The sequence below is a fragment of the Bos taurus genome, chromosome 9, assembly GCF_002263795.3.
Source record: "Bos taurus isolate L1 Dominette 01449 registration number 42190680 breed Hereford chromosome 9, ARS-UCD2.0, whole genome shotgun sequence".
In the NCBI taxonomy this organism is placed as follows: Eukaryota; Metazoa; Chordata; class Mammalia; order Artiodactyla; family Bovidae; genus Bos; species Bos taurus.
In genome coordinates this window covers 20,445,487-20,589,665 of record NC_037336.1, presented here as the reverse complement: position 1 = coordinate 20,589,665, position 144,179 = coordinate 20,445,487, and the positions used below count along the sequence as shown (strand labels likewise).

At 38.0% G+C, this 144,179-nt stretch overlaps 1 long non-coding RNA gene across 1 annotated transcript; it reads right to left on the bottom strand.

Moving 5' to 3' along the window:
• Nucleotides 1–64,019: 64,019 nt before the first annotated feature.
• Nucleotides 64,020–126,963, bottom strand: LOC132346204 (uncharacterized). The gene is made up of 5 exons (XR_009495971.1): nucleotides 126,005–126,963; nucleotides 124,515–124,570; nucleotides 104,132–104,274; nucleotides 91,425–91,502; nucleotides 64,020–64,253 (listed from the first exon to the last, which is right to left on the bottom strand). It is a non-coding gene; the product is annotated as an uncharacterized lncRNA (long non-coding RNA).
• Nucleotides 126,964–144,179: the final 17,216 nt, after the last annotated feature.

Genomic DNA, 144,179 nt, shown 5'->3' with positions numbered 1-144,179 from the left:
TTGGTAAGGACACAAAGAAGAATCTGAAGTCTTACTCTTGGCAAAAGCAAGTTTATTGAAGAAAGAACAGAAATAATACCTCAAGTGAGAGGGGAGCCAGGCCAAGAAAGCTGCTGGCGAGGAAATGATGAAGTAGTGGGTCTTCAAGACAAGGCTTTTAGATAGTCATTTAGGTGGGTGTGGACTGACAGTTTTGATTGACAGTTGTAAGTTACATAACAACAGACTTTATTGCCCATGTCTTTCCCATAATTCAGTTATAATCAAATGTATGTATAGAATATTTATGAACACTTATTGGGCTCCTGGCTGCCTAAGGTCACTTGAGGACACAGCTGTGCATCAGACTGCACTGCACCAGGCCCCAGGTGCTGGAGTTGGAAACATCTCTGTGGTTATTTTGTAGCATATCTGTGAGCTCTAGTGGACCACCTTGGGACCTTTATTGGGTGAGGTTTAGAGATCAGCTTGAATCTTTTTCAGCTAGGCCACCTCTTCTTGCTCATGCCTAACTTCCTATCTAATATTTCTAATCTGAAAAAAAATCTGCAAAAAGCATGATTGACTGGATTATGTTTTGACCAAAAATTTATAAAAGTAGAAGTTTAAAATTACTCTGGAAGAGTTATCTGCATATACATGATAAATGAAGTTAATCTAAATTTTAAAAATAGGTTTTTTTTTAATAAATAAGAAAAAGGCCAATATACCAAGGGAAGAATGACAAAGATCAGAAATTATAATTAACTAAAATTCAATCTCATTGTCAAAGATGGAAACAATTCAACATAGAATAAAATATTCTTTTTCATCTATCAGGAAATCAAATATAAAAAAAATAAGTGATTAGCATTGCCAAGGAGGCAGAGATATTGACACATTATAAACACATGCAGGCATACTTAGTAATACTATCATGATTTCTAGAAAACCCATTCGGAAATGTACACTTTGAACCCATTACTCTGTTTGCCTTTAAGAGGTGAAGCTTGAGACAGAAGATTTAATCAAAGCAAACTTTAGACTTGAAATCAAGGTGTTAATTTTGTTCTTGCTTTTTGCTTTATTCAATGTTGAGAAAATAAATATTCTCTTGTGTTCATCTGATTAAAACTGACACAATAAAGCTATGCAAAAATTTTTGTCCATTTTGATGGCATATGCAACTCAGAACTTGATAATAAAATGTACGTGTTAGTCACAGCAAGCTATAACATAGAAAGACCCATTCACCATGAATAGGAATGGTTGACAAACCTTTGGGAGCTAGCCAGGTAACTGAACAGTGTCCAGGGATGTCCCAGCTTCAGCTTCATTTTGGATATACTCAGTTCTAGGCTGAGATGGCAGAAAGCCAAGAAAAATTAAAGATCATCTTGAGGAAGGTGAAAGAGGAGAGTGAAAAAGCTGGCTTAAAACTCAACATTCAAAAAACTAAGATCATGGCATCCAGTCTCATCACTTCATGGCAAATGGATGGAGAAACAATGGAAACAGTGACAGGCTTTATTTTCTTGGGCTCCAAAATCACTGTGGATGGTGACTGCAGCCATAAAATTAAAAAACACTTGCTTATTGGAAGAAAAGCAATGACAAACCTAGACAGTGTATTAAAAAGTAGCTACATGACTTTGCCTTCAAAGATCTGTATAGTCAAAGCTGTATGGATGTGAGAGCTGGACAATAAAAAAGATTGAACTCTATAAAACTGATTCCTTCAAACTGTGTTGGTGGAGAAGACTCTTGAGAGCCCCTTGAACAACAAGGAGATCAAACAGATCAATCTTAAAGGAAATCAACTCTGATTATTCATTGGAAGGGCTGGTGCTGAAGTTGAAACTCCAGTACTTTGGCCACCTGATACAAAGAGCCAACTCACTGGAAAAGACTCTGATACTGGGAAAGATTGAAGGCAGGAGGAAAAGGGGATGACAGAGAATGAGATGGTTGGATGGTATCATCGACTCAACAGAAATGAGTCTGAGCAAACTCCGGGAGATTGTGAAGGACAGGGTGGCTTGGCAGGGTACAGTCCATGGGGTTGCAAATAGTCAGAAACGACTGAGAGGCTGAACAACAAGGTTGAGATGGCATTCATTCAGATGAAGCATACAATAGTGGGAGTCCAGGTGTCAATCAAAACTTCGGAGTTAGTCAGGAAGGCTACCATCTCTTCATAGCCATTGCGTGCTAAGTCGCTTCAGTTGTATCCAACTCTTTGTGACTCCATTGATTGTAGCCCATCAGGCTCCTCTGTTCATAGGATTCTCCAGGAAAAAATAGTGGAGTGGGCTGCCATGCTTTCCTCCAGGGGAATCTTCCCAACCCAGGGATTGAACCCACATCTCTGGCATCTACTGCATTGGCAGATGGAGTTCTTTACCACTAGCACCACTTGGGAAGCCCATTGCAGAGACTCAAGTCAGGGAGGAAAAGGAGCCATATCAATGCAGAGATGCAAAGATTCTGAAAATAATGGCAGGAAAACTGTATGAAGTATGGGCTAGTAGGCTAATCTAGAGTTGAAGGCTGAAGCTTAGTCCTGAAATCTAGGACCCAGGCATTCAAAGAAATGAAAAGTTGAGATCCATAGACATCTTGGGCAGCTTAGAACTGTCCCCAGGTGATTTGAATACCAGTGTCATCAGAACAAGGTGATCTGAGGAGCAAATTCAGCAGTGTGGCTTTAGTACTGGGCCAAACCATCACATATCTAACTGGGTCATTTATTTTTGCCTCTAGTAAGACAGTGATCAGGACTTGAGTGTACAGATCAAGAATCCCATAGACAAATCCAAGAGGGACTGGAGATATAAGCAGAGACCAGAGAATCATATCTGGTCATGTCTGTATTGTTTTTAATTAAGGAAACAGTACATGTATACCACTTTAGAAAAGAAAAAATAAAAAGCAGATTTTCATCCTTCTGCTGCTCTGCCCTACTTCTGATGGGTGGTAAGCTCTTTCATTCATTTTTGGATTTAAATCATGTTATGGGCTTCACAGGTGGCACAGTGGTAAGGAATCTGCCTGCCAATGCATGAGGCACAAGAGATTTGGTTTGATCCCTGATTTGTGAAGATCCCCTGGAGGAGGAAATGGCAACCTGCTGTAGTATTCTTGCCTGGAAAGTTCCATGGACAGAAGAGCCTGACCAGCTACCAATCTATGGGGTTGCAAAGAGTTGGACATGACTGAGCACATACACTTCAATTAACTTCAGTGGTTACTATACCTAATTCTAAATCATTCAGCTTTGTCTTGATTTGTTGGCATATAAACCCTGGGACACATAAACATTTTTTGCTATGAAAAATGAGGAATTTAACTCATGATAAGCCTATTCAACTGTATGAGCTCTGTTATGTTTGAATTCTTCTCCTGATTACTTTTTATAAGTATGTTTAATAATCTTGAATTACTACCTCTTTTTTTAAAAAATCAATTTTGAGCATATGTAATGAGGTAGCGCTAGTGGTAAAGAGCCTGCTTGCCCATGCAGGAGACCTAAGTGACTCGATTCATTCCCCGAGTCAGGAAGATACCCTGGAGGAGATCACAGCAACCCACTCCCATATTCCTGCCTGGAGCATCCCGACGACAGAAGAGCCTGGCGGGTTACAGTCCATAGGGGCACAAAGAGTTGGACACGACTGAAGCAGCTTACCACAATGAGTCTCTATAATTTAACATGTATTAGACAGTATTAGTAACTACATGCATTGGAGTTCATGAATTGGAGAAGGAAATGGCAACCCACTCCAGTGTTCTTTCCTGGAGAATCCTAGGGACAGGGGAGCCTGATGGGCTGCCGTCTATGGGGTTGCACAGAGTCGGACACGACTGAAGTGACTTAGCAGCAGTAGCAGCAGTAACTCCATAACAAACAAACCTCAATTCAAAAAGTCTAACTTCTCACCCACATCACAGCTTCTTGTACATTTTCTTATTGAAAGTTCCAGACTGACGGAGTAGTTGGCACTTGCTAGTTGACCTGACAGAAGAAAGAGAGCTTTGGGAGAGTCTCCAATCAGTAATTAAAAGCTCTAGCCCAGATCATTCTTGTCACTTTTGCTCAAAACTCACAGTGCCCAAATTATCAAAATTAGAATTCATCTTTTTAACTTCTTCTGAGATCTCATAAATACACATACTTACATTTGTTGGGAATTTTCATTTGATTTTTACAATAGAAACAAAATGAGATCAAGATGAGAGGATAAAGAGAGAAAGCACTGAAATAAGAGCCAGCATACTCAATGTCAAGATGTTTCCTGTGTCTACCATGATGTAGCTATTTAGAAAGACATTTGACTTCTTTGGGCTGCATTTCCTACAATTATCTGATCACAAAGATCCCTTTTTAAGTCCATCATAAGAAATTTGTTTACACTTTCTAGACCCTAAATAAACTCATGGCATCTGTCTTACATAGGTGATGGCACGAAGTTCCCTACCTCAGCTTTGCAATACATTCTCTTCTTTGCTTTGTCATAGGGCTTCTCAGGTCTCACACATTCTGGCTTGAAGCACTGTACTTGGCAAAATGTAGTGAAAGGGGATTGTAAGACTGCACCCAAACTAATGATCACTTTAGCTTGATCACTGAAAGCTAAAGGACGCTAAACTCAACAACTACCTCCTTTGACTAGAGAATGAGATACCTTCCTGGGTGGTGAAATTGCCTTAGTACAGTTCTTGGCACATGGTAAGTACTAGTTTAAATATTAGTTTCCTTATTTCTGGGTCATATGTGTCTTTGGCTGGAGTCTAATTATATGCCTGCTGTTAGCCAGGGTGAAACAGAGGTACCCAAAGTTTCAAACTGAAATTGACTTAAGCCAAGGCAAGAACAGAGAAGTTCCCTGGCTCTGATCCTGATCCTATGACTCTGTTTTTCACTGAGAGGTAAGTAGGGCTTGGTTTGAGATGGACAGGAGAATATGGGGGTGCCTTTCTCTCTAGTTTCAGTTCCCTAAACAGAAAAAATAAACTGTTCCCTTTAAGCCTCAGCATCAGCTCTATTTCACAACCATTCTTGTTTCCAGTGTGGAAGCCTAATTTGGCTGCTATTGATAAGAATATAATTGCTGTGTAAAGGGGTGGGGGAAATGTATAACATTTTGAACAATGTACCAATAACCAATGCACAGGTATGTGTATTTCACACACACACACACACACACACACACACACGTTTTCAGTGTCTTTGTCTGCTCTGCCTGCCCCTCCTCTCCCAATTTGGTTTTTCTAATCCAGAAGAAAAAGTCAACATTATAAGAAAAGTACAACACCCTAAATGACCTTTAAGATATATTTACACTATTGATGGCTCAGACAGTATGGTAAAAAATCTGCCTGCAATGCAAGAGACCTGTGTGATTTATTTACACAAATGCACAAAATCATTTTCTCCCAAAAACTACTTTAAAATCCCTTCACATAAATATAAAAGTATTTAGTTCCTTTTTAAAAATATATTTGCATTTTTAAACTAGAATTTTTATATCTCTGTCTCATATAGAAAGATGTGGGAAATTTCTGAAGATTCAATCCCATCATGAGCACAATCCTGCAGCTCTAGAGGCTGTTCATAAATATAGATAAATACTAGTCTCATTCACAAGCAATACTACTGGAATTGTGAAAGGTAACATGGTCTTTTGGGCATTTCCTGTTTGATACAAACTAAAAGTGAGATAAAATATCACACTGTTAACACTGACCATGGTTCTATATAAAACATGATGTTTCCTTCTCTCTGATCAAATGGAATACATTAAGGGAACCGAGCTGAATTATTTTTCCATTTGAAAGTGTTAAGTGCATGGAAAATCCATTCAATGAAAGGAGGTTATTAAACACTGGTTTTCCTTGATGGCTCAGTGGTAAAAAATTCACCTGCAACCCAGGAGGCTGCCTGCCAATGCAGGAGACGTAGGTTCCATCCATAGGTTAGGAAGATCCCCGGGTTAGGAAGATACCCTGGAGGAGGAAATGGCAACCCTCTCCTGTATTCTTACCTGGGATATCTCATGGACAGAGGAGCCTGGCAGGCTACCATGGGGTCACAATGAGTTGGACAAGACTAATAGCTAAATACACACATATCTATAATGTTAGGCCTAATGGCTACAAATCTAAACAAATGTTGTCTTTGGTAAAGGTCCCGTTTCCTGTATATTAACAGCTCTCCTGTAACACAAACAAGATGGAACTGGCTTGGGCCTAACCTAGCTCAACCCTATAGGTGCCAGTCAAGTAAGAAAGGTAATGCTCAGGTGGCACAAGACTGTAGATATAGAATCTGACCTCTGCAGCTTCTTTTTTGTACTGTATTCTAATCTCTGGAATTCTTTTTGGATGAACTATAGTTGTTCCTATTTTGAAATATTCTTAGATTTTTTTTTTTTTTTGTCTTCTCAAAAATGTCGTCTAGCTTGGTTCCTGTTGCTATGTGCTGCGTTTAGTCACTCAGGTGTGTCCAACTGTTTGCAACCCCAATGGGCTGTAGCCCACCAGGGTCCTCTGTCCATGGGGATTCTCCAGACAAGAATATTGGAGTGGGCTGCCATGCCCTCCTCAGGGGACCTTCCCAACCCAGGGATTGAGCCCAGGACTCCCTTATTGCAAATGGGTGTTTTACCATCTGAGCTACCAAGGAAGCTCAAAAATACTGCAATGGGTAGCCTATCACTTCTCCAGGGACTCTTCCCAACCCAGAAATCAAACCAGGGTCTCCTGCATTGCAGGCAGATTCTTTACCAGCTGAGCTACCAGGGAAACCTACCTCTGTAATATGGCAAATCTCTCATATTAACTCTTATGTGCATAGACTCTACACCGAGGCAGTGCTAACTAGTGCTTAGAAGAAACACTCTAGAGTCTGGCTGCAGGTTCAAATCTTGCCTTTAACACCTACTGGCTAGGTCATCATAAAAAAGTTAATTAACTCATCTGTGTCTTGGTTTCCTTATTTGTGAAACAAGAATAAGAGTATACTGTCTCAAAAATTTGTAGTAGATAACATTTGTAAAGTGTTTGAAGATTGTCTGTCATATAGTAAACACTTAATACATATTAACTACTTTTTAATTTGCAGGTATGGGAGTGGCAGAAAGAAAATGAGGGTGGAATTGATTTTCCCTCTTTGTTTTCTGCTTTGTTTTCCAAGTATCCTCTACTCCCTGTGCACAGATAGTGCCTTTAGAAAACAGTCCAGTGCAAAGGACTTACAGATTCTTAGATTATTATGTTCTGAATAACTCAGATCTAATATACAATGATTTATTCCCAAATTCTCTGTCTTACAAATGCACTTCAGAGACCCAGCCACTCTGCACGTATTTACACAAAAGAGATGCATGTCTTTTCAAACGTGAGATCTTTGCTGTCCCTGATAAGATATAAAGGGCTTAATAAATTCTTTCCATGGGGGATATTGCATCCTGTGGTTGGCCATTCAGAAATGTTACATTTTACCTCTACATTTTTATCATCACTAAGATTTCCCCCAGTTCCCTATGCATCATTTTAAATAACATTTGGCAATAAAACTTTGGCAAAGGAACTTGCTCAAATCTTTTGTTTTCTCTTTTTCCAAAACTGAAATAATATCCAGTTATTTTTCCATATGCTCACAGGCTCCATTATTTCTTATTTTTTACTATAGAGAAATGGACCAAAATTAATAAGATTAAAGTGAATGAAATCAAAAAAGGAATGAGGAAGATAAACTTAGATTTCTTGATTAAATCCCAGAAGACACTAGCAGGTCATGGAATTTCTCTTGAATTCTCTTGTTTTAAACTGAAACAAAGTATTCAACAACTGTATTACAATAAAAAAATTTGAAAATTCAAAATTTCTTTCACAGAATAAAAAGGAAACAAAAAAAAGGCCTGAATAATTTAATCTCCCTATAAGATGACACCATTGTTAAAAGTGATATTTTTTTCCTTTGAATATTTTAGCCAGACCATCTGAACATGTTGAGATTCTCTACTTTTAGTTGCATTACTAGCTAAGCTCCCTCCCCACATCTCTTGGGCATAGACCTATAGGTTTCTTGGCTTACAGATTCTCTAGCTGTTAATTTTTTTTAATTAAAAAATAAATTGCTCCAATCAGGCAATAAATGAAAGAAATGTACCACTTCAGAGAAATGGAACAGGAAAATACTAGATAACCATTTAAATCAAATAATTCCCAAGAGGATCCCCTTCTGAAATACTGGAGAAATCTAAAATTAGCTGGTATTTATCCTTGATGATAATTTCTAATATTTTTGACCACACTGTGCTGCCAGGGGATCCCAGTTTCCCGACCAAGGATGGAAACCATGGCCCCTGTGGTGGAATGCAGAGTCAACCAGTGGTCGATCAAGGAAGTCCTTTTAATGATAAGTTTTGACATTTCAGATTAGATGATGCTAGCTTTATAATTTTCCAAGGCATCATCAGGCTCAGACATAAACACAGGAGGGAAATTTCATTTTCAGCCAAGCTTTTCTTGGTATCTTTGAACTCAACATTTTTTTTTTCTGGAGTTTTTCTTAAAAAAAAAAAAAAAAAATTGTGTGAAGTGTGTGTGTGCTCAGTCGTGTCCAACTCTGCAACCACATGGACTGTAGCCCACCAGGTTCTTCTGTCCATGGGATTTTCCAGGCAAGAATACTAGAACAGTTTGCCATTTCCTACTTCAGGGGATCTTCCCAACCCAGGGATTTAACCTGCGTCTCCTGTCTCCTGCATGGGCGAGTGGCTTCTTTTCACTGAGTCCCCTGGGAAGTCAGTACTACATATGTAATAGATAACCAACAAGGCCCTACTTAGAGCGTAGGGAACCATACTCAACATCTTGTAATAGCCTGTAATGGAAATCATTTTAAAAGGATATACATATTTATGAAAAGTGAAAGTGTTAGTCTCTCAGTGGGGACCCCATGACTGTGGCCTGCCAGGCTCCTCTGTCCATTGAATTTTCCAGGCAAGAATTCTGTAGTGGACAGCCATTCCCTTCTCCCAGGGATATTCTCCATGCAGGGATTGAACCTGGAGCTTCTGCATTGCAAGCAGATTCTTTACTATCCGAGCAACCAGGGAAGCCCCATATGTGTGTGTGTGTGTGTGTGTATATACATATATATATATATATATATGCAAAAAGATAAAAATAAATCAAAAATTATTCCAAAGCAATAAGTTGTGCTATGGGTGACCTGGGTTTGTTAAACACTGTCTCCTGTAGATGAGTCCATACCTCATTCCCTGAACTTTGTCCTCTGTCACCTGCTTCACAACTTGATCCTTCCCGTCTGGTTCCTCTAGTCTCTTCCCACCCTCCTACCCTCTAAAGCCTATTTATCTTCCATGACAGGTTTAAAGTCTTCTGTTTCCATTGTAAGGGTGGCACCTGCATTGATTACTCCCTTTCCAAATTTGCATTATCTTATATTTTATGTTTTCCCTCTACACCCATTTGTTTGATCTATGTGGACAAATTCATCTCAACAACCCAGTCGTTAATGGGTAGAGGTCAAGAAAAAGCTCACTCTTTTCCTTTCTCTCTTCTTCAGAGCACAGGGTGGGGAGATGGGTGGTGTTTTTTGTATTTAAAAAACTCCCTTATCTGCTGCCAGATCATTGACTTTAAGGTTTGTTTTCTTTGTTTTTTGGAAGTCATACAGGAAGATGAAAAAGCCCCGTCATCATAAAGTACACACTGAAGTACACACTTCTGGGTATGCAAAGAAGGATAAGGTGATGTGATCATGTGAGACTTTCTGTGTTTGGATTCTTTGCTCCTGAAGAAGGAACAGCTCTTAGTGCGGTGGAGCTCTTCTTTGAGAAAGTCAAGGTGGCCTCAGCTTGAACATCCTGACAGTTTTTGTGGATGAAGTGTGGATGGGGAGAGGTCTTCTCTCTCTCCCCCTCCTCAGGTCCTTTCTCTCCCTCTCTTCACTATTCACTACTAATAGTTTAAATATAACACCTACTTATTCATTTTCATTTTCTAAGTTGGTATAATAAAAAAATAAACAAATCACCTATTTCTCAATTCAAACCAGAAAAGTTATACTGGGCATGTCTACATAGGATTGGAGAACTTGACTCACTGATTCAAGTAATATATTTGCTCTTGAAACTTTCATCTTACATTACTCTTTCTCTTCTGTCTCTTCTGTGTGCTTTTGTATTTCCTTTTTATCTGGATTTTTACATATGGGTTATGTTAATTTTGCTTTCATTTTCTACAGAGTTTTGGAACATATGTTTGACCACATTTTAGATTTAAAACTTAACAATCAGTTGAGTTTTAAAGATCATAAAGATTTTAAGATCATATCAGAGGCATGATCTGGTATTTTAGTGTCCTCTCTACTTAAGACTAAAATTTAATCCACCTTGAATGTGAAAGTGTTAGTTGCTCAGTCATGTCTGACTCTTTGTGACCCCATGGCCTGGCTTCTCTGTCCATGGAATTCTCCAGGCAAGAATACTGAAATGGGTTGCCATGCCCTGCTCCAGGGAATCTTCTGGACCCAGGGATCGAATCTGTGTCTCCCGCACTGCAGGCAGATTCTTTACTGACTGAGCCATCAGGGAAGTCCCTAATCCACCTTTCCTCCTCACAATTTTCCCCATCTATTCACTCACCTTCTTCTTGGTCTTTTTTTAATATATAGAGAGTGTGATTTAATCCTAGACCACTGAATTCTTGGTTTGACATAACATGCCATTGTAATTTTTGACATGTGTGCACTTTTGTAAGTGATTGGGAATCAGTGATCAAAACTAGGTAAAGGCTGCATTTCATCACGTTGGATTTTTTTAAGTTTTATTTTAGCTTCTCAACACCCTTGTGTAGTAGCACAGATATTTTATAGAAAAGTAACTAACCTGCCTCTAACAGACATCAAGAGGAATATGTGCAGCCATGAAATAGCTAAAATTAAGAATCCCAGCTCTTGACACTCTGAGATCTCTATTTTTTAAAGTGTCAGATTTCTTTTTTAAATTTATTTTTTAATTGTAAAGCATTTAATTGCTTTGCCACATTGTGTTAGTTTCTGCTGTACAACAATGTGAATCAGCTATATATTTGTATGAAAGTGTTAGTCGCTCAGATGTGCCAGACTCTTTGTGATCCCCATGACCTGTAGCCTGTCAGGCTCCTTTGTCCATGGAATTCTCCAGGCAAGAATCCTGGAGTGGGTAACCATTCCTTCTCCAGGGGATCTTCCTGACCCAGGGATCAAACCCAGGTCTCCCGCATAGCAGGCAGATTCTTTACTATTTGATCCACCAGGGAAGCTCTCTCTCTATATATATACACACACACATACATATATACATATGTCCCCTCCCTCTTAAGCCTCCTTCCCACTCCAGCCATCCTACCCTTCTAGATCATCACAGAGCACCAAGCTGAGCTTCCTTTTCTATAGAGCAGTTTCTTGCTAGCTATCTATTTTACACACGCTAATGTATATATGTCAGTGCTACTCTCTCAGTTTGTCCCATTTCTCCTTCTCCTCCTGTGTCCAAGTCCATTTTCCACATCTGTGACTCTATTGCTGCCATGCAAATAGGTTCATTGGTGGCATTTTTCTGGATTCCATATATATGCATTAATACGGGATATTTGTTTTTCTCTTTCTGACTTACTTCACTCAGTCTTACAGACTCTAGGTTCATCCCCATCACTACAAATGACCCAATTTCATTCCTTTTTATGACTGAATAAAATTTCATTGTATATGTGCCACATCCTCTTTATCCATTCATCTGTCAATGGACATTTAGGTTGCCTCCTTGAGTTGGCTATAGTAAATAGTGCTGCAATGAACGTTGAGGTTCATGAATCTTTTTCAATTAGGTTTTCTCAGGGTATTTGCAGTGTTGTTGAATTGTTGGATCATAGGATATTTTTGTTTTTAAAGAAACCTCCATAAAAAAATGTCAGATATCTGATTTCTCCAATCAGAAATACCATCATCAGAATATTTTTCTTCCTTATAATCATCACAGATAAACTTAATGACTGGATGGGCATCTCTAGTGACTCAGGTGGGAAAGAATTTGCCTGTAATGCAAGAGACACGTGTTTGATCCCTGGGTTGGGAAGATCCCCTGGAGAAGGGAATGGTTACCCACTCCAGTGATTAGATACGGGTTACTAACTTCCATAGTCTCCAGTAACTTCTGGGCTTCCTCATCAAATGCCTATGCACAGCTCTAGAACTCATAATTTACATTTGAGAGACCACAAGACTTAAATTTTCTTTTTCTTTTTCAGCAGTAAGACTTTTTCTTCAAGTACATTTTTATTTTAGGAAAACAAAATGTGTGCTGTATTTTCTGGCTTATTAGAAAAACCTCTTATGAACTATTCCACTTTATAAATGCACTATACCTAAATGCCATTTTAAAAACATTTTCAACCTTTTTTTATTGAGGTAAAATTTACATAAAATAATAGCATCCATTTAAACAGATGAGTTTTGACAAAGGTCAAAACAGTCTCAAAAAAAAACAGTCTCACCATCACAATCAGGATATTACTCCAAAAGGTAGTCAAGCACACCCTTCCTTTGATTCCTGCTCTTCCTTCTGTGCCACTATAGATTACTTTTACCTGTTCCGGAATTTCATAGGAATAGAATAACATAGTAGTATGCAGTCTTTAATCCCTGGCATGTTTTTGAGATTCATCTGGTTCTATATACACCATAGATTTGACTGAGTAACATTCCCCTTCATGGACATAGCACATTTGTATAACAATTCACCTATTGATAAACACTAAGTTGTTTCCATTTGGGGGTGATAATAAAGTCATTGAACATTTGTATGCAAGACTTTGTATCTATATACATTTAATTTGCATTATTGGGTTCTATGGTAACTCCATGTTTAACTTTAAAAGAAACTTGCTGAATGTATTCCAAAAGGATCAAGGCATTGTACATTCCCACTGGCAATAAATATATACAAGCTTTACTTGTTCCACTTGCTCAACAAGTTATCTTGCATTTAGTGATTTTTTTTTTATTATGTTAACCATTCTGGTGGGTATGTAATTGTATCTCATTATGTTTTGATTTTCATTTTCTGATGATTAATTATTTTGTGTAACTTTCATATATTTTTTGGCCATTCACACATCTTCCTCTGTGAAGCATATATTCAATTTTTTTGCCCATTTTTATTGGACTGGTTGAGTTCTAATTAATTTAAGAGTTCTTTAGGTCTCTAGACACAAATTCTTTGTCAAATACATGGCTTGTACACATTTTTCACCATCTCTAGTTTGCTTTTTTACTTTTTGGAGTCATTTAAAGAGCTTTAATGTTTACTTTTCATGAAATCTGAGTTATCAAATTTCCTCTACAGCTAGTACTTTTTTTATTTTAAAACATTATCTACTTCAAGATTGTGAAGTTTTCTTCTACATTTTTTATTACTTTTATCATTACATAAAATACATAATTTTCTGCCAGTGTTTCTTTTATTGTATTTTTAGATTTTTTTTTTTGCAGTTCTTTCCAATTGGTAAAGATAGTATTCAGCAAATACTTTTAATGTAGCACGCATTTATAAATTTCAGACTATACATTTGTCATTTACATCCAATTGTCACACAAACATTTTACATGTGCTTCAAGCAGTAGAGGCTATGGTCAGCAGTAGACCACAGTAGTAGAAGTAGAGGCTTCAAGTCAGCAGTGATACACATCATAAGTAATTATACTCTGTGACAATTATTTGCTAGATAATTTATAGCTAGAAGTATGACTGACAGCAATTCTAATTAACCCAAGGCTGAAGTCTAAGGCCAAGTGAGGTGTGTTTGTATTTCAAAGGCATAAGAGGTAACTTCAAGCTTTCTCTTAGGCAAATTTTTGTTCTCTCAGAGTCAGAATTCTGAAAACAGTATTTTATGAAGTCATATTTTCTTAACTGCATGTGCATAAAGAATCTATTCTGGAGTTTCAAATGAGTTCCATCATTTTTTTTTTTTTATGAAGACTATCATTGCCATAGAATGTTTAAAAAAAATTTTTTTTTTTAAGTCATAGGTTCATAGCTAAAATTTTTCTAATGAATTGAACCTGAATTTTCAATTTTACAGAAGACTACAAAGATACTGGCCACACAAATGGAACACAACATTCACACACCATAAAGAACTGCAACAAATCCTCTGATATGTTGACTGATAGGGAGTCCTGTAAAAACACTTGCCCAACAGAGATGGTCCTCAACAGCAGACAAACTTCATAACCAATTGGCAGAATGCCCAAATAGCACTTTGTGCTCAAAACAGAACTTTCCCCGGGTGCACACTGGGGGGCATACTCAGTTGTGGAGTTCTTCAGCTCATCCAGATGCATGTTTCTGTTCCACCAAGAAAAAGTGTAAGTTGGCAGCGAGGGTAGAGCAGGGGAGAAACAGGGAGGATCGCTGAAACAAATAATTTTGGTAGCTGCTAGAAACATCTCCCCAAATTCCCCTCTCAGAGCCAGCTACCCAGGAGCAGTGGGCTCCTTGCAACCATCTCAGCAAGTTGTCATGGCTGGAGGCACTGCTCGGGAAAGCCCCAGGGAGCCAGATGTCATGAAAGTGCAGCAACCACACACTGGGAGCCAAAAAACTGTTGTTAAAAGTGAGGTCAGTTGCTTGCTGCTCAAAAGCCATAAAAGAGGCAGGATAGGCAGAAAGGCAAGCAACCAGAGCGGGTGGGGTGGGGGGAGGAGAGGACACAGATTTCTGTCCAGAGGTCAACTCCTTCTGGTGACAATCAGTGAGCAAGGGCTTTTGTAGCTGAAGAGAGGGGGCTCCATGCAGGAACAGCACACTCAGCTTTGACAGTTATCTTGAAATTAGTCATGCAGTGGTCTGATCAGTGTCATCTTGATTAAGTACAGCACTAGTCTTTAGATACAAGACAAGGTCAGTTTGTTCCCATATCTTTGAGGCCTGTTTTCAAAATTTTGGCAGCTTATGTCATGGCTATAGTTTGGTCATCATGTAGTCAACTTTTTCTACCTGGTGGGGTTTCAGTATCACAGCACACAGAATATGGCTCAGAATATTATCTATAGCCCTTGAAGAATTAAGTTCCTTGACTTTGCTGAATGACTAAATTACTATTATTTTGTCGTGTCTGTCTGTTTCCCTTTGCTTCTGCATTTTCTCACTTCTCTGATTGAACTAATTCTTTGACTAAAGCTTTTCTACAGACAAAAAAGCAGAAAGAGGACATGGGAGAAAAGACCATAGAGTCTGACTCTGTTTCACTACTGGCTATGAGGTCTTATGTAGTTATGTCTTTCTTGTTCAAATACAATAAAACCGCATTCTTTTATTCTATTTAGACTTAATTGATCAATATAAAGTTTGTTCTACCCTGGTTCCAAATAGGAAAAGGAGTACCTCAAGGCTGTAAATATACACAGTACAGGGTGTAAATATACACCCTGCTTATTTAACTTCTATGCAGAGTACATCATGAGAAACTCTGGGCTGGAAGAAGCACAAGCTGGAATCAAGTTTGCCGGGAGAAATATCAATAACCTCAGATATGCAGATGACACCACCCTTATGGCAGAAAGTGAAGAGGAACTAAAAAGCCTCTTGATGAAAGTGAAAGAGGAGAGTGAAAAAAGTTGGCTTAAAACTCAACATTTAGAAAACAAAGATCACAGTATCTGGTCCCATCACTTCATGGGAAATAGATGGGGAAACAGTGGAAACAGTGTCAGACTTTGCCTTTTTGGGCTCCAAAATCACTGCAGATGGTGATTGCAGCCATGAAATTAAAAGACATTTACTCCTTGGAAGAAAAGATATGACCAATCTAGATAGCATATTGAAAAGCAGAGACATTACTTTGCCAACAAAGGTCCATCTAGTCAAGGCTATGATTTTTCCAGTGGTCATGTATGGATGTGAGAGTTGGACTGTAAAGAAAGCTGACAGCCGAAGAATTGATGCTTTTGAACTGATGTGTTGGAGAAAACTCTTTAGAGTCCCTTGGATTGCAAGGAGATCCAACCAGTCCACTCTAAAGGAGATCAGTCCTGGGTGTTCATTGGAAGGACTGATGTTGAAGCTGAAACTCCAATACTTTGGCCATCTGATGTGAAGAGTTGACTCATTGGAAAAGACTCTGATACTGAGAGGGATTGGGGGCAGGAGGAGAAGGGGACGACAGAGGATGAGATGGCTGGATGGCATCACCAACTCAATGGACATGAGTTTGGGTGAACTCCAGGAGTTGGTGATGGACAGGGAGGCCAGGCATGCTGCAATTCATGGGGTTGCAAAGAGTCAGACACGACTGAGTGACTGAACTGAACTGAACCCATGTGAAATTTTCGCATACCTCATAAGTATGCACATGTAGGTTTTCCCCTCCCTCAGTGGTTGAGAGGGAAATGGAGGTCCATAGCTTTTAGTCAATTTCCCATTTTCCTTGTAGTCCTACCTTGCTGAGATAACACTGTTTCCTGACCCAAGTGCCTGGATACTGGTACTCTAAATCAATCCAGTCTGTGGAGGCTATCATTTTCATTAAACATTTCTTCAGGAATTTCTCTAGCTTTTAAGCCCCACCAATATTGTTTACTTGTTGACTTGCAAAGTATGAATTTGCAGTCTCCCTCCCTCCACATGGACTGCTTAGTACCCAATTGTTTTCTGGAAATCTCTATCTGTGATGAATTGCATGAGGAAGATGAGGTAATGTGAGGAACCAAATTCTAGCTGTCTGGAAACAAGAAAAAATCAAGGTAGAAGGACAGCTGCTCACACTTTAAGCCTCTGAGAATGAACAATGACTGAAAGGTGTATATCTTTTCCCAAAGTTTCCCAGGCATTTTATGTTGCATGAAGCAAAGCTCTAGTAAGATTTTCTCAATCCAACTCTAACTGTATAGGTGTTTGTGTAGGAGGCTCAACAATGCATGCTCTGGAAATGTCATTAACTATTGTTGTTTGGTGATAATGGAATATCTGTTTCATGCAGTTTGGATTCTTCATAAGTATTTCAGTGAGAGTTTAAAAGAACCATCATTGGGGTTACTCATCACACACCATTTTAAATCAGAATTTCCTTAAGCTATTTCTTCTCAGTCTTAAAATTCAAAGGTGCTTTTTCTTTTCTTTTTTCTTTGTATATTTTTATTTAAATGTATTAATATTTTAATATTTATTTTTATCTTATATTTATCTCACATTTCTTAATTCTTTCAGTTTGAATCCCATATCTAGTTTTCACACTTTATTTAGACAATTTTTATTTTAATTTTATCAAAATCTCATTTTTTGGATTCTACTTCTAGCTTAGAATAATTCTTTCTCTTTTATCTACAATTAAATATCACTTTTCAAGCAAAATATTACTCTTCAGTTTTGAAGGTCACTACAAGTTCTAATTTCAATTTTTTTCAATGTAAATGGAATCCATATTTTCTTTACTCATTTTTTTTTTCTTTTGTAGATGAGAGAAGCATCTGGAAACACAACTAAAATGTGTTCAATGGTATCCAAATAATTTATGTAGATAGTTCAAAGACATCTAGCTTTGTTCCCCACATCTTCTTAAGTCACTAAGGGTACACATGGTGACTTCCTTCCAAAGAGTGTAGTATGAACAGGGGGAAATAATCATTTTAAACTAAAGAAATTTGACAAAATACCTTGGCCAGGTGACCAAGGTTAATCTCAAAAGTGATAACTCATGTGATATATGATGGAAATAGCACTTTACTTCTTCCTCCCAATTTTCCATACTCCCAGTCCTATCGTGGAAAAACATCAGACAAATTCCATTAGAAAGACATTCTACAAAATAGTATGTAACCAATACTTCTCGAAATTGTCAGTATCATCAAACACAGAAACTGTGAAACTGTCACAGACAAGAGGAGTAGAAAGAGACATGATACTAAATGTAATGTCTCCTGGATGGGATCCTGGAACAGAAAAAGAAAATTAAGTGAAACTAGGGAAATCTGAATTTTAGTTAATAATAACATGTTGATTTTGGTTCATCAATTATAACAAATGAACTACACTAATATTAATTATAGAAGAAACTGGATGTGGAGTATATGAGAACTCATGTTTGCAACTTTTCTGTAAGTCTAAAACAGTGCAAATTAAAAAGCATTTAAATAAAAGTGTATAATATCTATTAAGTGAATAGATAGGAGTCTCATGATATCAAAAATATATCTGTACACAAAGTAGTCTCCAAAAAAATAACTGTCAGTTGTTTCAATTCAATGAAACAAATATTTAGACTGTGAAATGAAAATATCTCCTGCCATATCGCCTGCCATAAAATATCTCCTGCCATAAACAAGAAATGTAACAGCCATCAGCGATTTCTGGCCTCCAAATGTAAATGAGGGCTCCCAAAACTGTGATCCAACAGATGCTGCCCATTCCCCCAAGGTGATTGCTGAGGAGTTGGGGGAAATTAAGAAGCAGACATCTGCCACTCCTTATGGTGAACTAAGAGACAAGATTTGACCCCAGAGATGCATATGAAAGGAATGAATTCAGTGAACCCAGAGGCTTGCATCTTTCCCTACATAGAATGCTAAATTCCTTAAATTGATACTTGATCTTTCTTAGAACTAACTGAGGTGTTGTCTCCTGGGCTGCTGTCCTCATTTTGCCCCCAATAAAACTTAACTCCCAACACTCAAATTGTGCATATGTTTTAGTTGACAACTGGTGCATCAAAGAACCTGTCTGAGAGTACATGACACACACAGAACTCTGCTGTCTATGGGGGTGACATAACTAATGATAAACTGTAGGCTAGTTCTCTAGGCATTCGAAATTCCACCAGACAATCTGATTATATTTACACTTGTTACAGGCACATTACTAACCTTTCTTGGTCACAGACGTTTCCAGAAACAAACAGAAAACTAAACAAAAAATTGTAAAATATTTATCATATATCAAGCAGGTGAAAGAGCTAATGCTATCTACCCAGTCCCAGTTAGCACCCTCATTAAAACTGTGAAGTCTGATTCCTAGTCAGGGTTACTTTTTCCTGACCTATTCAAGTGTTAGTCACCCAGTTATGTCTGATTCTTTGCGACACCATGGACTCTAGCCTGCCAAACTCCTCTATCTATAGATTTCTTTAGGCAAGAAAACTGAAGTAGGTAGCCATTCCCTTCTCCAGCGGATCTTCCCAATCCAGGGATTGAACCTGGGTCTCCTGCATTGCAGGCAGATTCTTTACCATCTGAGCCACCAGGAAAGATATGACTAATGACAATTATTCTATAAGGTTGCATACAGCATTATTCATGATTTCTGTAATCTACTTCTCTCATCCCTTTGCTTATATTAACCTCTCTCTATGTTTATATGTTTGCTTATATTTAACTTTATAATAAATGCTAGACATTATTCTTTAAGACATTTAAAAAGTTGCAAAAGTTTTATGAATATTGTCCTTTCTTTTCTGCCTGAATGTTTACGACAATTACATTTTATAATTTTCAGTTTGACCATTTTCCCTAAGCATTTACTGATGGTGGTTAATGGTTGCCCAAGTTAGAGGCAAAAAGTTTAATCTGCTCTCTGTAGTTAAAAAATTAAATAAAATTGAAATACGTATAATATCATATATGGAGTGAGTCGCCAGTCCAGGTTCGATGCACGATACTGGATGCTTGGGGCTGGTGCACTGGGACGACCCAGAGGGATGGTATGGGGAGGGAGGAGGAAGGAGGGTTCAGGATGGGGAACACATGTATACCTGTGGAGGATTCATTTCGATATTTGGCAAAACCAATACAATATTGTAAAGTTTAAAAATAAAATTAAAAAAAAAAAGAAATTGATTTTGTGACAATTTTTTAAGGTAGCATTTAATATTTGACTAATATTTAATATATTGATATTAAATTAATCCATTCAATAATTTGATATTAAATTAACACATAAAACTGGGAACCATTCTCTTAATAAATAGCTTTTTTTCTATTGTTTTTATAACCCTACATTTATTGCCAAAATTAATTTAGTTTATTGGACTTTAACTTAGAATGAAACATAATGCATATTTAACACTTTTGCATAGTCTATATAACTTATGATCCTTTCAGTTCAGTTCAGTTCAGTTCAGTCACTCAGTCGTGTCCGACTCTTTGCAGTCCCATGAATTGCAGCACACCAAGCCTCCCTGTCCATCACCAACTTCTGGAGTTCACTGAGACTCACGTCCATCGAGTCAGTGATGCCATCCAGATCTCATCCTCTGTCGTCCCCTTCTCCTCCTGCCCCCAATCCCTCCCAGCATCAGAGTCTTTTCCAATGAGTCAACTCTTTGCATGAGGTGGCCAAAGTACTGGAGCTTCAGCTTTAGCATCATTCCCTCCAAAGAAATCCCAGGGCTGATCTCCTTCAGAATGGACTGGTTGGATCTCCTTGCAGTCCAAGGAGCTTTGGAACACCTTAAAAATAGTAGGTGCAGAAACTCAGCCTGGAGGAGAAATACTAATTAGCAAAGAGCTGTAGAAAAGTTCATGATATATCAAGAAAATATTTTGAATTCCAATGCAGATGGTTACACTTACATAAAAAATATTTTTTCTAGCAAAGGACTGGTTTTGTATATGCCCAATTTTATTAATATGTGCTTATGTTAATTCTTATATGTAAAACCAGTCCATTGCTAGAAAAAATATTTTTTATTTAAGTGTAACCATAAAAATTGGAAATTGGGATTTCCAAAGAGTGGAAATCAAAGTATTTTCTTGATTTATCATAAACTTTTCTCACAGTTGTTTGCAAACTAGTTTTTCTCCTCCAGGATGACACGAAAAGTACACTTTCTGGCAATGGACTGGTTTTGCATATAAGAATTAATATAAGCCTGTGAAAGTGTTAGTCACTCAGTCGTGTCCAACTCTTAGCGACACCATGGACTGCAGCCTACTTGGCCCCTCTGTTCATGGAATTCTTCAGGCAAGAATACTGGAGTGAGTAGCCATTCCCTTCTCCGGGGAGTCATCCTGACCCAGGAATCGAACCAAGGTCTCCTCCAATGAAGACAGATTTTTCACTATTGTAGCCACACATTCCGGGAAAGAAACTCACTCAGAAGGACAATACAGATAGTGGAGTGCAGTTTATAACATCGACAGGGCCCAAGGCAGAGTCTCCTTTTAGCCAAGGACCCCAACCAGTTTTTGTGAAAACCGTATATACCCTAAGTGTACATGTCCAAACCCACTTCCCCAAATTCCCTGAAATTAGTGTGAACAAAGGAAAAGAAAGATACAGTGAAAGTTAACCTGTGATTCATATCCCTTAAGCCTAGGTAGTTAACAGTGGACAATTATGAATAGGCCTGTGGTCATACCACAATGACCATAATAGATTTTATGATTCTATTCGATTACACAAATAATTAGGGTGTTCTTTTAGGTGATGGAGAGTCTAGGTGTGAGCCCTGGGGCTCTTCCATCCGGGGGTTCTGGTTTTCCCATTGGTATGTCGTTTCCATAGATATTGGGTATATAGCTCAAAGTCCACAGTCCAGCCCAAGATGGAGTCCTGCTTTCAAGATGGAGCCTGTTCTGTCTGTTTCCTCCTTCACTATCTGAGCCACCAGGGAAGCATATATTAATAAAAATGGGCACCGCATATGATACTGAGTAAGTCTAAATTATCTATGAGACCAGTTTAACAGAAACAGGAGTTGTCATTCCTTGTTTTCCGTGGGAGTTGGACCTCATGACTATCAGCAGGGTACAATTAACATCAGGATTCTAGCTACTTGGGAACATAAGAAACACTTAAATCTGAAACATTTTCTGGTGCTGAGTTCCTTCAGTTGTAAACTTCATAGGTAGCTGACTCTATAGGATGAACTGAGATGCCTTAATGATGACCATCCAAGGTCACTGAAGAAGCTTAAGTTAAGACTGACATCAAGAAACAAAGGGAGAAAAATCAAATCAACAAAATTAGAAACGAAAATGGAGAGATCACAACAGACAACACAGAAATACAAAGGATCATAAGAGACTACTATCAACAATTATATGCCAATAAAATGGACAACTTGGAAGAAATGGACAAATTCTTAGAAAAGTACAACTTTCCAAAACTGGACCAGGAAGAAATAGAAAATCTTAACAGACCCATCACAAGCATGGAAATTGAAACTGTAATCAGAAATCTTCCAGCAAACAAAAGCCCCAGTCCAGACGGCTTCACAGCTGAATTCTACCAAAAATTTAGAGAAGAGCTAACACCTATCCTGCTCAAACTCTTCCAGAAAATTGCAGAGGAAGGTCAACTTCCAAACTCATTCTATGAGGCCACCATCACCCTAATACCAAAACCTGACAAAGATCCCACAAAAAAAGAAAACTACAGGCCAATATCACTGATGAACATAGATGCAAAAATCCTTAACAAAATTCTAGCAATCAGAATCCAACAACACATTAAAAAGATCATACACCATGATCAAGTGGGCTTTATCCCAGGGATGCAAGGATTCTTCAATATCTGCAAATCAATCAATGTAATACACCACATTAACAAATTGAAAAATAAAAACCATATGATTATCTCAATAGATGCAGAGAAAGCCTTTGACAAAATTCAACATCCATTTATGATAAAAACTCTCCAGAAAGCAGGAATAGAAGGAACATACCTCAACATAATAAAAGCTATATATGACAAACCCACAGCAAACATTATCCTCAATGGTGAAAAATTGAAAGCATTGCCTCTAAAGTCAGGAACAAGACAAGGGTGCCCACTTTCACCATTACTATTCAACATAGTTTTGGAAGTTTTGGCCACAGCAATCAGAGCAGAAAAAGAAATAAAAGGAATCCAAATTGGAAAAGAAGAAGTAAAACTCTCACTATTTGCAGATGACATGATCCTCTACATAGAAAACCCTAAAGATTCCACCAGAAAATTACTAGAACTAATCAATGACTATAGTAAAGTTGTAGGATATAAAATCAACACACAGAAATCCCTTGCATTCCTATACACTAATAATGAGAAAACAGAAAGAGAAATTAAGGAAACAATTCCATTCACCATTGCAACGGAAAGAATAAAATACTTAGGAATATATCTACCTAAAGAAACTAAAGACCTATATACAGAAAACTATAAAACACTGGTGAAAGAAATCAAAGAGGACACTAATAGATGGAGAAATATACCATGTTCATGGATTGGAAGAATCAATATAGTGAAAATGAGTATACTACCCAAAGCAATTTATAGATTCAACACAATCCCTATCAAGCTACCAACAGTATTCTTCACAGAGCTAGAACAAATAATTTCACAATTTGTATGGAAATACAAAAAACCTCGAATAGCCAAAGCGATCTTGAGAAAGAAGAATGGAACTGGAGGAATCAACCTACCTGACTTCAGGCTCTACTACAAAGCCACAGTTATCAAGACAGTATGGTACTGGCACAAAGACAGAAATATTGATCAATGGAATAAAATAGAAAGCCCAGAGATAAATCCACGCACATATGGACACCTTATCTTTGACAAAGGAGGCAAGAATATACAATGGATTAAAGACAATCTCTTTAACAAGTGGTGCTGGGAAATCTGGTCAACCACTTGTAAAAGAATGAAACTGGACCACTTTCTAACACCATACACAAAAATAAACTCAAAATGGATTAAAGATCTAAACGTAAGACCAGAAACTATAAAACTCCTAGAGGAGAACATAGGCAAAACACTCTCCGACATACATCACAGCAGGATCCTCTATGACCCACCTCCCAGAATATTGGAAATAAAAGCAAAAATAAACAAATGGGACCTAATTAACCTTAAAAGCTTCTGCACATCAAAGGAAACTATTAGCAAGGTGAAAAGACAGCCTTCAGAGTGGGAGAAAATAATAGCAAATGAAGCAACCGACAAACAACTAATCTCAAAAATATACAAGCAACTCCTACAGCTCAACTCCAGAAAAATAAACGACCCAATCAAAAAATGGGCCAAAGAACTAAATAGACATTTCTCCAAAGAAGACATACAGATGGCTAACACACACATGAAAAGATGCTCAACATCACTCATTATCAGAGAAATGCAAATCAAAACCACTATGAGGTACCATTTCACACCAGTCAGAATGGCTGCGATCCAAAAGTCTACAAATAATAAATGCTGGAGAGGGTGTGGAGAAAAGGGAACCCTCTTACACTGTTGGTGGGAATGCAAACTAGTACAGCCACTATGGAGAACAGTGTGGAGATTCCTTAAAAAACTGGAAATAGAACTGCCTTATGATCCAGCAACCCCACTGCTGGGCATACACACTGAGGAAACCAGAAGGGAAAGAGACATGTGTACCCCAATGTTCATCGCAGCACTGTTTATAATAGCCAAGACATGGAAGCAACCTAGATGTCCATCAGCAGATGAATGGATAAGAAAGCAGTGGTACATATACACAATGGAGTATTACTCAGCCATTAAAAAGAATACATTTGAATCAGTTCTAATGAGGTGGATGAAACTGGAGCCTATTATACAGAGTGAAGTAAGCCAGAAGGAAAAACATAAATACAGTATACTAACGCATATATATGGAATTTAGAAAGATGGTAACAATAACCCGGTGTACGAGACAGCAAAAGAGACACTGATGTATAGAACAGTCTTATGGACTCTGTGGGAGAGGGAGAGGGTGGGAAGATTTGGGAGAATGGCAATGAAACATGTAAAATATCGTGTGGGAAACGAGTTGCCAGTCCAGGTTCGATGCACGATGCTGGATGCTTGGGGCTGGTGCACTGGGATGTCCCAGGGGGATGGTATGGGGAGGGAGGAGGGAGGAGGGTTCGGGATGGGGAACACATGTATACCTGTGGCGGATTCATTTTGATATTTGGCAAAACTAATACAATTATGTAAAGTTTAAAAATAAAATAAAATTAGGAAAAAAAAAAGACTGACAAAGTGACTACAGGTAAAACTGGAACTCAGCTTCTTTAGAAGTTCACAAACCTACATGTGTATTGAGATTTATGCAACATCTTTCAAATATTTAATTAAGTAAAGAAATATTACATTAAAACTGGGAAAACAGGCCAATAGGCCCATTTTTTTCCCACCCTAATCAGGTGCAGATGTTGATAGTGTTATGGATACAAGTTCCTCTTGGAGATAACAGGAAGAAGTACAGTTGTCCCATGATATCCACAAGCATTGGTTTTAGGACACGTGCTGATGCCAAAATCCTTGGATGCACAAGTCCCTTATTTAAAAAGGTGTAGGATAGTGACCCTCCATAGTGGAAGGTTCTGCATCCCTGGACTGGTTGAATTCACCAGCCCCTGGGGGCTAACCATCTTTATGCTTCTAAGCCACATTCTTTTTACTTATTTGCATTGATTTTTGTTTTCTTCTTTTGGAAAGACACTGTACAAAAGCTGGACTTTCTTGTATCTCAGATGGTAAAGAATCTGCCTGCAATGTGGGAGACCCAGTTTAAATCCCTGGGTCAGGAAGATCTCCTCAAGAAGGGATGGCTACCCTCTCCAGTATTCTTGCCTGGAGAATTCCATGGACAGAGGAGCCTGGTGGGCTACAGTTCACTGGGTCATGAAGAGTCAGACAGGACTGAAGAACTAACACTTTCACTTTCACACAAAAGCAGGTCTTCCCAGGTGGCACTAGTGGTAAATAACCCACCTGCCAATGCAGGGGACATAAGAGACACAGGTTGGATCCCTGGGCCAAGAGGATCCCCTGGAGGGCATGGCAACCTACTCCAGTATTCTTGCCTAGAGAATCCCATGGACAGAGAAGCCTGTCAGGCTACAGTCAATAGGCTCACAAACAGTCAGACAGGACTGAAGTGACTTAGCACACACACACACACAGAAGCATTTCCAAGAGGTCTTTAACCCTTTATATGATTCCAGAATGCTCTTGTCATACACTTGTATTTAAATGTTACAGTTTTCTATTTTACTAGCAAGAAAGCTGATATATATTCAATTCTTGTTCTTCTGCAAGTCATCTGCTCTTTCCCTCAAGAAGCTTTTAGGCATTTTTTTTTTTTCTTTGTCTTCATTGTGCTTGAATCTCAAGATGTGTTTGTTTCTCTTACCTAACTTAATTGGTGTGAAATATTTTCAGTAAACATAACCCCAATAAGTTATCCCTCCAGGTTTGCTACTTTGCAGTGTGATTTTAATGCTCCTCCTTTCCAGAGGAAGAGCTTATTTTTCCATCCTTAAATCTAGGCTTGACCTTATGATTTATTTCATTAATATAATATTAGCAGACTTGACTCAAGCTAAGCCTAGAGCAGCACATGAGCATTTGGTCTTGCCCTGTTCAGGCTGCTTTGGGAATCCAGAGACTGGAGTTCAGGATGTGAAGGAAGCTGAGATAGCCCACTGGGAAGACCATGTGAAAGGCAACCCAGGGGTCTTGGTTTACTGCCTGACATCTGCCAAAAATGTCAGTGAGGGCTTCCTGGGCTGAGTCTCAGCCAATCTGATGGCCAAGTGTAGGTCCACCAGGGAGCCCAGGAGAGTTCTGCAGTAAATGTTTTGAGGGTCTTGACTATTTCTTGCAACCATCATTCAAGTCCTACAGGAAATGACACATTTTTTACTTTTCCAGAAATTCCCATTAGACTCGTATATGCATATCTCTATGTGAACTAGTTCTTTGTAACATTTATCACCATCTATATCTTTAAAATATTTTCCTTTATTTTACTGTTAGATGCTCCTGTAGAATATAAAGTCCATTTTTCTTGCTAATGGCTACCTACATCCTCTGAGCCAAAACAAGTCTCTGATAGAATAGATTCTCAACAACTGTGTTGAATTAATATTAAATTTCAATAAATATAATAAGTAAATGAGATACATCTGCATCTGGACTCTTTATTATTACTTTGAGTTGATTTTTTTATGTCTTTTTTTAAAAACAAGTTCCAGGTCAGCACTGAGTATACATTGGCATTTACAATTGTTCAGTTGTTGTTTTTTTAATTTCTATTGCCATTATGTGAGATAAATATTATTTTCTCCTTTTGTAGATGAGGAAAATGCAGCTCATAGTTTTAGGCATGCCCTAATGTCGCACAATTAAAAATTCATGCACTATTTTGATAGGAGATCTGTCTGACTCCAGAGCTTTCTCTTAACAGATCATTTTACTTTTATGAAAGCTTGAATTTAGTGTATGACTAAAAACCACTGTTTTATATCTCAATTTCCCTCTATTTCCTGGCATAGGAAAAATCAGGAAAAAGTTTTAGGAGAGTACCAATTGTAAAAATAGTGAAATAAGTCAGATGGAGAAAGAACAAATACTGTATGATATCACTTATATGTGGAATCTAAAAACTGGTAAACTGCTTAATATGACAAAAAGGGAGCAGAATCACAAGGATAGAGAAGAAAATATTGGTTACCAATGGGGAGAGGGGAGGAGAAGGGGCAATATAGGAGTGAGGGAGCAAGAGTACAAACCACTACATGTAAGACAGGCTATAAGGATATATTGTGCAGTATGGGGAATATAGTTTTTGGTAATAACTGTAAATGGAAAGTAACTTTTAAAATTGCATACATTTTTAAATGGCATTGTGAGACAAAGAAAAATTACAGAAATATTTGCTGTCATAAGATTCAAGAAATCAAGATAACATTTATTCAATGTACTTAATTATTTGCTGCTTGTTTATGTAAAATATCTGTGCTTTTTATAAATGTGCATAGAATAAAACAGTGCTTTCACCCTGGAATAAAATAGACTGTGGTGTCTTTGGCAGTTAATAAGGGTAGCACAATATTGAGAATTGTATTCTGTTACTGTGTTCAGTATTCACACATACACAAAAAAGCTAAAAATAAAAGAGCATTTAACTAAACTTATACTAATTCTTGATGCTTTTTAGCACATAAGATTCTGACATCTTATCTTTTACTTTTTCTCTTTGAAGCCCAGATAGTCATTTACTCACCTCACCCAGTCAACCCCATTTAATGAAAGTTATAAACACTGAAACCATGACAAAAAAGTGTCCCTCATTTTATTAGTGTACTGTGATGTGGATTTCTGCTTTATAAATTTTCCCCCAACTTTTTTCCTTCATGATGAAATAATATTGTAATTCCAATAAAAATATATGTGTCATTATTATCACAACTCTTAGGGCTTTGCCAATGTAGAGGTAAACAGGTTTCTCCTGAACATTTTCTAAATGTGTCCAGCTGTGTTTCTCAGAATAAGACCAGACAATGGCTAGACGGATGGACACATCAAAGTAGCGTCTTATACACAAAGAAGACTCCCTCCCTCAGCAGCCCCTAACAGAGAGCCTGTGAGAATGAGATCATACAGGCAAATTCTGTTTGTCTTGCTTTTTTCTTTGTTTTCTTAACCGGGAAAGTGTTTGTCCATGAAATGGTTTGGCAAGGTCTACTATTCCAGACGCTTTCTTAAACTAATAGTCCCAGTTTCAAGCCTCAGAAGAAAAGCAATTTTATTTGAATGTACAGTATTCTCTATTGTGAATTATCAAATTACTTTTTTTAAGATTTCTAATGTTTTTTTTTAATCCATATTGCTGTTAAGGCCCAACTATGATACTCTCAGGCTTCTCTGGTAGCTCAAATGGTGAAGAATCTGTCTGTAATGCGGGAGACCCCAATTTGATTCCTGGGTTGGGAAGATCCCCTGGAAAAGGGATAGGCTACCCACTCCAGTGTTCTTGGGCTTCCCTGGTGGCTCAGATGGTAAAAAATTCACCTGCAATGCAGGAAACCTGGGTTTGATCCCTGGGATGGGAAGATTCCCTGGAGGAGGGCATGGCAACCCACTCCAGTATTCTTGCCTGGAGAATCCCATGGACAGAAGAGTCTGGCAGGCTACAACCCATGGGTTTGCAAAGAGTTGGACATGACTGAGCAAATAAGCACAGCACAGCACAGCACATGATACTATCAAGGAAAAGGGAATGGCAATCCACTCCAGTATTCTTGCCTGGAGAATTCCATGACCTGAGGAGCCTGGTGGGCTACAGCCCAGGGGATCACAAAGAGTCGGACACAACTGAGAGACTAACACAGCACACATACACACACACACGATACTATCAGTGAAGAACCTATGGAGTTGGTTATTTATGGTCAAAAATAAATGATTATTTGGGATATAATGGATCCCTCAGTTCTCTGAAAGGCTCTTACACAGCCTGATTTCATTAGGGAACACCCTGGAAAGGAGACTCAACAGTGGATTTGTTTTCCTAAGCACATTACCTGTTAGGATCTGTCAAACATGCTTGTTCTCCATACAAGCCCATTTGGAATGTTCACTTCCAAAATAACTAGACTGAAATTAGGAAAAAATGTTCCCATCCCATTTCATCCTTTTTTCCTGATCCGACTCTCCCCGCAAAGTGACTAGGCGCTATGCCTAAGAAAATAGTTACACACTCACAAGCTGTGAAGGGTAAAGAAAATTACCACTCAAAATGTAACTCACTTGCCAACCACAATTCACTACTTGAACAACCAGCTACTGATTCATCTAATTTTATTCTCACATTCAGGAGAACATTTTTCAAAAGTCTGAAGTTTCTTGAGCAGATCCTTCTTAAACTTGTACTTGCCATTGGCAGATGAACCACAGCTGTTAGCCTACAGGGCTTTGTACATACTGGTCTTTTTTTCTGAAATATTCCCTTTAATTCACATGGCTGATTTCTATTGGGCCTTAAACTTTCATCTTAGGTGCCTCTTCCTCAGACAACTTTCTCACTAACTCTTGACTCGAGTCATTCCTGGCAGGTGCCACCTAGTTGTTCTCAGGTGGTTGTTACACTAATATTTAATGTTATACTTGCATTTTAGTCGTTAATTCATCAGTCTCCCATTGTGAGCTCCTTGAGGATAAATGCTAGGTTTTGCCCATGAGATCAACCCTTAATACAGTGTTAACCCTTAGCACATTTTAAGGTCAATACATTTTTGCTGCATGAGTAACTTAACACAAGAATTATTAACACACTAGTCAATTAAGGCAGAAATTATTTATTCCAGATGACATATTCATTTTTGGCAGACTTTCCAATGTTCATTCTCTACCATCTACCTGACAGCAATTTTCCATGTGGTAACAGAGAATTAAACTCTCCTACATTTTCAGTCATCATAACTTCTTCAAGGAAAGGCTTAAAACAATGTGGGGTCTACCCAGAGCCAAAGAAATTGCTTCAGGGAAGAGCATGTGACCTAATCCGATCTACAGAGAGTTTGCAGCATTTTAAGAGAAGGGAAGATCCCCCCTTTTTTTAAACAGAACTTATTGAAAGAGATCATTATTGTTCTGATGCATATGATCAAAGAAAGTAAATGCAATCTCAGGAGTTACTGGTGACCATTGTGTGATAAAAACAGGGTAACATACCCAAATGGAATGCAAAAGGAGGAAGCAGTCAGAAAATGGCAAGATAAACAAGGTCCTGCTCACCTTACTTGAGCCTTGGAGAAAGATGTCCCTTGTTAGATTCCCCTGGGTGATTCCTTCAGGAAAGTTGAAACTACTTTTTAATTGTTTGAATCATTTTCTGTTCTTGCAACTTAAATAGCTCTTTTTACTTAAGTAGCTTGATTTTTTTCCATCCAAGTCTTACTTTAACTCAATCTCTCATTTGAAAAAACATCTCATCACCTGTTACGGTTCTCCCATAATAGTTTAATAGTAGCAGAGTAGAACCAATATGGGTTTTTAATTCAGATAAACAGACATTTTGTTTAAGCTTCACCTTTTATTATCTGTGGACACTGGACAAGTCATTTTACCATTCTGGGACCCCCTTTCCTCAACTGTACCTATCTTAGAATTTGATGGAGAATTTAATCAGATAAACATTTAGCATTTCTAACTTCATGACTGATTTTAAAGGTCATAAAATAATCTAAATCTTTTGTTTTTTTTCCCTTGTTAGTTATCCTCACTAACTTGAATGGCTTCATGTGAATTCTGACATCTTGTTCTGCCATCTCAAACTTATCAAGCATCAGCACCTTCCTCATTATACATCTACTGGTTACCATATTGGAAAACCCTGAACTCATCACTCTTCAGAACAGCCCATCCTTTTCTGTCTTCCTTGCTCTTATGCCAGCATCTTTGCCTCTCCTGCCACTCATGTCTTCATGCCACAATTTTGCCTTCTTTATAAATGCCAATTCATCAACTTTCCCGAGTCTGCATCCACATTTATTGTTCTTGATCACATGTCTTTGTTTAGTTCCACTTACACTTTTTGAATACCTACTATATGCCAACTTTAGAGAGACATATAGCTGAGTAAGACTTGAGTTCCTGCTCTCAGGATCCTTACCATTTAGAAATACAGATAGGTTCTAAATTAGTTACATTTAATGGACAGTCAAAAATGGAAGAGAGAGATGGGAGGATATAGGTGCATCCTGAAAAAGAAAGGAGTATGGAAGCAGACAATCAAAATAGGAGGTGATTGTAATGAAGGCTTCCCAGGTGGCACAGAGGTAAAGAAGCCACCTGTCAATGCAGGAGACTTGGAGACTCAAGTTTGATCCCTGGGTAGGGAAGATCCTCTGGAGAAGGAAATGGACAGAGGATTGGAAATGGACAGACAAAACTCCAGTATTCTTGCTTGGAGAATTCCATGGACAGAGGATCCTGGTGGGCTACAATCCATGGGGTGATAAACAGTCATACACAACTGAGTGACTAAACACACACACACACACACACACACACAGGTGAGAGGTGACAGTGTTTGATTCCAGGTGTTGCCAGTGGAGGAAGTGAGAAACTGACAGAATTAATAATCTACTTTGCATGCCCTATTGGAAATTCTGCCTCATTTTGTTTCTTATAGCTCTGCTGCCCCTCATGACCAGGTAGTAGGATGTACCACCAGGTGCTTTATTCCCAAAATAAAACAAGTAGTCAGACTATGTTATCATTTTCTTTATTCCAATAGACTATTTGCCTGAAATACCTCTCTATTTTGACCAAATAATGTTTGTGCAATTTTCCTTAAATTGCAAGGCTGATTTATAAGGATAAAGATCAGAAAGCTCAAAGTCATAGGTATATGTGCACAGGTAGTGTTTGAATTGTCCGTTTATTTGTAATAACTGCTAAAGGTTGATACAACAGTTCTTTCAAACTGCTTTTGTCAAACATTGTTACTCACAGTAAAAATGCTTTATGAACAGATTTAGCTTAAAAGCATGAAAAATATGCTTTTATATAAAACCAAAATTTGATTGCTATCATATTTAAAAAACATCCTGGAAGTTATTTAGTTTTCCAAGTGGCAGAGCTATGTTTTATCCTATACACAATGAAACAACATATAGAGATCACTTATATTAAATTTAAACAGCATGTATTTTACCAATTACATTTTGAAATACATGTTCTCCTAAAACATAGACAAATATTATTAGGTGATGGCCTTCTTAATTAGATGCTGTGCTTTACCAAATTATTAACTTTTCTCAGATCCCACTATGTATCAGGCAAGGCAGGTAGAGTTAAAATAATAGGGCCCTTCTTGAGTAATGCTTACAGATTAAAACATAAAATATATTCTGAATTCAATTAATTACATAGAATCCAATGTTTTACAGAGCTGATAAATGGGAAACAATTTGCTTGGTTTTTATGACTTCCTAACTCACACACTGAGTTAAAAATTGAGCAACTTATCTTTCCATTTGAATTTCTTAAGTCATGATATTTCTGATAGGAACAAAAAAGTACTGGGTGGTGAATGAGGGCAGAACAATAGATTAGCTCTATTATGCCCTTCCACTTCTGCAAGATTTTACGTGCTTAATGAATCATAAATTATCTGAGAAAGATGGACTTTGCAAACTCTGTCTCTTAAAATGTAACTTATAAAATTTAAGATGTAACTTAGCAAAGTCAACATCATTCATTCATTCATTTGTTAAAAAGAATTTAACTGAAAAAGGAATTCTTAAAGGAAGTGAGAGTGTAAGCCTCCTTGAAGGAGATGGTTCCAAGCAGATAAAACGACTAAAGCAAAGCAGTGGGGCTGAAGTTTGCCTGGAGTGTTTGGAGAGTCTAAGGAGAGTAGTATGGCTTACAGAAGAGTCAACAATGGAGGACTAGAAAATGGTAGGGCAGAGATGTACCTGGAGAGGGGCTTTTTTTTGGCCATGGGGAAAGACTAGGTTTATTTTGGGTAAATTAGAGAAACACAAAAGAGTTTTGAGCAGAATTATATGATTTGACCCATGTTTTAAATGTTTAAAAGATCTCTCTAATTGTTGTGCTGAGAAGTGACTGAGGGGAAACGATACTGAAATCCAGTGAAAACATCACTGCCATGATCCACAGGGAAATGATGGCAGCCATCGATGGTGTGAGAGCAATCATTTTCTCAGTACATTTGGAATATATTTGGAGCGCATTTGCAGATACATGGATGTAGGGACTAAAAGTAAACTGAAAGAAAGAAATCATTTCCGTTATTTTTACACCAGCATTTCCCCAGTTCTCAAGCCTTCAGCCATGGACTAGGAGTTACACCATCAGCTCCTCTGGTTCTCCAGGTCTTTGGACTTAAATTGAATTATACTACAGGCTTTTCTGGCTTTCCAGATTACAGACAGCAGGTTATCGAACTGCTTGGCCTCTGTAATTGGATGAGCCAGTTCCTTTAACCATGAGAGAGAGAGACAGTTAGAGATACAGAGATAGAAAGAGAGACAAAGAGAGATTCTGTTTCTCTAGAGGACATTGGCAAATACAGTACCAAAAACCATGAGTTCATCCTGACTTCATGAGAGAAGAGAGTGCAGGTGAAGAAGGTGATCTCTCAAGAGCGATAATGTCAAGAGGTCAGTCTGATTAGGTATCATTCAAAGGAACTGCAAAACGAGTGATCAGGGAGATGGGTGGGAAACCAGGAGAGTATGATGTCATCATCATTACCATCTCTTTCAACATCGTTGTCATCATATTCAATATTAATTGTGTATCTTGGTTATTCATGAAGTAAATCAACTAAATATATTATAAGGGAGGTATTATTGTAGTCTACCTAGCTGTTAAATGACTTCTCCAAGGTCAACACAGAAAAAGACTAGACATGTCAAAATCTGAACACAGGTCATTTGACTCTGGAGTGCTTCACTGCTATAAGTGGCAATCAAATCAAGAGAAAAAGTTTACAGAACAATGAGAGCAATAGCAGAAGCATGTCTATCAATACATTTTCACTAGTATTTATAATATTACATACTTAATCAATCACTAAAAGAACTTACAAGTCATGTTAATCAATGGATGCTCTTTTCCAGTGGTATTTCATGTTCATGCACACACTCTGGGCTGAGAAGAGAAAATGCTCATGTTCTTATTCCAACAAGTCTGAGTGCCATATTAAAGAGGTGATGTATGTGGCCTTGTTCAAAACATGCTGAGGTTTGAATACAGAAACCCAGATCAGACTATTGCCCCAACCCCAAGACAATCACCAATGAGAGCTTTAGCAAGTCACCTGATCTCTTGGAATCTACCTTGCTGAATCTGTAGAAGTTTTATACCAGAAGTTTAGTTCTAAAATTCTGTCTATAATTTTTATCTTCTCTTAAAAAATGACTATGCATTTTAAGCACTGAAAAATTTTATGCTATGGATTAAAATATTTTTGTTGGGCCCCAAATTATAGTTTCTTCGTGGTTCCATATAAGATCAGATTGCATATGAGAAACCCCATATACAAAATGATATATAATTTTTAAACAAACATAGAAAGGGTATAATAGGTGTTTGCACTGTTCTCTGTGCTTAGTCTCTTAGTCATGTCCGACCCTCTGCAACCCCATGGACTATAGCCCACCACGCTTCTCTGTCTATGGGGATTCTCTAGGCAAGAATACTAGAACAGGCTGCCATGCCCTTCTCCAGGGGATCTTCCCAAGTAAGGGATAAAACCCAGGTCTCCCACATTGCAGGTGGATTGTTTACCATCTGAGCCACCAGGGAAGCCCAATAGGTGTTTGCAATAATTTATCATAAAACACATTTTTTTCTAAAATAGGGAAAACATCAGTGAAGTTTTTTAGACTTCACAATCTCCTCAAAGCATCAAATATTTTAATATTATGATAGCAATAAACGAACGTTACCATCTCCCTATCATTAATACTTCTGGAACAGAATAAGAAACTCATATTTGGGGTTAAAAAACTAATAGGCTATGGTCCCACTTTTTAATAATATCTAATTAGATTGCTTTTGTATCTAATTATGTTTGTGAAAACTTACCAAATACAATTTAAAGAATGTCAGCTCTGTGCAAAACATCCTGGACTTATCCACTTATTCATTTCATTATTATCAAGCCACATGTTTAAGTGCAGTTTATTAAAAACAGATCTTCACTTGCCATGGATAATATGAACCTTTGTAATTTAACCCAGAAATAAAATTATAGAGGCAAACTTCCCAGTTTCTGTAATTGTTCTGGGGGTCTCTAAGGATTTATTCAGTAGCTGCAAGTCAGACATTTTTTATTAACTTCATACTGTTAAAAGAATTATTTAATTTATCTAAAACTAACAATCATTCACAAAAGAATTTAAAAATTCATACAGTAGGCAAATCCCTTCTCTCAAATAATAAGCAATATTCAAGGCTATAAGCTAGAATGATCCCAGACCTTCTGGGTTATCCCAGGGCCAGTTCAGAAAAGTTCATTCTCAGTGAACTTTTTCTTTCAGGCTGGGGTCACCCAGTCCAGTTTTTGAATAGCTAGCATTCTATTCTGCTCACAATTCCCTTTCCCTGAAAAATGTGAAAAAAGTTTTCTGAAGTTTAATCCATTTGCTTGCCAATCCATTGTTCTATCTTAAAAGTCTCTAAGATTTATAGCACTGTCTCATAATAGCATCTTATTTGAGTAAATGATTCATGTGCTCCACAGAAAGCTTGTGGCAGGCTTGAACTGAGATGGAACACAAGGAGGCTGGTGTAGGCAAGCGGCATTAAGATTGGCAAACCCAACCAGGAGCTTTGTCAGGGTGTTTGCTCGAACATGGGTCCCCAGCTTCCAGGCCACAGACCCCTCCTGTTCTGTGGCCTGTTAGAAATCAGGCCACACAGCAGAAGGAGAGTGGCAGGCTAGTGATCGAATTTGTATTTGTATTTGAATTAATTTGTATATACCACAGTTGCCCATCGCTCACATTACTGCCTGAGCTCAGGAAAATAAATTCAGGGCTCCCCCTGATTCTGTATTATGGTGAAGCTATATAATTATTTCATTATATATGACAACATAATAATAATAGAAATAAAGTGCACTGTGAATGTAATATATTTTAATCATCCCAAAACCATCCACAACCCCGATTCATGGAAAAAATTGCTTTCCATGAAACCGGTCCCTGATGCCAAAACGGTTCAGGGCTGAAGTGCTAGAATTAATACACTAGTACACTTCATGTGTATATATAGGAATTGACTAGAATTCAAGGACACACATTAAGAAATGGTAGCCTAGAGGGGATAGGGAAAATGCCTGGAATCAAGAATCAGATTTTTATCACCTAGGAATAGAAAGGGCTTCCCTGGTGGCTCAGACGGTAAAGCGTCTGCCTGCAGTGCGGGAGACCCGGCTTCGATTCCTGGGTTGGGAAGATCCCTGGAGAAGGAAAATGGCAATCCACTTCAGTATTCTTGCCTGGAAAATCCCATGGATGGAGTTATACAATGAACCGATTATTATCTATTTTATTGAAGGGTGAGGGCTAAGACTAAGATGATGCTCCAGAATCTCATAAAAACTCTTTCCAGCTTCAACTTTCTTCATTTTTATTAATTTAGCTTACAGGTTACAAAACGGAAAAATTTTCTGCTGTTCTTCCACCCAAGAGAAATATTGAGAAATAGTGAAATTTCAGAAGAATATAACATACGAGGAAAGGAAGAAATAGTAGCACCACCTGAAATACTTAATAAATGTTTGAAATAAGTCATCAAAGATAGTGAACATTCAAAAAGAGAAATGCCAAAAGCATGATCTAACAAAAGAGAAAAATAAGTTGAACTTCATTAAGTTTAAACCCTTCTGCTCTGCAAAAAAACTGTTAAAAGAATGAAAAGTTCAGCCACAAACAGGGAGAAAATCTTTCCAAAAGATATCTAATAATAATAAAAAAAAACTTAGATGCAAAATAAACAACTCTTAAAACTCAACAATAAAAAAACAATCAATTAAACATGGATTTTTTAAAAAAAGTTGAACCAGCAGCTCAACAAAGAAAGTGTACAGAAAGCAAACTAGCATGTGAAAAGACATTCATCATCATATGTCATTGGGGAATGCAAATTAAAACAATGTGATAACACTTGTTAGAATGCCTAAAATTCAAACAGTGACAGCACTGAATACTGATGAGAATGTGGAGGGATAAGAATTCTTGCCATTGGCTTGTGGGAATACAAATGGCACCGCCATCTTTGAAGCCACTGTGGCAGTTTTATGATCTATCCTTTGTGCTCCCTGGTATTCATCTGAAGGCACTGAAAACTCCTGCACAAAAGTCTGTATATAAATTTTTACAACAGCTTTATTCATTGTCATTGTTTAGTTGCTAAGTGGTGTCTGACTCTTTTGCCTCCCCATGGACTGGAGCCCACCTGACTCTGTTCATGGGATTTTTGAGGCAAAAATACTGGAATGGGTTGCCATTTTCTTCTCCAGAGTATCTTCCCAACCTAGGAATTGTCAGGTGAGTTCTGAGCCACCAGGGAATCCCAGTTTTATTCATAGTTGCCAAAATTTGGAAGGAACCAACAAGCCCTTGAACAGATGAATGAATAAACAAACTGCTGTATTCCCAAATAATTGAATATTATTCAGTATTAAAAAATGAGCTATCAAGCCATAAAAAGATATGGGCAAAACTTAACTGCATATTGCTAAGTGAAAAAAAAGCAATCTGGAATCTTTTGCCTTCAGTCCTTCCCAGCATCTGGGTCTTTTCCAATGAATCAGCTCTTCGCATCAGGTGGCCAAAGTATTGGAGCTTCAGCATCAGTCCTTCCAATGAATATTCAGGGTTGATTTCCTTTATGATTGACTGGTTTTAACTGCTTTCTGTCCATGGACTCTTAAGAGTCTTCTCCAGCACCATAGTTAGAAAACATTCGTTATTGGCACTCAGCCTTCTTTATGGACCAATTTACACATCCATACATGACTAATGGAAAAACTGTAGCCTTAATTATACAGACTTTTGTTTTTAAAGTAAAGAAATGACTCAGTGCTGTTATAAGTATTCATGAGGACAAACGAACCCAGACTAACAGCATTTGTATTGTTGTTTGGCTTTGTTTTAGTGCTTGCTTAGAATACGTGTGCTAGTAAGGGACAGATTTTAAAAAAGAAAAATAAACAAAAGTGATAAATAATGAGTTTAATCTGTAATTCATAAATATACAAAGATGAAAGTATTTTACTCATATTTGTTTTACTCATATTTAGCCATGTGCTTTCTGTGGCTAAATATATTTTTGCCAATAAATGCACATTGCATTAATTGTCCAAGAATTCTAAAAAAAAGGGAATAAATTGACAGAAGTGAATAATATTGCTTATAAATAAAAATGCTAGAAATAGCATGTATTTGTTGATCTAAAACCAGTTTAGATAGTTATAATCTTCATTCACAATATGAAAATTGTGTTTCTGAAGTTTACCCACATAGAAAAAATTTTAAAAATCTACAAACTCTTTCATAGTGTATTATTGATCTCATTCCAGATTTAACACTTAAGTTTAGGCCAAATGTAATTTTAATGATGAAGACAGTTCATTGGTTAATGATTAAACAACACCTTGAACATCTTTTCATCATCATTGGGATTCAGCAAAGTAAATAAATATAATATAGTCTTGATAATTATACCCAGGATTTGATGGAATTGAGGAAGCAGATCATAAAAAAGAAATCCACAAAGAAGAGAAAGAAGACAGAAAGAAAACAAGGTTAAAAGAGAAGGAAGGAAGGAAAGAAGGAAAGAAAAGAAAACTCTGAGACCTCTGGGGAAGTTTGTCAAGATAGAGAACCCCTGAAATTTTACATTGTAATGAACAAAAGTTTCTAAGTATAATATATGTTTGCCAGTACTTAAAACAGCTATAAATCAATGATAGTCAGAATTTAACCTAAAATTATGGAGAATATATTCTATTGGTAGAATTTTCTTATTAATTTGCATAATTAATAGACTGCAAACCAGTTTCCATTATACAGTTCAAGTTTTCTTTATATCATGTTATCACTAAAGTGTTAATAGAAGAAAAAAGGAGGAGAAAGAGGCAATAAGGACTAGAGAGAAATACACTTGACAAATTACATTGTACTATATTTTTACATTCACTAGGCAGAAATTCAGCAGATCTTGTTTAAATGGTTTTAGTAACTGTTGGTGCAACTGGTCTTGCAATATTGTCTTCCTGAAACAAATTTTTCCCTGGTGGTAAAGAATTTGCCTGCAACGCGGAAGACCCAGTTTCAATATCTGGGTTAAGAAGATCCCCAGCAGAAAGAAATAGCTACCTACTCCAGTATTCTTGTCTGAAGAATCCCATGGTCAAAGGAGCCTGGTGGGCTATAGTCCATGAGGTCACAAAGAGTTGGATATGACTGAGTGGCAAACACACATACACACATACACAAAACAAGTTGTGTGTGTGTGTGTGTTCTTAGTCACTCAGTCATGTCCGACTCTGCAAAACCATGGACTGTAGCCCATCAGGCTCCTCTGTCCAAGGGATTTTCCAGGCAATAATACTGGAGTGGGTTGCCATTTCCTCCTCCAGATCTTTCCACCCAGAAATCAAACCTGAAGCTCCTGCATTGCAAGTGGATTCCTTACCACTGAGCCACTGGGGGGCCCCAAAACAAGCCCTAGATTCAATTTATTCACTCTAATCTACCTACTGAGGGCTTCCCTGGTGACTCAACTGGTAAAGAATCTGCCTGCAATGCACGAGACCTGGGTTAAATCCCTGAGTTGGGAAGACCCCCTGCAGAATGGAATAGCTACTCACTGAAGTATTCTGGCCTGGAGAATTCCATGGACAGTATAGTCGCAGAGTCGGACACAGCTGAGTGACTTTCACTTTCAATTTCAATACCTACTGAAAATATTTGGAAAAACTAAATTAAAAGCTAAATCTTACATCGTCCCAACTCATGGCTTAACACATGCACACACATTCAGATTTTTATAAAGGAAGGAGAATAGCCAATTGTTTCATATTAAAAGGAAGAAATCTTAAAATCCTAGGCCTCAAGGTCAAGGCAGGTGAAATCAAAATATGAAATTACAAATGTAGGAGCAGATATATACTTGGTATGAACACTGGGGACTCTAGCAGCTGGAGTACCCATACGTACTGAAATGGTGCAATCACTGCTCATTTCAGCCCACTCAGAATGTGGGGCCAGTGCTGCCAGCCACTTATTGTTTAGGTTTGCTTTACTTTTCCTTAAGAAGCAAGACATTTGACTTTCTAAGGGAAATGTCTCATTTTTGAATATTGGAGCAATTTTATTAAAAATACTATAAGAGCCAAACAAAATACTCTATAGGCCAAGTTCAACCCAAATGGTGATAATGTGTGACTTCTACTCTAAATAATAGAATCGAGGTATTTTATGTTTGTGTGTAGATATAAATAGTTGAAATCATGAAAAAGTGATTTTTGGTATAAAATCTGGAGAAAAATGTCAAAATTAGATCCGTATTACCAGCCTAATGTTTCTACTACAAAGCAGTAGAAATGATGGTTAGAATTTTAAAAATGCTTTCCTTCACTGTATACATCTTAGCCAAGTTTTTAATTCTTTATCTAAAGGACCCTGTTTAATCCATTACATTTTTAAAGTATTTTTATTTAGCATAATCTGTCTTTTAAGACACTAATCTGTGTGTACCCACCACCTAGATTCATAGAACCGTAGCCTTTGCCACATTCTCCTCACTTTTTTAAAGGAAACAAAACATTATAGATACAATATGTATCCTTTGAATAATCCCCCAACAACTATTCTTCTTTACTTCCCAGAAATACAACTATTCTGAAGTTGGTATTTGTCAGTTTCTTTTTATTGCATAGGTCTAAGCAGAGTACATCATGAGAAACACTGGACTGGAAGAAACACAAGCTGAAATCAAGATTGCCGGGAGAAATATCAGTAACCTCAGATATGCAGATGACACCACCCTTATGGCAGAAAGTGAAGAGGAACTCAAAAGCCTCTTGATGAAAGTGAAAGTGAAGAGTGAAAAAGTTGGCTTAAAGCTCAACATTCAGAAAATGAAGATCATGGCATCCGGTCCCATCACTTCATGGGAAATAGATGGGGAAATAGATGGGGAAATAGTGGAAACAGTGTCAGACTTAATTTTTCTGGGCTCCAAAATCACTGCATGGTGACTGCAGCCATGAAATTAAAAGATGCTTACTCCTTGGAAGAAAAGTTATGATCAACCTAGATAACATATTCAAAAGCAGAGACATTACTTTGCCAACAAAGGTTCGTCTAGTCAAGGCTATGGTTTTTCCTGTGGTCATGCATGGATGTGAGAGTTGGACTGTGCAGAAGGCTGAGCACCGAAGAATTGATGCTTTTGAACTGTGGTGTTGGAGAAGACTCTTGAGAGTCCCTTGGACTGCAAGGAGATTCAACCAGTCCATTCTGAAGGAGATCAGCCCTGGGATTTCTTTGGAAGGAATGATGAAGGTGAAATTCCAGTACTTTGGCCACCTCATGTGAAGAGTTGACTCCTTGGAAAAGACTCTGATGCTGGGAGGGATTGGGGGCAGGAGGAGAAGGGGACGACAGAGGCTGAGATGGCTGGATGGCATCACTGACTCGATGGAGGTGAGTCTGAGTGAACTCTGGGAGTTGGTGATGGACAGGGAGGCCTGGCGTGCTGCGATTCATGGGGTCGTGAAGAGTCGGACACGACTGAGAGACTGAACTGAACTGACATCCATAGACAATACATAGTACTGTCTGTGTTGATTTAAACTTTACTATATTCATCTTGAGAACTTCTGTGTTCAGTCAATAGTTTATTTTGAGTTATGCCTATATTATACATGTAATTTTAATTTTTTCTAGTTCTAGCCTTTATAACTGATACTTTAACCATTTATTTTTGAGATAATTTGGACCTACAGAAGAGTGAAAAATAGTAGAGAAATTTCATATACACATTTTTTAGTTTTTTTTCTAATGTTACCATACCACAATTACCAAATCAAGATGTCAAATGTTGGTAAAATATTATTGACTATAGACTTTATTTGAATTTCATCTATTTTTCCCTTAATGTCATTTTCTGTTTCTGGATTCAATCCAGGATCTCATAATGCATTTAATTACTTTGTCTCCTAGTCTCCTCCAATCTGTGACAATTTCTCATTTGTTCTTTTTTTTTTTATTTCATGACCTTCACAATTGTAACTTCTGATCAATTATTTTGGAGAATGGGTTCCCCTTTGGGTTCATCCAATGTTTTCTGAGATTGAGATTCTGTGTTTTCAGTGAGAAAGTTGCAGAAACATTGTTCTTTTCAGTGTAATATACTTATTACTGAAGAGGCTGACCTTGGTCACTTGATTAAGGGAGTACTTCTCTGTAAAGTTAACTTTGTAAATGATACATACCTGGGAGGAGATAATTTGAGATAATGTTATTATTCTGTTTTTTTCAAAATTTTGTCCACTGATTTCTAAGCCCAATCAGATCATGCCTATAACATTATTGTAGTGTTTGCCAATGGTAATTTCATATATCTCTCATTACTTCTATATTCATTAATTTAGATTCTTGCATGAGGAATAATCTCTTTAGTCCAATTTATCTTCTTATTCACCTATTTATTCATATCAATATAAATTCATGGATATTTATTTTATTCCATGGATTATGAGTTATAACACAACACTCTTACTTTTCATCTTCTTGCTCAAATTTCCATCTGTGGCAATTTGGAGCCCTTTTCCAGTTGGTTTCTATATCCTTTTAACATCCTCCTATCCTTTTACAAGGATTACTTGTCATCAAAATTATTTCAGACCCATCTTATATTTTCCTTGGAATCGACCACTTCTCCACGGAACCCTTGAAGCTTGTGTTTCTTTAATCAGTACGTATATATGTATTAAATGTGGTCCAGATTTCTCATGGTCAGATAAAGCAATTTCAACAAAGATGGAAGACTAGGATAAAACTTGTGTTCAACTGGAATCAGAATTAGTATTATGTATTCATATACGTATGGGCTTCCCCTCTGGTTCAGTGGTAAAGAATCCATTTGCAATGCGGAAGACACAGGAGACGTGGGTTCAATCCCTGGGTCAGGAAGATCCTCTGGAGAAGGAAATGGCAACCTGCTCCAGCATTCTTGCCTAGGAAATCCAATGGACAGTACAGCCTGGTGGGTTACAGTCCACTGGGTCTCAAAGAGTCAGACACGACTGAGCGACTAAGCACATGCATTAAATATGTATGTATTTATTTCTATTTATCATTATTATTCATTTTAGTAGGTAATCTCTTTTCATAATCCAATTTTATTAATTAAGAGAACAAGGCTTAGAGAAAAAGATTAGGTTCCCAAACACACAGAAATAAGTAAAGAACTATAATTGAAATCCAAGTCTGCATAATCCAAATCTGGAATGTTCTGCTCCAGGGCTCATACAGGAGACAAAACAACAAAATATATATCTATATTGATTCATGAAAATACACACCTATCATTATTTCTATGTGTATGTATATTTACATATATATACATACATGTATATACATATATATATATATATACAATAATGCTTGCGTGTGTGCACAGTTGCTTCAGTCATGTCTGATTCTTTGTGACCCTATGAGCTGTAGTGCACCAGGATCCTCTGTCCATGGGATTCTGTAGGCAAGAATAGTGGGGTGGGTGATCACGCCCTCCTCCAGGAAAACTTCCTGACCCAGGGATTGGACCTGTTTCTCCTGTGTCTTCCGCATTGCAAGTGGATTCTTTACCACAGAGCCACAGGGAAAGTTTATTATAAACAAGTTTTATCCTAGTCTTACATCTTTACTGAATTTGCTTTACCTGACCATGAGAAATCTGGATCACCTCATGTAAAATATATTAGTTGTGCAAACCTGCCAAACATGTGAATTCATTTCAATATTGTTAACCTATAACCATGTGAGACATAAAGATGATAACTATAGTGTAGTATAGTTTAACTATAGTATAGTGTTTGTTTAAGCTTTTTTTTGCCTTTGTCTAAAAATATACATTACTTTGCCAACAAAGATCCGTCTAGTCAAGGCTACGGTTTTTCCTGTGGTTACGTATGGATGTGAGAGTTGGACTGTGAAGAAGGCTGAGCGCCGAAGAATTGATGCTTTTGAACTGTGGTGTTGGAGAGGACTCTCGAGAGTCCCTTGGACTGCAAGGAGATTCAACCAGTCCATTCTGAAGGAGATCAGCCCTGGGATTTCTTTGGAAGGAATGATGCTAAAGCTGAAACTCCAGTACTTTGGGCAACTCATGCGAAGAGTTGACTCATTGGATAAGACTCTGATGCTGGGAGGGATTGGGGGCAGGAGGAGAAGGGGACGACAGAGGATGAGATGGCTGGATGGCATCACTGACTCGATGGACGTGAGTCTGAGTGAACTCTGGGAGTTGGTGATGGACAGGGAGGCCTGGCGTGCTGCGATTCATGGGGTCGCAAAGAGTCGGACACGACTGAGCGACTGAACTGAACTGAAAAATATACAGACAAATTTTTATTTTACAAAATTACTACTAATTTCTCTCTTTCCCATTCCCTTCAGTGTGTTTATACTATTCATTTCAGACACAGTTGTTTGTATTCAGTATGAAGCTCCATCTGTATACAGGTTGATTCTTTAAAATTTAATTTATTTTTTAATTGAAGGATAATTGCTTTACAGAATTCTTTTGTTTTCTGTTAAACCTCAACATGAATCAGTTCAGTTCAGTCACTCATTCATGTCAGACTTTTTGCGACCCCATGAATCATAGCATTCCCATATCTTTCAAAATTTTCCACAGTTTGTTGTGATCCACATAGCCAAAGGCTTCGGCATAGTCAATAAAGCAGAAGTAGATGTTTTTCTGGAACTCTCTTGTTTTTTGGATCATCCAACAGATATTGGCAATTTGATCTCTGATTCCTCTGCCTTTTCTAAATCCAGCTTGAACATCTGGAAGTTCACCTTCACATACTGTTGAAGCCTGGCTTGGGGAATTTGTTTCTCCATTGCTACCCTGCAAATAAATTCTTCAGTAACATTTTTCTAGATTCTGCATATATGTGTTAGAATACAATATTTATCTTTCTCTTTCTGGCTCACCTCACTTTGCATAATAAGCTCTAGGTTTATCCACCTTATTAGAACTGAGTAAAATGCTTTCATTTTAATAGTTGAGTAATATTCCACTGTGTATATGTACCACCACTTCTTTATCCATTCATCTGTCGATGGACATCTAGGTTGCTTCCATGTTCTAGTTATTGTAAACAGTGCTGCAATGAACAATGTGATACATGTGTCTTTTTAAATTTTGGTTTCCTCAAGGTATATGCCTAGGAGTGGGATTTCTGAGTCATATGGTGGTTTTATTCCTAGTTTTTTAAGGAATCTCCATACCATCTTCCACAGTGGCTGTATCAATTTACATTCCCACCAACAGTGCAAGAGTGTTTCCTTTTGTCCACACTCTCTGCAGCATTTATTGTTTGTAGATGTTTTCATCATGGCCATTCTGACCGGTGTTAGGTGATATCTCATTGTAGCTTTGATTTGCATTTCTCTAATAATGAGCACTGTTGAGCATCTTTTCATGTGTTTATTAGCCATCTGTATGTCTTCTTTGGAGAAACGTCTATTTAGGTCTTTTTCCCACTTTTTGATTGGGTTGTTTGTTTTTCTGGTTTTGAGTTGTATGAGTTGCCTGTATATTTTGGAAATTAATCCTTTGTCAGTTGTTTCATTTGCTGTTATTTCATCCCATTCTGAGGGTTGTCTTTGCTGCTGCTAAGTCGCTTCAGTCGTGTCTGACTCTGTGCGACCCCATAGACGGCAGCCCACCAGGCTTCCCGTCCCTGGGATTCTCCAGGCAAGAACACTGGAGTGGGTTGCCATTTCCTTCTCCAATGCATGAAAGTGAAAATTGAAAGTGAAGTCGCTCAGTCATGTCTGACTCTAGCGACCCCATGGACTGCAGCCTATCAGGCTCCTCCATCCATGGGATTTTCCAGGCAAAAGTACTGGAGTGGGGTGCCATTGCCTTCTCCGGAGGGTTGTCTTTACATCTTGCTTATCGTTTCCTTTGCTGTGCAAAAGCTTTTAAGTTTAATCAGGTCCCACTTGTTTTTATTTCCATTACTCTAGGAGGTGGGTGATAGAGGATCTTGCTTTGATTTATGTCATCAACTATTCTGCCTAAGTTTTCCTCTAAGAGTTTTATATTTTCTGGTCTTAAATTTAGATCTTTAATCCATTTTGAATTTATCTTTGTGTGTGGTGTTAAGAAGTGTTCTAATTTCATTCTTTTGCATGTAGCTGTCCAATTTTATCAGCATCATTTATTGAAGAGGCTGTCTTTGCCTCATTGTATATTCTTGCCTCCTTTGCCGAAAATAAGGTACACATAGGTGTAAGGGTTTATCTCTGGGCTTTGTATCTTCTTTTACTGGTCTACATTTCTGCTTTTGTGCCAGTATCGTACTGTCTTGATTACTGTAGCTTTGTAGTATAACCTGAAGTCAAGAAGGTTGATTCCTCCAGCTCCATTCTTCTTGCTCAAGACTGCTTTGGCTATTTGGAATCTTTTGTGTTTTCATATGAATTAAGAAATTTTTTGTTTTAGTTCTGTGAAAAATGGCATTGGTAATTTGGTAGGAATTACATTGAATCTGTAGATTGTGTTTCAGAGTATAGTCTTTTTCACAATATTGATTCTTCCTACCAGGAACATGGAATACCTCTCCATCTGTTTATGTCATCTTTGATTTCTTTCATCAGTGTCTTATAATTTTCTGTGTACAGTTTCTTTTGTCTCTTTAGGTAAGTTTATTCCTAGGTATTTAATTCTTTGTGCTGCAATGGTGAATGGGATTGATTCCTTAATTTCTCTTTCTGATTTTTCACTGTTAATATATAGAAATGCAAGTGATTTCTGTGTATTGATTTTGTATCCTGCAACTTTGCTAAATTCACTGATTAGCTCTAGTAATTTGCTGATAGTATCTTTAGGGTTTTCTATGTACAGTATCATGTCATCTGCAAACAGTGACAGCTTTACTTCTTTTCCAATCTGGATTCTCTTTATTTCTTTTTCTTCCCTGATTGTGGTAGCTAGGACTTCCAAAACTATGTTGAACAATAGTGGTTAAAGTGGACACCCTTGTCTTGTTCCTGATCTTAGGGAGAATGCTTTCAGCTTTTCATCATTGAGAATAACATTTGCTATATCATATATGGTCTTTACTATGTTGAGGTAGGTTTCTTCTATGCACATTTTTTGATGAGTTTTAATCATAAATGGGTGCTGAATTTTGTCAAAGGCTTTTTATGCATCTATTGAGATTATCATATGGTTTTTATCTTTCAATTTGTTAATATGGTGTATCACATTGATTGATTTGTGTATATTGAAGAATCCTTGCATCCCTGGAATAAACCCAACTTGATCATGGTTATGAGCTTCTTAACGTGTCATTGAATTCTGTTTGCTAAAATTTTGTTGAGAATTTTTGCATCTATATTTGTCCATGATACTGGCCTGCTATTTTATTTTTTGTGTGTTGTCTTTGTCTGGTCTTGGTATCAGGTTGATGGTGGCCTTGTAGAATGAGTTTGGAAGTGTTTCTTCCTCTGCAATTTCTTGAAAGTTTTAGAAGCATAGGCATTAGCTCTTCTCTAAATGTTTGATATAATTCTGTAAGGCTGTCTGGTCCTGGACTTTTGTTTTTTGGGAGATTTTTGATCACAACTTCAATTTCAGTGCTTGTAATTGAAAAGTGAAAGGTAGTCACTCAGTTGTGTCTGACTCTTTGTGACCCCATGGACTGTGGCCCACCAGGCTCCTTTGTCCATGGAATTCTCCAGGCAAGAATTCTGGAGTGGGTCTCCAGTTTCTTCAGCCTGTAATTGCGTTGTTCATAATTTCTATTTCTTCCTGGATCAGTCTTGGAAGGTAGAACTTTGCTAAGAATCTGTCCATTTCTTCTAGGTTATCCATTGTATTACCATATAGTTGTTCATAATAGTCTCTTATAAACTTTGTATTTCTGCATTCTGTTGTAACCTCTCCTTTTTTGATTATAATTTTGTTGATTTGATTCTTCCCTCTTTTTTTCCTGATGAGTCTGGCTAAATGTTTGTCAATTTTATTTATCTTCTCAAAAAAACTGCTTTTCATTTTATTAATCTTTACTATTGTTACTTTCATTTCTTTTTCAGTTATTTCCACTCTGATCTTCATGATTTCTTTCCTTCTGCTAATTTTGGGGGGTATTTGTTCTTTTTCCAGTTGTTTTAGATGTAAAGTTAGGTTGTCTATTCAATGTTTTTCTTGTTTCTTGAGGTAGGGTTGTATTGCTATAAACTTCCGTCTTAGAACTACTTTTGCTGCATCCCATAGCTTTTGAGTTGTCATGTTTTCATTGTCATTTGTTTATAGAAATTGTTTGATTTCCCTTTTGATTTATTCAGTAACCTGTTAGTTATTTAGAAACTTATTGTTTAATCTCCATGTGTTTGTGTTTTTTTGCAGTTTTTATCTTGTAATTGATATCTAGTCACATAGTGTTGTGATCTGAAAAGATGCTTGAAACAATTTCAATTTTCTTAAATTTACTGAGGTTTGATTTGTGACCCAAGATGTTGTCTATCCTGGAGAATGTTCCATGTGCTCTTGAGAAGGTATATTCTTCTGCATTTGGATGGAATGTCCTGAAGATATCAGTGAGAGTCATCTCATCAAGGTTTCATTTAAGACATGTGTTTCCTTATTAGTTTTCTGTCTTGATGATCTGTCCATTGGTGTGAAAGGGGTGTTAATGTCTCCTCCTATTATTGTGCTACTGTCAGTTTCTCCTGCAATGTCTCCTTTTACGTCTGTTACGTCTCCTTTTTGTCTTATGTATTGAGATGCTCCTATGTTGGGTGCACAGATATTTACAATTTTTGTGTCTTCCTCTTGGTTTGATCCCTTGATCGTTATGTAACATCCTTCCTTATCTCTTGTAATATTCTTTATTTTAAAGTCTAATTTGTCTGATATGAGGATTGCTACTCCTTTGCTAATTGATTCTTGCATTTTCTCCATTTTGTTTTCAAGGTTTTTGATCATGTTTACTATCATTATTTTGAATTCTTGTTTAGGTAGTTTGCCTATTTCCTCTTCATTTATTTGGACTTCTGTGTTTCTAGTTTGTTCCTTCATTTGTGGAGTATTTCTCTGCCTTTTCATTACTTTTTTTTTTTTAATTTATGGTGTTTGATGCTTCCTTTTCCCAGGCTGAATTCTTTCTTCCTTTTGGTTTTTTCCCGTCTAAGTTTGGTCCAGTGGTTTGTGTAAGCTTCATGTAGAGTGAGATTTATGCTGAGGTTTTTGTGTGTTTTTTTGTTTGTTTGTTTTCTTCTGATGGCCAAGGCTGAGTGAAGTGGTAATCCTGTCTGTTGATGACTGGTTTTGTGTTTTTGTTTTGTTTGTTGTTTGGATGAGGCATCCTGCACAAGGTGCTACTGGTGGTTGGGTGATTCCAGGTCTTGTATTCAAGTGGTTTCCTTTGTGGAAGTTCTCACTATTTGCTACTTCTAGGGTTAGTTCTCTGGTAGTCTATGGTCTTGGAGTCAGTGCTCCCACTCCAATGGCTCAGGGCTTGATCTCTGGTCAGGAACAGATTCCACAAGTCATTTGTTATGGCATTAAATGATAGGTTGATTTTTTAATTATTTATTTGGGGAGTGAAGACAAATAAACATTACTTCCATTTTAAGAGTCAGTATAAAATGATATACTCTGAGTAGCATTACTCCATTCTCATCCCTACTCACCTGGTTGCATGTTCTGCTGTTTTATTTCTTTTCCACCAGTATCTGCAACTACTTCTTTTGCAAAAATGAACTAATTTATGTGTATTTCTTTAAACTCACTTCTTTATTACATACATACAGTATAGCTATTGTGGGGCTTCCATGGTGGCTCAAACTGTAACAAATCTGCCTGCAATACAGGAGACCAATGTTTGGTTCCTGGGTCAGGAAGATCCCCTGGAAAAGGGAATGACAACCCACTCCAGTATTCATGCCTGAAGAACTGCATGGACAGAGGAGCCTGGCAGGCTACAGTTCATGGGGTTACAAAGAGTCAGACACAATGAGAGACCAACACTAAAGTATATTGTAGGTAACATTTCTACTTTAATAGTTCGCTTAATCAGGGTATTTTGAGAAGTAAATGAATCTAAACAGGTTCATAAGACATAAACCATTCTTTTTACAGAGCATAATATTTCATTCTGTAGATACAGCACAACTTATTGAAATATTCTGGCAATTATAAACAATGCTGTAATCAATAGTGAATCTTTCTGGTGATTTTTTAAATTTGTGTTTTGTTGATTTTTTTTCTATAGTAGCATACTTTATTGTGATTTGTTAATTTTTTTTTTTCTATAATAGCACTCCCTTTTCTCTGTTACTAGCTTTCCCAGGTACCCAAAGGATGCTGTTTCCTTCAGCTCTCCATATGCAGATAGAAAGACACTGACTCCCCAGGACAGCACTGAAAGGCTCAGGAGGTTGGAGCCATGGTCTTCTCCTCACTTCCTCCTGGGGGAGAAACTTCAGTTCTATGCTTTTTTCCAATCTTACACAGTCATGCCAGCCAAACTGTCCAACCTCTTCCTTTGTTCCTAGTTTCCCCAGGCTTCCAGCCTATGGATGTTTCCTTAGCACTCTGTATGGCAAGATAGAAACTGGTACCTCAGGCAATAACACTAAGAGACTGGAGGTGTACATTCACTCAACTCTTGGTTCTCTCCCACCGAGAAGTTTCAGGCAAAGGTGATTGCTCTATTCATTGAGCTGTTCTGACTTCAGGGAAGTGGTTGTGCTGTGAAAAAAGTGAAATTCCTCCTTTCCCATTTCAATGCAACCATTTCCAGTTTTGTGCTTATCTGGGGTATTACAACTTCTTAACTGGAATATGGACCTCTCAAAGAGAAGCCATGCTCTTTATATCATTATTGAACTAGTGTTGCTATGGGGTAATTAGGGCTGAGACTTCCTATTCTGTCATCTTTTTAACATGACTCCTTATATAAACAGCATAATCACCTCACTGATTTTGGACTGAGTATAGTTGTTAAACAATACAGAGCCTGTACAGATTAATATGACATTGTCACTATCTTTCATAGATCTAGCAATAGAGACAAATAAAGTCATAGGTAATTAAAATTTTAGATTATAGGATTATTTGTGTGATGAAAGAGATATAAAAATGGGGATGTGGCACCCTGATGAGGATAAAGGTTAATTAGGCTTTGCTCTGATGAATACAAGATGGTGTTATCGAGGGGAGAGCATGCATTGAAATTAACTTGGAAACCAAAATAACAAAAAAGTCAAAGCCTTGTGGTACTCAAAATTCCTTACCCACCTCTTCAAACCTTAAGAAATTCCACTCTAGGTTATAGAATGGCCCTTTCATTTCTGCTAGTGAAATCAGAAGGTTACTTTATATTTTATAACAGGTAATGATAGCATTTCCCTCAATACTTATATCATACATTGAAAAGTCTTACCTCTCCTTTAATGCCTCTCATTATAAGTTTCACAGATGGATCTTAAACATATCAATACAGTATTCACTACAAATTATATTATCAATTACATGCTGCCTATAAAACAAGATTTTTTAAATTGTCTTTTTTAAGCTTCAAGGTGTCCAGGATTATGCAATTTCCTCAGTTCTGTCTCACCACAGCAAAGATTTAAAATGGCAGACCGCTGTTACAGCTTGATTACAGCTCAGAGATTTATTTGGCAAGCAAAGGAAAGTACCCCTTTGAGGCATGAGGGCAGGCTGAGCCCAAAGGAGAGGACTCAATCCATCTTGGCTTCCTCCTTTTATACATTTGTCTCCCCTTCTTGAGCCTGCCCTATGCAAATTGAGCTAGCCAGGAGGGCTGTTTGTTTCACCTGAGGTTTTCACTTCGGTCCTCAGATTTTCTTTTGTTCCTCTGGCTTTTAGCCACCACCATTTTGGACCCCTTTTACCTTTTCTAACTACCTAACATCACCTCCCCCCACCCCCTCTAGAGATAAGAGGCCCAATTCTTTGGGAACAGGGGCATTGAGGTCTCTCTGGCTACTTCCTGCTGAGCTGGGATGACAAGGGGCATTGGGCCTCCCCCTCTTGCTAGTCTCAAGCCTCAGAGTCCTTATAGCAGTGACTGTCTAAGGGTGAGTGATATATTCTGTGGTCAGGTGTAGTTATATATCCTTGTTGAACTAGCACTGCATTTTGTAGCTTGTTGACCTGGGCAGAGAAAAAAATGGGTTAAACAACTGATAATACATGGAGCAATCATAAGCAATATCAATATGGTGATAACAGGGGTTAGTAGGGGCATTAGCCAACTCCAAATCCCCTTTCACCTGGAGAAGGATCCCCCAAAGAGAGATTGTAGCCACCCTGAGAACTCTCCAGCTTATTCTTAAAGATCCTGTAGGATCTGAATGTTTTTCTTGAGGATTGCGAGGCTTTCTTCAACTTAGTTGGAGGTATTTACCCAGAAGTAACATGCCTCGTTCGAGATGGCTCAAGTCCCTCCTTGTTCAGGGATCAGGAGATCTATCTCCTATTTTGGAGTACAACCTCTACCAAGATGTGTTGGCTCTTTATATCTATCCTGAGAAATCTTATCCCCAGAAATTTAATTTTGGGGGTGTTCCTTAGAACAGCACTCATTTGTAGTCCTGAATATGTATCTGAGATCTCCCAGGGGCTCACAGGTGTGTTGAGTGTCCTCTTCTCTTTTCTGCCATGGCTTGACTCGTGAGTAGTGAATCCAGGAGTCATGCCCTGGTTCCTTGACTGCTGTGGTGGTAAAAAGTATTACAGGGTAGGAGCCCTTCCATGTGGGCTGGAGTTGAGCCTTTGGGAACCCATTTTTCCAGACTTTAACTAGGACTTGAATCCCTGGAGCATATAATAATGACTCTTTAGAATCTTTGGGGTCCTGGTTGATACCCCACAAGTGTATTTCTTGTTGCAATTGCCCAATGGCCATGGTATAAGACTGGAGGGTCTGAACCTCTGGATCCAGGAAGAGGTCAATGACAAACAAAAGTTCTCCTGTACAGAATCTCATAAGGACTAAAACCAATCTATTCCTTAGGGGCAATACAGGTGCAGAGGAGAGCTATTGGTAAAGCCTCCTTCCATCCAAGGGAGGTCTCCTGAATTATCTTTTTATTGCTGATTTTAAGAATTGGGCTTCCCTCATAGCTCAGTTGGTAAAGAATCCACCTTCAATGCAGGAGACCCTGGTTTGATTCTTGGGTTGGGAAGATTCCCTGGAGAAGAGATAGGCTACCCACTCTAGTATTCTTGGGCTTCCCTTGTGGCTCAGCTGGTAAAGAATCCCCCTGCAATGAGGGAGACCTGGGTTTGATCCCTGGGTTGGGAAGACTCCCTGGAGAAGGGAAAGGCTATCCACTCCAGTATTCTGGCCTGGAGAATTCCATGGACTGTATGGTCCATAGGTTTGCAAAGAGTCAGACACAATTGAGCAACTTTCACTTTCACTTTTCTACTTTTCCTGAAGAATGAGGCCTCCAGGCACAACGGAGGTAATAAGTAAAGGCCAATGCTTTAGAGATGCCTTGGGTGACCTTAGAAGTAAATGATGTACCATTGTCACTTTGTAATGACCTGAGTAGGCCAAATCTTGGAATGATTTCTTGGAGTAGTTTTCTTTCTTTCTTTTCTTTCTTTTTTTTTTTTTATTACTGCCTTTATCCTCTGCCTTCTCAGTCCAGGTGGGAAAACCTCCAGCCCATCTGGTAAATGTATCTGTCATGACAAGTAGGTATTTATGAGAAACTGGCATCTGGGTGAAGTCCATCTGCCAATCTCTCCTGGGTAGGTCCAGCACATTGGATAGGCTGGGACAGCTGGGGTCTTTGAGCACCTTTCAGTTCAGTTCAGTCACTCAGTCATGTTCGACTCTTCATGACCCCATGAATCGCAGCACGCCAGGCCTCCCTGTCCATCACCAACTCCCAGAGTTCATCCAGACTCACATCCATTGAGTCAGTGATGCCATCCAGCCAGCTCATCCTCTGTCGTCCCCTTCTCCTTCTGCCCCCAATCTCTCCCAGCATCAGAGTCTTTTCCAATGAGTCAACTCTTTGCATGAGGTGGCCAAAGTACTGGAGTTTCAGCTTCAGCATCATTCCCTCCAAAGAAATCCTAGGGCTGATCTCCTTCAGAATGGACTGGTTGGATCTCCTTGCTGTCCAAGAGACTCTTAAGAGTCTTCTCCAACACGACAGTTCAAAAGCATCAATTCTTCAGCACTCATTGTGAAGCCTTCTTCACAGTCCAACTCTCACATCCATACATGGCCACTGGAAAAACCATAGCCTTGACTAGACGGACCTTTGTTGGCAAAGTAATGTCTCTGCTTTTGAATACGCTATCTAGGTTGGTCATAACTTTCCTTCCAAGGAGTAAGCGTCTTTTAATTTCATGGCTGCAGTCACCGTCTGCAGTGATTTTGGAGCCCAGAAAAATAAAGTCTGACACTGTTTCCACTGTTTCCCCATCTATTTCCCATGAAGTGATGGGACTGGATGCCATGATCTTTGTTTTCTGAATGTTGAGCTTTAAGCCAACTTTTTCACTCCACTTTCACTTTCATCAAGAGGCTTTTTAGTTCCTCTTCACTTTCTGCCATAAGGGTGGTGTCATCTGCATATCTGAGGTTATTGATATTTCTCCCGGCAATCTTGATTCCAGCTTGTGTTTCTTCTAGTCCAGCATTTCTCATGATGTACTCTGCATAGAAGTTAAATAAGCAGGGTGACCACATACAGCCTTGACGTACTCCTTTTCCTATTTGGAACCAGTCTGTCGTTCCATGTCCAGTTCTAACTGTTGCTTCCTGACCTGCATACAGATTTCTCAAGAGGCAGGTCAGGTGGTCTGGTATTCCCATCTCTTTCAGAATTTTCCACCTTGGGGGTTGTTTAATTGGCAAGTGGGACAAGAGGAGACCACTTGCCTTACAGTCTTTTGGAAGCCTGTTCCTGTGAAGGACCTTTCCAGTAATCTTTGGAGGGCCCTCTCCCCTAAATGAGTGGTGCATGTAAAGTAAAGTGAAAGTGAAGTCATTTTGTCTTTTTGCAACCCCATGGACTGTAGCCTACCAGGCTCCTCCATCCATGGGACTTTCCAGGCAAGAATACTGGGGTGGGTTGCCATTTCCTTCTCCAGGAGATCTTCCCGAACCAGTGATTAAATCCAGGTCTTCCGCATTGTAGACAGATTTTTTACCATCTGAGCCACCAGGGAAGTGGTGCATGTAAGGAGTTAACCTTACCATTAGAGGTTCCCAGGCAGATAAAAGGAGTCCCTCCTTTTGGAACCACCTCATATGATCTTCTTGAAAGCTCTCACTCTTAGCTTTACGAGTCTCACCTTCAGTATATGAAGGAGTTTCTGGCAAATTAGTCTGTGGAGCTAAGGTGACAGCCACTATTAGTTCATTGTTCTGTAATGCTGCTCTCTTAGCTGCCTGATTGGCTGCTTTGTTCCCTCATGCCACCTCTGTGCTGCATTTTTGGTGTCCTTTACAATGGGAGATTGAAACCTCAGGGGGCAGATGACTGCCTCCAAGAGCCTAAGGATTTGATCACCATACTTGATTTAGGACCCTCGGGTGGTCAAGTCTCTTTCTTTCCAAATAGCAGCACGTGCATGTAGCATCAAAAGACATACTTGGAGTCAGTGTAAATGCCTACTCTTTTTCCTTTTCCCAGCTCTAAAGGTGGAGTCAGGGCTAAGAACTCAGCCAATTGAGCTGAAGAACATGGTGACAAACGTTTAGCCTCTATGGTCTCAAAACTGGAGACTACTGCATATCCGGCTCTTCTTTTTCCATCCAAGACAAAGCTGATTCCATCAGTGTACAAGATTTCCTCAGGATTGGTCAGAGGATCTTCTGACAATCCCTCTCAGGGTTTTCTCCGGTGGTGCAAAGTTTCTAGGCAAGAGTGAAAGGGAGAGAGCTCTCGGGGGTAGTCAGGATGGTAGTTGGCTTAAGAACCTCACAAGGGGATATAGTCAGGCCTGGATTTTCTATCAGCATGACTTGATGTCTGAAGATCCTTTGATCAGACATCCATAAATGGTCTTTCCCATTCAGGAGTTGTTTCACTTGGTGGCTGGTAAAAATAGTTAGTTTTCCCCCTAAAGAGGGTTTTAAAACATCTATTAGGACTGCAGTAGCTGCAAGATTTCAGAGGCAGGGAAAGATCTCTTCCTAATAAGGGAGTACGATGCTCAGGACCACCAGAACCTGATGGGAAAGTATTTGTCCATCCCAGCAACAAAGAAGTGCTCAGGTGAATCTTTTTGTAATTACTTTCCTTTAGTACCCAAAATGGTACAGGTTTGGAAGGAGAAGGCTCCAGCATAGGAGATTGGGACAGAGTAGGTAGCCCCTATGTCAACCAAGAAATTCTCGGACCTAAATGCCACATCCAGTTGCATCCTTGGCTCCAGCCCTGTGATGGTTATCTGTGACAGGCAGGCTGGCCAGAACAGGCCACTTCAGTCCTGTTGAACCATCACGAGGGAAGTCTTAGCACTTGACCTTGAATCTCTTGAGTCCGTAGGGCAGAGTGTCACCCAGTGTGCCAACTGATGGCACTTGCAGCAAGCCATTTTAGGAGACGTGCCACGGTTTGGACAGTCTTTGGCCCATTGTCCTGCCTATCTACAGACTAGGCATTTGCATGGTGCCTTGTCCTTCAAGGACTTGGGATTTGCTATAGGGCTGCCCTGGAGGGTGGCCAGCATCTGGGCATGGCTTGTCTCTTTCCTTCTCTCCCTTTCCTGGGCGTTGGCCTCCCTCTCCTGTTCTCTGTTATGAAAGGTATTGGGGGCTGTCTGGAGCATCTCATCTAAAAAGGAGCAGGGTCCTGCTGCTGTAGCTCTTGTAGCTTTATCTTGTTCTCTGATACACACTGGGACAGCAATTTGTCCTTTAAGATCACCTAGCTCTCGTAAGAGTCTCAGTCCAGATTGGTAAACATTTGGAGGGCCTCTTTTAGACTTTCCAGAAAGGCAATGGGGTTCTTGTTGGACTCCTGAGTTATTGCTGAAACCAGGCATAGTCCAACAACTAATAGGCTTCCTTTTATTTCCATGGACATACTTCCTTAAAGGTGGGCCTTTCTGAAGCTTATCCTACCCAGTACTGTTGTAACCTGAGAGCCTGGCATTCCCCAGGTCAGGGTACAGATCCCCAGACAGGTTGAGGCATGCAAACATCCTGGAGATTGAATCCCTAGGCAGGTTGAGGCAGGTCGGCCTCCTGAGAATTGGGTTCCTGGGCAGGTTGAGTCATGTCAATATCCTGGGACCCCTGGACTGGTGTATCCCCAAGCAAGTTGAGCCATGACAAACTTCTGAGGACCAAATCTCTAGGCAGGTCGAGGCAGGTCAACCTCCTGGGATCCCCAGGCTGGAGCTGGGTGTCTCCAAGGTTTCCAGGGTGACTAATGCTGGGTAGGATTAAGGGGTTGTAATCTTAACTCTTTGCTGATGGGAATAGATACCATGATGTAAAGTAATTCAAGCCTGTGTCCTGAGACTGGGAACCTAGGGAAATAGCCATAAGCCTTATCCTTTTATTGCTCTGAGGGTATTCGAATTACTGATTTCCTCCCCTAGTCCTCCATAAGAGCAGCTTAAGGTGTCTCCAGTGGTAAACTTTTCATTGCCATAGACCCACTCTAAGTAATAACAGAAGTGATAACAAAGGAGTGGGTTATCTGGTTCTGTTAAAGGCATTAAGAGTATTTTAATAATAAGCTGGGTGGAGTGATATTGCCTACACTGTAGGAGTTAGTAAGTGGCTTAAGGACAAAATGATAAGATGCAACAGACCAGATGTTCAATAAAAGTGGAGTGGAGATTTGATCCAGGGGTATGTTTGTAGCTTTAGGAGAAGGGTGGTTAGGGTTTGGGCCCAAACAGCCTGCAGGCCTAACTCCCAAAGTGGCAAACATTGTCCCTGGAAGCCCAATTGCCCTTGAAGGGATGCCACCAACAGATGGTCTTCTAGCAGGCATTGTGTGCCTATCACCCACCCTAGCAGGTTCAATGAGAGGTGCTGTTGTCGCACATGTTGTGGGAAACATGGAAGGTGAAGCCCTGAATCTCTAGAGGGGTTGGATATTATACAGTATTTCCCTCCCAAAGCCAGCTAATTTCTGGTTGTCCTGAAAAAAGAATGTAGAGACAACACTGTGGGACCAGACAGGGCTCACAAAAAGAGCATGAAACAGGTTGGAAGGGGGCAGGACACAACTTTTGAAAGAATGACATAGCTCAAGGGCATTATATAAACCAAAAATCAAATGGGTCCAAGATGATAGACAAGTCAAATTCAACTAAACTTTGATCCTCAACCTGAAAGCTAAATGATACACCCAGAGGCACCATGACAGTTCCAAGGCACTATCAAAAGACCAAGGAGAGGGTGGTTCCCCAATTGTTAGAATAATCTTCACACTCATTAGCATATGAAATCACCCAGCCCATAAGAACTAACCACACCACATTCCATGGTTGCTGTGGTTCACTGGCCCTCTGTGATGGTCCATACTCTGTGGAGTGTGCTTCTCTCTGAATCCAAATAAAGCTACCTCCTACTCATTGCTGTGTCTCTCAGTGAATTATTTCTTCAATGAAACATCAAGAACCTGAGCTTCATTAGGTCCTGAAATCAGGCACCATGGTTTTGGCCAGGCTCAAGTCCCCAGGACATGACTGAATGACTAAGCATAGCAGAGTCCCTGCCATGTAGATTTGAATCTCAATCTTAGGTAAACAGTTTCAAACACAACTTTCAGAAATGAAAAGACGATGACCTGCCCAATACTTTGTAAACAGCAGCATAAATGGAGAGAGGAGCTGAAGGACAGGAGGAAAAAGCAGTGGGAAAAATGTGTCAAGAAACCCCTTTCATAACTTTCTGAAAGATTGCTAAATGCCTGACCTGTGCCCACAATTTTCATTGGCCTGACCCTTGGCACAAAGGAAGTTAAGGACCAAAGAACTCTCACCTGCTTGGGCAACAGCTAATAGGCACAGAGGATAGTGGAGCCTTTGGGACACACTAGAGAGTGGCCCCTGTCAGAGTCCCTCAGTTGTACCCACTAACTGCTGCTTGCCTGTTAACAGGGGGTTCAAGGAAACAAGAAATGAGAGATTGTAAAGGAATTAAGATTTTGTTAGCCATATGTCTTTCCAGCGATAAAGGTGAGGACCTCTCACCTTAACCAGAGGTCTTCTAGAATCTGTGACTGAGCCGCATGAGCTTTCTGCCAAGTTTTTATTGCTGTCCCGGTTTCCAGCATGCTGGGCTTCCGGTCGCTTCCACTGTGCTGGGTTTCCTTCACGTTTAGCTTCCACATTGTGCGCTTTCACCGACTTGAGCTTCTGTTGTGCTTGGCCTCTGCCTTGTGGCGGCCGAGCTGAGGTTGCTTCAGCCAGTTACATCCAAGTCACGGCACCAGATATGTCAGCGGAGTGTGTCATTTCCTCGGTTCTGTCTTGCCGCAGCAAAGATTTGAAACCGTGGACCAGTGTTACAGTTCAGTTACAGCTCAGAGTTTTATTCGGCAAGCAAAAGGAAAGCACACCTTTGAGGTGTGAGGGTGGACCGATCCCAAAGGAGAGGCCTCAGTCTGTCTTGGCTTCCTCTTCTTATTCACTTGTCTCCTCCCCTTCTTGAGCCTGTGCTATGCAAATTGGTCTAGCCAGGACGGCTGTTTGTTTCATCTGAGTGTCTCACTCCGGTCCTCAGATTTTCTTTTTTTTTTTTTTTCTTTTAATTTTATTTTTAAACTTTACAAAATTGTATTCGTTTTGCCAAATATGGAAATGAATCGGCCACAGGTATACATGTGTTCCCCATCCTGAACCCTCTCAGATTTTCTTTTGTTTCATTTTTGCAGGCTTTTTCCTTTGTCTTTTAGCCACCGCCATTTTGGATTCCTTTTTCCTAGTCTAAATACCTAATAAAGAGAACACTGATAGCAGAAAAGGTTGTTTTAAAACGTTCTTTTTTGGCCAAGAAGTACCAGAGAAGGGATGAAGTACACATTGTGTAAGTTATTGACTAACAATGATACAGCTTTACTGTAAATCTTACTTTCTCTATATACATCTGTTCATCCACGAAGTCATCTTTCTTTGTAATTCTAATGCAAACTCAGTGAAACATTTCATAGCATCTGCTAAATATATTTCAACTGATATGCTTCTAAACTCCTGGTTTGGGGATTTCCTTCCTTTTTAGCAAGATTCTTCCCTTGGATTTGCCACTGTCCAGAAATCTTGCAGTGTATATAAGCCATGGGGACAAGAAGTTCAAAGAAACAGTTTCTTGATCATATTTAAAAGAAAACTCTCATGTCATATGTTTAAATGTTTTGTGATCTAAAAATAGCATTATTGTCACTATATGTATTAATCTATATATATGTATATATATTAATTACACGGGGTACTATAAAAATTATTAAAAGCAACATATTGTATTTTGAGAGTTTAAAATTAAATAAGGCATCTTTGTCTAAAAGTAGCTTGATATATACATTATTTTCAAGTAAAATCCATAAAAGTATACTTTCTATTTTCAGTGTTATAATCATTAACATTTACATCATTAACATTTGATGTGACCATTAAATCATTAACATTTATATTAAAATGTTATAAACATTTTAATCATATTACATTACATAGCTAGAAGTTACTTATATAGAGAAGAAAAAATATATTAATATATCAGAGGCATATAACTAAAATGCTATTGTCCTTATGGTTTTTCTTTTAAATCTTCCTAATTATGTTTCAAATATAAGGCAAATAGCTCAGTATTTAAAAAACAGATTTTAATAATAAATAAATTTTATCTTTAAACATACTGCTCCTAAGTTACAGTAGAACCAACCTTAAGATAGCTTTATCTTCCAGTTTCTCTTAATTAAATAGTGATAGGTTAAAAATGACATTTAGCAGTCAATTTGAAGCAATTTTTCCTAATTCTGCACTTTTCAGATAAATTTTTCATCAAGTTCCATTTCATTTGCATTGACATTATCAATCAAAATTTTCTCATCTATGTTTGAATTTTCCCAGTGTTATTATCATTAGTGCTATTCCCTCAGTATACAACTGTAAGCTGAAATGATATAATTTGGGATGCATTCCAGAGAATTAACACTGTTGTTTGCCATTGACAGGTCTCTGGGGAGTCTCAGCAAACAGCATTTCTGTCTCCACTTGTCTCCACTCAAGTTCTAAACCAACTGGGAAATAAGAAAACCAAGTAAACCACCTGGGGGCAAAAACTTCACCAATCATTAAAATCATATTGGAGAATGAGACTTATTTCCAAGGACAAATGGGTTTCCTAATCTGGAGCACCAGAATTAAATGAATTTACTTTCTTAATTATAGCAGCACTGGCAGAATTGTAGTAATAATGGTACAGAGAGGGTTGCCCTTGGGGGGACAATGTCTGGGTTCCAGAAAAAAAGGGGAAAAGAATGGGTTGAATTACACATACCCAGTTAATACTCCCAAACTCACCAATCAGCTAGTCCTTCCACCCCATCTCTTTGTCCTTCAACTCCCCTGTCCTAGAAAAAGGGAGTCTGAAGATGGAAGACAGAATTGTTTTACTAATAGCTCTCCATCCAGTGAGAGGAAGCATAGGAAGAAAAGAAATCACTGCTTGGAGAAACAGACTTAGAAAATAGACTTGTGGACATGGGGAGAGGGGAGGAGAGGGTGCAATGTACGGAAAGAGTAATGTGGGAACTTACATTACCATATGCAAACTAAATAGCCATTGGAATTTGCTGTGTGGCTCAGGAAACTCAAACAGGGGCTCTGTAATCAACTAGAGGAGTGGGATGGGGAGGGAGATGGGAGGGAAGCTCAAAAGGGAGAGGATATATGTATATCTATGGCTGATTCAGCCATGAAATTAAAAGACGCTTACTCCTTGGAAGAAAAGTTATGACCAACCTAGATAGCATATTGAAAAGCAGAGACATTACTTTGCCAACAAAGGTCCATCTAGTCAAGGCTATGGTTTTTTCAATGGTCATGTGTCGATGTGAGAGTTGGACTGTGAAGGAAGCTGAGCACTGAAGAACTGATGTTTTTGAACTGCAGTGTTGGAGAAGACTCTTAAGAGTTCCTTGGACTGCAAGGAGATCCAACCAGTCCATTCTGAAGGAGATCAGCCCTGGGATTTCTTTGAAAGGAATGATGCGAAAGCTGAAACTCCAGTACTTTGGCCACCTCATGCGAAGAGTTGACTCATTGGAAAAGACTCAGATACTGGGAGGGATTGGGAGCAGGAGGAGAAGGGGACAACAGAGGATGAGCTGGCTGGATGACATCACTGACTCGATGGACGTGAGTCTGAGTGAACTCCGGGAGTTGGTGATGGACAGGGAGGCCTGACGTGCTGTGATTCATGGGGTCGCAAAGAGTCGGACATGACTGAGCGACTGAACTGAACTGAACTGATGGCTGATTCATGCTGAGGTTTGACAGAAAACAAAATTCTGTAAAGCAATTATCCTTCAATAAAATATATATATATATATATTTTTTTTAAGAACAACAACAAAAACTTTTAGGGGAAAACATGGACAATAAAAAAAAAAAAGAACTCACTGTTTCAGCTTTCTTTGTGCAATGTATTTTTAAATATGAAAATCAAAATTATGGGCAGTCAAAGAAGTAAACAAACCACTAACCTACATCTGGTAGGCCACAAAAAAACATGAGGAAATATTTGGAAAAGTTCAAGATGATAAGGCAGTTCAAAGTGCTACTAATTGTGTTGGAAGAGTAAATAGAAGTATAAGCTAAGAAAAGTTGACTTTTTATAATCTCTAAACATAGAAAGACAGGGGCAAGGCTGGCATATTTGATAAATAAAACATCTCATTTTTAAAGAGCTCCCTCTTCTATACAACAAAATTATTTTCAGTAAAAAATAAATGATAATATGAAGTAAATAATATCAATTGGAAGAAAATAAATGCAGACTTCAAAACTTTATTTTTATTTAACTTTGTATATCTATATTTATCTATATCACATATATGTATACATCTTTTATATATACATAAAACCATTACAGTAATAAAAGCAAAATTAAAAATTATAATAGAAAGGGTTTTTTTAATTAAATTTTTAAAAATTTAAATTAAAGTAAAAATTAAAGTAGCAAAGGACTTTTTAATTCATGTATTTTTGACAGAGTAGGAAAAAATTTATACCTACATATTGAGCTGTCATAGTAATAAATAGTAACAATATTGTGATTATCAGTGATGTCATGAATATGGATTGTCTTTACACGTTCAATAGGCAATATATAAGCAGCTTTTTGTCCATCTATATTCATTCACAGATTATGGAAAACAAACTTTTTTATTAATGCTTATTTAATTAACTGATGAATCACCAGACACATAAATAGGTTAGAAAAGTGTTAAAAACAAGCTGGGTAGAAATTACTGAAAACCCCATTTTACACTGAATTTCAGAATCTGCAATATTATTGAAGGCCTGATTTCATCAGAATTGGTTCTAGAAGCTTTCAAATGCCTTTGTACTTGAACAAGTTTCACTAAAATGTCTTCACCAGAAAAACTCATCATAAATCTTGATTACATCCTGTAAAAACTTCCAAGTTTTCTTCTCTTCCTGTGAAAATCAGAGGAAAAGATTCAATGATGACAAACACTGACATTATTTGGTCCACTTTTTTAGGAAAAAACATTCAACTTTTGGTAAAAACAATGATTACATTCAACTTAGATGTCTTTATTTCTTCTGGCAGTGTAAGATCATCTTTTGTCATTTATAAGAGTTTTCTTTAATATTTGTGTCCTTTTTCTCTGTAAATACCAATTTCCTTACATTTTATTGTTGTATGGCTAATATTCTTCATAGATGTTGCCCATCACCAATCATTGGGGAATAATCTTAGATTTTTGTATTTCACTCTTGGAAGTTAATTGTTGCTTGCAAATATTTTTGTGGTTACAGAGAATGGCACAATTGAAATAACTGTAGTTCTGTTTGTATTTATAATCAGTGTGCTATCATTGTTTACTTAAAAGGCTTAAATATAAGAACATGTAGTACCACAGGATTAGAGGTACTGACAGGACCCAAAGGTAGTTCTGCTAAGTCGCTTCAGTCGTGTCCGACTCTGTGCGACCCCATAGACGGCAGCCCACCAGGCTCCCCCATCCCTGGGATTCTCCAGGCAAGAACACTGGAGTGGGTTGCCATTTCCTTCTCCAAAAGGTAGTTCAGATGGTTCCAAATCATTATGAACTTACTCAAAACTACTGTAAGCTTGAGTGTTGGGAGCTTTCTTTACAATTTCTTCCCAAAGTAGCAATGCTGTTAAAAGATAAATAATCAAAATGTGCTCATTTCAACCTTCTAAATCTGAAGTTTATTATATATTACATACATAGAAATGAGACATTAAGTACAACAATTGTTTAAGGGTTAACAAACTGTTTCTTTTAAGAGCCAGATAGTAAAACTTTTAGGCTTTTTTGCAGGCCAAAAGCAAAACTGAGAATAGTTTGTAGGTAATTTGCAGGGTTGGTCTTTGTAAACCCATGCACTGTAGCCCACCAGGCTCCTCTGTCCATGGAATTTTCCAGGCAAGAGTGCTGGAATGGGTTGTCATTTCCTTCTTCAGGGGATCTTCTCAACCCAGGGATCGAACCCAGGTCTTCAGCATCTCCTGCACTGCCTGGCCAATTCTTTACCACTGAGCCACCTGGAAAGCCTGCATAGTTATATAAAAAGAGAAAAAAAAATTCACAATTTTTGGTCAACGAACATAGCACAATATCATTTTATATATAAAATGATATTATGTTGTATTCTGGATATGGCCCATAGGGCATAGTTTGGCAATCCCTCCCTACTTAGAGCTTAGGCAAACAAAAAATTGGGAGTAATGAATACTTTAATCATTGACATTATTTAGAATGGCAGGACAATGTAGTGTTTAAAAATAAAGAGTCAGTTTCATCATTTTTTTTAATTTATCTATAGAAAATGCTTCCCAGGTGGTACTAGTGGTAAAGAACTTACTTGCCAATGCAGGAGATAAAAGAGACGCAAGTTCAATCCCTGGGTCGGGAAGATTCCATGGAGAAGTCCGTGGCAAGCACTCCAGTATTCTTGCCTGGAGAGTCCCACAGACAGAGGAGACTGGTGAGTTACAGTTCATAGTTTTGCAAAAAGCTGGACATGACTGAAGCTACTTAGCACACACAGAAAATGCAGTCCCTGTATTGTGTGCAGTTAAATCACTCCTATTGGGCTACCACTGGATATCAGTAAGAGGACAATGAAAATTGACTCTTTTTAAAGCATTTAAGCCATAGAGTATGATTTCTTTTCTCTCTTTCTTTTTGTCCCTTGGTAGGTCCTTGTTTTGTTTTAATTAACAGAGTATACAGTAAACTACTAACAAAAGATGCAAAGCACACTGAAAAAGTCAGAAAAACCACAGCTTAACACATGATGAGTTTCATGGACTTTTCTGCCTCTTATTAATATTCACTGAAGAAAAATCCTTATGCTGTGCTTAAATTCAATAAACTCAGAATGTGGGTGCATGTCACTCTGAATATTCCATATCACTATTCAAAAAGTATGGAAGTAGAATATTCAGTAGTTATAGAGAGCCTACTTTTAGAAGTAATCTCTTTAAATTGTTTTAATATAGGACTTATTATGTGCTAAATTTGTTAGGCAAGTAACAGTTCTCTGCCGATTATTTGCTGGCAATAATATGAGTGTAAAATGCCCATGAGTCTCCAATAGAAAAAAAAAAAATGTTTAAAACTATGTATAGGGGACTACCCTAGCAGTCCAGGGGCCAAGACTCTGCCTTCCAATGCAGGGGGTGCAGGTTTCGTCCCTGGTCAGAGAGCTAAGATCCCATTGGCCAGAAAAAAAAAAAAAGAAGCAATATTGTAATTGATTCAATAAAAGACTTTAAAAAAAGATCCACATCAAAAAACCTTTTTAAAAAATTTATGGATGATATTTACAACCTGCAGTGAATGATGAGAGAAAACACATGTCATTTTTTTTTATTTTATTTTTAAACTTTACAAAATTGTATTAGTTTTGCCAAATATCAAAATGAATCTGCCACAGGTATACATGTGTTCCCCATCCTGAACCCTCCACCCTCCTCCCTCCCCATATCATCCCTCTGGGTCGTCCCAGTGCACTAGCCCCAAGCATCCTGTATCCTGCATCAAACCTGGACTGGCAACTCGTTTCATACATGATATTATACATGTTTAAATGCCATTCTCCCAAATCTTCCCACCCTCTCCCTCTCCCACAGAGTCCATAAGACTGTTTTATACATCAGTGTCTCTTTTGTTGTCTCGTATACAGGGTTATTGTTACCATCTTTCTAAATTCCATATATATGTGTTAGTATACTGTATTGGTGTTTTTCTTTCTGGCTTACTTCACTCTGTATAATAGGCTCCAGTTTCATCCACCTCATTAGAACTGATTCAAATGTATTCTTTTTAATGGCTGAGTAATACTCCATTGTGTATATGTACCACTGCTTTCTTATCCATTCATCTGCTGATGGGCATCTAGGTTGCTTCCATGTCCTGGCTATTATAAACAGTGCTGCGATGAACATTGGGGTACACGTGTCTCTTTCCCTTCTGGTTTCCTCAGTGTGTATGCCCAGCAGTGGGATTGCTGGATCATAAGGCAGTTCTATTTCCAGTTTTTTAAGGAATCTCCACACTGTTCTCCATAGTGGCTGTACTAGTTTGCATTCCCACCAACAGTATAAGAGGGTTCCCTTTTCTCCACACCCCCTCCCGCATTTATTATTTGTAGACTTTTGGATCGCAGCCATTCTGACTGGTGTGAAATGGTACCTCATAGTGGTTTTGATTTGCATTTCTCTGATAATGAGTGATGTTGAGCATCTTTTCATGAGAAAACACGTGTCTTTTAAGTCTTTTTTCCTCTGACACTCTAGGATATTGTCAAATAATGTCAATTAGCAAATTTTAAAAAAGTATTTGATTATGAGCCATTTATACTGTAACAAAGAGACAATGAGAGGAAATTAAAAGTAAAGTAAATAACAGAAGTCTGACAGACGAAACCAAGGAAACTTATTGGTCTACTTGCCTTTTTGAATATATAAAAAAGCAAAGATGGCAAATATGCACTTTAGGGCAAAGTACATGAATTGGTTTATTTTGTATAATAACATCTAATACTGAAAGGTCTATGAATGGCCCAGGCAACCACCTTTGCCAAGTTTCTCCTCCAAGTTAGCCTATGAAAATTCCTAATTATCTATTGTTAAGGAAGTTTCCTCACTGTGATTCAGGAATAATTCAGACATTGTATGAATATGTTCAGCAGAGACCTTAACGAACAACTTCCTATATGAAGCTCAGGTTTGATGTAGTAACAGAGAAAATGTGATGGTGTTTAGATACCTCACAGGAGAGTATTTGCAGGATATAGAATATATTAAAATTATATAAAATTGTAAAAATAATATTACAAAAATTTATATTAATAAATGAACTGTCAAATTAGTTATATGTTAACAAAAACAAGAGTTGAGAGTTAAGACACCTCAAAATGTTTCACATTAGACAATCTTTATCATTAATCTGCTGCAAGTTTTACACAGGTGAGTCAAGTCATACAAAAATATAATTCTATATGATTCTAAGGCTCTAGTATATTTTAAAAAATATAACGAAGATTAAGAACCTTAGAGAGTTCATCTCTGGCCTTTTGTCAAAATTGGGAATAACCTTAAACCAGGGGTGTAAAGCAGGCCACCTTCATTCACTTCCTCGTCTGGGACACAAAAAATAGGGAAACACAGCATACACATCCATATACACAATGTCTCTGGCTGCTTTTAAGCTACCACAGCAAATTCTGAGTTTTTGTAACAGAGATTGTACAGCCAAAAAATCTAAAAAATTTACTTACCTGGCACTCTATGGGAAAAGTTTGTTAACCTCTGACCTATACTAATAAATTCAACTTTTGAAAAAAGGAATAAATACTACAAGGACATAAAAAATGAAGTGGAATATGTTACTTTACAATTAGTCATCATTGTACTATAAGTATAAGACATTCGTGACACATGTGTTAACTACCAACATGATATTTGCATCCCAATGGGAAAAGGAAACTGGAGTCTGAATCCATGTGCAGGTTGGGTTCCCCCTTTTTATATTCTTGGATTCAGACTATTCTGTTCTATTCTAAGAATCAACTTTCCCGATCAAAAAAAATAATAATTTGTATCTCAAATCCAAGTCTCCATTCAATATAGTCCCTTTCTGGTAAAAGCAGAGATGGTTACACCACTGTTTTATGGTTTTCCATTTTGTAAGATGTTGGAAATTTCTTAAATCTGAAGTTCCCTCTGTGTGGTGAATCATAATAATAATATGCTCTGAATAATCTGTTTGCTGCAATATAGCAGTGTGGTAGCCAGGGTCTAAACTGTTCCAAAGAGTTGAGAAAATATAACTCAAGTCTCAGAGTACCCAGAGGGACAGACATGTTAGTTGCAGCTGTCTTCAAAACAATTGAGAGATAATAATTTTGGTTTTATAAGGTAAGTAAATATGACTAATAAACTTTAGTCTCTTGCAAAAGATCCTACTTTACACTCACAAGCCCCCTCATGGGGTACTAAGAAGTGACACCCTGCCAAACTCATTGGATATTAACAAACCTTACTCATAACACAATTTTGCTATTCAGAACTCTTCTGGATCACACCAGAAAGACATTTCCCTTGGTTGAGAATTCAAATGTGATTTGTTTTCATCCATGTGTGGGACTGGATTCAGCCCAGGAACTAAAGTGACTGGGTTAAGAGGCAGATTACTTGGCTAGCTTTACATTTCATAGCTAGAAAATGATAGCAAATAACTGGAAAGCAAGGAGCGACTAAAGTAATGCCAGATCGATCAATTCTTTAGTTGGTGCCAAAGTTCATTGGATCTAATAAATCAAAAACAACAACAAGTAGACCCCAAGGGAGAATATGACCCACTTTATTGGGTGGGGGTGGAAGTCATATTAATTTTTACCTGGCACCGGAAAATAACATAAACTAATATTATCTTTAAAGAAGAACTGCTGCTGCTAAGTCACTTCAGTCGTGTCCGACTCTGTGCTACCCCATAGACAGCAGCCCACCAGGCTCCCCCATCCCTGGGATTCTCCAGGCAAGAACACTGGAGTGGGTTGCCATTTCCTTCTCCAACGCATGAAAGTGAAAAGTCAAAGTGAAGTCGCTCAGTCGTGTCTGACTCTTAGCGACCCCATGGACTGCAGCCTACCAGGCTCCTCCATCCATGGGATTTTCCAGGCAAGAGTAGTGGAGTGGGGTGACATAACTGAATTTTCTTTATTTACCTGTGTTTACCCATTGCCCATCAATTTAAAGCAGTGAACGTACTGGGCTTCAGTAACTATATGCTCCTCTAAGCTTAAATTTAGACTATGTTATCTTTTACTTCAACTTCTTTTTCCTTCCTGTTATTTAGTTTCAAGAGAAGCTTCATGAAAGACAAGCTGTGAAGGTTGACAGAGCTATTACAATATAATGTATTATATTATAATATATATATAATGTAATATAATATATAATATAATGTCCAACTCTTTGTGACCCGATGGACTGTAGCCTGCCAGGCTCCCCAGTTCATGGGATTCTCCAAGCAAGAATATTGGAGTGGGTTGCTATTTCCTTCTCCAGGGGGTCTTCCCAACCCAAAGATCAAACCTAGGTCTCCCGCATTGCAGGCAGACTCTTTACTGAGCCATCTGTGTGAGCCATCAGGGAAGCCCAATATAATGTATACTTATATTAAAATTATCAATGACATAAATTTTTATATAAATTTAATATATAAATTTTATATGTATATTGTATCTCATGAATTTACACTAACTTATTGTAGTGTAGTCATCCTTCAGTGGGAGCTGTGTTTCAGAAACCAAAATCCATGTATGCTCAAGTCCCATAATCTGAATCTGCAAATTCTGCATCCACAGATTCAACCAAGCATAATAGTATATGATCTGAGGTTTGTTGAATCTGTAGTTGCAGAATTGCATATATGAGATAGATCTGGAAGATGAATAGGGTTTTGTATGTGAAGACACCCCATTATTATAATCAGATTGTATTAAAAGAGCAAAAATAAGCCACTATTTTTTTCTTTTTTAATTGAAGAATAGTTGGTTTACCATGTTGTGTTCATTTTAGGTGTATAACTCAGTGATTTGTTTATACATGCATGCTCAGTTGCTCAGTCACTCAGTCATGTCTGACTCTTTGCAACTCCATGGACTATAGCCCACTAGGCTCCTCTGTCTATGGGATTTTTCCAGGCAAGAATACTGGAGTGGGTTGTTATTTTCTACTCCAGGGGATATTCCTGACCCAGGGATCAAATCCAAGTCTCTTGATTCTCCTACATTATGGATTCTTTACCACTGTGCCTCTTATAGGTTATTAAAAGTATTGAGTAGAGTTCTCTCAATTAAGGATTAAGTCCTTCTTGTCACTAATGTGTCTTCTGGGCTAAAGTAGTAAGGTAGACATTCATCCACAACAGCAGAAAAGATGGACAAAAGTTAAGGTAGCCATCATCTATCTGATGGAAGTGAAAGGGCAGAGTGACAGAGAATAAGCCAGCACAGTCTTTTACTTCCTTGCACTTGTATCTCTCTTTCATCTCGTTTTCTGATTAACTTTTCTTGCAGGAATATAGGCTGCTCAGCCTTTCAGTTGAGAAGATCATGGTATCTGGTCCCATCACTTCATGACAAATAGATGGGGAATAGATGGGGAAACAATGGAAACAGTGACAGACTTTATTTTCTTGGCCTCTAAAAACTGAGGATGGTAACTACAGCCATGAAATTAAAAGATGCTTGCTCCTTAGAAGAAAAGCTATAACAAACTTAGAGTATTAAAAAGCAGAGACATTATTTGCTAACAAATGTCTATATAGTCAAAGTGATGATTTTTCCAGTAGTCATGTATGGATGTGAGAGTTGGACCATGAAGAAGGCTGAGTGCCAAAGAACTGGTGCTTTTGAATTGTGGTATTGAGAAGACTCTTGAGACTCCCTTGGACTGCAAGAAGATCAAAATCCCAGTCAATCCTAAAGGAAATCAACCCTGAATATTCACTGCAAGGACTGATGCTGAAGCTGAAGCTCCAATACTTTGGCCACCTGATGCAGAGAGCTGACTCTTTGGAAAAAACCCTAATGCTGGGAAAGAGAAGGCAGGAGACGGGGATGACAGAGGATAAAATGGTTGGATGGCATCACTGACTCGGTGGACATGAGTTTGAGCCAGCTCCAGGAGATGGTGAAGGACCAGGAAGCCTGGCGTGCTGCAGTCCATGGAGTTGCAAACAGTCAGACATGACCGAGAGGCTGAACAACAACAACCTCCCAGGACTTCTAGATGTTGACTGTGGCCTGAACCAGAAGTAGTAATTGATCTTTCTTCAACCAGCTTATGGTGTTTCAGTCTTAACTGGCATTTGAATAGAACTGAAGAAACCTAACTCATTTTCTTAGCTCCACTAAGCAATTAATCTTTGTTTCTTTTTAGATAAAGGATGGGAGGAGGGGGTTATAACTGCCCTCTCAGTTTCCTTCCAGTTCTAACTTTCTGTGACTGTCTGTTTCGGAAAAGGGATGGGGAAAAAAACACATAACACTGTTATCATTCTGCAGATTAGCTGAATTTTCTCTCACCCTATTTTAGTTTCTAATAAAAATGGAAATTATTGACTCTAGCATGCCATTTAGGAAAAGTTACATAAAGTTGAAGCTCAGATTTCCACCAATGCACAGGAAAATAAAGGAACTGAATTAAAATTATCCAGCCTCTATTTTTAAATATAATGTTCTTTATTTTCTTAATCCCTGCATATTATTTTTTCCAACTTCAAAAAAAGAATAGGCAACATGTTAATTCTGCAAAATATACCCTCTGAATCAGATGTGAATTCCCAGAGTAAAGTCTCGTAATAACTGAAAACTTAATGAACTCTCCATAAGGCATATATATATTGATATATTGATATGATATATCAATGATATATATGATATATTGATAAAAAGAATAATCATTAAAAATTATGAAACTATCTGAACCGTTGCTGTTATAATAACATATATTTTACCTGGCCATCATACAGTCTACAGATGTTTATTGATTTATTTCCTTCCATTAAAATATATGGCGCTAGTGGTAAGCAACCCATCTGTCAATGCAGGTTAGATGTAAGAAACGTGGGTTCGATCTCTGGGTTGGGAAGATCCCCTGGAGGAGAGCATGGCAATTATTCTTGCCTGGAGAATCTCATGGACAGAGGATCCTGGCAGGCTATACAGTACATAGAGTCACCCAGAGTCAGATATGACTGAAGCAACTTAGCACTCGCATTAAAATATAAAAGTTACTAACTCAGTATTTTATTTTTATATACAAATATAAGAAAAGTTTTTCTAGAAATATATTTAAATTATTTTTATTGATTTACAAACTGTTATCCACCATGCAGTTTAACACCGTGCGTTTTAACCCAAGGACAGATTTTCCTTATTTCTCACCAAGTACAGCTGCTTCTTTCTTTAAAATAGTCAACATAGGAGAGATGTCATTTTCAGTGTTAGTCCTTTCTAGTCAAAGATGAAGTAGCAACTATCCATAGATAAGACGCCAGAGTGAAAATCCCAGCACTTGAAGGTAATGCTAAAGCACATTTCTGGATATCAGGGACCAAGAAGGACCCCATGGGAAGAGTAACAGAAGTGGCTACACTTTGATGCTGTCACCCCTTCTTCAAAATGGCACAGCTGCTGCACCAAGAGGGCTTCCCCAGGCCTAGAGTTTCTCCAGTATATATATGGAAAAACAAAACAAAACAAAACACACACACACACACACACACAAGGTGGACATCTAGCTTCCTCAGCATAGTGAGAGGTTTTGTGGGAGTCCTACTCTGGATCTCATCACTGGGAGAATCTTCAGAACTCAGCTTATGGGAATCAGATACAGAGAAGGGAGTTGGGGTACAGATGGAGGCACTTTTTGATTAGAAAAAGAACAAAAGAGGTGAGGTTAGCTGAAGGAACTAAACATGAACAGGTATAAACAGAGATTAGAAAAATAATGGAACATATTAATAAAGCCAAGAGTTGGTTCTTTGAAAAGATAAAAAAAAAAAAAAGATGAAACTTTACCTAGAAGAATCAAGAAAAAGAGTGAAAAGACTCAATAATATTACAAATTGAAAAAGTAGAAATTAAAAATAATATCACACAGTACAAAGAATCATGTGAATACTATGAACATTTATACACCAACAAATTGGACATCTAGAAGAAATAAATATATTCCTAGAAATATACATCCTACCAGACTAAATCATGAAAGGTAGAAGAGATGTCAACCAGAAACAGTCTTTTCATAATCATGATACAAAGCTGTATAATAGAAAGAGCACTGAATCTGGAGTTAGTTTTATTGGGAGGGAGGGGTAATTTTAGTTTAAAATTACCTCGAAGAATTAGAAAAGTCAATTATATTGTTTGAATTTTAGTCTTTTAAAAGACAGAGATAATATTTCTTTTATGGGCTTGCTGTGAGCATTAAATGAAATTAAACCAGTTTGAGAACAAACACCATAAAACAACATAATTTGAGTCTTATATTCCATTAATTACTTAGAAGTAGTTACCTATTTCCAAGAATATAAGCAAAAGGGCAATTCATCTAAACAAAGAAAATAATAATAATCAGGCTAACCCAGATTTCTTCATAGCAACATGCAATGCCCAAAGACAAGTAGGAATTTTTATGCTATGAGTGAAAATATTACAAGTAGCCACTCTGGCTGTTAGTCATAAAAGCAATGAATAGATATAGGCATACATACCTTGAAGATATTGTGCATTTGATCCCAGACCACCAAAAATGATGAATACTTCAGTAAAATGAGTCAGGCGAAAAATCTGGTTCCCTAAGGCATATAAAAGTTATGTGTACACTGTACTGAAGTCCATCATGTGTGCAATAGAATTATGTCTAAAGAAATATACGGTGTTCTAGTGTGTTAGTTGTGTCTGACTGTATGCGACCCCATGGACGGTAGCCCACCAGGCTCCTCTGTCCATGTGATTTCCCAGGCAAGAATACTGGAGTGGGTTGCCATGCCCTTCTCCAGGGGATCTTCCTGACCCAAGTATCAATCCCAGGTCTCCTACATTGCAAGTGGATTCTTTACCATCTAATTTATTGATGTAAAATGCTAACTATCCTCTGAGCCTTTAGGAAGTCATAATGTTTTTGCCAGTGGAGGGTCTTGCCTCAGTTTTGATGGCTGCTGACTGATCAGGGTGACTGCGGCAATTTCTTAAAATATCAAAGGCTATTTTTCTGGAGTTGAGCTGTAGGAGTTGCTTGTATATTTTTGAGATTAGTTGTTTGTCGGTTGCTTCATTTGCTATTATTTTCTCCCATTCTGAAGGCTGTCTTTTCACCTTGCTAATAGTTTCCTTTGATGTGCAGAAGCTTTTAAGGTTAATTAGGTCCCATTTGTTTATTTTTCCTTTTATTTCCAATATTCTGGGAGGTGGGTCATAGAGGATCCTGCTGTGATGTATGTCGGAGAGTGTTTTGCCTATGTTCTCCTCTAGGAGTTTTATAGTTTCTGGTCTTACGTTTAGATCTTTAATCCATTTTGAGTTTATTTTTGTGTATGGTGTTAGAAAGTGGTCCAGTTTCATTCTTTTACAAGTGGTTGACCAGATTTCCCAGCACCACTTGTTAAAGAGATTGTCTTTAATCCATTGTATATTCTTGCCTCCTTTGTCAAAGATAAGGTGTCCATATGTGCGTGGATTTATCTCTGGGCTTTCTATTTTATTCCATTGATCAATATTTCTGTCTTTGTGCCAGTACCATACTGTCTTGATAACTGTGGCTTTGTAGTAGAGCCTGAAGTCAGGTAGGTTGATTCCTCCAGTTCCATTCTTCTTTCTCAAGATCGCTTTGGCTATTCGAGGTTTTTTGTATTTCCATATAAATTGTGAAATTATTTGTTCTAGCTCTGTGAAGAATACTGTTGGTAGCTTGATTGGGATTGCGTTGAATCTATAAATTGCTTAGAAAAATAAACGACCCAATCAAAAAATGGGCCAAAGAACTAAATAGACATTTCTCCAAAGAAGACATACAGATGGCTAACAAACACATGAAAAGATGCTCAACATCACTCATTATCAGAGAAATGCAAATCAAAACCACTATGAGGTACCATTTCACACCAGTCAGAATGGCTGCGATCCAAAAGTCTACAAATAATAAATGCTGGAGAGGGTGTGGAGAAAAGGGAACCCTCTTACACTGTTGGTGGGAGTGCAAACTAGTACAGCCACTATGGAGAACAGTGTGGAGATTCCTTAAAAAACTGGAAATAGAACTGCCTTATGATCCAGCAACCCCACTGCTGGGCATACACACTGAGGAAACCAGAAGGGAAAGAGACACATGTACCCCAATGTTCATCGCAGCACTGTTTATAATAGCCAAGACATGGAAGCAACCTAGATGCCCATCAGCAGATGAATGGATAAGAAAGCAGTGGTACATATACATAATGGAGTATTACTCAGCCATTAAAAAGAATACATTTGAATCAGTTCTAATGAGGTGGATGAAACTGGAGCCTATTATACAGAGTGAAGTAAGCCAGAAGGAAAAACATAAATACAGTATACTAACGCATATATATGGAATTTAGAAAGATGGTAACAATAACCCGGTGTACGAGACAGCAAAAGAGACACTGATGTATAGAACAGTCTTATGGACTCTGTGGGAGAGGGAGAGGGTGGGAAGATTTGGGAGAATGGCAATGAAACATGTAAAATATCATGTAGGAAACGAGTTGCCAGTCCAGGTTCGATGCACGATGCTGGATGATTGGGGCTGGTGCACTGGGACGGCCCAGAGGGATGGTATGGGGAGGGAGGAGGGAGGAGGGTTCGGGATGGGGAACACATGTATACCTGTGGCGGATTCATTTTGATATTTGGCAAAACTAATACAATTATGTAAAGTTTAAAAATAAAATAAAATTAGAAAAAAAAATATCAAAGGCTAAGTAATGGAGAATTCAACACCTAAGAATGTGTAAAAAAATTTTTTTAAAGTTCCATCAAGTAATCAAGGTAATTAAGAGTCAAAGGTAAATAAATGTGAGGGAAAAGTCATCATACAATGTCTGGATAAACCATTGATCAATTTGAACATGTAACTGTGGGAGTTATATAAAAAGAATGTAAATTTTTAATATCTTAACAATGTAAAGCTGCCAATTAATATAAATTTACAAATCAAGCTATGAGTGACATAAACATGATAATTTATTTTATATCATAAGTTAATCAGTTCAGTAAAAAATTAAATATGGTGTTTAAAAAACATAATGATATAAACCTGTTAATAGCTTTCATTGACTTTTTCTAACACTACAAGTACATTTTAAAAAATAATAAGAATTTTAGTGAAAATATATTTATGAAAAAGTTCAATATTTCCTTGACTTCTACTCTCTGGGTTTTTCCTTCTGTAAAACCAAATTTAAAATATTTTACTTTAAAATAGCAAGATTAAATATGATTTCATTTTTATGGATTTTCTATTAAAAATATTTCTACCTTAAAATCTTTTCTTATATAGGCTACAAGCTAATTCCTCACTTTTTCAGCTTCATTTCCGTTTATAAATGGAATTGTTGCATAGTTCTGGTTCATGGGTCACAAATAGAAATCTGCTGGAGATGAGATTTGCCTGGAAAAGTGTTTGCTTCTTTGATACTAAAGGAAATGCACATCTCTGGCCAGCATTCCCTTTTGTTCATGCCTTGAATAGATGCCAGGATGTAAAGTAGCCATTTTACCACCACAAGGCAAAAAAGGACATACTAATAATAACACAGCAAAAAGATACAGTTTTTATTTCATCACTGAAGCACTGTACCATCTCTAAGTTGTTATGTGGGGTGTATTTACTTAAACCACTATTGATTTAGCTTTCAGTAACTTGCAGTTGAAAACAATGTTAATCAAAACCCTATCCATCTATACAAAAAATACGCATGCACACATAGGGCAAAATGTAGTATGATGCACTATTAATTATATATTGTATCTGGGTAATGAAATTCTGAATGTATTATTCTTTTGTACTTTGATGAATTGCTTGGCTTTTTTTCAAAATGAGACTATATCAATTTTTTTTCTTTTTTTTTTTAATTTTATTTTATTTTTAAACTTTACAAAATTGTATTAGTTTTGCCAAATATCAAAATTGACTATATCAATTTTTAAAAATAATTATTCTTCTAGTGTTTGAATGCTTTTGAGATTTGACAAGGTTATTAATGCAGAACATATACAATATTGTATATATTTCTTAATATTTTATGAAAAATGATTTAGGATACAATATTTTAAAACAGCTATTTTATAGTAGGGAAAACCATTGGATAAGTTCAGATTGACAAAAAAAATATTCCTCATGATTAATTTAATTAAGTGAGCAAAACCAAGATTGCGTTAGTTTTAAATTTGACATGCACAATGCTAACTTTCTTTTATATAATCACTGTTGCTCAGTAGCAATGATCATTTTAAGCAATAACCTTAAACTGGCAACACAGAAATGTGTTTCATTGACTTTATAACTTTTAAAATTAAAATTATTAGTATCGTTGCACTGAAATATTGTTAGCTTCAGGTGTAAAATATACTGACTCAAATGTTTATAGATTATACTCCATTTATTATAAAATATTAGCAACACTCCTTATACTGTACAATATATCTTTGTATTATGTATTTATACATAACAGTTTGTACTCCTGTATTCCCTACCCTTTTCTTGCCCCTCCCCTATACCCTCTCCTCACTGGTAACCACTAATTTGTTCTCTGTATCTGTGAATCTATTATATTTTTGTGATATTCACTAATTTGATTTTTTAGATCCTGCATATAAGTGACAACATACAGCATTCGGCTTTCTCTGACTTTAAACATATATATATATACATAATATAACATGCAAGTATATATAAACTTTCTATGATATACACATAATATCTTCCAGGTCCATCCATGTTGTCGCAAATGGCAAAATTTCATTCTTTCTTAAGGCTGAATAGTATTTCATTGTGTGTGTATTTATTACATCTTATGTGTCCTTTTATCTATTGATAGACACTTAGATTGCTTCCATGCTGCTGCTACTGCTAAGTCACTTCAGTCGTGTCCGACTCTGTGTGACCCCATAGACGGCAGCCCACCAGGCTCCCCTGCCCCTGGGATTCTCCAGGCAAGGACACTGGAGTGGGTTGCCATTTCCTTCTCCAATGCATGAAAGTGAAAAGTGAAAGGGAAGTCGCTCAGTCATGTCCGACTCATCACGACCCCATGGACTGCAGCCCACCAGGCTCCTCCATCCATGGGATTTTCCAGGCAAGAGTACTGGAGTGGGGTGCCATAGCCTTCTCCATTCATCTATTGATAGATTGCTTCCATGCACTGGCTATTGTAAATAATGCTGCTATGACATTGGTGTGCATGTATTTTTTCATCACTGTTTTCTTCCCATATATGCCCAGCCATGGAATTGCTGGTTCATATGATTGTGCTATTTTTAGTTTTTTGAGAAATCTCTATATGGTTTTCCACAGAGGCTGCACCAATTTACATTCTCACCACTGGTGTACAAAGTTCTCTTTTCTCCACATTATCACCAACATTTATTATTGTGGTCATTTTGGTGATAGCCATTCTGACAGGTGTTAGGTGATATTTTATTGTTCTTTTGATTTGCATTTCTCTAATAATTAGTGATATTGAGCATCTTTTCAGGTTTGTGTTTGCTATCTTTGCAAAACTGTCTACTCAGGTCTTCTGTGCATTTGTCCATTTTTAATTGGACTTTTTACATTGAGTTATATGAGTTTTTCATATATTTTGAAAATCCCTTACACATCATGAAATTTACAAGTATTTTTTTCCCATTCATTAAACATTCTTTTCATTTTGTCGATCGTTTCCTTGGCTATGCAAAACCTTTTAAATTTAATCAAGTCATATAAATATATGATTATTATTATTTTAAGTTGCTGATCTGTTTTTCCTTTCTTTTTCTCTGTGCATGTATCACACAGCATGCAAGATCTTAGCTCCAACAAAGGATCAAACCTATGTTTCCTGAAGTGGAAGCACAGTGTCCTAACCACGGACTGCCAAGGAAGTCCCAGTTGCTGAGCTGTCAATTTCAAACAATTTAACCACTCCGCATTTTTAATTTCCTCCCCTCACGATGGGGCTTCCCTGGTAGCTCAGCTGGTAATGAATCTACCTGCAACACAGAAGACTCCAGTTCGATTCCTGTATAAGGAAGATCCCCTGGAGAAGGGATAGGCTACCCCTCCAGTATTCTTGGGCTTCCCTTATGGCTCAGCTGGTAAAGAATCCACCTGCAATGCGGAAGATCTGGGTTTGATTCCTGGGTTGGGAAGATCCCCTGGAGAAGGGAAAGTCTACCCACTCCAGTATTCTGGCCTGGAGAATTCCATGGACTGTAGTCCATGGAGTCACAAACAGACAAGACTGAATGACTTTCACTTTCATTTTCCTCACAGTTACTATATTTGACATCATGATTTATTAATATCTATTTTTTGTGTGTATCCCTCAACTGCTTAACAGATGATTTCTCTACTTTTGTCTTTTAACCTTTCTACTAGCTTTTTACGTGATTAATTTCTTACCTTTACTATATGTTTGCCTTTACCAATGAGCTTTTTTCTTTCATAATTTACATCTTTCTAACTGTGGCCTTTTCTTTTTCTCTTAAAGTCCCTTTAACATTTCTTATAAAGCTGTTTTGGTGGTACTTACCTCTTTTAGCTTTTTGCTCATCTGAAAAATGTTTGGTCTCCCCATCACAGTTGAATGAGAACCTTGCCAAATATTTTTGGTTTCAGGTTTTTCCTTTTCATCAGTCTGAATATATCATGCCTTTTTGGCCAGCAGAGTTTCTGCTGAAAAGTCAGCTGATAGGCTTTGGGGAGTTCCCTTATATGTAACTTGTTGCTGTTTTTAATATTCTCTTTAATACTTGGCATTTTAACTACAATTTGTCTTGGTGTGGTCCTCCATGGGTTGACCTTGTTTGAGACCCTGTGCTTCCTACGCTTGGATGTGTGTTTCCTTTCCCAGCTTAGGAAAGTTTTCAGCTATGAGTCTTCAAATATGTTCTCTGTCTCTTTTGCTCTTTCATCTCCATTTGGTACCCCTGTAACAAAAATGTTAGTTTGCTCGGTGTCGTCTCAGAGGTCTGTCAAACTGCCCTTTCTTTTTATTCTTTTTTTCTGCTCAGTTCTCATGATTTTCATTACTCTGTCTTTCAGCTCAGTGATCCATTTGTGTCAATGAATCTACTCTTAATTCAATCTAGTATATTTCATTTCAGTTGCTGCTTTCTTTATCTCTATTTGGTTAATGTTTTCTTTTTGTTAAAAACTTTTAACTTCTGGGGTAGGCTGGAGACACCAGTGCCGGATACAAAGAAAGGAGCTGTGACCAGCCTTTGAGAAGTTGCAGAGCCAGCAACTCTGGCTGGTGACCATGACCAATCCAGCCAAGCTGCCAGGGTGGAGTGGGAAGGATAATCTTGACTTCTCATTCTGTTTATCCATCCTTTCTCTGAGTCTAATGATCACTTTTATCATGATTGCCTTGAACTCCTTCTCAGGTAGATTGCATATTTCCACTTCACTAATTTTTCTGGGGTTTTATCTTGTCCCTTCATTATGAACATGTTCCTCTGTCCCTTCATTTTTTCTATCAAGCTCTTTTTATTTCTATGTATCTAGCAAGTTGCTTTTGTTTCCTGACCTTGGAGAAATGGCTTTTTTTGTAGGATTCCTCTTATGCATCACAGTGGCACAATCCTCTCTGGTCACCAGAGCTATATGCTCTAGGGGTGCCTCCTTTTTGGACTGAATGGATTTTTCTACTGTGGCAGGTTGACTATTGCGGGCAGTGTGGTAGGCATGGCCGGCTCTTGCTCTGTTTGGTTGCCAGGCCCTGCCTTGTACAGAAGCTGCCCATCACTGATTGGTGGGGTGGCTAATTTCAGGTCTTTGGGGAGCCCCAGGGCTTGCTGTCTCACTGATGGGTGGAATCGGAGCCCAGGAGATCTCAGGGCTAGTGTCTGCCCAGGAGTGGGTGAAGACAGGTCCTAGGGTTAATGGCTGGCCCACTGGTGGGCAGAGCTGTGTGCTGGGCTTCAAGTGTCCAAAGGTTGTGTTGGCCAACTGATGGGTTGGGGCCCTTCCAGTCCCAGAGCTGGTTCTGGCCTTCTGGTCAGTGGGCTGGATCCTGCCATAACAGGTTGTGGGTCTGTAGTTATCCTGGGGTTGGTACCTGCCCACTGGTGGGTAGACCCAGGTCCCTGAGTCTCTGGCTACAGGTCTCTGGGCTTCCCAGGTCTAGTCCCCACATAATAGCATGTGGTGTCAGTTCCTGAGCCCTCTGGTTGGTAAGGCCATGTCCAGGGCCAACTGTGGGCTCAGTGGTTTTAATGCAGCCTGTCTGCTGGTGGGGAAAACTGTGTCCATGCAATTATTTCCTTGGCCTGAGGAAGTGGTGTCTAACAGCTAGTGGCTGGGGGCAGGGCTGGGTCCCAAGGTTAATAAGCTAGAGGTAGGTCTCCAAAGAAGCTCTTGCTAGTACCAGTGTCCTCATGGTAGATCAAGCCCCCTGAAGTAGCTTCTGCCAGTGCCTATGTCCCTAGCATGAGCTCCAGTTGCCTCTTGCCTCTCTAGGAGACCCTCCAAGATCAGGAAGTATGGCTGACCCCAGATTCCTTCAAATTATGGCTTTTGCCCTAGGTCTGGAATCTTGTAGGATTTTATGTGAGCTCTTCAAGAGGAGTCTCTGCTAGACACAGGCCTCTGGCTCCCCTAAAAGTAAACTGTACTGGCTTTCAAAGCCAGATGTTCTGGGGGGCTCATCTTAGCAGTGCAGGACTCCCAGACTGGGGAGCCCAATGTCAGCTCAAACCCTTTGCATCTTAGGAGAAACTGCTGCTGCTGCTGCTGCTAAGTCGCTTCAGTCGTGTCTGACTCTGTGCGACCCCATAGACGGCAGCCCACCAGGCTCCCCCAACCCTGGGATTCTCCAGGCAAGAACACTGGAGTGGGTTGCCATTTCCTCCTTCAATGCATGAAAGTGAAAAGTGAAAGTGAAGTCGCTCAGTCGTGTCCGACTCTTAGCGACCCCATGGACTGCAGCCTACCAGGCTCCTCTGTCCATGGGATTTTCCAGGCAAGAGTACTGGAGTGGGGTGCCATTGAAACTGTGCCTTTATAATTACTCTGCTATTTGGGAATTCTACCTAGAGCTACGGGTCTTGACTATACTGTGACTCCACCCATCCTACCTTTTGTTTCCTTCTTTATAGCTTTACTTGTGCATGCTAAGTCATTTCAGGCATGTTTGACTCTTTGTGACCCTATGGACTGTAGCCCACCAGGCTCCGCTGTCCATGGGATTCTGTAGGCATGAATCCTGGAGAGGGTTGCCACGCCCTCCTCCAGGGGATCTTCCCAACCCAGGGAATGAACCTGCATCTCTTATGTCTCCTGCATTGACAGGTGGGTTCTTTACCACTAGTGCCACCTGGAAAGCCCATCTTTACTTGCAAAACACCTGTTATGGTAGGTTCTGGTCTTTTTCTTTAGTAATTATTCTGTAAATAGTTGCAATTTTGGTGCGCCTATGACAGCAAGTGAACTCAAGGTCTTTCTATTCTGTGATCTTGGGAACTTCTTCGACTTTCATATCCTAAGTTGTGCTTTATAATCTGCTGCTGTTGCTAAGTCACTTCAGTCGTGTCCGACTCTGTGTGACCCCATAGACTGCAGCCCACCAGGCTCCCCGGTCCCTGGGATTCTCCAGGCAAGAACACTGGAGTGGGTTGCCATTTCCTTCTCCAATGCATGAAAGTGAAAAGTGAAAGTGAAGTCGCTCAGTCGTGTCCAACTCTTCGCAACCCCATGGACTGCAGCCAACCAGGCTCCTCCATCCATGGGATTTTCCAGGCAAGAGTACTGGAGTGGGGTGCCATCACCTTCTCCATTATAATCTGCTCACAGATACAAATACTTTTGCACTATTTATGTGAATAGATATACTAAAACAAATTAATGGTGTAAAACACTCTAAAGACTCGCTTTAACCTTTTTAAAAGAATGTTAGAAATTTCCATTTATTTAATAACAATTGACTATAAATTATCTGTATTTATGATGGAAATGCATCTTTTTATCAATAATATGTTTTTAATGTAGCTCATGTTAACATAAAGGTAACACGTTTTTCTGTAATTCAATAAAGAATTTCTCCACATTAGTCTACATTTAAAATTTTAGTTTTATAATAAGTGGCACATTATATAAGGCTCTAAGCACTTTTAGGATCATATTTAATCAACTATAAACACTTGAGTATTTAATCCTGATTTGGGGTTGGCTATTGCTTTTGCCTCATAATTTAATTTATGATATTCTATTTCATGTTTAAAAAGATAATGTAGTTTTATTATAGATGAAACATATTAGTGAAGTAGAAATAGCTCAGAAAGGAAGTCAGAATACTTAACTTCACCTACTTTGAGTGAATTTATATTCTATAAGCATCAGTTAACATATCTATAAATTAGACCAAAAACTTCTTCTCTCTTGCAAGGATTAAATGAATTAAAGCAGATTGGTTTTATTAGTATGATTGCCCAATTGTAGTAAAGGTTCCAAACTAAAATCAAGATATTTTAGACTACTCAAAATATGTGGGATTTTAATTTTTCCTTAAAATGAGACTCTTGATCTGGTTTTGTTATTTTTTCCCACTGTTTCAAAGTTGCTTCACTGAATTCTTTCCTGAATGTGATAAGGAACAGATACAAGAGTTTGTTAATAGGATTATAGAACAGAATAAAAGATGGATAGCACACATCTGGTTTAGCAGTGACCTCAAAGAAGAGAGAGTTTGAAGTCCACACATTATTCTTAATTTGCTTTATTCTTTGGTAATCCTTTCTTGTTTGGGGGTTTGGAAAAAACACACATACAGAAACTTAATCAATTAAGGGGAAATTTTTGAGGCAAAACAGCTACTCTGTGCATATGAAAAGAAAAAGTGGCAGCATTTTTTCCCCAGAAAAATAGAAAAGATGAATCAGGCATTTTTCTCTCATTATTCCTACTCTCAGATGAAGCAACAAAATGACCTTTTTTTCTACAAAAGTAATCAGAAGGTCAGAATCAGCATTTATAAACAAAATATATATATATATATGGCTAGATTGCTCATTGTAGTTCTGTGAAGAAAAACAACCTGTATTTTAGAGCAAATGTATGACTGCATCATATCTTTGGCTGAACTAAGCAAAGCACAAAAGAAACCAATTATACCCCATGTTGTTAAATTACTTTAAATTTCTACTTTAATCCTTGTTGGTTAGACTCCCAATTAACTGTTCAAATTGTGTTACTATAACTCTGTCAGAGCTCCTGGGGTCATTAGATCTCTGTATAATACCTTACTAGCTAAAGACCTCTGTCTTTCTCTTCAAATGGATGATATGTATGTTGGGTCACAGAGGGGTACTGGAGAAAACTGAGGAGAAAGTATCCTCATCACAGGCATTATACTGGCATATTTGTCTCCATATATACCCCTTCTGTCCTTTCATTGTAGCATTTTCTGAAATAAATGTTGATGAGTGAATTACTAAGTGAAGTTGACTGAGCCTCTTTAATATCCAGAGATATTTAATATGGAAGGGTGAAAGGTAGAAGGCAAACTCGAGCAGGTAGTTGGAAAACTCTGAGAACAAAAGACCTAAGGAGGCCTTGAACTTCATCTGGGAACTGTACCCTGGGAGCTATCCAAGGTACTAACCAGCTATAGCTTAAGCGTTGTTCCAATTCTGATAGCTTTGTCCTTGGAAAGCAAGGTCGGGGAAAGGGAGGAGAGAGAAGGGAGTTCTTCTCCTTACTATAAACTTAAAGCCTGCTATTGTTCCAAGTCATGTGCACCTGGGAAAATTATTTAACTTCTTTTAAGTCTGAATTTCTGCACCTGGAAATGAGTATGATAACCACCTATCTCATAATACCATAAAATATTGTAAGGATTAAATTATATAACAAATGTAAAGTATTGAACACAGTATCTAGCACAGAATAGGCACTTTATAAATGCTATTATTCATCCAAAATGTAACAAGCGTTACGTTGAACCAACTCCTAGAAATACCAAATATTGCATTTTTTACATGATCCCCAGATTTAATGTCTATCTCTCTTACTAGAATTTTATACTCCATAGAGACAGAAAGCATGATTGTTTTTATCCATTTCTTGCCCAGTACATGTCCAAAATAGGCTCTCAGTACATATGTGCTGAAAATTAATAAATGAAGTGAGAAAATAATGCAGTAGCCATGAAGGAAAGAGAGCAGGCTGCATCACTAAAGCCATTTGAAAAAGGAGGATATGTATACCTGTGGCAGATTCATTTTGATGTTCGGCAAAACTAATACAATGTTGTAAAGTTTAAAAATAAAATAAAATTAAACTAAAAAAAATTTTTTTAATTAAAAAAAAAAAGGAGGATATGAACACAGTAGGCCAGCTTAGGGAAAAAAATTGAGCTTAGGACTTTACCCCCAAAATGGCCCTGCATTGGTTTCTACCTATTAGAAGCCCTTATTAGGCATCCTTGAAGTTTAAAGAAATATTATAAATAACTGAGCCAATTTTCACAGTAAAATGTTTTGGGAACTAAGGTATTTTTCGGCTTTGTCTTACAGCAATCTGACCCTACAATTTTCTCTAAGTTTATGGACGCATCCCAGCACCACAAAGGCAGCACAGTATAAAAACAAGCCACTTACACCCTCCTGATGTTTATAGTTTTCATCCTAACCTTCAACTGTAACCTATTTTAAATTTGGAATCCAAATCTCTTTCTGGATTTTCTTGTATTCAGACTGCAAAATCCATCTCCCAATAGATTGTGCTTCCTCATACTCATGACACATCCATCATGCTTCTCCAGCTCTAATATCTATTTTCCCTTTTTGAAATAATTTTGTTTATTTATTTTTGGCTGTGCTGGATTTTCATTGCTCCATGGGCTTTTCCGTAGTTGTGGCGAGCAGGGGCTACTCTCTAGATGTGGTGTGCGGACTTCTCACTGTGGTGGCTTCTCTTGTTGCAGAGCACGGGCTCTAGGGTGTGGGTTTCAGTCCCTCAGTAGTTGCAGCACAGGGGCTCAGTTGCTGCAGTTCTCCGGCTCTAGAACACAGGCTCAGCAGTTGTGGTGCACAGGGCTTTGCTGCTCTGCGGCACATGGGATCCTCCTGGATCAGGGATGGAACTCACATCTCCTGCATTGGCAGGCGGACTCTGTCACTGAGCCGGGGAAACTATCATTACCAGGGAAACCTCGCTATTTTCTTTTTAAGACTACAATTTTTATTTTTTGTCTCCTGGTATTCCCTGGAGATCCAATCTGGATAAACATAACAAATAGCCAGTCCTCCCTGGAAAAGACCTCAACTCTGGAGCCAAAAACAAGTTAACTCTCCAACTCTCATTCAAAATGAAATCAATAGAACTTTGAAAAATGAGTGCCTGAAAGAAGTTCAGTGTATAGATAATTTGACTTATGATCATTCCATCCTCATCAAACACCAAAACAACAAAGAAAGTTTGATGTGAACGGGATTCTTAAAACCTATTTTTCTGTATTTCCTAAAAGCTACTTGGATTTTGTATAATTATATCAACCTCACTGTATTCAAAATACCATACTTTAAGAACAATAAAATTCATATTGAAAATCTAGGTCTACTTTTTTCCTAATTAAAAAGATTCTTATTCTGTAGAATTAACCCCTAAGTGAATCAACAAAAGGATAATTACTGAACAATTAAACACATTGAATAAAGAATAATCCAATATATCTGAAATGATGGACAGGATGATCTGCTGGATTTGACTCTTTACAGGTTTTTTTATGATTATAAGAGATGTACAGGCTGCATAAATGTCTATTTTTTTCTCCTTAATTTTTATTTGTTCTTCTTTTAGGATGTCAGCCAAAAGAGGCAATAGTTCATTTATGATAATCAAAGGTGAAGGTTCTGCTTGAAAATAAATATATACACAGTCATAATTGGAGGCTGTTGACTCTGAAGTCCTTCAGAGACCATATGCTTCCTTAATAATGACTATAAAATCTACACAAGAGACTACAGAATTCTCTTCATACATGAAAGTATTGCATAAATATATTGATTTTCATTTTAGTAGCAGGGAAATTTCCACTGCTAGAGAAAGAATTTAAGTTTTTAACTTAAGCTTTTGAAAATTTATTGGATTGGTTGTAGGGGGTCAGTAAGAAGGGAAGTGTGGGCGCTGTAAAGTGCCATTGAAGCCATTAAGAATAATTTCCAAAGTCTTCATTCAAACTAGAATGAGTCATATTATAAAGATCACCATTATAAAAAATCATATTCATGTTCTGTGAGTTGCCTCTGCTTTTTAATGTCTTTTTAAAGAGAAATATAAATTAATGCTTTTTATTTGGAAAACTCTGTCCTGCTTATTGCCTTCATTGGACTTTTAGTAAAAGTACCTTCATGAGACTCCATGTAATTACAAATATACCACCCTTCTCAACAAAGATTTAATTGGCTTCCAGAGTATTGTGAATTTGAATATTGAATCAATGGTATGAACTAGGAGATAAGATATATCCAAAATCATCTTAAAGAGATAAAAGTGTTTTCAGGTATAAAGAAAGATCTTAAGATAATAGAACTAATGTGAGTAGGATATTTTTAAGAATGTATGCATCTCTCAAAATTTAAGGATCAGCATAGAACAGGAAAAAAAAATCTACAGTGAAACAAAATTTTTAGTGAGTCCTCATGCTATGTAGAGAAGTAGCAGCCAGTTAATTAAATTCAATATTTTGTACTGTAAGATGTCCATGCCTCTTATGGGAATGGATACTTTATTACAGTTTAATTTCATTAGCTATTTAAATCAGATGACTATCATTCCAATTTCATGGTGTCTGAAAAATACAACTTCCTGAATAGAGATTTCTGAACAGAGATGATAGGCAGAACCCTATGTGAGTATCTAAGTTCATACTGTGTTTTAAATCACTGTGAGTTAAAAAGTAGGCAACCTAAGATTGGTGCAAAAGTAATTGCAGCTTTGGACTGTGAATTTTAAATCATTATAAACTAGACTCAAGTACAGCTTTGTTAATCAAAATAGAAACCATTACAATCAACATATTTTTGCCAACAAGAAACGTTTGTTTATTTCTGTAGCTTAAAAATCCATGCTTCAGCATCCAACAAGCTCTTGGAAAGCATTTTCTGCCTCCTGCTGACTGTGGAAGCATTTTCCCTGCAAAAAGTTGTTGAGATGCTTGAAGAAGTGGTAGCCAGTTGATGTGAGGTCAGGTGAATATGGTGGATGAAGCAAAACTTCATAGCCCAATTTGTTCAACCTTTGAAGCATTGGTTGTGCGATATGAGGTCAGCACTCTCCTGGAGATTGGACTGTTCCTGCTAACCAATGCTAGCTGTAAGCACTGTAGTTTGTGGTGCATCTCATTGATTTGCTGTGCATAATTCTCAAATGTAATGGTTTTGTCAGGATTCAGAAAGCTGTAGTGGATCAGACCACCACCACCAAACAGTGACCATAACCTTTTTTTAGTACAAGTTTGGCTTTGGGAAGTGCCTTGGAGCTTCTTCTTGGTCCAACCACCAAACTGGTCATCACCAGTTGCATAAAATCCACTTTTTGTCAAAGTCACAATCCAACTGAGAAATTGTTCATTGTTGTTGCATCGAGTAAGAGAAGACGACACTACAAAATGACAAAAATTTGGATTTTTGGTCAGCTCCATGAAGCACCCACTTATCAAGTTTTTTCACCTTTCCGATGTGCTTCAAATGCCTAATGACTATAGAACAGTTAGAGTTGAGTTCTTTGGCAACTTCCCATGGAGTTATAAGAGGATCAGATTTGATGATCCTCTCAGTTGGTCACTGTCAACTTCCAATGGCTGCCCACTACACTTTTCATCTTCAAGGCTCTCATCTCCTTTACAAAACTTCTTGAACCACCACCGCACTGTACATTCATTAGCAGTTCCTGGGCCCAGTGTGCTGTTGCTGAGTTGTCTCCATTGCTTTATGACCCATTTTGAACTCAAATAAGAAAATCACTTGAATTTGCCTTTTGTTTAACATCATTTCCCTAGCCTAAAATAAATAGCAAGTAATAAGGTCATTAGCAAAAAACATGAATGTACATTAAAATTATGTATAACATAACCCCATTTATTTAAGAATGTATTTCAGTATCAAATGGCAAAGTTCAACAATGCAAAACCACAGTTACCTTTGCACCAACCTATATCAGTGTCTCTTGGTGCTTGTTGTTAAGAAGCCCTTAAAGGTAGATTTACTTTTAAGTTTTGGGTTCCCAAGTCATTGATAGTTGACACAAAAGCAAGGCATAACTTTTCAGTTACCCTCACCATGGCATAAAACAACTGAGCTTTTCTTAGATGACATCTAACCTCATAATTGCCACCTAAACTGGGCAACAAGTGACACAGAAGTGCCTTTTGAAGCAAATCATGGCCATTTTCCCAGATGTGACCTTAGGGAATAGAGATATGACCCTTGTTACAAATTTTACTGCTCTTAAATAAACCACTCTTCATGGCATAGAAACAATGGAAACAGTCAGGGACTTTATTTTCTTAGGCTCCAAAATCACTGCAGATGCTGACTGCAGACATGAAATTAAGAGATGCTCGCTCACTGGAAGAAAAGCTATGACAAACCTAGACAGCATATTAAAAAGCAGAGACATTACTTTCCCCACAAAGGTCCATCTAGTCAAAGATATGGTTTTCCCAGTAGTCATGTATGGATGTGAGAGTTGGACCATGAAGAAGACTGAGCACCAAAGGAATTATGCTTTTGAACTGTGGTGTTGGAGAAGACTCTTGAGAGTCCCTTGGGCTGCAAGGAGATCAAACCAGTCAATCCTAAAGGAAATAAATCCTGAATATCTGTTGGAAGGACTGATGCAGAAGCTGAAGCTCCAATACTTTGGACACCTGATGCGAAGAAGTGACTCATTAGAAAAGATCCTGATGCTGGGAAAGACTGAAGTCAGGAGAAAAGGGGACAACAGAGGACGAGATGTTTGGATGGCATCACTCCATGGACATGAGTCTGAGCAAGCTCCAGGAGATGGTGAAGGACAGGGAGGCCTGGCGTGCTGCAGTCCATGGGGTCACAAAGAGTCGGACACGACTGAGCGACCGAACAACAACAACATGGCAGAACAAAAATCATGTCATGCTCAAGGATTCTGTAAGTCAGGAACCGGCAGAGCACAGTAGGAATGGCTCATTTACTTTTTCTGGGGCATCCATTAGGAAGTTCCAAATGGCAGGGAGTACCTTGCATACCTGAGCCCTGAAGTTATATGGGGGCATTTTCACTGACATGTTGGATACTTGGGCTGAAATGATTCAAAGACTGAGACAACTGTACCTGTTAATCAGAGCACCTACATGTGACCTCTTCTTGTGACTTGGAATATCCAGAGTTGGGGTTCCCAGAGGAAACATCCTATGAGAAAGCAACCAGAGAGTGACTGTTCCAAAAGAATCAAATAAAGCAGTGTGGTCTTTTATTATCTAGCTTCAGAAATCACAGTTTCACTGCCTCTAAATTCTAATATTAAAAACTTATTTATAACAAATCTCTAAATTTAATCCAGAATTCTATTTTTACTTTTCTCCATAGCACATATTTATATGTTATTATTTGTTTATTGTCTATCCCTGGCAATAATATATAAAGCCATGAGGGGGCAGATTTTTTTATTGTTAACATATTTATTCATTGACATATTCACAACACTTAGCACCATCCTAGCACATAAAAATTGCTATAATCCTCATTGAATGAATTAATGAACAAATAAATGTTCATACTTCCCTAAATAGATTAAAATAAGCAGCATCATTTATAAAGCACAGATACAGTGAATTTTCAAAGTTGGATGCTATACTACTGTGCTTGCAATCTGTGATTATCATAAAATCTTTCATGATACACTATGATATATTGAATAAGTGGATTGCATGGTCAAGTATGATTGGGAAACATTTAACGCTAGCTAACTCCCGAAAAATCACTCTGCTCTTTAGCACATTAAAGTCTCAGAAATCTCAGCATTAAAAAAAAAAAAGCTTAATTTAAAAAAAATTTTTTAAGTTTATTGTTAATTGGAGGGTAATTACTTTACAATATTGTATTGGTTTTTGCCATATATTGACATGAGTCAGTCATAGGTAAATGTATGCCCCTTTCTTCTTGGACCTGCTTTTCACCTCCCAGCCCAACCCACCCCTCTAGGTTGTCACAGAGCACCATATTTGAACTCCCTGCATCATACAGCAAATCCCCACTGGCTGTCTAATTTTACATATGGTAATATATATGTTTCAATGCTACTCTCTCAGTTTGTCCCACCTTGTCCTTCCCCTCCATCCCTGGGGTCACAAGATGGTACTGATGACCCTGTCCTCAGGGCAGCAATGGAGATGTAGACATAGAGAACAGATTTGTGGATATGGGCAGAAAAAGCTTAATTTTTTTCTACTTACTCACTCAACTTATTACATAACACTGTCAAATAGGTAGTTGACTCCCATGGCTCTAGCTTTCCACTGAACACATTTTACTCCAACCTCATCGGTAAAGAATCTGCCTGTAATGCAGGAGACCCCGGTTCAATTCCTGGGTCAGGAAGACCCACTGGAGAAGGGGTAGGCTACCCACACCAGTATTCTTGGGGTTCCCTTGTGGCTCAGCTGGTAAAGAGTCCAACTGCAATGTGGGAGACCTGAGTTCGATCCCTGGGTTGGGAAGATCCCCTGGAGAAGGGAATGGCTACCCACTCCAGTATTCTGGCCTGGAGAATTCCATGGACTGAATAGTCCTTGAGGTCACAAAAAGTCAGACATGACTGAGCGACTTTCACAGCACTGTTAAAAAAAACATCGTAATTTAGTTAGAGTGGATTTTTGGATACCCAGGATGGTATACCTTGGTGCCAGAAGATCTAAAGGTGAGGACCCACTCTCTGGAGATTTTGTGACATGGTGACAGAATTCAAGCTAGTTGCCTAAGGTCACAAGGAGGGTTACTGGAAATCTGAGAACCAAAGCCTAGGTCTCCTTCCTATTAGTGAAATCTTTCTCTTACAGCACAGTGGCCTTTGCAGATTCATAGACACAACTCTACCTTGTGTTTATCATGGACAGATGGTTATTCTCTTTTGAAAACCCTTTGAGAGATAGCATTTGTAATCTCCCTCAGTAGCCTGTCGCTTTATTTATCAAGTTAGACACAGATTGCAATAGGGTGGGATTCCATTCCAGAGGGAAAGCATTTTCTTTGTCTGATTTAAAATGGTCCATTAAAAATAATTTATAATAAATTCACAAGCACAGTTTGCACTTGTGCCTTGGCCAATAGGGTGGTGGAGCTTGGAGTTGTGTCTCCAGCATGCACTCAGTCCTTGGCACCAGGCCCCAGTTTAATGACAGTCTGAGTCTTCACACTCACAGGCCCCGCCCAGCAAGGCTGCCAAGCATTTGTCATAGTCATGCACATCAGTCAGTCACAGGAACGGAATGTGAAATGGTCCAGAGTGCGGCAGACCCCTAGGCAGAGGGTTTTCCAGCTCCAAAATACTGAACACTTAAAATACAACCTCTCTAGTGTTTACCAAATTAGTAAAATATGTATTTAAATATGCAGTTCCTCTCTTCAATTCCTAAAAGATTTTACTCCTTCTATTCATTTAGAGATATAACTTCATTTATATGTGTGTGTATGTATATATATAAAACTTTCCTCTAAGGAGATATTTACCCATTTGTCACGTTATGATAATAAGCAGAATCTTAGGAGGCTGCAGGTAAAATATTAGGCAAGAAAGAGCATAGACTTTGCATTCCCACAAGTGTAGTTTAGTATCAATATTGGCTTCATCAGTTGCTATGGAAAACCTTTAACAGTTTACTCAACAAAGCCAAGTTTCCCAAATTTGAAAAACAGGGACAGTAAGTACAGCTCCACTCTACTTTTATAAGAACTAAAGAAGAAAACACATCTGAAAATAGCTGAGAAAATGCCTGGCACATTGTTGGCTTTCAATATATATTATTTGCTGTCTCATATTAAATTAGAATAGTATTTTAAGTCTACTGGGGTACTTAATAGTTAAAGGAATCTCAGGATGATGGAAATGGTAAGTTTTTCTTCAATAGTTATGCTATTTCAGTTTTGCAAAAAGTTCCAATCATCTGTTACACAATAATGTGAATACAGCTAATTACTGAACTATATACTCAAATACAGTTTAAATGGGAGAGGACACCAGCAAGATGGGAAAATATGAGGTCCCCTGCTCATACTTCCCCTCAGAAACAATAATTTGACAACCACCCATGGACAAAAGTGCCTTTGGGGGAGTTCTGGAATTCAGGTAGGAGAGTCTGAAGCACTGATGGAACCCAAGACAAAGAAGGGCTGTTTCAAAAAGTAGGCCTATGCCCAGGTAGCAAGTTTGTTGACACTGATCTCAGATACAGTCCTAGAATCAACCCTGTCCCCATGTGGATTGACTACAGCCTCTTTTGGCCACCAAACTGCCACCAGCACCATCTGCCAAGAAACTTAGAAGTCATGCCTGCTTTGGGCAACAGGTCCATTGGTCTTGGTTCTGGCTGTGGACTGTAAGGGTCCTGTAAACCTGCTCCAAGTCCTCTTAGCCACTAGTCTTTCCCATCAATGTCCCAAGGTAAGCATTTCAACTTCAGTTCTACAGATTCTGAAATGTCCATCTAACTCAGTTCCAGCCTCTCTCAGACATGCAGCAGAAACACTCATTCCCTTCCAGGACTCACCAAGCCCACAGACTGTGGTCCAACTGTGGATCTTCAAGAGGTCCTGTAAACAAACTCCAACCCCTCACAGCTAAATTTAGGGCCAGTCTTAACCACACAGGGACCTGCTGGGAGTCATGCCTGACTATGCCTATGGAGGTAGAGCTGCCAACATCACACCAACTGTAGATCCTGAAGCAGCCCTGTGACCCAGTCCCAGTCTCACTTGGCCATATTCCTGGGCAAGTCATGCCCAACGAAAAACTTAGTAGAAGGCACACCTCTCTACGCCCCTAGAGATAGGCTGCAAACCTTTACCCAAGTCATAGACCATGAAGCAACCCTGTGACTTGGTTCTCACCCCTCTCAACTATAGTCAAAGGTCAATCCTGCCTACTCTGAGACCTGCCAGTGATCTATCAATAGCCATCCCAGGGACCCCAAAAGAGCCATCCTAATTTGCACCCTGGTAGCAGACTCATCCACTGACTTCACTTTGGGCCCAGTAGTAGCCATGTGACCCAGCTCCAACTGTGATCCTGAAGAAAATATCATAATCCCAGATATCCAATAGAAGATACATACATGTTGAAATCAATCTGTAAAAACTGGAATAGGTGTTTACTTCTTTAAGCCCAGACATCAGTACAAAGCTACATGGAACACAAAGAATCAGGTAAACATGGCACCAACAAAAGAAACTGATAAAGCTCCAGTAACCAACCCCAAAGAAATGGAGACTGATGTATTACCTAAAAAAGAATCTAAAACGATAAGCTTATAGAATCTCAACAAGATGAAAGAGAACACAGATAGACAGCTAAATGACACCAGGAAAACTGCAAGGGCAAAAGAAGAAGTTTAATAAAAAATAAAAATAAAAAACGTAGCAAAGAACCAAGCACGAATCCTGAAAGTGAAGAATGTAATACAAGACTGAAAAATTCATATAGAGAGTTCAATAGAAGCCTCAATCAAGTAGAAGAAATGATCAGCTGATTCAAAGACAATTCAGTTCAGTATCCGACTTTTTGTGACCCCATGGACTGCAGCACGCCAGGCTTCCCTGTCCATCACCAACTCCCAGAGCTTACTCCAACTCATGTCCATCAAGTCGGTGATGCCATCCAACCATCTCATTCTCTGTCATCCCCTTCTCCTCCCACCTTCAAACCTTCCCAGTATCAGGGTCTTTTCCAATGAGTCAGTTTTTCGCATCAAGTGGCCAAAGTATTATAGTTTCAGCTTCAGCATCAGTCCTTCCAATGAATATTCAGGACTGATTTCCTTTAGGATTGACTGATTTGATCTCCTTGCAGTCCAAGGAACTCTCAAGAGTCCTCTCCAACACCACAGTTCAAAAGCATCAATTCTTCTGCACTCAGCTTTCTTTATAGTCCAGCTCTCACATCCATACATGACTACTGAAAAAACCATAGCTTTCACTAGACAGACCTTTGTTGGCAAAGTAATGTCTCTGCTTTTAATGTGCTGTCTAGGTTGGTCATAGCTTTTCTTCCAACGAGCAAGCGTCTTTTGATTTCATGGCTGCAATCACCATCTGCAGTGATTTTGAAACCCCAGAAAATAAAGTCACTCACTGTTTCCATTCAAAGACAAGTCATTTGAAATTAGTCAGCTGGGAGAACAAAAAGAAAACAAAATAAGAAAGAGTGAAGAAAAAAAATCAGACCTAAGGGACTGCATCAAGCATTATGGGAGTCCAAGAATAGAAAACATGGTGACTAAAAACTTCCCCAGTCATGGGAAGAATATAAGCATTAAGATACATGAAGCTCAAAGGACCCAACACAAGATCAATGCAAAGAAGATTACCCTTAGAAACATTATAACTTAATTCCTAAAATTCCAATAGAAAATTTTGAAAGCAGGAAGAGAAAAGAGCTTTATCACATACAAAGTTATCAGTGTACTTCTCAGAATAAAGCTTGCAATCCAGGAGGAAGTGACATGATATAGCCAAAGTGCTCAAAGGAAGAAAATAATATTATACCCAGTAGAGCTATACTCAAGAAACAAAAACAGGGTGTCTATCATCACTAGACATGCCTCATAAAAATTTTAAAAAGTTTTTCAAATTGTAATGGAAAGACATTAAGAAAATAAAAAATATGAAAGTATAAAACTCACTAGTAAAGATAAATATATAGTCAAACACAGAACACTCTAATACTATGATTGTGGTACATAAATCACTTTTAACACTAGTGTAAAAATTAAAAGATAAAAGCTTGTAAATTACTATAGCTACAGTGATATGTTAATGGATAAACAATATAAGAAGATGTAGAATAGAACATCAATGGCATAAAATGTGGGGAAAGGAATAAAAGTGTAGAGTTCTGCAAGCAATTGAAGTTAAGTTGCTATCATCTCACAATAGACTTATGAATTGTTTTAGGTAAACTTAAAGAAAGTGAAGTCGCTCAGTCGTTTCTGACTCTTTGCGACCCATGGACTGTAGCCTAGCATGCTCCTCCATCCGTGGGATTCTCCAGGCAAGAATACTGGAGTGGGTTGCCATTTCCTTCTCCAGGAGATCGTCCCAGCACAGGGATCAAACCCGGGTCTCCCGCATTGCAGGCAGACGCTTTACCCTCTAAGCCACCAGAGAAGCTCAGGTAAACTTATGACAACCATAAAAAAGTGAAGTATCTAGTAGGTACAGAAAGATAAAAGAGTAAGGAATCAAAATAGATTACTACAAAAAAAATAACAAATCACAAAGTAAGTAAACAAGATAGAAAAAAGAGATAAAAGAACTACAAAACAGAAAGAAAAAATTAGCAAAATGAGAAAACTCCTTCACTAAAATAGTTTAAATGTAAATGAATTAAGTTTTCCAATCAAAAAGCATAGAATGAATGAGTAGATTAAAAAAACAAAACCCAGTGCTGTGCTATCTCCAAAAGACTCACTTTAGATTTAAGGACATACATGGGTTGAAAGTGAAGGGATACAAAGTGATATTCCATGTAATTAGCAAATGAAAGACAGTGGGGATGGCTAAACTTATATCAGATAAAACACTTTCTCTCAAAATCAGAGAGACTGTTACTGTATAATTATAAAAAAAATCAATTCAACAACAGAATATAACCATTATAAATATATACGTAACCCAACATTGGAGCATCTAAATATTTAAAACAAACATTCACAGAACTGAAGGCAGGAATGGGCAACAATACTATAATGGGAGGGTACTTCAATACCCCACTTTCAACAATAGATAGATCATCCATAGAGAAAATCAATAAGGCAACGATGGACTTTAACAAGACTATAAACTGAAAAAACCTAAAAGACATATACAGACATTCCATTCAACAGTAGCAGAATACACATTGTTTTTAAGTGCACACAGAAAAAAATATCCATGATAAATCACATCTTGGGTCACAAAACAAGTCTTAACAAACAAGTCTTAAATTTAAGAAAATTAAAACCATATCAAACATATTTTCTGGCCACAGAGGTATGAAATTAGAAATTAGTAATAGAAGATAAACTGGAAAATTCACAAATCTGAGGATATTAAACAACACATTACTAAATAACCAATGGGTCAAAGAAGAAATGGAAAAGAAAAGAACATATCTTGCAATAAACAACAATGAAAAATAACATACCAAAACTTGTGGGATACAGCAAAGCAATTCCAAAAAGAAAGTTTGTAGTGATAATTGCCTACATTAAGTTCCCCAAATAAACCATCTAACTTTACACTTTATAGAATTTGAAAAAAAAGCAACAAACTAAGCCCAAAATCAGCAGAGAAAGTGCTAAAGGCTTGAGCAAAAATAAATAAAATAAAATGTAGAGAGATAACAGGAAAGATGAACAAAACTGAGTTGATATTTTTGAAAACATAAACAAAATTGACATAACTTTAGGTAGATCAACCAAGGAAAAAAGAGAAGAGGCTAAAAAAACATTTTATAAATGAAAGATGAGACACACCCAACACTACAGAAACACAAAGGCTCATAAGAAACTGCTATCAATTATATATTGGCACATTGGATAATATTGAATAAATGGATAATTTATTGAATAAATGGATAATTTTCTAGAAACATTAAACCTATCAAGACTAAATAATGAAGAAATAGAAGATCTGAACAGACCAGTAACAAGTAAGGAGACTGAAGTAGTAAAAAAATAACCTCAACAAAGAAAATCCCAGAACCAGATGGTGTCATGTGTAAATTTTAAATTTTACCAAATATTTAAAGGAGAATTATGCCAACTCTTCTCAAAGTCTCAAAAGATTGAAGAGAAGGAAGCACTTCCAAATTTATTTGTGAGATCAGCATCAGCCCTACTCTAAAGTCAGACAAAAACACAATCAGAAAAGAAAACCACAGTCAGAAAGAAATAGTAGCAAACTTAATTGAATAGCACATTAAAATAAACATACACCATCAAGTTAGATTTAAGGATGGTTCAAAATACACAAATTATCATGAAACAATGTATTAAAAGAATGATGGATAAAACCACAGAATTATCTCAATAGATTTAGAAATAGCAATTGACAAAATTGAATATCCATTAATTAAAAAAAAAAAGACTCAACACATAAGTAAAGGAGGTATAAAAGAAATGTACCTCAACATAATGAAGTCTGTGTACTACAAGTCCACAGCTAACATCATACTCAGTGGTGAATAGCTCAAAGTTTTACCTCCAAGATCAGAAACAAAACAGGGATGCTTAATCTCAGTACACTTATTCAACATACTAATAGAAGTCCTGTCCAGAAAACCATGCAAGAAAAGGAAAAAGAAAAGATATCCAAGTAGGAAAGGATAAAGTAAAATTGTCTCTGTGTTGTCTTGCTGTGTTGCAGATGACAAGATTTTACTTATAGAAAACCCTAAATACACCATTTTTAAAAAACTGTTAGAACTAATAAACAAATTCAATGGCAGAATACAAAATCAATGTACAAAATCAGTTGCATTTCTATACACTAGTAGCAAACTATCCAAAAACAAATTTAGGAAAAAAATCCCATTTACAATAGCATCAGAAAGGAATAAATTACTTAGGAGTAAATTTAACCAAGGAAGTGAAAAATCCATAGACTAAAAACTATAAAACATTGATGTAAGAAACTGAGGAAGACATAAATAAATGACAATATATGCTATTTTCATTAATTTGAAGAATTAGCATTCTTAAATATTCATACTACCAATGTGATCAACATTTTCAATGCAATCTCTATCAAAATTCTAATGTCATTTTTCAGAACATTAAAAAAAAAACCTATAAATTCATGTGGATCCACAAAATTCCTTAATAGCCAAAGTAATCTTGAGAAAGGAGAACAAAGCTGGAGGTATCACATTCCTGATTTTGAACTATATTACAAAGTTATATTAATAAAAACTGTATTGCTGCTACTAAGTCACTTCAGTCGTGTCTGACTCTGTGTGACTCCATAAACAGTAGCCCACCAGGCTCCCCCGTCCCTGGGATTCTCCAGGCAAGAACACTGGAGTGGGTTGCCATTTCCTTCTCCAATGCATGAAAGTGAAAAATGAAAGGGAAGTCACTCATTTGCGTCTGACTCTTCGTGACCCCATGGACTGCAGCCTTCCAGGCTCCTCCATCCATGGGATTTTCCAGGCAAGAGTACTGGAGTGCGGTGCCATTGCCTTCTTGCACTGGCCTAAAAACAGACACACAGACCAGAAGAACAGAGTAGAGAGCCCCAAAATAAACCCACACGTGTATGGTTAACTAATATTTGACTAGAGTGTGGAGAATACACAATGGAGAAAGGATTGCCTCTTTAATAAACAGTCTTGGGAAAACACTATGCGAAAGAATGAAATTGGACCCTTTCTTACACCATACACAAAAACTTACTCAAAATGGATTAAAGACTTAGTGTAAGACCTGAAACCATAAAACTTTGGTTGTGGTAGGACTACTCAAATTTAAAAGCTTCTTACAACAGAGGAAACAATTAATGAAAGTAAAAGGCAACTTATGACATGAGACAATCGATATATCTGATAAGTGGTTAGTATCCAAAATGTACAAGGTATTCATAAATGTAAATAGCCAAAACCTAAATTACCCCATTCTAAAATGGGCAAAGGACCAGAACAGAACAATTTTCCAGAGAATGGTCAACAAGTATATGAAAAGGTGCTCAGTGTCATTAATGATTGGAGAAATGCAAATAAAAACCACAATGAAACAGTATTTCACACAGTAAGGATGGTTAGTAAAAAAAAAAAAAAAAAAGATGAGATCACAAATTTTGATAAAGTTGTGAAGAAAAAGGAAATCTTTGCATTGTCAGCGGGGATGTAGATCGGTACAGCCAGTATGGAAATCAGTACGAAAATTCCTCAAAAAAATAGAACTATTATATGATTTAGAAATCCAACTTTTAGGTATATACCCAAAAGAAATGAAATCATTATCTTGAGGACAGCTGCATTCATATGTCCATTGCAGCATTATTCATAATAGCTTACATATATACACATATATATATGGGGCCTCCCTGGTGGCTCGGTGGTAAAGAATCTGACTGCCAATGCAGGAGATGTAGATGTGATCCCTGGGTTTGATCCCTGGGTTGGGAAGATCCCCTGGAGAAGGAAATGGCAATCCACTCCAGTGTGCTTGCCTGAGAAATCCATGGACAGAGGAGTCTGGCAGGCTACAGTTCACAGGGGTCACATGAGTTGGATATGACTTAGTGAATAAACAAGAACAATACACAGTTATATGTGTGTGTGTGTCTGTGTGTGTGTATGCACACGTGCATGCTCAGTCGCTTCAGTTGTGTCCTACTCTTTGCAATCCTATGGACTGTAGCCTACCAGGCTCCTCTTCCATGGGATTTTCCAGGCAAGAACACTGGAGTAGGCTGCTGTGCCCACCTCCAGAAGATATTCCCAATCCAGGGATTGAACCCACATCTGCTGCACTGCAGGCAGATTCTTCACTGCTGAGGCACTGGGGAAGCCCTGTGCATATGTATATATGTATACAATTGGAATATTGTGGTTTAATTGCTAAGTCATATCCAACTCTTTTGCCACACCATGGACTGTAGCCAGTCTGGCTCATCTATCAATGGAGTTTTCCAGGCAAGAACACTGGAGTGGGTTCCCATTTCCTTTTCTAAGGAATCTTCCCAACCCAGAGATAAAACCCACATTTCCTCTATTAGCAGACAGATTCTTTACCACTGAGCCACCAGGGAAGCCCTTACTCAGCCACAGAAAGAAGAAAAGCTTGCAATCTGTGATGACATAGATGAATCTGGAGGACATTATGCTAAGCCAGTCATAGAAAGACAAATACTGTATGAGCACACGTATATGGAATCTAAAGAAGTTAAACTCACAGAACCAGGGTATCACATAGTGGTTGCCAGGCATTGGAAGGGGTAAGAAATAGGGATATTGGTCAAGGGGTACAGAGTTTCATCTATAAGATGGATAAGTTCTGATGACCTAATTACAGCTTGATAATTATAGTTTACAGTGCTGTGTGGTACACTTGAAATTTATTAAAAGAGTAGATCTTATATGTTCTCACCAAAAAAAGAAAAAAAAGAGAGAGATTAGAAGCTATGTGACATGATAAATGTGTCCAAACTGGGAAAAAGCAGTTAACATAATTTTATCTTATATGTTTTTATGCCACAATTTGTACAGCCACTATGGAGAACAGTGTGGAGATTCCTTAAAAAACTGGAAATAGAACTGCCTTATGATCCAGCAATCCCACTGCTGGGCATACACACTGAGGAAACCAGAAGGGAAAGAGACACGTGTACCCCAATGTTCATCACAGCACTGTTTATAATAGCCAAGACATGGAAGCAACCTAGATGTCCATCAGCAGATGAATGGATAAGAAAGCTGTGGTACATATACACAATGGAGTATTACTCAGCCATTAAAAAGAATACATTTGAATCAGTTCTAATGAGGTGGATGAAACTGGAGCCTATTATACAGAGTGAAGTAAGCCAGAAAGAAAAACACCAATACAGTATACTAACGCATATATATGGAATTTAGATAGATGGTAACAATAACCCTGTGTACGAGACAGCAAAAGAGACACTGATGTATAGATCAGTCTTACGGACTCTGTGGGAGAGGGAGAGGGTGGGGAGATTTGGGAGAATGGCATTGAAACATGTATAATATCATATATGAAACGAGTTGCCAGTCCAGGTTCAATGCACGATACTGAATGCTTGGGGCTAGTGCACTGGGACGACCCAGAGGGATGGTATGGGGAGGGAGGAGGGAGGGTTCAGGATGGGGAACACATGTATACCTGTGGCGGATTCATTTTGATATTTGGCAAAACTAATTTAATTTGTAAAGTTTAAAAATAAAATAAGATTAAATAAATAAATAAATAAGTGAGTTGATACATTGATGACAAAAAAAAAAAGAAAAGAAGAAAACATTAGAAAAATCCCAGTTGAGGTACATTCTACATAATACCTGACCATTACTCCTCAAAATTCTTAAGGTCATGAAAATCTTAGAAACTATAACATCTAAGAGGAGCCTAAGAAGACATGATGACTAAATGGAACATATCAGTAGTACCCCGGATAGACGGGGGTGGAGGGGGAGGTTACATAAAACCTATGAGAATCTAAACAGATTCTCATTTGAATCAGTTCTAATAAGGTGGATGAAACTGGAGCCTATTATACAGAGTGAAGTAAGCCAGAAAGAAAAACACCAATACAGTATACTAACGTATATATATGGAATTTAGAAAGATGGTAACGATAACCCTGTATACGAGACAGCAAAAGAGACACAGATGTATAGAACAGTCTTTTGGACTCTGTGGGAGAGGGAGAGGGAGAGGGTGGGATGATTTGGGAGAATAGCATTGAAACATGTATAATATCATATATGAAACGAGTCGCCAGTCCAGGTTCGATGCACGATACTGGATGGTTGGGGCTGGTGCACTGGGACGACCCAGAGGGATGGTATGGGGAGAGAAGTGGGAGGAGGGTTCAGGATGGGGAACACATGTATATCTGTGGCGGATTCATTTTGATATATGGCAAAACCAATACAATATTGTAAAGTTAAAAAATAAAATTTAAAAAAAAAAAGGAAAGAGAAAAAAATCTATGAGAATCTAAATAAACTATCAGTTCAGTTCAGTTGCTCAGTCATATCCGACTCTTTGCGACCCCATGGACTGCAGCATGCCAGGCTTCCCTGTCCATCACCAACTCCCAGAGCTTACCCAAACTCATGTCCATTGAGTGCGTAATGCCATCCAACCATCTCATCCTCTGTCATCCCCTTCTCCTCCTGCCTTCAATCTTTCCCAGCATCAGGGTCTTTTCCAAGGAGTCAGTTCTTCACATCAGGTGGCCAAAGAATAAACTATAGACATTAATTAATAATGAAGTGTCAATATCAGCTCATTAATTACGATAAGAGTACAGTACTCATAAATATTAATAAGAGAAGGAGTATGGAGAATATATGGGAACTCTCTGTGCTATCCTCGCAATTCTTCTATAAATCTAAAACTGTCCTAAAACTAAAGTTTGTTTTAAAAAAAAAAAACGTTTTAAAAGATTGGTGTTGATCCTTTTGTAAAGCAAGTGAAAGTGAAGTAAAGTCGCTCAGCCATATCAGACTCTTTGCAACCCCATGGACTGTAGCCTGCCAGGCTCCTCAGTCCATGGAATTTTCCAGGCAAGAATACTGGAGTGGGTTGCCATTTCCTTCTTCGGGGATCTGCCCAATCGAACCCGGGTCTCCCACATTGCAGGCAGACGCTTTACCATCTGAGCCACCTTTGTAAAGCAAGACAGAGTTTTAATATGGATAAATACCTATGCATTTACTTGTTCTGAAATGTCAGATTTTAGCATGGTCATCTTTTAAAAAGGAGAACACCTTATATTATGTCAATATTTCTTCTCTATCATTGGAACAGAAAATCTAAAAACTAAATAGACTGATTTATGAACTTTTAAACTACAAAAAAGCTGCTGTATTCTTTATCTCTTCATAAAATTATAGTACTTATACTTCAGAGTTAGTATTTGGGAAATCATAAGTGTATAACAGAGGAAAGAAGCGCATAATTAAGTGTCTATGTATTAAAACTTTGGTCAAAAGTAGGGCCAATAGAATAGTAGATCAGGAACAGCTAGGAAGGGATACATGTGTGATACATACTTATGACAGAAAATCTTTAGGATTGACTAATTGATAAAATTACAAACTTATAAAACATTAAAATGTTTTACTGATACATGACCTGCCAATTCCACTCTATAGTATCCACGGAAATGTGTACATATGTTAACCAAAAGTCATTACTAGAATATTCATAGCAACATTCTACATAACAGCACCAACAGAATACACTACCCAAGTGTTCACCAACTGAAGTGTTAAAAGGAATTGTGATATGCTTACACAATGGAATATGGTATAGCCATGATAATGTTAATAAATGATCCATGACTAAGAGCAATATTGAGGAATCTCACAAGCATAACACTGAGCCAAACAAACCAGACATGAAAAAATATATATTATGTGATTCATTTCACATAAAGTAGAGAAATACAGACACCTTATTTATTATCTAGAGAGAAGGGGGAACTAAAGAGACTTCTGGGTGCTTGTAAGAGTCTCTTCCTTGATCTAGGCATGTTTGGTTTGTCAACACTGATGAGTTGTACACTGATTATGTGTAGTTTCCTGGTGGTACTTTATATTCTAATTAAAAATTCCAAGGACTTCTCTGGTGGTCCAGTGGTTAAGACTTTGCCTTCCAATCCAGGGGGTGCTGGTTTGATCTCTGGTTGGGGAGCTAAGATCACACATACGTTGTGGCCAAAAAAACAAAAATATAAAACAGAAGCAATATTGTAACAAATTCAATAAAAACTTTAAAAATGGTTCACATCAATAAAAAAATTTAATTTCAAAAATTTTACTTGAAATTACTTTGGCCTTGAACCCCATCTTTAAAAATTTTCATAATATCAAGCAAACTCTACTGCATACGTCTCAGTACATCAGATGACAAAAGTTTCAGAATTTAGCTTGTAAAGGTTCAAGATCCTGTAGAAGAAGAAGATACCATGTACTTTAGATTATTTCCATAAACTCCTAAATCAAAAGATTCATTCTTTTAGAAGAAGAAGATACCATGTACTTTAGATTATTTCCATAAACTCCTAAAAGATTAATTCTTTTAGATCAATGAATGAGAAAGAAAACTGTGAAACCAGTCTGTTGACTGAGCTGAAAATATTTGTTCTAGATTCTTCATACCCTGAACACTCTTTGGAAGGACTGACAATGAAGCTGAAGCTCCAATACTTGGCCACCTGATGAGAAAAGCTCGCTCATTGGAAAAGACTCTGATGCTGGAAAAGATTAAAAGCAGAAGGAGAAAAGGGCAACAGAGGATGAGATGGGTGGATGGAATCACTAATTCAATGGACATGAACTTGGGTAAACTCCTGGAGATGGTGAGAAACAGGGAAGTCTAGAGTGCTGCAGCCCATGGGGTCACTAAGAGTTAGATATGACTTGGCAACTGAAAGACAGCAACATACTCCTCATGTGATTCCATTTCTGCTTATTCATCACTAATAACTAAGGATCCTCAAGACAGACTCCAGACTCCTTAGTCATCAAGCCAATGAGAATCACATTGAGAGACCATCTCCCAGGTAATCAGCAGGGTCTAGAGTCTAGCTGAAATCCCCATAACTGAATCCCTAAAACCCAACATTTGTTTGTGTTTCATCCATCTGTACAAATTCTTTATATTTGGGTTTTGCCACTCTTCCTAGTTTGTGTTCCAAATACCTCTGGTTACCAGCGTACTGAACCCTAGCCAGTTTGGCCAGAATCCTAAAAGCCTAGCCCGCTCTCTCTGCTTTGGGAGTTAGGTCCTGTCCTAGTCCTATTGGATATTGGCTGAGGTGTATTTAAAACTGTTTGAGTCCCCTTTGGACCCAAGAGAGTACCACCAGCCTAATTATAAGGGTATCGTTTGCGGCTAGGTACCCACTAACCGGGCAATGTCTTTTATGCTGTAACTTTGCTTGCTGACCTCCCTTTTTGAACATCAGCCCTAAGCCAGGCCATTTTTCAGAATGGTTTATTCCCCTTTTCCTGATATGCCATCATTGTGTTCCAGGAGCCACAGGCAAAGCTCCTGCAAAATATGGTATCGTGAATAAAGCTCCTAGTCACTGCCTTCTTGGCTACAGAGTCAACCAAATAAAAATGTACCAGTTTACACTATTTTGATTCTTAGTAACCTAAAGGCATGGAAAATTCTCTAAATAAAAAGGCATTTAGGCCTGGCAAAGCCTGGAAAAGGCAGACAATGATTGCAGTTCTACATTTCAACTCATTTTCCATAAACATGTATAATCATTACAAGGTTAAAATTGAAGTTCACTTGTGCTTCAAACTATAGAAATCACTTTGTATCAAATGTCAACCAAATCTGCAAGCTATTTTCATGTAAGAAAGAAAAACATACTTTGACATTTCACACCAAAAATATGCTTTCTGGGCACGTTTGAATCAAAATAAAATTATCCACCTTAACAATTCCATCTAAAAGTAAATTAGGATAGTTACATAACCTAATTTGAAAAGACTATAAAATTTTAAAGCAAAATTTTAAATGGCAGAATTCCTAAAAGATATATCAATGTGAGCACCTGGAATCACAATTACCTTTCAAATGACTTTATTACAATAAAGTCAAGCTTAACAATTCGACTAGAATATTTCCCTGGAATAATCATTTTTCACTGTTTTGTGGCTGCCCAATTATTCAAATCTCCTTATAGTGTGTGTTCACTGGCTCCTGTTGATCTGAAGTCTCTACTGCATCATGGTCTACGTGGCCTGACAATCTGAAAGATGAGCAAATCCACTTATCGTGAGATGATAAAAGGCACTCTTCACAGGTTAGGCAAGATAATAGTCCATAAAGAGGTTGATGCAGGAACAGATAAAGATTTACAAGTTGGGAAAAACTCCAGATAATTTCAAAATGAATACATGACCAATGATTAAGAGAACCAAGCTACTTCAAGGCTACTTCTGGGTATAAGTCGCTGTAGGATTGAATAAATAGTTGCATTTCTAAAACTTGGTACCTGAACATAGACAATAGATTTTGGCACAATGAGATGCTATCAGCAAGTTCTATAATTATAGGATAACTTTGCCAAGTTATTGTCCTAGTCAGGCTGCTATAAAGTGAGAAGTAAAGTAGTGTTAGTCACTCAGTTGTGTTTGACTCTGCAACTCCATGAATTGTAGCCCACCAGGCTTCTCTGTCCATGGGATTCTCCAGGCAAGAACACTGGAGTGAATAGCCATTCCCTTCTCCAGGGAATCTTCCTGACCCACAGATCAAACCCGGGTCTCCTGCATTACAGGCAGATTCTTTACTGTCTGAGCCATCTGGGAAGCCCAGGGTACCAAAGATGGCTTTAACAACTTTAAGTTTTCTTTTATTGAAGTATAGTTGATTTACAATGCTGTATTAGCTTTGGATACAGAGAAAAGTGATCCAGTGACTTATATATCACTGAATATATATATAATATCCTATATTTTGTTATAAATTATATGGGGAAAGAATCTACATATAAATAATGCATATATATATATATTCTATTTTTCAGATTCTTTTGTAATATAGGTTATTACAAAATATTGAGTGTAGTTCCCTGGACTATACAGCAGGTCCCTGTTGTTTATCTGTTTTATAGATGTGCTGTGCTGTGCTCAGTTGCTTCAGTTCTCGCCAGGTTCCTCTATCCATGGGATTGTCCTAGCAAGAATGCTGGAGTGAGCTGGCATGCCCTCCTCCAGGCGGTCTTCCTGACTCAGAGATCAAACCTGTGTCTGCTGCACTGCAGGTGGATTCTTCACCACTGAGCCACCAGGGAAGCCCATATTTATATAAAGCAGTGTGTATATAGGAGAAGGCAATGGCACCCCACTCCAGTACTCTTGCCTGGCAAATCCCATGAACGGAGGATCCTGGTAGGCTGCAGTCCATGAGGTCGTACAGAGTTGGACATGACTGAAGTGACTTAGCAGTAGCAGCAGCCCCAATGTGTATATATGTTCCTCCCAAATTCTAATTTATTCCTCCCCACCCTCATCTTTCCCCTTCGGTAACCATAAGTTTGTTTTCTATGCCTGTAGGTCTTAAACAGCAATATTTATTTCTCACAGCTCTGGAGAATGGGAAATTCAAGATCAAGGCACTGGTCTAGGGTCTGGTTGAGAGTACTCTTCCTGGTTTGCAAACGACTGGCTTCTCATTGTATCCTCACATGGCAGAGAGAGACAAACGAAGCAAGTTCTCTCCTGTCCCTTTTCATGAGAGCACTAATTCCCTTCGTGAGGGCTCCACTCTCAGGACCTAATTACCTACCAAAGGCCCCAGCTCCTGTCATCCCTTTGGGAATTAAATTTTTCAAAATATAAATTTTGAAGAGACATAAACACTCCATCCATAACAGATCTCTTTCCCAGAGCATAAAATTGGAAAAAAGAAAATTTCCCAGTGAGCGAACATGATCTCTCTTGACAAAAATTTAGAGAAAACTGCATGACTCTGTCAAAATTGCAAATATTTACTGTGAGCACACTGGACAATATATATCTGGACCATTCTGTTTAACAGAAAAACTTAACAATAACAGGTATCTGCTCTAAACTCTCTTTTTCAAAATTTGCTACTAACCAATGTCTACTCAAGGCTATGGTTTTTTCCTGTGGTCATGTATGGATGTGAGAGTTGGACTGTGAAGAAGGCTGAGCACTGAAGAATTGATGCTTTTGAACTGTGGTGTTGGAGAAGACTCTTGCGAGTCCCTTGGACTGCAAGGAGATCCAACCAGTGCATTCTGAAGGAGATCAGCCCTGGGATTTCTTTGGAAGGAATGATGCTAAAGCTGAAACTCCAATACTTTGGCCACCTCATGCAAAGAGTTGACGCATTGGAAAAGACTCTGATGCTGGGAGGGATTGGGGGCAGGAGGAGAAGGGGACGACAGAGGATGAGCTGGCTGGATGGCATTACTGACTCGATGGACGTGAGTCTGAGTGAACTCCGGGAGTTGGTGATAGACAGGGAGGCCTGGCGTGCTGCAATTCATGGGGTCGCAGAGTCGGACACGACTGAGCGACTGAACTGAACTGAATCTTAATGATGGTTTGGCTTAATTTTAAAACATAAGATATAAATTTTCTTCAGAAATTTTCTAAATTTTCATCTTACAAATGGGCCCTAAACTGAGTTTATCAGGAGAAAGAGGAGAGGGTAAAAATTATTTCCCACCACCAGAAAAAAATTTATTTTCAGGTCTGTGGACAAGTATTGTTTCCCTTGCTTTCAGTTATCTCTAATTACCAGTTGTAAAATAGATCAAAGGCAGGTCTCCATACAATCAGACGATCCCATGAGTTTCCAGCATGGCATTAAAAAGATATCTGGTGCTCTCTTTTCTTATTCCAAAGTTAAATTATCCCTTACGTGGATAACCAAGAGAATATGGCGTTCTGGAATTCAAGAAAAAAAAATATTCCAATGCAAATGAATACAGGGAAATAAGGACATAGATGTATCTTTTGATTTGGTAACATGGAAGTCATGAAACAACAATTTCAGAGGGGAATGGAGATGGAAACCAGACCACTGGAAAGTGAATGAGAAGTTGAAAGTTGAGACTGGAAGTGTAAACAAAGTCTTGGAAGGTTGTGTTTTTTGTTATTGTTGTTTGCTTGTTGATCCTCCTAAAGTAAACCCTGAAATGTGGTGGAATCTGGAAGCACACTTGCGATGAAATTAATTTTTTGCTTTTTTGATCATACAGAAAGATTATGTTTGTATTTCTGAATGCTTTAAGAATATCCAAAATGAGGGAACAACTGCTAAAGTAGGAGAGGAAAATAAATATAAATTAAAACTGCCTTTGAAAGCAAAATTTGTAAGAATCAGTGTAGAAGGGTATATACAACAGGAATCTAGTCAAGTATAGTACAAAATGGATAGTGTGTGGAATCTACTGCTCCCAACGCACAGAATGGTAAAAGAATCCCCCTGCTATGTAATTTGAATTCTAAGATTCTTTTCCAATATTTGATCCAATTACCAAGTATCCTAAGAGCCAGTTCTTCCATTAGCCAGTTCTTCCATTAGCAGGACATTCCATTCCTACACCACCCTCCCTCCATGTCTTAAGCCCTGCATTTTATCTTCCTTTCCATTTCTAGCATCAAGATTGCAATCAAATTCTTGTTCTAGAGCCATCTACCAATTGCCAGCCCTATGTCTGCTTAAATAAATGTTAAATCTCTGATTCACTTTAAACTTCTGACTCATGGTGATCATTTCCTGTTTGTCCTTTACCTCTCGAAGGATATCCCACATTCAAATTTTTCTTGGCCCCAAAGTCTTCACGACTCCCTGCACAGAATCACTGGCCTCTGATGCTGCTCCTGTGTTGCTGTCTATGTTGGGTATGTAATCTTCCTAAGGGTCACAATTGATTCTGTCCTGAGATTTCTTTACCAGATGATTGTGGCAAGCAGCTTAAATGAGGTCTTATATTCTAACTAAATTATAGAGGCTCAGGAACAGTAGTGGGCTTCCCAAGTCACTAAGTGGGTAAAAAATCCACCTTGCAATGCAGGAGATGCAGGTCTGATCTCTGGTCAGCAAGATCCCCTGGAGGAGGGCATGGTAACCCACTCCAGTATTCTTGTCTGGAGAATTCCATTAACAAAGGAGCCTGGTGGGCTACAGTCCATAGGGTCGCAAAGAATCAGACACAACTGAAGCAACTGAGCACACACTCAGGCACAGTATAGTCAAATTACAGAATACAGTCAAAGTGTGTCTTTCTTATTTAGAAAATTTACACAGGAAAAAGAAAAGGCCTTATGTTGTATTAAATCTTACAAACATGGTTTTAGAGACATCATGTTTATCAGATGTTAGACTGGGTATATGAGAGAGAACCTTACTAGGCATTTCTAGATATTATTAGGTTTTGAAACAATTGGTAGCAAATTTTTTCCTCCTGTCTCTGAAGACAGCGGTCCTAACAATTTTTAGAAGCAATTAATATAAATGACGTAGTACAGCATCTTGCCAAATCATCAAAAATAGCCAATTTTTATATAAACTGTCTTTTCTCACTAGAAAAGAAATTTATATATATGAGAAGGAAATGGCAACCCACTCCAGGATTCTTGCCTGGAGAATCCCATGGACAGAGGAGCCTGGCAGGCTACAATTCATGGGGTCACAAGAGTTGGACACGACTTAGTGACTAAATCACCATATATATATATATGTGTGTGTGTGTATATATCCTATGATTACCATGAACTTAGTATTCAGCTTCTTAAAATCTATATAAAATTTTGAATGTCTATGCATAATTTTAAAAATCATAATTCTAGTTGATGAGTTTGAACCAGATAATACAAACAACTGGGGTATATCATATATATTCTAAATCCTTACTTACATAAGTCAGTATACTTTGTACAGAAGAAAAAAGATCATTGGTTAATTTTGTGATTTGGCTCACTGAAACTCTTTAAAAGAGCTTGTGATGCACTTTATCTTTCCAAAAGTTATTTACCTTTCCCCATGGCAACAATAAGCCAGTGTTATAAAGTCTGTATTAAAATATTATTATTTCTAGGATAGGTTAGATGAACAAATAAAGAGGATGTGGTACATATAGACAACGGAATACTGCTGCTGCTGCTGCTAAGTTGCTTCAGTCGTGTCTGACTCTGTGCGACCCCATAGACGGCAGCCCACCAGGCTCCCCCGTCCCTGGGATTCTCCAGGCAAGAACACTGGAGTGGGTTGCCATTTCCTTCTCCAATGCATGAAAGTGAAAAGGGAAAGTGAAGTTGCTCAGTCATGTCTGACTCAACGATCCCATGAACTGCAGCCTACCAGGCTCCTCCGTCCATGGGATTTTCCAGGCAAGAGTACTGCAGTGGGTTGCCATTGCCTTCTCCGCAACGGAATACTACTCAGGCATAAAAAGGAATGAAATTGAGTCATTTGTAGAGATGTAGATGGACCTATAGTCTGTCACACAGAATGAAGTAAGTAAGCAAAACAAATATTGTATATTAAGGTATACACATGGAATCTTAAAAAATGGCACAGATGAACTTATTTGCAGGGTGGAAACAGAGATGAAGATGTAGACAGCAGTCACGCGGACATGGGGTGAGAGCAGGGAGTGGGATGAATTGGGAAATCGAGGTTGACATACATGTACTGCCATGAGTGAAATAGATAGCTATATAGTATAGCTATATATAGCTATATATAGTATATATATAATATATATAGAGAGTATATATAATAGCTATATATATAGCTATTATATAGAGTATATATTGTATATAGAGTATATATAATAGTATATATATATATATAGAGAGAGAGAGAGAGAGAGAGACAGAGCTATACTATGTATATAGTATAGCTATATATATAGATATATATATATATCTCCCTGTGCTGTATAGTACAGGGAGCTCAGCTCAGTGCTCTGTAGGGACCGAGGTAGATGGGAGGGTAGGCACAGACTGGTAGGGGTGGGAGAATGGTCCAAGAGGGAGATGATACATGCATATTTTAGCTGACTCACTTCATTGTATAGCAGAAACTAACAAAACATTGCAAAGCAATTATATTCCAATTATTTTTTTTAAGAATATTTAAAACTAGTCTTGAACACCACCACCATTGTGGAGATCTCAGGCCATAAAGTATCTCTGACCTTCATCTTTATGTTTGAAATAAAGATAAGAAGTCATTACCCATAAGATGAAGGGATTAAATATTTATAAATAGTCCATTGACTGGCATACACTAGATGGTGGACAAATGTTGGTTCCTTCTCTTATTCAAATTGAGAAAACGGATGCAAAGAAGATGCAATAAAGTACTCAGCATCTAGAAAACAATTAACTAAAGAAAAAGTATCCAAATCAAGCTCCTTTGTTTTCACTTAAAATGTCAACAGATTAATCACTGGAACATGAGAAGTCTAGTCAAGCAGCGAGTTATGGTTTCTAAATATTAGCACAGTTAGTTACACACAATAATAACAGCTCCTTGTTAAGAACCTCAGCCCACCCTTAACCCCAGTTAGCCCTCCAGAAATAGAAACTATCTGGGGACCAGACATAGACAGATTGATGTTTGTCCACAGCCAGTGATGGAGAACTCTGTGATGGTAGGTCAGTAGCGCCATCTATGTGTGAGAAGGATAACATATGCTTCCTAGTGATCTTTTTCAATGTAATGACTGGGTGTTTGGTAATAGAGAAAGGAAACAGAGCTCAGGTTCTGAGCCATCCAGCTTTTGCGAAGGCCCTGATGGGACTTTTTAACGTCAATTTTCTAAGCCAGTTGTTTATGTTAGAGATAAGAATCGTTAGATTAAGCAGTCAGATCAAGTTGTTGAAAAGACCTGCAGCATGCTGAATTAACATTTTAATGAATTAAAGAGCAAAAATCTTTGGACATTGGTTGGTATCTACAGATATTCATGCTTTACCTAAACATATTAGTAAACATTCTTACATAAATACTTAGTATTTCTAAATATTTTCAACTTATAGAAAAAAGCTTTAATATCCATTACCTTTTGAGCCTGACCAAAGCAAGGAATCATGAAAAAAGACTAATCCATATACTTCCTGCTGCTGCTAAGTCGCTTCAGTCGTGTCGGACTCTGTGCGACCCCTTAGACAGAAGCCCACCAGGCTCCCCCGTCCCTGGGATTCTCTAGGCAAGAACACTGAAGTGGGTTGCCATTTCCTTCTCCAATGCATGAAAGTGAAAAGTGAAAGGGAAGTCGCTCAGTCGTGTCCGACTCTTTGCAACCCCATGGACTGCAGCCCACCAGGCTCCTCCGTCCATGGGATTTTCCAGGCAAGAGTACTGGAGTGGGGTGCCATTGCCTTCTCCGATATACTTTCTACTTTGTGTGAAAACAAAACTTCTAATTATACTTATTTTAAATTAAAATAGATCAAAAATACTAAGATGCTTTTCCATTTACAGAATTTAATAATTCATATTGTTCAAAATTAAATTATGTTTAACATTTTCTGCTAGGAAAATAAGTAAATTTTAGGATTTTCTGACAATTATCTATGTTAATTTGATCTTGATAATTAAATATTTTTTCAGAAAGAAGTATATTTCAGGAAATAAATGTATTGAAAATTTGTGTTAAATTTATCTCATTTGATCATTTTCAAGCATTAATTTTTAGTATAAACACAATAAAAAAGTGTTCACCTTAAATATCCTAGTTTGTAATACACTGATGTCTCAGAGAGAAACACTTACTCCACTAAATTTAAGACTGAAATAGTTTGAGAATCCACCATTAGCCAATTGGGAAGGAGAGAGGAAAGAAATCACCTCCAGGAGGTGGGGTTTTACATTCCATCTCCCTGCTTTATAACTTCCTTCAATTAGCACACATCTTAAGTCGTTTGACATTTCCTTGAACATCTGGTAAAACCTGAGATCTTCCCAATGTCATATCGGTAGAACTGATGCAATATATTTAATTGAGCAATATATATTGAACAATATATTTAAATTGCCAGAATTTAAAGGAAAGAAAAAAAATGATCATTTAAATAATTTGAGCAAAGATTTTCGTGTTCCTTTAAACAACATGCGGGTCTCCCATGACAAAACCTTTCTTAGCTTGCAAGTGGAATGATAATTTTGTTTTCTTTTTTTTCACCAGTGCATTTAAATAGAAAAGATGGGAGGGTGAAAAATAGTAGAGTGAAGAGACTAGCTATTATTTAGTTTCTACTCTTTTTCAGGCACTTTACACATAGTATCTCATTTAATCCTCCCAGCAGTCTTTTAAGAAAGTATTAATATTTCCATTTTACATGTGAAGAAACTGGTTCAAGAGGCATTCAGTGGCTTACAGTTAGTAAATTGCAGTCTCAAGATCTGCCATCCAGTTTCCCTAACTCAAATATGTATGTTCAGGGAATTCCCTGGTGGTCCAGTGGTTAAGACTCTGTACTTCCCCTGCAGGGGACACAGGTTCAATCCCTGGTCTGGGAGCTAAAGATCCTGAATGCCATGTGATGTGGCCAAAAAAAATAAAAATAAAAAATATGTATGCTCACTCCATTACCCTACACAGCATACATATAAGAGCAAAAATTAATATTAAAACACCCACACTAATTTTAAAAGCCAGCACAAACATGTAAATTATGTATCATTCTTTTTTAAAAAGGGGGTTCAAATAACAGTAAGAATTAACCTGTTAGTTAAAACAGTAGTTTTCCTTGGGAAGTAGAAACTAGAAGGGGGTACAATGAGATCTTCTGAGGTATGGATAATATATTGGTTTTATTCTGTGTTTTAATTATACATAAGTGTTTATGATATTTCACCAAGTTGTACACTTGTGGTTTACGTACTTTCTCTTTGAAAAAAATTTAAATACTCATTTTTCAGTTGGATGAGATATCTATTTCATGACATTTAGGCTTGAATTGATTCCAACCAAATGCTTCTCTTTAGCTTATATGAAGTCCAAACGTCTTGGATTTGAAGAGCTAGGCAGAATATCTTTCCAAAATGATTTTCATCTTAAGCATCTATATTTCTTTTTCTGATCTTATTGAATCCACAGGGGTCAGAGATAAATACTTAAAAATAAAAATGTGAACAATTTATATACCGCCAGTCACTTCAAAGGTGACTCAGATCAAGAACTGGCTCCTGTCTTGAAGATGATGTTTTTTTGTTGTTTTTTTTTTCTCTTGCTGTATCAGGCTGCTTGGCCTAAGATACCTAGAATATACACCATAATACTGACTTTTATTTTTATATTTAATACAAATGCTGTAACAAGAGGAAAGCATTTGCAATAAATTTAACTCTAGAAATGTCCCTGTTCATTACTTACTTCTGGACTAGATTGGTCCTATAACCTAAAGTCTTTGCATGAGTAGCAGTTTTTAAAAGAGACTATTTATAACCTTGATATTGAAAGGAAATAAGGAAGAAAGGAGGGAAGGAAGGAAACCAGAAAAGAAGTTTAAAGTGATTTCTAATTTTAGAGATGAATTCTGAAGTTTCTTGATATGTTATGGAAATTTTTTCTTCTGTTCATATTTTAGGGATAACCCTTATAAAATTACAAATTTACAAGTCAGAAAATACTATGAAGTGTTTTACAAATATTTCAATAAGACAACTTGAGAACAATTTTACTCTTGGCCAAAAGGTCAAGAAGAGATGAGAATGATTTTTAAAAGTAGGTAGCATTACCAGATCTTACCAGAAATATTTCATTTGAATCCTAACCAAGCTTTTACACCTTATTTCTGGGCTACATGAAAGAGAGCACAGAGATGAACAAAGTAAATGACACTCCTTTCACTGAACAATCAGAGCAAATATAAAAGGTAGGATATTTCACAGGACAACTGATTCACTCCACGAAACAATTTCAGGATCATCAGTAAAGATATCACTGGAGAGTCCAAGAGATTTAGGGGATACTATTGATGTGTTGTATAGCACTGGGTAGTATCCTGATTTGCAAAGAACTTTCCTAGTGGCTAAGAGGGTAAAAAATCTGCCTGCAATGTGGGAGACCTGGGTTCAATCCCTGGGTTGGGAAGATACCCTGAAGAAGAGAATGGCTGCCCACTCCAGTATTCTGGCCTGGAGAATTCCATGGACAGAGGAGCCTGGCAGGCTACAGTCCTTAGGGTCACAAAGAGTTGGACATGACTGAGCGACCTTCACTTCACTTCTGTTAAGAACATTTAAGAGACCAACCCGGGGATATTACGATGCCTGCCGATAACTAGCCAGTGATATGAAAGGCAATAGAAATCATCATATTTTTATCAACTTTTGTGAATATCAGAGTTCCTTACACTTTTTTCCTTTTTTTTTTTTTTTTCCAGTACCAGTGCCCTGGACTCTGCCCCGGACCAACTAAATCAGATTTGTGGAGTGGTGTGAAGAAGACTAAAGCAGTTGAAGGATTTTTAAACCACCTCTAGGTGATTCTAATATGCAGCCAAATTTGGAAACTACTAATTGGCAGAGCACTTTTCAAAGTTAGAAGAGGTTGGTAAGACTTTGGGTTGAATTTCAAGGTAAATTGTTTAACTTCCCGCAAGAGGTATTCAGTATAAGTGTAATATTTCAGTTATGATGACTGAGAATCAGTGAAACCTGGGGGTGTAAAGACGGAGATTTGCTTTTTTTTTCATTTAAAATTCTCGTATCTGAAATTAACTCTTAAGACTCCGTTTTAGTTGGTAGCAAAAATGTTGAATTACCTAATCAATGCCATCTAGAGACTTTGAGGTAAATTCAGGTCCACCCAGTGGTTTGAAAAGCCAGCTCAAAGTTCCTTTCTTGATCACCTTGCTGAGCATGGGCACTACATAAACTTTTCTCCTTCCTCTAGTCCTGCCCCTACTGGTCATTTTCACATAGAGGCAAGGGTGGGGAAGAGCCCCTTAAGAAACTGAGCATGCATTCATTGCGAGGATATCATCGCTGACTATGCTGTCCCTTCCCAAGTCTACTTCAGGTCCGACTTCTAGAACACTTATAGTCAATATTCTCAGTGGGGGTGATACTTAATGCTGGCTCTATCATGCGGCACACTGGTTTATGCATGAGTGTCCATCTAGCCTCTACACTGATTCTTAGCATGAGTAATTTCCTGAAGCCCAGCTCTGAATCAGGTAGACCCTAGCTGGGGGTGGTCCATACCTCAAATCTCTTAAAGGATCAGTCTTCCCTTACCACGTATGCCTCTCCTTCCCTGATGCCTCAGTGGTGAAGAAGCCACCTGCAATGCAGGAGACACAGATTCAATCCCTGGGTCAGCAAGATCCCCTGGAGGAGGAAATGGCAACCCACTCCAGGATTCTTGGCTGGAAAATTCCATGGACAGAGGAGCCTGGAGGGCTACAGTCCATGGGTTCACAAACAGTCAGATACGACTGAGTACATGCCACATCTACACCTGCAGGAGTGAAACATTTTAACATTTCTGACCTGTATGCCAGGCAAGGTGCTTGCTTGCATTCCCTTTCATTACCCTTTCATTGGGCCATTCTGTTACTTCTCTTGTTTTCTTCAAGCCTTCATAGGGTAAAAAAAACTGACAGATTTTCATATATTGGAAATCTAAGCAAAAGAAGGTATGGCACACATCTACTCTCTCGAACTCCCCCCAAAATTAATTTATGGGAAAAATGTAATTGTTTTTTTCTGCTTCAGAATTATTTGGGTAACAGAAAACCTCATTGTCTTCACTTCAGTTTGTTGACCCTTCCCTGACCCCTCACCTCCTCCAAAAAGCAAAAAGCAGCACTGAGATAGGTAGGGTAACCACTGCCCCAGTTTGCCCAGGACTCAGTTTTACTATCGAAATCCCAACCTTAGGCAAACTGGAATGGTTGACCACAACCCACGGCACAGATCTGAGAGGATCAGCCAACCTATCAGATTTTCTTACTTTAATATTATTTTGAAATCTTCTCCACCCATCATACAGAGGCCTTTTCCTCTCAGAAGTCAACAATATTCCAGATTTGAATTCTTGATGAATCTCCTGTCAAATGGCAACAGCATATCTCTATTTTGAACTGTGGGAGGGGTTGTTGCAGAAGAGCTTATATACTATATGACTTCTCAAAGTAGTCATCTATCACAGATCAATACTTCATATATTATGCTAAGAATATACTTTGATGGGCTTCTCAGATGGCTTGGTGGTAAAGCATCCACCTGCCACTGCAGGAGACACAGGAGACACCGGTTTGATCCCTGTATTGGGAAGATCCCCTGGAGAAGGAAATGGTTATCCACTCCAGTATTCTTGCCTGGGAAATTCCATGGACAGAGGAGCCTGGCAGGCTTCAGTCCATGGGGTCTCAGAGAGCTGGACATGACTTAGCAACTGAGTATACTTTGATAGCCTTCCAAATAACATAATAATCCTCAGAAATAATTAATCTGGTATGGATTATGAAAGAAGACATAGGCTATGGCACTAGCAAAGTTACTTTTTGAGAATGAATAAATGTATATTAATGCAGATTTACAATAAAATTGTGCATATATGTAATATAAGGATTCTATAATGAAGGTATATCTTAAAGTCCATAATGTCTAAAAAGCTAAGAAATTCCTTATTATTGTTATTGATTTAGTAAAAGCAGTATGGAAAAGCCACCATCCATCCACAAAGTTCCTCAGCCACATTCAGGACATGAACAAACAGACTAAACAAGAACAGAAGAATGAGAATCCAGATAAACATGAATGACCTTTCAGCTGTCACTGAGTACACAAGGTTACAAGCTTAGAGAAATTAACTAGAAAGGTGGACGCAGATCCTGCAGATGGAAGGCAACTCAGAGTCAGGTGGTATGAGAAGCACTGGTTTCAGAAGTATTGTGTGTATTATGGAACCAGTCCTGATTCTAAAGGTAAATTCTACCTTTAATTTATGCAGAGGCAGGAACGTCAAAACACAGGGAATAGCAGTGAAAAGGCAGGTAAGCTGACACCTTGCTAATAAACCCTTGCTCTGAATAGATTTTCAAGGTTCAGAGAAGACTAGTGCAATGGGAACGTACCACGCTGCCAATACCAGTCTGAAGATCTCCCATTATAATTGTACTCATGCGAATGTTTATTATGCTTCAGTAAATTGAATAAACAGTATTCTGATTTACACACCATTTATTCTCTATGCAATATCAGAATTTTTAGAAAAACAAATTCTTATCTTTTTATTGCAGTGTACTTTTCAAAAACTCCACAGCTGTTTGTGCCACTTTAACTAAGGTTTTATTATGAAATAGATTGATCAGAGGTAAGTACTTCAGAATAAATGTCAGGATGTAATATAAGAAATGCTTTATTTGCTAATAATTAATGTTTGTCATTTTAGACAAAACAAATACTAATATATATGAGCCAAAGATATAAACAAAGCCCACAGAAGAAATTACAAGGAAATACAACGTGTACCTTGGATTCAGCACAGATGGCATTTTCATCTTACTGATTCACAAAGACTAAAGAAAATTGAACTTCCTTGTCAGTGATTTTTTTTTCTTTGTTGGGAAAACTTCTATCATAAAAAGACAGGGCTTTATTTTATTTATTCTTCTTAATAATTTTTCAAGAGTTCAATACAGATTGAAAAAAACCCATTCACCTCCGTCCACACTCGAAATCTTTATTAATAGCTTGTGAGTCAAAATGTTCTTAATGAGGGGGAAGAATCATAATTATTGAGAAAATTATTAAGACAATGATATGACTGAGTAATACTCCATTGTGTATATGTACCACAGCTTTCTTATTAAAAAGAATACATTTGAATCAGTTCTAATGAGGTGGTTGAAACTGGAGCCGATTATACAAAGTAAGCCAGAAAGAAAAACACCAATACAGTATACTAACGCATATATATGGAATTTAGAAAGATGGTAATGATAACCCTGTATGCAAGACAGCAAAAGAGACACAGATGTATAGAACAGTCTTTTGGACTCTGTGGGAGAGGGAGGGGGCGATGATTTGGGAGAATGGCATTGAAACATGTATAATATCATATAAGAAATGAATCACCAGTCCAGGTTTGATGCAGGATACAGGATGCTTGGGGCTGGTGCACTGGGATGACCCAGAGGGATGGTATGGGGAGGGAGGGGGGAGGGGGGTTCAGGATTGGGAACACATGTACACCCGTGGTGGATTCATGTTGACATATGGCAAAACCAATAGAATATTGTAAAGTAATTAGCCTCTAATTAAAATAAATAAATTTAAAAAAAAGAAAATTATATGATTCTAGTACATTAGAAACTATGGATTCATTTTGATATTTGGCAAAACTAATACAATATTGTAAAGTTTAAAAATAAAATAAAAAAAAGAAACTATGGAGAGAGAAAATTTCATCTCAATGCTTTCTCTAGTAACAGAGTTCAGCCTAGGTGCGTGGAAGGTGTCCAATAAAATATTTGCTTGTTTAGTTTGTTTATGCTATCTTGGAGAAGTGTCACACCACAATAATGCTAAACCATGCATTTCATTACACCACTGATACAGTGTGAATGCTTATGCTTCAAATTCTACTTATATCCTTTAAATTATATGGGCTCAGGAGGGACTAAAATCCTATAATTTGATCCTCATAAAGATTTATTTTTTCTTTTCCCTGTTGTCACTTAATTTAGCTCTTTAATCCAGACAAAATAAAACTTGCTGTTACATATTCTTTGTTCTATGTTAAGATTTCTCTCCTGTGTCACTTAGGCTTACAAAATTTCTCAAGTAAATTATTATGAACAATGAAAACCATGTTTTAAAATTAAAGCTTAAACTAATTTGAAAAGTCATACCAAATGTCAGCATACAAAAGGCTGGACATATAAAGACTATGGAAGTAGGATTCTTCACAAAAAGGCAATAAAAATTCCCTAAAATGGTAGAAGACTTTTGTACAATTAGATCTATAATCCGGAAAGAATTTTGCCCTCATCCCCATATGGTATGTGTTGAGAGACGTTTGCTTCTCTTAAAAAATAAGGATATATTTTCCCATTTTTTCTCATGAGACTGAAATTAGAAAAAAACCTAAAGTCTGTCTATATCAATTGCTTTCTCAAAGTTATTATCAAGTCTTTATTGGGTCAAACACTAAACTTGTGACCTTAAAAGTCCTTCAACTACCTATATATCATATAGAAATAATCCCAGGTGGGATTATGGAATCAACAAGGCTGCCCTGGATATCATCTGGAGAAACAAGCCTTCACCACTTAAAACGATAGTTTTTCTTGTGCTCGTATATAACAGATCAGAATATCAGCAAGTCAAGTTGCTGACTATTTCCATTAACTTTTGTAGATATAACAGTCTCCTGAATTTTACCTTACTACATGTAGTAAAGTCCTGAAGGAAAAAAAAAAAAGGGGATTCACATTTTCAAAATTGTTTCTCTCATTTAAACAACACCCACATGGCAGCAGCGAGTCACTAAATCTTTCACAAAATGCTACCTGATGTTCTTTAAAATACCTAGCAGCACTGGACATTCATTTTGGTTAACCATTATAGTCATTTTTTACATTTTTGTATCCGTTTCCAAAGGGGGAGAAATGTGGCCCTTATATAAACCTAATGCCAAGAAAAATGTAAGCTAGTATTCATTAAAATACCCAGTCTTTGCCAAAGCTAAATTCTGCTCAGAATTGCAAGGGCAACGCCTGTTCACAATGCCTTTGATGCCACAGCAAATTGTTTCAACCATCTTCATGCTATTTAAAGTGTGAAGAAAATACAGACAATCTTCTGGAATGCATTCATTACCTTGAAAGTGCTTGACATGCTGGCCGTGCCCAAATGAATATGATTACAGCTTTTGTCGTACAAAACACTTTTACCTCATTACAGTCTCAAGACAATTTACGTTATAATCTCATTTTCACTTACAATTGCTCCCAAAACTCTCCATTGAGAAACTTTCATACTATAAACACAGACTTAAATTTACCTTTTACATTTTTTAAAAACGGGGAAAAAAAATCTCTCCACCCAGCCGCCAAAAGTTCTTAAGAATATCAGAGATTAGTTATAAGATTTGAAGATTCCAAACTACCATGGGCATTTCAATGATTAGAATCACACCTACAGAGCACAAGGAGGAGCAAAAACCAAAGAAATTCTGAGTTAATCTGTGTTAACATCTGAGTTGTCAGAATGAAATTTGAAATTCATTTGTGAAAGATATTTTAATTATATACAAATGATCTATGCCCTTCTTGTACCATATTACTTGGCACAAATCATGAAGATGATTTTCTTGCCAGAGTAAATGTTCATTAGTAAAGAGAGAACATTCATGATTTAGTAAACTTAAAATGTAAATATTGTAAAAATTTAGAAATATAATATTTACATTAATGGTATTCAAAACTTATTGTAGAGAACCAAAGGGAAAGGGGGCTGGGATAATTTGGGAGATTGGGATTGACACATACACACTGTCGATACTATGTATAAAATAGGTAAAGAATCTGCCTGACAAGCAGAAGTCCCAGGTACAATCCCTGGGTCATGAAGATCCCCTGGAGAAGGAAATGGCAACCCACACCAGTATTCTTGCCTGGGAAATCCCATGGACAGAGGAGCCCGGTCCTACAGTCCATGGGGTCTCCAAGAGTCAAACGTGGCTTATCCACTCAACAACAACATAAAATAGGTAACGAAAAAGAACATACTGTATACCACAGGGAACTCTACTCAATGCTCTGTGGTGACTAAATGGGCAGGAAATCCAAAAAAGAGGGGATATATGTATACATATAGCAGATTCACTTTGCTGTACAGGAGAGAATAATACAACATTGAAAGCAACTATACTTCAATAAACAGCTTCACAAAAACTGAGCCATGACTCAAAAATGAGTTCAGAAGATTTCTTATTAATAGAAAAATGTATTACCTTTCCCCATCCTACAGTGATGCTGTCTTCTTCCAGGTAATGAATCTTCTCATATCCTACCAAATAATCCAAAATCGTCATTGTGACCCTGCTCTGGCTCCTACATGCCTGCCCTTACTCAACACCCAGCTGACCTTTCAGTGCCTTCACTTGTGCTGTGCATTGGCCCAAATTACCTTTCCTCTGCTCTACACATCCCCCAGCAGCCCGTGAACTTAGACTCTTCTTACAGACTTAACTAGAGCATTACTATCTTCTTTCAAGCCTTTCCACACACCCAGAGAAGGATCCACCACTTTCTCATCTGGGCCATTTAGCATTACAACTATAACATTTCACCACACGTATCAGTTTACAGATTCCATCCATCAGCAAGCCCCAGCAATTCTGCTTCTTTTTTTAAATTTATTTTTAATCAGAGGATAGTGGCTTTACCAGAGAAAGCAATGGCACCCCACTCCAGTACTCTTGCCTGGTAAATCCCATGGACGGAGGAACCTGGTGGGCTGCAGTCCACGGGGTCGCGAAGAGTCAGACACGACTGAGCAACTTCACTTTCACTTCACTTTCATGCATTGGAGAAGGAAATGGCAACCCACTCCAGTGTTCTTGCCTGGAGAATCCCAGGGGCGGGGGAGCCTGGTGGGCTGCCGTCTATGGGGTCACACAGGGTCGGACACAATTGAAGCGACTTAGCAGCAGCAGCAGCAGCAGTGGCTTTACAATATTGTGTTGGCTTCTGCCATATGTCAACATGTATCAGCCATAGGCATACCTATGTCCCCTCCCTCTTGTACCTCCCTCGCACCTTCCACCCCAACTCACCCCTCCAGGTAGTCACAGAACACTGGGTTTGAGCTCCCTGAGTCATACAGCAAGTTCCCACAGGCTATCTATTCTATATATAGTAACGTATATGTTTCCGTGCTACTCTTTCTATTCGTCCCACTCTCTTCTTTAGCCTCCATGTCCACAAGTTTGTTCTCTATGTCTGTGTCTTCATTGAGCTGTGCTGTGCTTAGTCACTCAGTCATGTCTGACTCTTTGCAACCCCATGGATTGTAGCTGCCCCCTCCCAGGCTCCTCTGTCTGTGAGGATTCTCCAGGCAAGAATACTGGAGTGGGTTTCCATGCCCGCCTCTAGGGGATCTTCCCAACCCAGGGATTGAACCCAGGTCTCCCGCATTAGTGGAAGATCCTTTACCATCTGAACCATTAGATTTCATATACAAGCATTAATATACAATATTTGTTTTCCTCTTTCTGACATACTCTACACCGTATAATAGGCTCTAGGTTCATCCACACCATTAGAACTGACTCAAAGGCATTCCTTTTAATGGCTGAGTAATATTCCATTGTATATATAGTGGTTATACTTCTGACATCTATCTTAAATTACCCACTTCTCTTCATCTTCTTTACCACCACTCAACCCAAGCCATGGCATTATTTCTGGTCTTGTTGATCACAGTACTCTCCTAACTTACCTCTTTCTTTTGCCCTGCACCTTCCACTCCTTTCCAACTCTATGCAGCCTCCAGAGTAATTTTTTTTTTAATGTCATCAGATCAGCAACCTGCTTTAAGTCCTTGAATATGTTCCTACAGCTTTAAGAATCAAACCTAAATTCCTCATGGCCTGCAAAGATGTGTAAGATCTGCTCCTCCTGCCTTTCCAACCTCAGATCAGATCACTCCCAACCCCAAAGCCTCATTATTCTCCAACAACAACACTGGAACTCCGCTCTTCAAACATTCTGAACTCCCCTGTGTTCATTTCTAACTTCGAGCTCACACATGCCATTCCCACTGTCATTCCCCAGGTCTCCCTTGATATCACCCTCAGAAAAGTCCTTTATCACACTGTGTAAAGTGGTCCCTCCTTCAATTACTCATTACCCCATTTTCCCATATATACTGATTACTCTGTGTTGATTTGTTTACTTGCTCACTCTTTGCCCTCATTCCTAGAACATATGGGCTTTGTGAGGGCAAAACTTCTGCCTGATTGGATATCTTCCGTTTCAGCTCCCTGTCTGACCCACAGCAGATGCTCATTAAGTAAGTTGTTGTTGTTCAGTCACTAAGTCACATCCAACTCTTTATGACCTCTATGGACTGCGTCCTGCCAGTCTTCCCTGCCCTTCACCATGTCCCAGAGTTTGCTCAAACTCACATCCACTGAATCAGTGATGCCATCCAACCATCTTATCCTCTGTTGCTCCTTCTTCTCTCACCCTCAATCTTTCCTGCATTAGGCTCTTTTCCAATGACTTGGCTCTTCACATCAGGTGGCCAAAGTATTGGAGTTTCAGCTTCAGCATCAATCCTTCCAATGAATATTCAGGACTGATTTCCTCTAGGATTGATTGGCTTGATCTCCTTGCAGTCCAAGGGACTCTCAAGAGTCTTCTCCAACACCATATCTCATTAAATATTAATTTTATTAAATAATTCATGACTTAGGTTTCTCTCCCTATTACACGATAAACTTTTTGAAAGCAAGCATCATACCTTATTAGTCTTTGTCTTATTAGTCTTTCTAGGTCCAGAATACAGAAAAGTGGTTTGGGGATAAGATAAATGGTCCACAAATGATTGTGGAATAAATACATTAAAGAATATATTTTAAAACTTGATTAGCATCTTTAGAGATACAATATGTACAAATTGAACCCTTAAACAGCATCTAGACCTTCGAAGGTATTCAATAAATGTTTGTTAAATGAAGGAATGAACCCAATACACACATAGATAACTTATCCCTCTCGCTGCACTAGTACCTTAAAACACTCACAATATACCAGGACATTAAAAACTCCTTATCTAAAGATCAAGTCAGAACATGTCAGGACTTAAACTTTTAGTTTTGTGCGGATAGTAAGAATCTCTCATTCAAAGCCAATGTCTTTCAGGTGTTCACATTTTCTCTTCTTCCCAATTAGAGCAAAATCAGAAAACATCTGGAACTTTATACAACTATGCTCTATAATTTCAGAAAATGTTAGTCAAAAAGTCTGGCCTTGAAAACATTTTTAAAATAAAACAGGCTAATTTGGTAAGCACTGTTGCCGAAGAGTGCATAGTCTTTAATCATAAAAGCTTTTAAATTGTTTCAACTGTCATTCAGAACAATGAAAAGAATCTGTTTGAATCAAGCTGTTGATAAGCTCATAGTCTGAAAGTGAAGTTTGAGGCTTGGAGGAGTGTGAAGGCAGGAAAAAATCATTTTTTATAAATAGTTTATTTTTTTAATGTAAAACATGTGTTTGGATTAAAAGCAATCATCCTTTCATGCTTATATTTTGGCAAAGAATCTTATGTAGCAATCACAAGATTAGGACCATAAGTGATAGACTTAATAAAAGATCAGTCCATAAAAAAATTAGAAAAACAATGACAATTAAAATTTAATATTTTCCCATTAACCTTGACCCTACCTGGAAATACACTTTTTCTGTGCTCATTTCACGGGGAAAATAGCCACTCATTTTCTTCTTTTTGATTCTGCTTTCAAATGCCTGTATACAGCTTAATTGGGGGTTAGGGGAACAAACAAATAATAGTCTACCCAAGATATATTTGAACAAAATAACTTTTAAAAAATATAAAATTTCTATGTGGTACCTATATACAATGGAATATTGAGTGTAAAGTGAGTGAAAGTGTTAGTTGTTCAGTCGTGATACTCAGCCGAGGTAATGCCATGTGTAGCAACACAGATAGATCTAGAGATTATCATACTGAGTGTAGTAAGTCAGACAGAGAAGGCCAAATATCATATGATGCCACTTATATGTGGAACCTAACATTTTTTAAAAGTGATACCAATTAACTTATTTAGAAAACAGAAACAGGCTCACAGACTTCAGAAACAAACTTAAGGTTACCAAAGGGGAAACATGGGTGGTGGCGGGGGGGGGGGGGTTATAAATTAGGACTTTGGGATCAACATATAGGCACTGCTATGCATAAAATAGATAATCAACTAGGACCTACAGTATAGCACAGGGAACTCTACTCAATATTCTGTAATAACCTATATGGGAAAAGAATCTGAAAAAAAAATTCAGTTCAGTTCAAAAAATTAGATATATATAAATGTGCAACTAATTCACTTTACTGTACACTTGAAACTAACACCCCTTTATAAATAAACTATACTCCAAAATAAAATAAAAGTTAAATTAAAAATATAAATATAATCTTCTAAGAAGTCAGAGAAGACTACCAAGATGTTGTTTTATGAAACTCCAGAAGCTCCACAGGTGATTAAAATTTCAGTGTTGCATATTGAGTCCTCTAATTTGCACCTTGCAATTGTATTGCTCTTCCCACTGGAGCCACCATATTTTGAATAATTAATATGAACCAAGTACATGACATCTGTTATCACTCCTCTTACTCCAGACAGTCACGTTAGACATTATTTCCCTTTTGTCCATGAGGAAATGAGGCAATTGCCAGGCAGGATTTAGTACCGTCAGAATCTCCACAGAATTCTCCAAGCCTCCAACATGGACAGGCTCTCTCTGTTAGTGGTTCTCAGACCAACAAGAGAATAAGACCTTGTTAGAACTGCAAATTCTTAGTCCTCCAATGGAACCTAGTGAATCAGAAATCCTTGGGTTGGAAGGTAGAAGTTGGGCATCTGTGTTTTCAGAAGCCCTTCAAATGATTTTGCTGAAGCTTGAGTTTAATGGAAACACTAGTGTTGACAATATACACTACCGTGGGTAGTAATAGATAGCTAGCGGGAAGCTGCCATATAGCACAGGAAGCTCACTCAGTGCTCTCTGATGACCTAGATGGGGAGGGGGCAGCCAGGGAGGCTCAACAGGGAGGGGATATATGTGTTCTTATAGCTGATTCACAAGTTGCACAGCAGAAACTAACACAACATTGTAAAGCAACCGTCAGTTCAGTTCAGTTCAGTCACTCAGTCGTATCCGACTCTTTGTGACCCCATGAATTGCAGCACACCAGGCCTCCCTGTCCAGCACCAACTCCCGGAATCCACCCAAACTCATGTTGATCGAGTCAGTGATGCCATCCAGCCAGCTCATCCTCTGTCGTCCCCTTCTCCTCCTGACCCCAATCCCTCCCAGCATCAGGGTCTTTTCCAATAAGCCAACTCTTCACATGAGGTGGCCAAAGTACTGGAGGTTCAGCTTTAGCATCATTCCTTCCAATGAACACACAGGACTGATCTCCTTTAGGATGGACTGGTTGGATCTCCTGCAGTCCAAGGGACTCTCAAGAGTCTTCTCCAACACCACAGCTCAAAAGCATTAATTCTTCGGTGCTCAGCCTTCTTCACAGTCCAACTCTCACATCCATACATGACTACTGGAAAAACCATAGCCTTGACTAGATGGACTTTTGTTGGCAAAGTAATGTCTCTGCTTTTGAAAATGCTATCTAGTTTGGTCATGACTTTCCTTCCAAGGAGTAAGCATCTTTTAATTTCATGGCTGCAGTCACCATCTGCAGTGATTTTGGAGCCCAAAAAATTAGAGTCTGACACTGTTTCCACTGTTTCCCCATCTATTTGCCATGAAGTGATGGGACAGGATGCCATAATCTTAGTTTTCTGAATGTTGAGCTTTAAGTCAACTTTTTCACTCTCCTCTTTCACTTTCATCAAGAGGCTTTTTAGTTCCTCTTCACTTTCTGCCATAAGGATGGTGGCCTCTGCATATCTCAGGTTATTGATATTTCTCCCAGCAATCTTGATTCTAGCTTGTGCTTCTTTCAGCCCAGAGTTTCTCATGATGTACTCTGCATATAAGTTAAATAAGCAGAGTGACAACATATAGCCTTGATGTACTCCCTTTCCTATTTGGAACCAGTCTGTTGTTCCATGTCCAGTTCTAACTATTGCTTCCTGACCTGCATACAGGTTTCTCAAGAGGCAGATCAGGTAGTCTGGTATTCCCATCTCTTGAAGAATTTTCCACAGTTTATTGTGATCCACCAGATGGTCAACACCGAAATCAGATTGATTATATTCTTTGCAGCCAAAGATGGAGAAGCTCTATACAGTCAGCAAAAACAAGACCAGGAGCTCACTGTGGCTCAGATCATGAACTCCTTATTGCCAAATTCAGACTTAAATTGAAGAAAGTAAGGAAAACCACTAGACCATTCAGGTATGACCTAAATCAAATCCCTTATGATTATACAGTGGAAGTGAGAAATAGATTTAAGGAACTAGGTCTGATAGAGTGTCTGATGAACTATGGATGGAAGTTCGTGACATTGTACAGGAGACAGGGATCAAGACCATCCCCATGGAAAAGAAATGCAAAAAAGCAAAATGGAGGCCTTACAAATAGCTATGAAAAGAAGAGAAGCAAAAAGCAAAGGAGAAAAGGAAAGATATAAGCATCTGAATGCAGAGTTGCCAAAGAATAACAAGGAGAGATAAGAAAGCCTTCCTCAGTGATCAATGCAAAGAAATAGAGGAAAAGAACAGAATGGGAAAGACTAGAGATCTCTTCAAGAAAATTAGAGATACTAAGGGAATATTTCATGCGAAGATGAGCTCAATAAAGGACAGAAATGGTATGGACCTAAGCAGAAGCAGAAGATATTAAGAAAGGTGGCAAGAATACCCAGGAGAACTGTAGAAAAAACATCTTCACGACCAAGATAATCACGATGGTGTGATCACTCACCTAGAGCCAGATATCCTGGAATGTGAAGTCAAGTGGACCTTAGAAAGCATCACTATGAACAAAGCTAGTGGTGGTGATGGAATTCCAGTTGAGCCATTTCAAATTTTGAAATATGATGCTGTGCAAGTGCTGCACTCAATATGCCAGCAAATTTGGAAAACTCAGCAGTGGCCACAGGACTGAAAAAGGTCAGTTTTCATTCCAATCCCAAAGAAAGGTAATGCCAAAGAATGCTCAAACTACCACACAATTGTGCTAGTAAATAATGCTTAAAATTCTTCAAGCCAGGCTTCAGCAATACATGAACCGTGAACTTCCAGATGTTCAAGCTGGTTTTAGAAAAGGCAGAGGAACCAAAGATCAAATTGCCAATATCAGCTGGATCATGGAAAAAGCAAGAGAGTTCCAGAAAAACATCTACTTCTGCTTTACTGACCATGCCAAAGCCTTTGACTGTGTGGATCACAGTAAACTGGAAAATTCTGAAAGAGATGGGAATACCAGACCACCTGATCTGCCTCTTGAGAAAGCAACTATGTTCCAATTTAGACTCTATGGGAGAGGAAGGGGGGGATGATTTGGGAGAATGGCATTAAAACATGTATAATATCATATAAGAAATGAATCACCAGTCCAGGTTCAATGCAGGATACAGGAAGCTTGGGGCTGGTGCACTGGAATGGCCCAGAGGGATGGTATGGGGAGGGAGGTGGGAGGGGGGTTCAGGATGGGGAACACGTGTACACCTGTGGTAGATGCATGTTGATGTATGGCAAAACCAATACAATATCGTAAAGTAAAAATAAATAAATAAACCCCCCCCCCAAAAAATTAAATGACTTGCTGTAGTTGAAATTGTGTGCTTTGAAATGTAATTTCAAGGCCAGCCTCTGACTGCTTTGCACGTGAGCATCGCTTCTCCTAAGTCATATGTGTAGAAGACCCCCAGCTCTTCCGCTCTCTGGTCTGTTGACCTCGATGCTTGTCCTTTCCTACATATTCCCTGAGTCTTGATCTGTGTCACATCTCTTCCCCTCTTTCTTTCCTTGATTTCTCTTTTCTTGCAACTTTCTCCTCTGAGATCAACCTTGCCGCTCCTGAAACCGCCTTTGCGACATCCCAGCCCTATGATCATCCAACTACTCCTCTTGGTCTTTTTCTTACAGAAGACTTCCCACTCTGAGGGTAACCATTAGAAGGCTACAGAGGGCCTACAAGTTTCATCAGAGAATGACAAAAAACAATCCTTTCCATGAGAGGTTGCTTTGCCATGCAGACCCAGTCTGGCTATATGCAGAGTGTGCTGACTTCCACTGTTATCTTCCTGGGGCCTTGAGAGCTGACTTTGGCCAGAAATGGTTAAACTCAATGCTAGGTTAGGCCCGGGTTCAAAAATAGGACACAAATATTATGGCTTATCCAGATATTTTAATTGGGAATTTATCATCTCATATAAAACTAACATCAGCTATGCAACTAGGTATACTCTTTAGACAGAAAAATCATGAATAATCATCTTTGTAACTATAAAAATAGGCCCTTTCAAGATAAATAACAATGGAGGAAAATGCAGTTTTAGATTGTTAATCCAACAGCAAAATTTCTAAAGTAGTAGAGTTATCCATCAAATCACATACTGAGGCACTTAACATTTAAAATAAATAAATAAACAAAAGGATCAATAATCAATTGGCTATCTCTTTAATTAGGTATACTACTTTCTGGAAGCCATTATAATTATTGAAATACTATGTAAAATGGACTGATTATCAGAAAAAAATACATGTAATAGTTTCCTAATTTATCAAATACAAATTTAAAGTAAGAAAAATAACTAATCATACATAGCTGAAGAAAGATCCTTATTGATCTTCCTGGGTTCCTAGGACATGTGTGCTCAAATATTCAATGGAATGCTATGACAATGTGAGGCTATTCATATATTCAATTGTATGATTCACGTTAAAAATACAGAATGTTATGAAACATAACAGACCTCCCATAACTGCTATGAGAAGAAAAATTATTAATGACAAAAATCCTAAGTCATAGAATGTTTACTGATTATATCACAATTTAGTAGGAATGAGGAAAAGCTAAATGGATGTTCTCTACTCCCTCATAACTATATTAGAAAAGAAAAGGCATAATCCACCATGTGCTGTGCTGTGTTTAGTTGCTCAGTTGTGTCTGATTCTTTGAAACCCCATGGACTGTAACCAGCCAGGCTCCTCTGTCCATGGGGATTCTCCAGGCAAGAATCCTGGAGTGGGCTGCCATGCCCTCCTCGAGGGGATCTTCCCAACCCAGGGATCAAACCCAGGTCTCCCACATTGTGGGCAGATTCTTTATCATCTGAGCCACCAGGGCAGCCCAATCCACCATGTACCTCACATTATTTTTTTCTTATAAAAACTACCTTAAAACACTGGGACCAACCATGAACAGAGAATGGATAAAAAAGATGTGATCTATATGTATATAATGGAATACTATTCAGCCATAAAAAATAAAATTTTGCCATTTCCAAAATCATAGGTGATTCTATAGGTTATTATGCTAGGTGAAATAAGCCAGACAAGGACAAATATTGTATATTATCACTTATATGTTGAATCTAAAAAATAAAACAAACAAATGAATATAACAAAACACAAACAGACTCACAGATATAGAGAACACACTAGTGGTTACCAGAGAGGAAAGGGAAGAAGGGAAGGGCAAGATAGGGTTAAGGGGTTAAGAGGTACAAGCTACTAAGAATAAAATAAATAAATTACAAGGATATTCTGGAAAGAATAGAAAATATAGCCAACATTTTAAAACAACTTTAAGGGAATATAATCTTTAAAAAATAATGAATCAGTATTGCACTGCTGCTGCTGCTGCTGCTGCTAAGTCGTGTCAGTCATGTCCGACTCTGTGCAACCCCATAGACAGCAGCCCAACATATTTCTCTGTCCCTGGGATTCTCCAGGCAAGAACACTGGAATGGGTTGCCATTTCCTTCTCCAATGCATGAAAGTGAAAAGTGAAAGTGAAGTCTCTCAGTCGTGTCCGACTCTTAGAGACCCCATGGACTGCAGCCCACCAGGCTCCTCCATCCATGGGATTCTCCAGGCAAGAGTTCTGGAGTGGGGTGCCATTGCCTTCTCTGCTACATTGCACACTGGAAGCTAATACAATCTTGTAAATCAACTATATTTCAATTGAAACATGGGGCCAAATTTTAAGAAATACTTTTATAAATGTATTAAGTCTGATAAATCTCTAGTTCATTTCAGGGTAAGAACCACAGTATCCTGCCATGTTCTAGTTTTGCTGTACTTATTGTCAGCATATGATGAAATCTCTGAGGCAGAAAAAAGTATTCCTGGGAATTTCCAAATATTTCCACAATATTTCATGAAATACTAGATCTTGGATGTCAGGGCTAACTCTGGGTCATCAATCTATCATCTAATTAATTTCTCAGGCAATTAGTACCAAGAATAATACTGATGCCTAGTTTTTAAATAATCCCTAGAGAACACAGGGATGGAATACAGAAAAACAGTTCACGGTTAAGTACTGACAAAGCAAAAGAGCATTTAAAAAGAAGCCATCAAGTTTTGTTTTCAGTGTGAACCACAGACATTTCTAAAGAAATTTCAACTTCCAGAATTTTTTTGCAGGAAGTTCCTCTACTTTTTATGTCCAAATATGTACAGCTGCTTAGAATTTTAGATTAAAAAAAAAAAACAAACTATCCATAAATTTTAATGAAATGAATTATCAGCATTCTATCAGCTGAAAATTTCATTTTAATAAATCATTTTAAAAAGTATTGTGAAACCAAAATATACATATGCTATTGATCTTTATATGACATAATTATAATTAATCAAATAAACATAACATGAAATGTGCTAAATAGTTTGTTGCCATCCAAAGAACTGGCAAATTGAACACTGTGTTTAAATTATTTATCTAGATAAGATAGAACTATTACCAGATTAATAACTCCACAAAAAATGTTTCTTTTTACCTATATGTTTATTTGCTTCTTTGCTTGTTGTATTGTGATATGTTGTGCTCTTATAGAAATATTTGTAGTGCTATCCTGTTATCCAAACATAATCATAATGACAATGAGACACACTAAAATTCACCCAAAAGAGAACATGACTATTATTTGCATTACTTAATGCAACCATTTACAGGCTGTATGAGAACATGTGTGACTTAACTAGTCAACAGATGTTCGGAGAAAGAGCATGTAGTATTTTTTGGAAGTAATAAAATAAAATGGAGAATAACCAAGAGTTACACTTTAGCTATCAATTTTTGCTTCTGAAAAAAAAATTATTTCAGAAAAATCTCTTAAATAACTCATGTTCCTTAGCAGCTAATGAAACAAATAATATGTAAGCTCCATCAGCACAGAAATCATTGTCTGCTTTTTCATTAATATATTCCAAACACTGATATATTCCAAACTGTTTTTTACATAATAAGTGCTCAATAAATATTTATTAAATAAGAAAATCATGACAAAATATCTAAACTTCTTTCTTTAATGAATTCTGACCCTGTTGATTCCTGAAAACAATAGCTTTGGCTTCAGGTTTTCAACAATGTGCCATCCTATTTTGTTACTTTCATAAACATAATATAGAATATAACCATGCTCATGTATATAAATTATATTTTCAAAGTACTATCATATCTCAAAACTTTCCCTTTCAATATTTACAAAGCTTTCTGAAGAAGCAAGAATTTAATTGCAAGAAAAAATCATTTTTATTCCCAGCATATATTCATCAATGTCAAATACACTTGAACTAGGAGCCTTTTAAGCCTCAAACCCTGCAGAGAGGGGTCCTGAGTCATAAGAGGAGAAATTGCCTTAAAATAGAGCAAACATTCCAAGTCAGTCTTTTAGGTTATCAGGATTAAAAGCAGGAACCAGTAGGTGGGACAGGCCAATACTTGGAATGATACATTTCAAATTTGAGAGTAAATACAATTCTTGGAGATCATTACCCCAAGGTTTCATTATACAGATAGGAAAAATTAAAGTCCAAGAAGATAAATTAATAGCCTAACATATATCTAACAGTGAAACTAAATTTGAACTCCAGATTTGCTTCCAGTTCCATTTTTACTTCATCTGTACAAGAAACATTAGAAATGGAAAAACGTATTTTTATAATATCCATCTTGGAAAAAATTATCAAAGCCTGAGATAATCTACTGCAATAACGCCAGAGTTCGAACAGACACTGCACTCTACGAACTGAAATGGTGAGCATTGCCCATACTTACACAATAGCTGCCCACATACCCTTGACAGTATTCACTCTGTATTATTTTCCACATCTCACCATCTATAGGTGCTGTATGTGCCCCCTCCCCGACCTCTGCCATCCCCACCTTACTTCTTTTCATCTCTTATACTATTTCACATGTTGTGAGAAGCTTATTTGTGCTGTAACAACTGAAACCCAGCTCAGCGCAAGAATGCTGCTGCTGCTGCTAAGTTGCTTGAGTCGTGTCCGACTCTGTGCGACCCCATAGACGGCAGCCCACTAGGCTCCTCTATCTCTGGGATTCTCCAGGCAAGAATACTGGAGTGGGTTGCCATTTCCTTCTCCAATGCATGAAAGTGAAAAGTGAAAGTGAAGTCGCTCAGTCGTGCCCGACTCTTCGCGACCCCATGGACTGCAGCCCACCAGGCTCCTCCGTCCATGGGATTTTCCAGGCAAGAGTACTGGAGTGGGTTGCCATTGCCTTCTCCGCAGCGCAAGAATAGCAGCCCATATTTCTGCTATGGACCTGGAATCTGCCAACTGGCTGGCTTCATAAGCTGCTGGAGAAGGGAGATTGAAGCCATGTGTCAAGTCATCTCCTCCAGAAACAGCTCAAATATAAGCCCTGTTGTTAACAGGAAGACTGGCCCAGAAACACAGAGTCAGCAGTATCACGTGCAACCATAAAACAAGGGATGGTAAGGGGTGAGTCGTGCACTGAGTAAGAGTAACCTACTTGGGCAAACAGTTGTTTTTAAAATGAGTCATCGGTCCTCCCTAACGGACTTCAAGGGGATGATATCACACCGATACCAATTAAAATGAGCAAAATATGCCCAAGTAATTCCATTTGTGTCATCCCTTGAAAATTTCATTGCCCAGAGAGAACACCGACACAAGTGAGATCTGGGTACATTCTCTGCTTGTCTTGCAGATCTTTTCTGTGATTTGTCATTACTGCGGGAACGCAGACCACACACAACGCCAGTTCTTCCAATACCACCCCAGAAATGCCCAAAGAACTTGAGTATTGTCCCTAAGAATTGGACCCAAAATACTTCACCCAAAATAGATGCCTATTCCTACTTGTAGAATGCTTTTTGGGTGGCTGGAACGTTGTGGTTCCCCCTAACCTCAAGAAACTTTCTATTTTAGGAGTCATTATAGTTTGGTTTAAAAGCATTTTCATTTGACTTGAGACTGAAGAGATTCATGGGGAACTACTTGGTCTGTGACAATCATGTAAAAGGATTAAATTTTGCTTTCGGATACTTTGCATTGTTGCAAGTAAGAGTGACTTTCATTTTAGGTTACTTTCACTTTTTAAAGTTGTTTTATTCAAAAGGTCAAAATGTAACCTAAAAGTGATTTTGCAAAGTATTTTTGTCCCTAAGTTTTAAATATACATTTCTAGTTCCTTTACACACAGGACACCAAATGTTACTTAAAGAGCAATTTTTATGCCACACAATTTTTTTTCTAGCATTATAGAGACCCTTTAAAATACAGCTTTAAAAACTGGAGGACATTTTTATTTTTTGAAACAACATTAGGTGAACAAAATTTCGATCTACCCTACAAATGCAGAAATTTTAGGTGGTCTCCCAGTTATGAAAAAATGAAGTTCTTTCCTGCTAATATGCTTTCATTTTGTTTTAAACAATAAACAAATGGTTTTAATAGGATTTCCCCTCCAACCACCAAAGTTGAAATTTAAGGGCATGCAATGCTAATCCATAATTTCATTTAAATTGTTGTTTTTTCAATAGCATAATTTTTAGTTTCTTTATTTTTTTTTTAATTATGAAAGTATAGCACATTTACAGGAAATTTGGAAAATACAGAGTAAGGTTACATACAGTTCCAGCAAACAGCATGTTTTTTTAATTTCAAAGGCAATTCATGATACTGTAATCTTGCCACACAGATAATCACTCTTAACATTTTGTTTCATATTCTTCCAGCTTTTCTGTAAATATTTATGTATTTTTAACTTTTATATTTTAATAAATATTTTTCCAGATTTTAAATTCTGGATTTTCCCTATTATAAAACAACAGTATAGTAGAGAGACCTAAAGACTACTTGGTTTTTCAGTCTTACAGATACTCTATCATTTCCACTACCTTGTTTATTATTCAGTCAAGTTTATATCTCTACTACTCTACTTAAAATATCCTTTTCCTAAAAACTGTTATTGTACCTATTTCTCTTCTTACTTGAGCGTTTTTCAAATGCTTCAAAATCCTTTACCTAGTCTTTCAGAAATTGTATAGACTGTTTGCCACCATTTCCTTCATAAAATGACTTCTTTAGTGCCTTTTGCCATTTTTCATTGACCTGTTCTGATGACATTTTCTCAATCTTTTGTGCTAATTTCTCTCCTAATGTGGCCTTTTGATCTCAGTAGTCTCAGGCAGTATCTTGACCCCTCTTTTCAATATTTTCCTTCCTTTAATGATCTAGCCAACTCTTATGCCTTGGAGGTATCATTAAAAGAAGGAAAATATGTAGGTATTATTTTTCAGAAAATTGTAAAAATTCTATGGGCTTAATATTTTATAACTTTTTAAAATTTAATATTGTGAACCATTTCCTAAGTCATTTACTATTTAATATCTTAAGTCTAGATAAAATTCTATTATATGAAAATATATCATTATTTGACTAATCTGCTTTTTTTTTAATTTTAAATTTTATTTTATTTTTAAACTTTACAATATTGTATTAGTTTTGCCAAATATCGAAATGAATCCGCCACAGGTATACCCGCGTTCCCCATCCCGAACCCTCCACCCTCCTCCCTCCCCTCCCCTCCCTCTGGGTCGTCCCAGTGCACCAGCCCCAAGCATCCAGTACCGTGCATCGAACCTGGACTGGCGACTCGTTTCATACATGATATTATACATGTTTCAATGCTATTTTCCCAAATAATCTGCTGTTTATGGACATTAACGCATTTTTAACATTTATCCTAAACCATGCTGCTATGAACATCTTTATACAAACATCTTTTTATACTTTCTGATTATGCTTTTAATTTAATTTTTAAATGGGTATTTCTAGGTCATTGGCATTTTTTAATATTCTTAATTAATTTGGCCCAAATGTCCTCCAAAAGTGAAAAAGTGACAGTAAAGTCACTCAGTAGTGTCTGACTCTTTGCGACTCTATGGACAATACAGTCCATGGAATTCTCCAGGCCAGAATACTGAAGTGGGTAGCCTTTCCCTTCTCAAGGGTATCTTCCCAACCCTGGGATCAAACCCAGATCTCCCACATGGCAGGAAGATTCTTGACATTATTTCCTTTCTCTACTCTTTAACTATATTAAACATTAATAGTTTATATTACTGTGATGAGGAATAGTTATGTGGAACACTATTCTTTCCATGAGTCGTGACAGTTGCCTTGCTGGTTACAAAAATCTATTGAGTGAAACCTTGATTCCAGTCACAGAGGCTAGCTGGCACCTAATCTCATGATATCTCCTTTTGTCTTAATAGTGGGTACATTCTTCATTAAGGAGAGTTTTTAATGTTTTTTGGAATAAAAATCCTGTTGTCACAATTCAGATACTTTCTAGAAGGATTCTTTTTTAAAATTCCTGTTTACAAAAAAATAAACTCAAAATGGATTAAAGACTTAAGTCTAAGGCCAGAATAGGTAGCATACTCTTTGACATAAATTGCAGCAACATTCTCTCTGAACCACCTCCTAGATTAATGGAAATAAAAACAAAAATAAATAAATTGGACCTAATAAAACTTAAAAGCTTTGCACAGCAAAGGAAACTGTAAACAAGATGAAAAGATAATCTTCAGAACGGCAGAAAATAATTGCAAAGGAAGCAACTGACAAAGGATTAATCTCCAAAATATATAAGCAGCCCATACAGCTCAATATCAGAAAAATAAACAGCCCAATCAAAAAATGGGCAGAAGAGCTAAACAAACATTTCTCCAAAGAGAATGTACAGATGGCCCATAGATACATGAAAAAATATTTGAAATCGCTCATTATTAGAGAAATGCAAATCAAAACTACAATGAGTTATCATCTCACACCAGTCAGAATGGCTATCATAAAAAAATCTACAAACAGTAAATGTTGGAGAGGATGTGGAGAAATGGAAACCCTCCCCCACTGTTGGTGGGATTGTAAACTGATATAGCCATTGTGGAGATACTTTCGAATGGTGGTGCTACAGAAGACTCTTAAGAGTTCCTTGGATGGCAACAAGATCAAACAAGTCATTCTTTTTATTTTTTAAATGTTCATGATTACATATTTTTAATTTTTTTTAATTTATTTTAATTGGAGGCTACTTTACAATATTATAGTGGTTTTTGCCATACATTCACATGAGTTAGCCATGGGTATACATGTGTTCCCCATCCTGATGCTCCCTCCCACCTCCCTCCACATTCCATCCTTCAGGGTCATCCCAGTGCACCAGCCCTGAGCACCCTGTCTCATGCATTGAACCTGGACTGGCAATCTACTTCACATATGGTAATATACATGCTTCAATGCTATTCTCTCAAATCGTCCCACCCTTGCCTTCTCCTACAAAGTCCAAAAATCTGTTCTTAATATCTGTGTCTCTTTTGCTGTCATGTGTATAGGGTCATCATTACTGTCTTTCTAAATTCCATGTATATGAGTTAATATACTGTATTGGTGTTTTTCTTTCTGACTTACTTCAGTCTGTATAATAGGCTCCAGTTTCATCCACTTATTAAAACTGATTCAAATGCATTCTTTTTAACAGCTGAGTAATATTCCATTGTGTATATGTACCACTGCTTTCTTATCCATCCATCTGCCGATGGATATCTAGGTTGCTTCCATGTCCTACTGTAAACAATGCTGTGATGAACATTGGGGTACACATGTGTCTTTCCACTCTGGTTTCCTCAGTGTGTATGCCCGGCAGTGGGATTGCTGGGTCGTATGGCAGTTCTATTTCCAGTTTTTTAAGGAATCTCCACACTGTTCTTCATAGTGGCTGTCCTAGTGTACATTCCCACCAACAGTGTAAGAGGGTTCCTTTTTCTCTGCACCCTCTCCAGCATTTATTGTTTGTAGACTTTTTGATAGCAGCCATTCTGACCGGCATGAAATGGTACCTCATTGTGGTTTTGATTTGCATTTCTCTGATAATGAGTGATGCTGAGCATCTTTTCATGTGTTTGTTAGCCATCTGTATGTCTTCTTTGGGGAAATGTCTGTTTCGTTCTTTGGCCCATTTTTTTATTGGGTCGCTTATTTTTCTGGAAATGAGCTGCAGGAGTTGCTTGTATATTTTTGAGATTCATTCTTTATCAGTTGCTTCATTTGCTATTATTTGCTCTCATTCTGAAGGCTGTCGTTTCACATTGCTTATAGTTTCCTTCATTGTGCAAAAGCTTTTAAGTTTAATTAGGTCCAATTTGTTTATTTTTGCTTTTATTTCCAATATTCTGGGAGCTGGGTCATAGAGGATCCTGCTATGATTTATGTCAGAGAGTGTTTTGCCTTTGTTTTTCTCTAGTAGTTTTATAGTTTCTGGTCTTACATTTAGATCTTTAATCCATTTTGAGTTTATTTTTGTGTATGGTATTAGAAAGTGTTCTTTTACAAGTGGTTGACCAGTTTTCCCTGCACCACTTGTTAAAGAGGTTGCCATTTCTCCATTGTATATTCTTACCTCCTTTGTCAAAGATAAGGTGTCCATAGGTGCGTGGATTTATCTCTGGGCTTTCTATTTTGTTCCATTGATCTATGTTTCTGTCTTTGTGCCAGTACCATACTGTCTTGATGACCGTTGCTTTGTAGTATAGCCTGATGCCAGGCAGGTTGATTCCTCCAGTTCCATTCTTCTTTCTCAAAATTGCTTAGGCTATTTGAGATTTTTTTGTATTTCCATACAAATTGTGAAATTATTTGTTCTAGTCTCTGAAAAATACCATTGGTAGCTTGATAGGAGTTGCATTGAATCTATAGATTGCTTTGGGTAATATACTCATTTTCAGTATATTGATTCTTCAGATCCATGAACATGGCATATTTCTCCATCTCTTTGTGTCATCTTTTATTTCTTTCATCAGTGTTTTATAGATTTCTATATGTAGGTCTTTTGTTTCTTTAGGTAGATTTATTCCTAAGTATTTTATTCTTTTCATTGCAATGATGAATGGAATTGTTTCCTTAATTTCTCTTTGTTTTCTCATTGTTAGTGTATAGAAATGCAAGGGATTTCTGTGTGTTAATTTTATATCCTGAAACTTTACTATATTCATTGATTAGCTCTAGTAATTTTCTGGGGGAGTCTTTAGGGTTTTCTATGTACAGTATCATGTCATCTGCAAACAGTGAGAGTTTTACTTCTTTTTTTCTAATCTGGATTCCTTTTATTTCTTTTTCTTCTCCGATTGCTGTGGCTAAAACCTCCAAAACTATATTGAATAGTAGTGTGAGAGTGGGCATCCTTGTCTTGCTCCTTACTTTAGGGGAAATGCTTTCATTTTTCCACCATTGAAGATAATATTTGCTGTGGGTTTGTCATATATAGCTTTTATTATGTTGAGGTCTGTTCCTTCTATGCCTACCTTCTGGAGGGTTTTTATCATAAATGGATGTTGAATTTTGTCAAAGGTTTTCTCTGCATCTATTGAGATAATCGTATGGTTTTTATCTTTCAATTTTTTAGGTGTATCACATTGATTGATTTGTGAAAGTTGAAGAATCCTTGCATCCCTGGGATAAAGCGCACTTGGTCATGATGTATGATCTTTTTAATATGCTGTTGGATTCTGTTTGCTAGAATTTCAAACAAGTCATTCGTAAAGGAAATCAACCCTGAATATTCTTTGGAAAGACTGATGCTGAACTGAAACTCCAATACTTTGGCCACCTGATGGCAAAGAGCTGACTCACTGGAAAAGACCCTGGTGCTGGGAAAGATTGAGGGCAGGAGGAGAAGATGGCAACAGAGGATGAGATGGTTGGATGGCACCACTGACTCAATGGACATGAACTTGGGGAAACTCCAGGAGATGGTAAGGGACAGGGAAGCCTGGCATGCTGCAGTCCATGGGGTCACAGTGAGTTGGACATGATTTGGCAATTGAACAACAACAACAAATCACTTAATAAAAAAAAAAAAAAAACTAGGAATAAATCTACCATTTAACCAAGCAATCCCACAATACCATGCATATATCCTGAGAAAGCAACAATCCTAAAAAATACATGTACTCCAGTGTGCATTCCAGTAATATTTACAATCAGATCAAATCAGATAGGTTGCTCAGTCATGTCCGACTCTTTGTGATCCCATGAATCGCAGCACGCCAGGCCTCCCTGTCCATCACCAACTCCCGGAGTTCACTCAGACTCACGTTCATCGAGTCAGTGATGCCATCCAGCCAGCTCATCCTCTGTCGTCCCTTCTCCTCTTGCCCCCAATCCCTCCCAGCATCACAGTCTTTTCCAATGAGTCAACTCTTCGCATGAGGTGGCCAAAGTACTGGAGTTTCAGCTTTAGCATCATTCCTTCCAAAGAAATCCCAGGGCTGATCTCCTTCAGAATGCATTGGTTGGATCTCCTTGCAGTCCAAGGGAATCTCAAGAGTCTTCTCCAACACCACAGTTCAAAAGCATCAATTCTTTGGCGCTCAGCCTTCTTCACAATCAAACTCTCACATC